This window comes from Chenopodium album, chromosome 1 (genome assembly GCF_948465745.1).
Source record: "Chenopodium album chromosome 1, dcCheAlbu1.1, whole genome shotgun sequence".
NCBI classification, from domain to species: domain Eukaryota; kingdom Viridiplantae; phylum Streptophyta; class Magnoliopsida; order Caryophyllales; family Amaranthaceae; genus Chenopodium; species Chenopodium album.
In genome coordinates, this window is record NC_137834.1 from 2,322,134 (window position 1) to 2,424,203 (window position 102,070).

The following is a 102,070-nucleotide window of genomic DNA, read 5'->3' on the forward strand; positions in this document are numbered from 1 at the left end:
GTAGATCAGACGGTCTCGATAAAAGTACACGGCTAATATACCCCGTGTACCCCAACCCTGATTGTCATTACTCCAGAAGTGCACCAATCCAGAGTTTTATTGCTCATCCATCTTGCACTTTACGTGATTTACAGGTTTAGACTTGGCGATGACTCATATGCAAACAATACAATCAATCCAATATCAATTCAATCAAGTAAAACAACTTTTCAATTTCAATTCTTGATTTATTAGTGACAAGCAACATTTATTATTTATTATTTATTCCTTTAACTACCTCGGTGTATAAACACCTTGAGTGCATAAGGCACCCCAAAACCTTAACCTCGTCTTATAAGACTTGAATTCTTCCGTTACTCATCCTATTTCAATAATCATGAATGAGTAATAAATTAATCTTTACACCAATTGCATACCTTTGCCTCTAAGCGCACCTTGCATAATTAGAGCACAAATAATACTTGCAATATAAAATAGTGCACATCATATGAAATTCACAATGTATAACCAAACAATTTAACCCAGTCATCCCTATACATTATACTAAGTTCTCGATCCGTCCTTAAACTTGCACCTAAAAGCAAGATTTCGTAACTTGTACGTACCTTGAATAAACGAATTGGTATGTCACTTAACCAACTAGAAATCACCTTCTATAAAGTCCTCTCCTAAACCAAACAATAAGATTTCAATCAATACCCAAACAACCAAATTTACAGCAATACTAACTTACTTTAAAACCTTCAAAATCCAATTAAACAACACTTTAAAACCTTCCCTTTAGTTAAAATTATAGGCTTATATATAGTTCTTTATATTTCCTTCATAAAAACCTTAAAATACATCATTATACATGAAATTACAGTAAGTTTAAAGTTTAATAAAAATCTTAAAATTATTTAAAAACCCCTAATAATCTCCCTTTTTAATGGGTGATTAAACCCTCTTTATAAAACATCAAAAGTAGTACTTAGAAACTATTTTCAGCACTTAAAACTTCAATAAAACATATATTTATGCTTAATTAACTTTAAACATAATTAATTTTATTAATCAAACTCAAGGATAATATTTTAAGTATAAAAAAACTTCGTGAAAATCAAAAACTGCCTGAAAATCATATTTAGAGGCTGAATTTGGCCACGATAGGGTGGTACTCACTACCAATGGTAGTGAGATTTTCTTAAAACGTTGTTTCCACATGAAAAACACTACTTTTTTTTGTCAAAATCGGATGATTTCAGAACCTGACCGGTATTTAAACGGGATTAATATTAACGAATGAAAATCTAAAAATTAAAACACGAATTTCCATGTCCAAAATAATCTGGAAATAAGTTAAACTAATCATTAGTTATAATCACCAAAATTTCAAAACATCATTACTATAAAAGCCCTAAATCAATTGTTCATAAAAACCCTAAAATCATGATTTTCAATAATTAAAAACCCTAAGTTATAAAATTTACAAAACTGAAAATTATGACACTTATAAAATCTTAAATTATAAAGTTTAATCATCAAAATACAACTTGATACTAATTAAATTACTTTCAAACAATAAAATCAAAATCCATAAATCAATAATTATAATTATACAAATTAATAAAACAAAGGAGAGAGAAAATAAGACTAACCTTTTTGTGTGGAAAATTTTTGGGGATTAATAGGGTATTTATAGGAGGGAATGTTATAGGGTAAGTAAGAAGATTGGGCCTCATAAAATTATTGGGCCAATTAGGTAAATGAAATGGACTAGGCTTTGTTTGTATGATCATGAATTGTAGAACATAGGTTCATAAAATAGTTTGTGCTAAAATAATTTTTGACTAATATTAATAATTTGAAACTTTTGCAATTAAATTCCGGAAAAGTACAAATAAATATTATAAATAAAATAAAATTTCATTTATAAAATATTTAAAAATACGGGGGATTACAGTTGTCTCATACAACTTTTTGAGTAGATCCGTCATCGCTTCACAATTTTGTGATAAAGTAAATTCTTGTGCTGATTCCGTAACCCGAATTCGAGCCATAATCAATAGTAGCCGCGCACAACCGGAGACCAAATTAAGCACAAATAAAACCTTGTCTTTCGAAGGAGATCGAAAAAAACCTGTCTTTCGAAGGAGATAAACTTTTTCTTTCGAGGGAGACATTATTGTAACCTGAAACAAAAGGGCTTTCCATCGGTGAAATCCGATGGAAGCCCCTTTAAAATTGACAATGGAGGCTAGGTTTAGGAGAGAGAAGAGAGAAAAGGAGGCTAGGCTATATTTCTTAGTTGAACGGCCAAGGTTAATCCATGAGATTAATATTTCAATTTATCTCCTATCACAACTTTATGCATTGATTTTTGTGCCACTTTATGATTTCACTTTTTATTATTAAAAAATTGAAGAAAAACAATTTATTGTGAGAGGAGACATATTTACTGATTTATTTCAGAGATTAACTTAAACTTTCCCTTTTATATAAGACCTAAAATAATACTACAATTGTTTATTTTAGTTGACACGTATTTATTTTTGGAAAGTGTATTTTTGGTTGGCCTCACTTCAAAGTTGATTAAATAAGCTAAAGCACATGATCTACCTACTTTCTTTACCATTATTTCTCTTCTCCTTAAAGTATGTGTCTAAATTGACGTATAATCTAATAGATCGAGTGAAATCATCGACCTAAAAGATATTACCAATTTACCATAATATTAAAAATATGAATCACTAATATCGTATCAATACTTTTTATTGCATCATAATTATCACCCTTTAGTTGAATCATCAATAACTATATACAAAAAGACATACCAGCAATGACACATGTCATCTCCTGGTGTGTCCTTCGTTATTTTTTTATTTTTTTTTTGCTAAATAAAATTTTATTAAAGAAACAACACTTATATACAAAAATAATACCCTAATATATAATATAATTGCTTGCAATAAAAATGATTTGACATATCTTTAACACAAATATTTATATAATTATAAAATATTTCTTAACATAATTTTGATAATTTTCTACATCATTTTATATCTAACATATCTTTCGTCCTTTCTTTTGATCAAAATTTGTTAATTATATTTTTAGATTTTTTTTATCATAAAAAACTAATTATAATGATATTTTAATAATAGTTAGTTATTAAACATTACCGTGCATGGCACGGGAACTAACCTAGTATGGGTAATAATATTGTATGGCACGTCACTGGAACCTAAGTGAACTATAAAAATATTTCTTAACATAATTTTGATAATTTTCTACATCATTTTATATCTAACATATCTTTCGTAATCCTTTCTTTTGATCAAAATTTGTTAATTATATTTTTAGATTTTTTTATCATAAAAAACTAATTATAATGATATTTTAATAATAGTTAGTTATTAAACATCATCTCCTCCTGTTATCTCTCAAACACACACATAAGTTGAGAAAAAAAAAATTGAATATGGGACTTGCACGAAATCTCAGAGATGAACTATGTTTATGAAAAACAACGTTCAGAAAAAAAAAAAAAAATTGGATCTCACTCAGGCTCTTGATACCATGCTATACATGACTAAATAATTCTCAGTATTCTGATATCATATTCATGGCCACATACAATATTAATAGGCTTAGTAAATTTGGAGGGCAAGGCCAAGATATACTACAATAAACTCTACAATATCTTTCACAATATACAATATTATCATATATAACAAAATATATTCACCAATATCTCATAATATCCCAATAAAATCATATCCTACCATAAATATGGCTAATGATATTACTTTCCTAATATATGTATGGAAAGTATCTCACACAAATATATTTTCCTATATTTTATGATATGAATGATATTAGTTGATGATTTCTTTCCTATTAGACCACTACGACTAAGCTTGGGCTAGCCTTATAAGTCATTAGGTGCAAAATGAATTATGTCCAAATTGATTTTGGACATTGAAAGGAGTTTGAAGCCCTAAGTGGATTGTTTGTCCAACAGTCTTGCCTTCTTAACTACTCCTTTTATGAAGTAATACTATAATAGAGATAGTTGTCACCTAAACTCCATAATAAACTACTTAGATTAACATTACATACTATTTAGCTACTTCAAAATTTATAAAATTTTTATACATCTTATTATTTATTTTTTATTTTTTCGAGATACAATATACAGAGTATATTTATTTTTTATCACACACAATATAAGTCTCACATGGCAATGTAGTTGGTTCATTAAAATCTTATTATGAATAAAATTAAAAAAATGTGCATGAAAAGTATGAGTGTATGACCAAGTCACTAGTCATATAACATGACTCATATCCAACATCCAAGTTCCCGCCTTTGAGGTCTTACCTTTCAAAAATCCCCTTATTAATATTTTAATAATAATAATAATAATAACACTTCCATAATTTTAATTTTCGAAAAACCCTAATAAATAAAAGGCAACACTGAAGTAGAGACAAACTAATCTGCATTCAATCGAGTCGCAGGAGCAGCAGTCAATTGCTACTCGCTAATCACTCAATCAAAAAACATGCATTCTTGAATTGGAGTGATTAACTGGTATTTTTCAAGAATTCTTCAATTTTTTGTATTTAATCACTGCAAATTTCAATCTTTTTACATTTTTCGATTTCCAGGTAGCGTAATTGGTGCTTGAATTGCGACGGATTAGGGTTTGTTTGTGAATTGTGAGGTATAATTCTTTTTACTCTTCTATCTTTTCGTTTTGATTTCGAGCAATGTGTTTGTCTAGCTTTGATTAAAATTTGGTAATCAACAATGTGAATTTTGGGTTATAATTGTTATGCAGATTGATTATTCTTGAAATTCAAGTATTAGGTATTCTTAATTGATGGATTTAGGGAATGTGAGTAATGGGGAATTCCGGAGGAGACTCAGTCCTAGGCTTCATACTGAGTCTAATGATGCCGGGAATTCGGGTTCCGTTCCTAGAAGATTTAGTCCAAGATTTCATAATAACTCTTCAGTTTTTGATATAGATTCACCTCCTGGTCAATCTAGTGTTAGAGGAACGCTAAGCCCCAATTCCCGTCGCCCCGCCCAAACAAAGGAGCTGGTAGATACCCCTACAGTCATTGCTCATTCTAAAACCCCTACCCCTAAGGTTGTGGCCACTGATTTGAATTTTCAAAGAAGGATGAGCCCTAGGCTCCATGAGAATCTCGGAAGTACTGTAACACCGCAAAAAGATACCGTTTCACTTGGGATAAGCCCTGATGTGCATTCGATTTCTGCTAGTCAAGTAAGTCAAGTTCAGAGAAGACTTAGCCCCAGGCTTCACCCATTTACGGTGACCAATGGGAAACTGGATACTTCCAAAGAACCTGGTATTAAGAAGAGAGTAAGCCCTAGAATTCAAGGCAATGAAGAAAATTTGCTTGAGACTCCAGTGCCAAAGACTATGAGCCCTGCTATTCAACGTGAGCATAAAAATGAGAAGAAGACTATGTCGACGACTCCAATGCAAAGGAGAGTAAGCCCTAGACTTCATATCAAGCAAGATAACGAAAATCACAATACTATACTGGAGAGTCCTGTTGATGATAAGAGATCACTTGATGCTTCCCTTGCTACGGACATATTTAGTGCTAAAAGATGTAAACATGACCATTCTAAGGAAGATAACTGTAACTTGGACTTTGAATGTTCATATGTGAATGAAGTAACCCGTGCTTCTAATGGTGAAACACCTAATCAGTTTAATATGGCATTAAAAGCCTGGGAAGAGGAAACAAAGAAACATGATGGAGCCCCTCCTGATGCTGCTGGAAGAAGTGATCATGCTAGGGTGAAGGAGACTTTGAGAATCTTTAATACATACTACCTTCAATGTGTCCAGGTATCTTCATTACATTTTTATTTTTATTGCAATTATTTAGATCTATGGAGTGGCAAGAAAAAAAAAAAAAATTCATTTTTTGTTCATGTCAATCAAACATTCATATGACATTATGACTTATTGGTCCAAAAGGTTATGTATTCAAAAATTCTACCAGCTAGGAAAGTATTGGTTATTTTGATATTGTGTTTTCTAGATTTAACTTTACTTTTTTACATACCAATTTCATCTAGGAGGAAGAGGAGAGGCGCAAGAGAAGTGAGATTGCCCAGGAGAAAAAGAAATCTTCAACGTCCAAGGTGAAGGCGTGTTTTTCTACACGAAGTATTACTTTGCAATTATGATCAATCTTTTTGCTATTATTTGTCAAGTATATGTATCAAAATTATGCTTAAATGTCAATTTTTCAACATTGTTTTGTGTTGACTCTTTAGCTCCTGCATGGGAGAATGTGTTATTGATAAACACTATTGTATCTGTTACAAGATCTCTGTTATTATTTTCCCTCTACCTGTTTTTATCTTAATGTGAGATGCTGTTTGAAATACTTTGCATCTGTTTATTGGCTCTTTTGGCTACAAGTTTCTTGATAGCCACTATTTTCAAGCTGTTAAGGGCTTTGTTACTCATCTTGATAGGTTGATTCAGACAATGACATCACTGTGAGATATTACACTTTCTCAATGTGTGATCTTTACTATGGTCATGACTGCAAATATCATTTAGTTCCCTCCTTTTCTTGCCATTTTTAATTTTTGAGATTCTCTATTGAATTGTATATCATTCTGAAACCTTGGTTGTTCCTTGATACAAGTGTAGGAAGCACACATTTGAATATGCTTAGAACAGAGTACAAGTTTGTATTTGAACATCTAAGGGCTATTCTTTTGTCCTATGCAATTTACATTGTTTAGCTTTTCCTCTATTAAGCCTATTCTTTCATCGCTTTTGTCCGGTTTCTTGAAGGATTAGGATAGATATGTAAGTGATGTGGAATTAATTTTTTGGCTTCATTTACAGGAGAAAGATGTTAAGCGGACTTCTTGTCGGCCTGACCTCAAGGCTTTAACCAAGGCAAGTTTTTGCACTTTTTTTAGTTTCATTGCTCTAGACAATAAGTAAATGCATCACTTTAGGTAATAAATATACTTTGTGCTTGATTTTATGGTTACACATTGGCATGTTAGATTTCATTACGTAAATATTTAAGCTGCTAGAATTGTATTATTTTTCAATACAAAGTGTTCATTTATCAAAAGTTGAAAATATTATAAAGAGTATTTGAATGCTTCTGATTTTATCTTCTTAACTTTGGAGCTTGAATTGACGTATGAGGTTTTTTGGGAGTATTTTAGCCAATTTTGGCACTTTTAATGCTCTTCGTATCCATAAGAGATGAATATGGTCCTCCACACTTCTGCCAGGCTGTTTTTTCTGGAAAGTATTGTTCCCTTGTTCCTTCACATTTTGTAATACTCTGTAACTTAATTTCTGTGCCTGGATGGAATACTATATAGATTACTTGCCAGGTCTTAGCTTCTTGGCAAGTTGGCATGTCAGAACTCAATCCTGTAAAATGTGAATAATACTCGTAAATGGAATTGAGATTGTTCAACTGCTATATTAATCTACATATGTCATTGCTTTAGATGGTATAGTAGTAAACCTTTTGGCTCAGACTGTTACACTCTTCTGTACTCTAATTTTTTACTACTTATATCAATATGCCTTCAGTCCTGTCTGTAATATACTTTTACATCTCAACTGATGTCACATCGACAATATAGTTGTTGCTTTATCAGTCATACATTGAAAAACATAGTGGTGCTGTTGTTGTGAAGCACATATGACTGTTGTCCATGCATTTTGTAGACCCTGCAGCGAAATCAATACAAGCTGTACTTGCATTCACTGTTGACTTGTTTACAATGTGTTGACAGATGAGAGAGAAGAATGAAATATTGTATCCTGAGAAGACAATTGGCTCTCTTCCTGGTTGGTGCATGTAACCCGAGCAAGAAGGATTTCTTATTTTCTCAGCTCCGAAACTAACTGGATTCCGTTGTTTGTGGAATGGGCAGGAATTGATGTGGGGTATCAGTTTTATTCTCGAGCTGAGATGACTGCTGTTGGATTTCATAGTCATTGGCTGAATGGGATTGATTATATTGGACAATCTAAAGCCAAAAAGGTAAAGTTTTTCAGAGTTAGTTGAGATTTCCCCCTATTTTTTGGTTCATGAGTTAGTTCTACTTTCATTTCTTACCTTTAATGTTTTCTTAATTAATTATATGCATAACATTCACATTGTGTTCTATTTTTTTTTTCCTTCTAAAGAACATTTTCAAACAATTCTTTTGATATAAATTGATAAAATGATCCGAAAGAACCCACTTTATTAAATCAACAATATGTTTTGTATGGTAGGATGTAGGAAGTAGCTCTACACTACATTTTCATATATGTAATTTAAGTTCAGATTTTAAGAGATTTTGTACAAAGAAAACGGAAACAAGATGAATCATTATGATCTGATCTAGTTTGATATAACTAGAATAATTACTAAGCTCTTGAAAACAAGGTGTAGAGAACCAAGCCCTAGTACTTCACAGCTTTACTGACCATAGGTTATACTTTATCCATTCCACTAATATTGCAATAGTTACCATTGTAGGAAGTTTCATAAATTTTGCAACATTTCCTTATTTGCACTTGGTTTCGCTCTACTATTTTTGTTTTTAAAAGTGTTATACACTTCCTTTTTTGTCAACATACTCCATTTAAATATTAATTCTCCCTCATCTCATGGTCCCCACTTAAATCCACTATTTTTTTTTTTTTTAAATTTATTATTTCTTTCCCTCTCATATTCTTTACTTTTCAATAAAATATTAGCTCTACTATTTTGTAACGACCATATATGAGAAGTGGGGCTTTTATTTAGAAACCAAGGGAGTATTTACTATTGAGTGAGGGTTGACCGTATGTAAAATTAGCCATATTGATTTATTAAATTTGCATATTGTAATTTAAAAAGATGTTTAAACCAAAATATAAAAGTGGTAATGGTTGTTGGACGCCCGGGTGGTGAAATTATATTTTACCCTTTTTTTTTATTTGGGATTTGTTGCTCCTTTCTTGTTGTTTTGTTTGTCTGGGTTACTTAAGTTTTGATATAGATATGTTTAGTTGTTTGCTTTGCTTCTTTTCTTCTCCACACTGTTTATTCTTCCTTATTTGCTTTGGGAAAGATTGTATTACTAAATTTCTGGTTAAGTTGTTTGTGTTCTTTGCAATTAGTGACAATCGCGTGTAATAAACCTTTATAAAGTTGGTGGTTTGATTCTGCTTGCGCTACAACAATTGTAAATCAGCCTAGCTTTGGTTGAGTCATTGAACTTGCCTACATAATCCTTATTTCACGTTCTGTCATCACAAGCTCATGCCATTTTAATAAAGCCAACCAAACAAATATTAAATAATCCAAGGATTGCAATTTGATTTGCCTTTTAATTTTATGCTAAAGGGACATGAAAAGTGTACTTTGCCGATTGCTGTGGCCATAGTAATGTCTGGCCAGTATGAAGATGATTTGGATAATGCAGATGATATTATCTACACTGGTGAGGGGGGCCATGACTTGCTTGGTAGTAAATTACAGCAGGAGGATCAAGTTTTGGTTCGAGGTAATCTTGCTTTGAAGGTGAGTGACTTGGGAATTTTCGTACTTTGGCTATAGCTATTGATATCTTTCCTTCAAAACCATTACTTGTATCTCTTTTGGGATAATATTTTGTCTTTGATTCTTTATAAAAAAGATCCTTCATGCTGCAGCGCATTTTGTAGTTTCACAGTGGCTTCTTGCTCGTTTTGACTTTTTGCCAAGTCTTTAGATTTTCTTCTATTAAACTATTTGGTAATCTTGCAGAATAGCATGGATCAATCTGTTCCCATCAGAGTAGTCCGTGGGCGTAAAAATGCTGGCAGTTACTCTGGAAAAATTTATTCATATGATGGATTGTACAAGGTAGTTTGCTTACTTAATTTAAGTAGATTTGATTTAAAAAATAGACTTTGTTTTTCTTAATTTTGGCTCTTGTTTTGTGAATTAATGTGAGTTTGAGACTCTATTTATATTTTATACAACTACCCATGCTTTGGTGCTGCTCTCCCTGCTTTTCTTACAACATAAAAGTACTCCACATTCTCTTATCAGTTATCACATTTGCTTTTTTTTATAAAATTAACAATAGATAAACCAACCGCAACTTATCATCTAAAACATCATGTGTTGATTGAAGTAGAGATTATATTTTAGCTTCAGGAGTTTGGCCCCTGAAAATGAAGACCCTTGTGCAAATGTTCATTTTGCACTCCCTGGTAGTTAGCCTTGCAATCTTGATAGTCCCTGTTTTGGAATAATTGAAGCTAAAATTTCTTTTTTTGGGGATAACGTGTCGAGTAGTTGATTAATTACTATATTGTTGCTTTTATAATGGTTTCTTTGTTCTATACACGATATTCATCTGTATTATTACTGCTTCCTGTCATAAATGCAATTGGTTCATATTTATAAATCAGTTATTGCAAGGTCTTCGTTGTCAGAATATTTTTATTTGGTGAATTGTATCGTCTTGAGTTAACAGATCTTGTGGTTATTTGATCCTCCAAATTTGCATTTAATACATGCAGGTTGTCGATTCTTGGGCTGATAAAGGGTGTAGAGGCCATGTTGTTTATAAGTACCGTTTAAAACGGATAAAAGGACAACCAAAGTTATCTATGAATCAGGTTTATATTTGAATTTAATTTTGTTCCCAACTCCTAAGTGATTTGCTTGTTCTTCTGACGTGCTGAAAGATATCTTACTGTTGTTAAGTCAGCAATATGATAGTAAATTTGCTGCACTGAAGATGCTTGAACATGAAAGGATTGAGGAAGCTTGTCTTCACATCTATAATCACTGTTTTGTGTTTCCATAATTTATTTGTTGGTTCCTCTAGCAAGTTGGTGTTTACTCAATTATGGCGGCAATTTTTCTTTGGCATATGCTTTCTTCAATTGTTCTTTTTTTTTTTTTTTTTTTTTTTTTTTTTTTTTTTTTTTTTTTTTGGTCGGTTAGCAAGTTGGTGTTTACTTATCTGTAGCGGCAACTTTTATTTGGCAATGCTTTCTGTAGTACCTGTCTGTGCTACCTTTCAAACCTAGAATGTTGAGGAAAGATTTGATGGTATTATAAGACAAGTTCTAGTAGTCATTGGAGTATTATTTGGTCATCAATTATGCTGTGAATGAGAGAATCTGCTGCCCTATTGTCTTAAAATCAGTTTCTAGAGTGACTTTCTTTATATCTATTTTAGACCACTTCATAATCTGATCCCCGTTTAGCCATGGATGGGGATAAGAAACCACCCACATTTGCACATTATCGTTTGTATTGTTAGACCTTTTATTTTATGTTCTATGTAATTATCTGAATCATAAATACACTGTAGCCCCTGGATATTTCCCACATCTGCACAGGGATAGGGATATACCCATATCTGCTCTTTGCTGTATTGTGCAGTAAGAGCTTTTATTTTGTGTTCTTTCTTTGCGAATTATATGAATTATAAAATGTACCGAAGCTGTTGCATATTCCTGCTGGCTTTAGCGTAGGATTTTTTTTTTTGAAACAAGGCTTTAGGCCTTTAGCATAGGATTTCAATAATGAGAAAAGTACTGACTTTTCAAAGTCGGCACATTTTTTGTTTCGAACCACACTTACTAAGTAAATTGTTCAAGAGGAGAAAATGAGGGAAAGATTGTGAGATATATGGTCACAAATGGGCTTGACATTTATACTTTTGACCGGATCCAGTTTTTGATTTTACCTTAAATGTGTGTAAATGTGCGGATCCAGTATTTGATTTTATCTTAAATGTGTGTAATTGTGTATACAACATGCAATTCTTTTCAATTCTGGAATTTGTTTCAAAAATATCCTGTCCTTGCACCAGCGTCCAAATTTAGTAGACTGTCCCATGTCCATATCTTAACCCTAACGTGTTCGACACTTAAATATGTGCCCAGTACTGGACATTTGTATCTGTCTCTGTTTTCTATAGTTTGTATTAAATGTGTATTTAGGACCCCGTGATGGTTTTGGGCAGCTTAAGATAGCTGCTTCCTGAGCAAGTTCCTGGAGTTGTAACAGTATATTATCACACCCTGTTAACATTGAGCAAATTTAATCTTACTCAAAATATATTGATAGGGCCTCCCTTTTATGGGGGGTTGGGATATTTCTACAAGTATTATGTATCAGGTTGTTTAAAACCATGTCTTAGAATCAAAGCATAGGTTTTTAATTTGTAGATGAGCTGACCATATGATTCATTTACTAGGATGTTAATAGCAAGGCTTGTTATCTTAGGTTAAAGTTGAAACATAGAACCATTTTTTTTAAGTAAGTGTAATAGATTTTCTAAATGTCGTTTGCTCATTTGTACTTCAAATTTGATAACTTTGAAAAAGGTTGGGTTTTTTTTTTTTTTTTTTTTCCCCCTGTATACATGTGCAAATCTCTGTAACAGATAATCTGAAGTTGATACTGTTTGATTCTTTATTTTTATTGTCTGAACCTGCTTCAAATATTCTAGTTGCGTGCTATCAAATACCCATGAAATGAAAAGATTATAGCTGTTTAGGTTCAATTGGTTGATTCTTGATGCATGTATTGTGGGACTTTTAACTCGAGCAATTTTCTCAGGTCCAATTTATTCGAGGAAGCCCGCTTAAGGTTGTTTCAGACTTGCCCGGGTAAGATTTTGTACATTAGTCTCAAACTGTGACAGAATTCTTTCATTTTCAAGATAATCTGCTTGCTTATTACAATATTTTTTTTGTGAAGGTTGGTCTGCCGTGATATTAGCAATGGTCTTGAAGATAATTGCATTCCTGTGACAAATTTAGTTGATGACCCTCCTATATGTCCCCCAGGTAAGTTTGCTATAGTTTCTGTGCGCGGTGTTAGTAATTGGAGCCGGTCATTAGTAGCTTTGCTTTTTTATTCTTATTTTACCGTATGTTGTGGTTGCTCACTTTAGTCAGGACCTCATAGTCCTTATTCCGTTAATGCTCAGTTCTTTTACGTTTATTATTTCACGATTTTTTTTTTGGGTTTATTGCCAAATTGGAGCAATGGTGGCAAAAGTTGGAATCTAGAGGGTTCAAGCTAAGTCGTAGTAAGACTCAGAGGGGTACAAGCAATGATGTGGTGAGTTTGGATGGGAAGGGCTTGACCATGAGTGAATGTTTTAATTATTTTGGATCGATCATCCTGTAAAATGGTGGCATTAATCAAGACGTGCCCCATAGGATTAAGCCGGGGTGGCTTAAATGGAGAGCGGCCATGGGAGTGTTATGTGACCGAAGCATTCCCTTACAGTTGAAGGGAAAATTCTAGAGGACTGTCATAAGACTTGTGTTGCTCTTGATACTAAATATTGGGCTTCTAAGGAAGAGCATATTAAAAAGATGGAGGTTACGGAAATGCGCATATTAAGGTGGATGTGCAGGAATACTCTAAGAGATAAAATTAGAAATGAGGTTATTCGCGAGAAAGTAGGTGTGGCATGCACTGGAGATAAACTAAGGCAAAATCGTTGCGCTGTTTAGGCATGTAAGGCGTAGACTCGAGGGTGTATCGGTATGAAGAGTGGAAGAGTGGGACCATGGAGGGGTTAAACGAGGGAGAGGGAGACTGAAAATGACTTGGTGGAAGGAGTAAGGAAAAATATGAAGTATATGGATTTGCATGAGGACTAGGCATTGGTTCGTAAAGGATGGAGGAGCAAGATTTTTTTGTCGATGACTACATGGAATAATTACTTTTGGTTCATATAGCCGACTCCACTTATGGGATTAAGGCTTTGATTGATTGATTAAGCTAAGTCACTCGGGGCCTTTGGAGCTACACAAGTTCAATTTTAATTAAATAACTTCCTTGGCTTTTTTTACTTGTAACATATCTTCTTTGCTTGTTGTTTATGGAAGAGAGTAAAGAAGATAAAGGGATAAATTTATTAATAATTAAAGTACTGATAAGGGGGGAAGTGTTGGAACCTTAAGGTGTAAAGTTATTTTGTTTAGGTTGTCTGTTTATCTTCTTTTCATCTCTTTGTGAAATAGCATATTTTTAATTTATATACTTCCTCCGTTTATTTATTTATTTTTATCATTGCACCATATAGGTTGGGCACAATAATTTGGGTAGTGGGAAAAAGAAATTGAGAGAAGGTAAAAAATACAAAATTGTCCATGTGATAAACATAAACTTAAGAATAAGTGTGAAAAAGTATGGGTATGTTGGATATTTGCAGTGTGAACAGTGATATTTTTTTGTCTTAAAATGGAAATGGTGTAATATTTGTGTCTTTGTAAAACTTCTTTAAATGGCAAGTGGTGCAATATTAAAAGAACGGAGGATTTAATCCTTTTTTGAAATTATGAATTTACCTTGTACCAATGTCACAAACATTATTATCATAATAGATTTAAAAAGTATCCCTAATTAAGCTACTCCCTCCGTGTTTAAATATAGGTAGTGGGGTATAAGTTTGATGAGAGAAGAAAGTAAGGGGTTTTGTAGGGACAAAAAAATGTAGAGATTATTATTAAAAATAGATAGAATTTACTAAAAAAAAGGAAACGTTTCATTTATTTAAACACGGCCGCAAAAGGAAGACTCTTCATTTACTAGTATTTAAACATGGAGGGAGTATCATTGGTATATGTATGCATTATTTCGCATTTCTTAAATTCTCCCACAACTTACAGGTGTGAAAGAAAAAAGGAATAAAATGGGCCTTAAGATTTGCCAAAAATCAAGAAAAGAAAGGGTGTATACCCTACTCCCTCCTCCCCGTGTTATTACTACTCCCTCTGTCCCTTAATTAGATTCCTACTTCTCTCTATCATGTGAGGAATAAATGCTAGAAGTAGGAATCTAATTAAGGGACATGACATTATCATTCCTTTATATATTTGTTGAATAAAATGACAGCTGGCAAACCATTTAAGTTTGAATTACTTTGTGATGATGCAATATTTGTAGAATTTACGTATATCAAGACTGTAGAAGTTGCAGAAAGTGTGAAGCTGCCTCCAGCTGCGCCAGGATGCTCATGTAAGGGGAGTTGCACAAACCACAAAACTTGTGCTTGTGCAAAACTCAATGGACAAGATTTCCCTTATGTGCTTCGTGATGGTGGGAGGTGAGGTTTTTAGTTTACTATTTTTTCTGTTTTTCTTTTTTTATGTATGGAATTCTTTTGCATACTTTAATGTAAATTATACATTAATGCCTTTTTGTTTTTCCCCCTGATATTGTTATTAATTTAATTAGTGGATGGGGGTGTTAGTGTGGGTGTGGTCTTTATATGGCTTAGGCCTATTTGATTTACATTTTCTTTTAATATTATTTTTTCTTCAATCTTGGGTACGTTGTTATCATAGAAATGTGCATGGAAAGTAAGTTTGAATTGTGAATACAAACTTTGGAATTCGAAGGTGAGCAAACATAAGACAGTATTTGGATTTGTAAGTTTAACGACCTAAGTTGGATGATTGTCATGAGGTGCAATATCTAGGATCTATAATTCAAAAGGATGGAGAGTTGGACGAAAATATAGCGCATAGGATCAAAGCGATTTGATTGAAGTGGAAGAGTGCAATGGTTTTTTTTTCTTTTATAGTAAATGCTACCGAATGACAATAATGCCTGCTTTGTTATATGGCAGAGAATGTTGGATGTAAATTGTATAACATTGCCACGTGCATGAAATGAATGTGGCAGAGATGTGTATGCTGCGATGGATGTGTAGCCATATAAGAAAGGATTGATTGTGGAATGCGATAATTTGGAAGAAAGTAGGGGTTACTACGATTGATTGCATGATGAGGGAACATTGCTTAAGGTGGTTTGACCATGTTAGAAGAATAGAAGGAGACCAAGTGAGACAAGATGCAAAGTGTTAGGATCGGTAGATGGAAACTTAAGAAAACTTTCTAGAGGGTGGTTGATAGTGATATGTGTGCTTTGGGGATTGAGGAAAACATGGTGTTGAAACAGGGCCGTGTGGAGAAAATTCACGTCAACAACGCATCATGATTACATACTACCTTTACCTTTGCCAAAAATAGATGCTACACATTATTTTTAACAGATATTTTCTTTTCTTTTGAGGTTGTCATTTCTCTATCTTTCTCCTCATCACATGCATCCATATATTTATCTCTCTCTTTAACACTCATAAACAAATTTTTTTAAGGAGTTCATGCAGCCCTCCAAAGTTGTAAATAATATAGTATTTACTTTTGTTTATTTTAACTTAGCATTTACTATTATTATTCACTCAATTCGTGGTTGATAAACTTTATTTACTTAAGTATTACAGTTTGACCGGCACATAGTTTTAGGCAGTTTAATGGACTTAAATAAAATAAGAAATAAGTGGGGTAGTTGGAGTGTTAAAAAATTGTAAAAGAAAGATAGTGGGGTTAATAGTTTATTGAAAAGTAATGAATGTGAGAGGAAATATATAATAAAAAAATAGTAGTGGGTTTGGGTGGGGACCATGAGAGGAGAGAGATATAATATTTTATTGTAGTTTTTTGCCAAAAAAGGAAGTGTAACACTTATTAAAACATGGTCGGATTTGGTAAGTGTAACACTTATTAAAACACGGAGGGAATATTTCTTTGCTAAAGTTTTCTCAAGCCATTATGTTTTTTACTCACATATTTTACCACTATTACTCTTTTAAAACTTTCTTAAATTTTATTCTTGGTACTATATTATGAAACTCTTAAATTTTTCGTTTTCTCATTTTACACACCTTATTTTAAACTTTTTTAAGTGGATATCGTCTTTTGAAACCTTTTTCTTTGGCTGATGATTCCTTATGACGATTCATGTTATTTGACCCCAAATCATTTTGGGACTAAGGCTTTGTTGTTGTATTCTATTATTTTTGTTCTTGGAACTTTATCTTATTGAAGCAATTATGGTTTCCAGGTTAGCTGAGCCCAAGGATGTTGTTTTTGAATGTGGACCAAACTGTGGCTGCAACCCTGGATGCCTAAATCGCATATCTCAAAGGAAAATCAAATACCGTCTTGAGGTTTGATTTTGATAGCATCAAATCTTTAATTTATCATGTATCATACATTAACTGTGCTTTTGTCTTTTGAGCAGGTGTATCGTACACCTGACAAGGGTTGGGCTGTTAGGTCATGGGATTATATTCCTTCAGGTGCACCGCTTTGCGAATACATCGGAGTGGTGAGAAGAAGTGATGAACTTGATAGCATTGCTGTAGATGAGTCAAATGAATACATCTTTGAAATTGATTGCTTGCACACCATTAATGAGATCGAAGGAAGAGAGGTAATGTTGCAACTATATTCAAATGTCTGCTATTGTTTATTGACAAGTTGCCACTTGTAAATTGTAATTGCATGTATCAATGACAATACATCGAAGTGAGGAAGGGGATGTGATAATTTATCTTAAATTGAATGGATGTGTACTAACTATTTAGATATTGCAAGTGTGAGAACTGTGCATAGTGACAATGTTAATGCAAAATAAGTACTGTTATGGATGCATCATTCAATTTCCTTAAGCCTTGGATTTTAAGACCCTGTATATGTTCTCTTGTATGTCATGTTATGGCCTGTTGCATGAGCTTCATATTAGATTCTCGTGGAATATTATATCTGATACAAGTATATCATTCGTTTGTGGTGTCAACTAAATTCTTAGCTGAACATTGTGTTTTTTCTTGTGTTGCCTAGTAAAACTGATTATTAGAAACATTTTTTTTGTACAATCCTCAACTCTCGTCCTTTAATAATATTTAATCTCTATTTTCAGAGACGCTTAGGAAATGTACAGGTGTCCTCTGCTATAAGTATACCAAAGATTGATAAGACGATGTTAGATGGTACACCGGAGTTTTGTATTGATGCAGGTTCTAGAGGAAATGTTGCTAGATTTATTAATCACAGTTGTGAACCTAATTTATTTGTGCAATGTATCTTGAGCGCACACCATGACTTACGATTAGCTCGCATTGTGCTCATTGCTGCAGACAATATACCGCCCATGCAGGTATTTTGACTCCTTTGACTGCTTGGCCGGATTCTGTTCTTTATGTTTGGAGGACTGGATTTTCTTTTTTAGAATGCACCTCAGAAAATAATTGTTTAAACATGTTTCTCGTTGTTGCATTAATGATGTGATTAGTTTGCCTTAATGATGTAATTTTAATAATTGCTTTGGAAAATTTAAATTACCAGATTTGAATGACCTTGTATCAGCGCTTAAAATTTAATGATCTAATCATTGATTATTACAAATTCATTCTAATTCAGCCATCCAGTTTTCTGTGGTACCTTAATAACTAGGTCTAGGATAGCAAATAAAAGTGGTTTTTATTTCGTACTTGGAACTATATTCTGTGTTCATATAGTGAAATTTGATATTTTGACTACTGAAACTAATGACTAACAAAGTAACAAGCATGAATTCATCTGATCTGTCATTTGTCTTAGAAGTACAGCCTTCTGATTGGTTTAGGACTTTATTTCCTCATTGTTGCTCTAACTGAAGTCATTAGCAATTGCTCTTTATTTTTTAAGTTTTTCCTTTTTATTTTTTCCTCTAAATACACTGTGACCTGTCTGCTGATTACTACTTGATGTATGCTTCTTGCAACAGGAACTGACTTACGACTATGGGTACGCACTGGATAGCGTTATAGGCTCTGATGGAAAAATTAAAGTACTGCCTTGTTTCTGCGGTACAGGAGATTGTCGGAAACGTTTGTATTAGTTTAGTTCCCTGACTGGTGCTGAAGCTCAACAATTCCTATAATTTCTTGCCATAGTTAATTGACCCATTCTATAAACGTTGTAGCTGTTTAGCAGAGTCAAACAGAATTAAATTTTTCTTTGTACAGCAATTTTCAGTATTTTAGACGATAACAATTTTCAGGATCAATTTGTAAGGCAATATTAATCGTAGTAGCTGTTTTGCAGAGTCAAACAGAGTTGGCTGCCAAATTCTATATCATGGTCTTGCATTATTCATTAACCCCATAACTTGATCTTTTACTAGTGAGTGTTTATTCGTTAAGAAAATCCTTTTGGTTTTCATAAAATTTAGGAATTTGAACGGACTATTCAATTAAAGGGCTTGTGCCATGTCACATAGCCCTTGTATCGTGCTAACATGTCTTGTGTTTTAAGCATGTGTGGAAGTTTTATAAATGAAGCTTAAGTATGGCTTGACCCATGTGTTGTCAGAGGGCACTATAGTAATTTATGTTTTGGGTTGATTGGTAAAAAAATTAATAGGTCTAGTGATCTACTTATGGGTTGTGTGCTCCTGCCAAATTTTGTAAATAATGTTCATGTACAACTCATAGCTCACTAACATTCCTCTTGTGTCGTTAAAAAGTTTAGCCACATAATCTCTAGTTATTATTTTTAATTGTTCGCTTGAAAGGATAAATAGATTAGAGTGATGATTTGAAGCGAGATTGATACCATGCTATATATTGCTATATGAGTGAGTATATGACCCAATGAAAGAAATGCCTTAAAAAAGAGAATTAAGTTATCTATGAGAATATTTGTACCTACCAAATCGTGTATTTGTACTTATTCCATACTCCATAAAAAACCGGTAAAATAATTTTAGCTAAATGGATTTTTTTTTTTTAAAAAAAAATGGAAAATTGTTTAATACGAAGTATTAGCTATAGCTTTATGCGGTTTAACTAAACATATACTCTGTATGTGGTAATTAAATTTAATTACTCGTAATTGGTAAAGTTTTGGGATGGTGAGATCTGAAAATTTAGATCGAATTCCATCTATATTATGGCCGTTTATAGCTCTCTATACACCAAAAGTATAAATAAAATTGCTATTAATATCAAAGATTAGAGGTAAGTAGCCCACTAATGCACTATAAGGTCATTATAGCTTATATTTAGGCACTAAACAAGTGGTCCCCATGGCAGGTCACAAGGAGAATATGACCTTTTACTAACTCTTCCCTTAATGACAACCCCTAAATGCGTTTCTATGCTCATCTTTGGAAGCTTTCTTAGGGGCAAAATACTAATAATTATAATAATTAAAATTATTTTGATTAGAGAAGATGGAAAATTGTTTAAGGACAATGAATGACAAGGATAGGCAAATATCACATAAATATATATGTGAATGGTGTAAGAAAGAAAGGGCAAAATGGGTGTACCTCAATAGTCTAGAAAGTCTTAATTCAAAACAACAAATTAAAGGAGCCACTAATAAAGGGACACTAATGAGTATTTGGTAGATAATTATGCCTAATAATATAATGAAGGATGAGGTGGAGAAGAAAATAAAGGAGTTGCAAATAGGAGAAGTCTTTCTTTTAGTGGTAGGGTAGATTTGCCTTATGGAGTAAAAGGATCGTTTTGCAATCAACATCATTATCTTCAAATTAATGAGATTAGTCGATTCTATTCTCTACATTTTTATTTTATCATAAATCTAGTGTTTTTAATTTTTTATTTCGTTATTTTTTCTGTTATAGGATTTTTTTTGGTTTGCAAACATTTAATTACATAGTAGTATTGTACGATTTTAATTTATGGAAAAGATAAGGTTCAAATCTTGTTTTCATTAATGACTTTTTGGTAATACAAAGTATGATAATATCTTTCCCTTAAAAAAAAAAGTACAATAATATCCTCTAGTAAATTGAAAATACATTGAATTATACTCAAATAATTTACAAAGTAGCTAGGTTATTGTTTTTGTTTTATTTGATTGAAACAAAACAATTTTTCCAACTTACAAATGATAATGCATTTTGGTGTGCTGACCACTGTATGGCCGCTCTTAAAAGAACAAAATAATCTCTATAACACTAATTAAATTACCTCCATAACATTGACTGAATAGCCCCTCTAACACTGGCCAACCACATGTAAGAATTTGTGTATTGTTTATTTACTTTGTTTATTTATCGTTTTTTTTTCCCCTGTTTTATAAGTAAAAAAATTCAACGAAAGGTAAATTAAACTTGAAAACATGGAAAATGAGTCAAAAAAAGAAGAAAGTGAAGGGGATAAGAAAGGGAGGAATATAAGGTAAATAAGTAAAGAGAAGATAATTAAGATATATGGTACTATGAAGAAAGTAAACCCCAATTGGGGCTATCTCTCAAATAAAGAAATAAATCCCCCATATTAGTATTTAATTAATTAAATTAATTAAATTAATTACAATAATTATCAACAATCAATTAGGTATTGACAAGTCCCCACATAGTCATACGCAATACTCTCCTCTCTAATCTCCATAATCAATATTAGGGAAGAGATTAGCAAACTTAATTACCAATATATTATACTTAAATACCTCCCACCGTCCTAATTCATTTTAGGAGTCTCCTCTCAACAACCCTTCAAATTTCAACACCCCTTCGATCTTCCTTTTATTTTTAATTCAATTTTTATTAATTAATAAACAAAGAATTATTTAGGGTAAATAAATTGGGGAGGAGGGTAGAGACACTGGAATTTAGGGGGTTTTTTCTGTAACGGGATTGCCCTCTAGATTCCTCGAACGGTGTTTGCTTTATAATTCCGTCCCAAAAAATAGTGTCACTTGTCAGATAACTCGGCCAAGGATTCTTCATTGAATTCAATGGCTCAGCAACCAAATAACGATAACACCAACATTAACAATGATGATGATGAGGAAGAGGAGGTGGTTACGCTATCAGTGACACCGTCAAAGGCAGTCGTTGACGTTGACTTTAACAACAACACCGGGGACGAAGGCGGAGGAGGAGGAGGAGGAGGAATAAAGGCGGCGAGGTTGCCGAGGTGGACGAGACAGGAAATACTCGTACTTATTCAAGGAAAACGGGTGGCTGAGAATAGAGTACGCCGAGGAAGAAGTGCGGTGTCGTGTGATAGTAGTCAAGGACAACAACAAGTGGAACCAAAATGGGCAACAGTGTCATCTTACTGTAAGAGACATGGAGTGAACAGGGGTCCTGTTCAGTGTAGAAAAAGATGGAGTAATTTAGCAGGTGATTTTAAGAAGATTAAAGAATGGGAATCTTTGGTTAAAGATGAGGCTGATTCTTTCTGGTTGATGCGTAATGATTTGAGAAGAGAGAAGAAATTACCTGGTTTCTTTGATAAAGAAGTTTTTGATATTCTCAACAACAACACTACTACTGCTTCTGCTACTGCTACTTGTTCTGGTTCTGAATCATTACCACCTGACTCAATTGTCGAACCGCTCTTTGACAGTGGCAGGAGTGCTGCTGCTGATGACGGGTTATTCTCCGATTTCGAACCTACGCACCCGCAGCAGCAGCAGCAGCAACAACAGGATGATGAAATAATGGGTGATAATGATAATCAAGTTGAGGTTGAGATTAAGGTTGAACCTCAACCTCTTTTGCTGTCTTCTCCTAATACTACAACTACTACTATTCCGGCTCCTACTCCTATTTCTGGTACTTTTTTTCCTAACTTCTTTTTTCATTATTTTATTTTATTTTTTTCTTCTTTTATTACATACACTATGACATGATATTATACTCCACCAGTCCACCCCCACCACCACTAGTAATAGACTAATAGTGCTATATTTAAAAAAAAAAAAATCAAAATTATTTTTTAGATGTCATTAGCCGTGTACCTACCGTTAAGTACAGTCGGGTGTATCTAAAATTGTTTATTCCGATCAGGCCCGTTTCTGAGATTTTGGTGGCCTAGGGCGAACATATAAATTGGGGCCCTAATTAATTAACACCCAATATATTATGTACGAAGTACAAGGTATATACATATGATTTTTATTTTTATTTTTTAACTTGGAAGGGTATGCAAAATGAAAGATTAACCTCCTCGATTTCAATTCCAAATTCATATCAAAACTACTCTAAAAGACAATGAAAGCTTACTAGCTACATGTTGTTATATGTTAATTAGTACGGAACTACGGAGTAACAAAATCTCGAAACAAAAATGATTTTATTCACTACTGAGTAATATTTGCCTATTTGGTAAAAATAGTCAAATCGCTTGTCTAATTAGTTTAAGCCATTGCATTTGTTTCCATTCATTTTCCCAACAGGTTGGAAAAAAAAAAAAAAAAAAAACAAAAGTACAAAACAAAACAAAACAAAACTACACAGTAATGTACTCCTGCTCCTCCGTAAGTATGAAATTACAAGCCAAATAATTTTTAATTTTTTTTGAGGAAAAATGACAAGCCACATAATTATTATTATTTAATTTATTTATTTTTTTTTTTAAAAAAAAAATCTTACTTTATCCAATTAATTTATACACAAGTGCCCATTGCATCACATTAATCTATCAAATTAAAACTTAGATTGCTGAACACAATTTATCAATTTTTTCACAATAAAATAAAATAAATAAAGATAAAAACATTCAAATGAAAGAAATTGTAGAAGGTTGAACACAAACCTTGCAAAAATATTATACAACGTCGTAGCAAGAGCGATTTGGAGACAGAGTGAATATTGAAAAAGTTTTGTCCATGTTCAGATTACTAACCACTCAATAATCAAGTAATTATGTAGATTATGTAAGATAAAAAAAAAAAAAGAAGATACAAGTTACAGAGAATTTTCATCAAAAACAAAATAAAAGAGTTATTTCAGTGTTAAAAATTATTTTCATCTTCAATTGATTATATTGGAAAATGGGATCTCGGTAAAATTTGAAAAGGTTGAAAGAGATAATTTAATTTTAGAAATAAAGGGATTCATCTAGGCAAAAACTGTATATACAATGCGAAAATCAAGGGAGTTAAATGCTTACTTTGCTTAGGAAATTGTCGAACTACTCAACTACATCAGAGGTAAATGCTCAAGTAATTATAGATTTTTTTTCTTGGATAATTTGAGGCCCTGTTTTAAACGAAATTTGGGCTTTACAATCTTGGGCCCTGGGCGGTTGCCCCACCTGCCCCGCCCCAGCTACGGCCCTGATTCCGATCTATTTCTTTAGAAGAATAAAAAAAATAAATAACTAAAATGCCTTTGCATATATGGTTAGTTGTATGCCATTTCTCCACATTTTAAACCCTTAGTTGATTATTTATTCCTTAATTAGTGTAATTTATTGATTAATTAATATACGGAATAAAAGTCAACCTTAATGGATTTTAATATTGACCGGATACTAATCCTATGTTGCCCCTTCTGAAGTTCATAGAGTTATTATTATTATTATTACTCATAACTCATAAGAGTACCAATGTACTGTTATACGGGTCTATTCTTTGGGATTTTTATTTTATTTGATCTTTTAGTCAACAAATAAATTGATGTTTAATTTAATTATATTGTCATTAATTTAATTATATTGTCATTATTTCTCTCCTCTTAATTATAAGAGTATTACTCCCAAAGTCCCAATACATTCTTAATTAGAGTGTTAATCAGCAAATTTTCAGTATTATTAACCCAAAACCTAGTAACTTGCTTGTAATCACCAATATATCATGTTTCTTTCTACTTACTGTCAACAATAATTTCTCATTGCAATGAAGACTAAGCTAGCTAGTAGGAGCGTGTTACGTACGAGTACTAATTATGTTAGCCTTATATTTTAGTACTATACCAGCGTATGTACTAGCCTTTCAATTTATTTTCTTCAATAACGTACATACATGCTTTTTAATTTTCAAAAATATATAGGAGATCGATCATGTAATAGTTTTACACTTGATAATAGAAGTCACAACACGTATGTACGTACCAAATCAATATTCCATGCCATTAACTGGTTTATATAAAAATCCAAGTCCTTTCACATAATTTATGTACAACTCACTGCTATTTTGATTCTGAAATATTTATATACGACGTATACTATTTTACTGTGTTCTGTAGTACATGGTTAATTCTTTGTTATAGGATCCCACCAGATGGTTTTAGGTGGCTAGCTATGTTTTGTTCTGATCTGATGATGGTGAAATTAGTCGTATTTTCGTTAGTCCTATGACTGCATACCCTAGCTAGCTAGCTAATAAATATCCTGAATCAAAAATCGAAAAAATAAAATATATATTGGTACAGGATCTGCAGGAAGAAATAATGAGAAGCAACAAGACAGGATAAATGTTGAAATTGGATCAACATCTCGTGAGGGAAGAAAGCGAAAACGGTTTATGGACGAAGATGATAATAACAACAATGGTGAGCAGGATGAATTATGTCAAGTGTTGGAGAAGAACGGAAGAATTCTAAGTGCTCAACTGGATGCTTACAACATTAATCTGAAACTTGACAGGGAAGAACGTAAAGATCATGCTAATAGCTTAGTTGCTGTTCTCAACAAGCTAGCTGATTCTTTGGGAAGGATTGCAGATAAGCTGTCGTAGTAGCTCAGTTGCTCGCCTCGATCTCGATTTCTTCTTGTCTGATTGCCTTGAAAATGGCGACATAATGTATATAAGTGAACTACACTCAGCTCCCATGCATTCTACATTACTACATACACTTCTAGTTGGCGATGATGGATAGGATTATCAGAATATCTAGAGAGTTTGATTGATGATTTAATTTGCGTCTTTTAGTTTGATTTAATATTTTATCCTTAGCTTCGTTCTTTCTACATACAGTGCACAACAGCATTTAAGTACTCTGTTATGCATCATAATATGCCGGTGATTACATACTTTTTTTCCTTCGTACAATTTTTTCTTTTAATATTTTTTGTGTTAAGACTTTAATTTATCGGCTAAACTAGTTGACATCCACATATAGCTATATATGACATGTTAATATATGTTGAATGTTTGTGCATGACCATGAACATTGTGTTCGTGTACCTCAATATACAACTATCGTTAATTTCTTAACCTATGCACAATTCAATTGAAATACTTTACAATATATAGAGTTTACGTATGCATCTCTTCCTATGAACAACTTTGTTTTTCATCCATTTCTTGCAAAGCCATGCATGGGTGCTTGACTGCTTGAGCAGTTGCGCGGCTCTTCCAATCGACTACATACGTCTTTTTCTTGATTTGCTGCTGGTGTGTGTCACCTTGTTATCATTGAGTACCTCTTATGGCGGAACTCACCATTGTAGAAGATCCTAGACTGAGAAGAGAGTTTTAACTTTGAATTCATCTATTTAATACGTATCGCGTGAAATTATATCACTATGTGTTGTTGTCACGTATCACCAATTTTTGGTGAAAGGCACTTGCTTCAATTCTTAATGTGACATTTTTTGTCCCACAATGAGTTTCACCATTGAAGAATTTAGTTCAAACACAATTCTATCATGATTAAAATAAGTTAAGGTGAGACTCACCATTTGACTAAAATAGTCTTTAAATAATACGATTGTTTCAAGAACCCAAATTGATTCCCACTATTATTATGGATGATCTAAAGGATTTGATTCACCTTTATAATAGGGGTACCCAATCAATGTAAAGCTTTATACTGAGTATTACAATACATATACTTCGCATGTTATTCAAGTGTATAAATGTTGTAAAAATGGAAGGATTAGTGTAATTTAGAAAGTTTTATCATACTAAAATGGCATATTTCAAAATAGATAAAAATCATACTTAGATGGCTAATGGAGGGACTAGTGTAGTTTAGAAAGTTTTATTATCCTACGGAGTATATAATTTTTTTAATGCGGACACGTGCTATTATCTATATGCCTTTTAAGAATAGTAAAATGGCTTATTTCAAAATAGCATGCGTTCGCATAAAAAAAATAAAAAATATATATATATATAAAAAAAGAGTAGTATATATATGTTAAAATTTGGTGCAAAAATTTCCCACTTTATTTTCAATTATTTTAAAAAAATGTATTCTTGACTAATTAATAAAGTATTGTGTCTGTCAAAATATGTAGCAAAATAAGGATGGAGGTATATATGTGTACATTGCATAGGTATTAACCTATTTTTTTTTTAATTGTTAAATAGAACCCTATAGTTCTTATATTTCTTTCATTATATTTTTTCATAAAGTTGGCCTACTGCAATAGTTACCCGTAATGTCTTTGGTTTAAGTATTAAAATCAATTTAATGTGCTTAACTTAAAAAATTAATTTGGTTTATGGTAAATTATTGCTGAATTAACATAATAGTACATTATAATATTAATAAAAATTGTGCTTGGGACTTAGGTGAGTAAATTCAAGTTTATAACAATGAGAAACGAGCGATGTTTATAAGGGATTGTTATGTACTTTCATATGAAAAGTTAAGGGCAATGCTGACATTTTCAATGAACGTTTGCAACAAAGTGGTATATATAGACGTTTAATTTGACGGCATGTGAAGGAGTTAACGAACAATTTTTCTCTCTTCCTTTAATTCTGAACATTTTTTTCTCTCCTACTTCAATTTTCTCTCTTCTATTATATTGTAAGGACATTTTACTCTCCTCTATTACGAATTTAAAGTCGAAGCACTTGACCATTGAAGGTGGGTGTAATCCCCCGTATTTTTAAATATTTTATAAATGAAAATTTATTTTATTTATAATATTTATTTGTTATTTTTCATAATTTAATTTCAAAAGTTTCAAATTATTAATCTGGGTCGAAAATTATTTGAACAAATTATTTTATGCACCTTTATTCTACAATTTATGTCCAATCACACAAGCCTAACCCATTTGTTTACTTAATCGACCCATTATTTTTATGAGGCCCAATCTTTCTTTTTACCCTACAATAATTTTCTCCTATAAATACCCCATAAATCTCCAAAAATTTCCCACACAAAAAGGTTAGTCTTATTTTCATCCTCCTTTGTTTCATTATTTTGCTTAATGTTAATTTAATTGTTTTGGGTTTTGATTTTAGTATAAAGATTATATTTTTAGTATCAAATTATATTTTAATGGTATAAAGATTATAAATTTCAGATTATATTTATGTTATAAATTTCATATTTTATGAATTATAAACCTAGGGTTTCAATTTATTGAAAATCATGATTTTAGGGTTTTTATGAACAATTGATTTAGGGCTTTTATAGTAATGATGTTTTGAAATTTTGGTGATTATAACTACTGATTAGTTTAACTTAATTCCAGATTATTTTGAACACGTAGATTCGTGTTTTAATTTTTAGATTTTCATTCGTTAATATTAATCCCGTTTTAATCCCGATCAGATTCTGAACTCATCCGATTTTGATGAAAAAGTAGTGTTTTATTTCCATGTGGAAACAACGTTTTAAGAAAGACTCACTACCTTTGGTAGTGAGCACCACCCTCTCGTAGCCAAATTCAGCCTCTAAATATGATTTTCGGACAGTTTTTTATTTTAACGAAGTTTTTTTTATACTTAAAATATTATCCTTGAGTTTGATTAATAAAATTAAATATGTTTAAAGTTAATTAAGCATAAATATATGTTTTTATTGAAGTTTTAAGTGTTGGAAATAGTTTTTAAGTACTACTTTTGATGTTTTATAAAGAGGGTTTAATCACCCATTAAAAAGGGAGATTTTTAGGGGTTTTTATATAATTTTCAGATTTTTATTAGACTTTGAACTTGCTTTAATTTCATGTATAAGAGTGTATTTTAAGTTTTATGAAGAAAATTTAAAGAACTATATATAAGCCTTTAATTTTAACTAAAGGGAAGGTTTTAAAGTGTTGTTTGATTTGGATTTTGAATGTTTTAAAGTAAGTTAGTATTGCTGTAAATTTGATTGATTGGGTATTGATTGAGATGTTATTATTTGGCTTAGGAGAGGAGTTTATTGAAGGTGATTTCTAGTTAGTAAAGTGGCATACCAATTCGTTTGCTCAAGGTACGTACAAGTTACGAAACCTTTCTTTTAGGTGCATGTTTAAGGACGACGGATCGAGAACTTAGTATCATGTATAGGGATGACTGAGTTAAATTGTTTGGTTATACATTGTGAATTTCGTATGACGTGCACTATTTTATATTGCAAGTATTATTTGTGCTCTAATTATGCAAGGTGCGCTTAGAGGCAAAGGTATATGATTGGTGTAATGATTAATTTATTACTCATTCATGATTATGCAAGCAGGATGAGTAAAGGAAGAATTTAAGTCTTCTAAGACGAGGTTAAGGTTTTGTGGTGCCTTATGCACTCAAGGTGTTTATACACCGAGGTAGTAAAGGATTAAATAATAAATGTTGTTTGTCACTAATAAATCAAGAATTGAAATTGGAAACTTGTCTTGCTTGATTGAATTGTTATTGGAATGTTTGTATTGTTATGCATATGAGTCATCACCAAGTCTAAACCTGTAAAACACGTAACGTGCAAGATGGATGAGCAATAAAACTCTGGATTGGTGCACTTCTGGAGTAATGACAATCAAGGGTTGGGGTACATGGGGTATTAGCCGTGTACTTTTCTCGAGGCCGTCTGATCTACGAGTCTCTTATTTCAAATATTTTTCAAAACTAGGAGTTAGGTGAGATCTCATACTAACTATGGTCACAGAGTCGCGCCCGTGGTCGTTTGATGTTTATTGATGTTTCCAAAAGGAGGCATGAGGTTTTTCTTTTATTGATGTTCCAAATGGAGCATGGGTTGGACAGCCTTGTCTATTGCGTAATCCAATAAATAAAAATAATGATTTACCTATTATTAATTAATGGAGTCTTAGTAATATAAATAGTTGAGTCGTGTGTTGAGTCTATAATTTAATGATGCATATGATGATTGATTATTAGTAGCATGTTATGGATTTCTTAATTTATTTCGCAGCTTGTATGTACTCAGCTTTGCTGATTGCGTGCTTTTGTGTGTGTCTTTCTTTGGTCATGGCCTTCGCCTTTCAATGACCCTGTGACGATCCAATTTTTACACTTGTAATATTGGGGAGCAGATTACCACAGGTTCTTACATACGCAGCATTCGCATCAGGGTTGTGGGATTTTGAGGAGAGAGTTGGTTATTATTCGCAGTTTATTTCTTTTCATAAGTTTGAATTTATTTAAACTTTGGTTTTATTTATTTACTACTTTTGTGGGGTTTTGAATAAGGGCCATAATGGTTCCAAGTTGTATGATTTAATTTGGTTTTGGTTATTGGTTTTGAAACTTATTTATAACTGAATTAGTTTTTCCGCTGCTATTTTCTGATAAAGTCTTAACGTTTGAACACGTGGCGGTAGCACGCTAGTAATTCTCTTGAATATTGTTCAGGGTCCTCACAGGTTTAAAGAGAGAGTTATTGGGGTGTTACAGTGGGCAATTACCATTTAACTCTCTCTTCTGAATAAGTAACCCAATTAACTTTCTAACTTGACGATGATCTTTAAGACGTTAACGCCATCATTAACTTGGCGTTATAGGGTCCCTCAGTGCCACCTGTCAGTAGAGCAAAAAAGTATTTTTTAAAGCCATTTGCGGGAAACGAAGCAAAATATCTATTGAATTGTCATTTGATAAACACAAAACGTTTATCAAATTGTGTAACCTAAGCTCCCTCGACTTAAGCTAGTTTTCTATATAAGCTCGTATAATAAATTTTATACTTTAACTAAATTTTAGGTTTTAGGGCCCAACAAATGTAAGTCCCTATATTGTTGGGATTTTTACTCAACCCAATAGATGACCCTAGCCATTGCCAAGCCCAATGCAATGTCACTTTGTCTTTTGCCATGTTATTATGATGCATGGAGAGAGTTGACAAACATTGCCTTGGTGTTTTAATAACATTATATACATTATTTGTCCATTTTTACATTTACATACACATTTTAGTCACTCTTAGTAACTGTACACGACATTTCACTGTAGAATCGAAACAACTTCTGAAAAAGGCGTAAAACTATCTTAATTGAAGTAAAAAATTCATTGTTTATCCACTGAAGTCATTCATCATGAACTCTTTCGACTACTTTGAAATCAAAGAGAAAGCAACCGAGTAGATAACTTGATAGCTAATGTAGGAAATTTTGATTCCCTAGCAGATGTTAATGAAAACTTTTGAAGAAAATGAAGTATTCAGAGAAGGTTTAACATTACAAGGATAATGACATGAAATGTTCATCACAAATTACTTATAAAGAAATCATTACCACCAGAGGGAGCCCCAGTTCATCTTTATGATGAACAAAAAACGTTTATCTAGTGACAATTCCGTAAATAAATTAATATAAAATCCTAGTCATCATGGCATTTCTGTAAATAAATCAACATTACTAGGGTCCACATTTGACAAAAGTTTTTGATTTATTTACAAAAATGCCACTAGATAAACTTGTATTTTCTCTTACCACCATATCTCGTGCATTTTATAACAAGTATATATTCGCAAGTATTTGTAAAATGATAGAGAATTCCAATTCTTACTCACTAATGTAATCGCGCTAGTAAGTACACGGGGAGTATGATATAATTGAAGGAAAAAGAAGAAATTTAGATTGAAAAAAGGGGGAAAAAGGAGGAAAAGTAGGAGAGGGGTATGGGATGGGATGTTAAAATAAAATAAAACAAAATTTGTAAATGTCTCTTTCAATCTGTCTCCCTCTTTTTCTTTTTAGACTTCTCTCTTGGCTTTGGCTTTCTCTTTTTATTTGTTATTAGTCCTCTCTTTCACATACCCTTTCTTTATTTTTTGTTCTTTCCCCCAATTTTACAGGTTTTAAACTTTAAATGCCATCAACTCACTCACTCACTTACTCACCTTCTCTCTATATTTAATTAAAAGCATAATCATTTCCAAGCACTTGCATTTATTGCTTTTAAGCTCAACAAACAAATATTTCTATTTCTTTTTTTTTTAATTTTTTTTTATTTTGTAGTACTGTAGTAGACTGGTACATGTTTTCACTGTCACTCAAAACTGCAGTTGCTGCATCTGTTGTTTGTTAATCCAGACATACATTCGCTCCGCTGTTTCTAGGGTTTTCTGGGTCCTACTGGGTTTAGGGTTCCATGATAATTTTCTGGAAATTTTACATTTTTAAGCTTCTTTCATTACATGGGTCTTTAAGGGTTTACTTTGATTCTTAGGGATTTGGGGTTTTTTGTTCTGGGATCTTGCTCGATTTTCTGGGTTTTGATGTGGAGTGGGGTTGATTGAGTTTCAATTTGGGTGAATTGGATCATTTTATTGCTGCCCTTTAAACATGCATTTCGGAAAGCTTGATGATTCTCCTATGTTCCGTCAGCAGGTTTGTTTCTCTCTCCTATGTATTGGGATTAATTTCTTAGTTTGTTCTTGTTTCGGAAATCCCGATTGTTTGTTCTTGTTTGTTTGTTGCTTTTAATGTAATGTTCACGGGTTTAAGGAAATATATATGTGAGAGAATGATCTGTAATTCTCGGCATAATAATTATTTCAGAAAGGAAATATCTTTGATTCCTGGTTCTATTCATTACTTGGTGCTGTCCTTGTTGTAATTCTGGTATTCCCAACATAATTTATGCTATCACATTTTCTTGGTAGAGCACACTCCATCATGTTTGTTATCGTGGCATACTGTTGTGATAAAAACATTAACAGCTCGTTTTGTACGAGGTAAAAGGTAATGAATAGAGGTAACAGGAATAAATTTTTTAGTAATGATCATAGTAATGCTCCCAAACTAACTATATTTTCTGTATAAATTTTCATTGGCATCCATTGCTACTTAAGGGGGTAGTAAAGAAAATTGATAAAGAAAAAAAAAGGCATAAGGTCGAGGATTTGATTGCATACCATGGACATTAGAATGATGCTCTCCTTGCAAAATACACTTAAATCCATTATAGTTATAACTTTTCATTCTATCAGGGAGGGAAGGGGTATTTTCAATTTTCGAGTGATACTGTATTCAGAGGATTGATATGTTTAAGGTGTTCACTCTTTTGGTGTTTTAGTTTATTTATGGCTTAAGATATAGTAGTCTACTATTTTGGACTCAACTTGGGTTTAGTGGTTCACGTATCTTTGGCAATCTTGCTTCCCGCTGATTTAAGGTTATCCTATCTAATATCTAATATCTTGGGGGTGTTCTGTTAGGGGTGATCCCTAAGAGGCTTTCTTTTTGGTATTAAGTGATCGAGGTCTGTAAAAGTTAATTGTTGGAAGAGGGCTCTAATCTCATTTTGGCATAGGATAAATCTTATTAAATTTTTGTTTGTCTATTTTTTTTTGTTATTATCTTTTCTGTTTTACGTTGTTGGCTCAGGTTAATAAGAAGTTATAGTAGCTTATGAAGGACATTTTATGGTTGGGGGTTGTTTGGGAGTGGAGGGATCACTCTTGTTGCTTGGAGTTGGATTTTTAATGAGCATTGGAGTAAGTAATGTGGTGTCCAAGAATTCTCTTTAGTGATTTATTTTTGGGGAAGTGGTAGTGGACTACTCTCTGACATAGGGTGATCAATAGTAAGTTTGATTATACGGAGTAATTCAAATTGCTGGGCTGTGTCGCCTGGGTTTCGTAACTAAGCTTGTGGAAGTTTGTCTCAAAGGTTTTCTCTTTGTTACTTCCCTTGATCAAGTATTGGAAAGGCAATTAGTAGGAAGCAACCAACCTATAATTCATATCCCATCTCTCTATCTTATCTCTGACACATCATGCTCCTATTTCGCCACTTATGATTTAGGATTGGCACTATATAATATTTATATAAAGTCTGTTGTTTTCGCTGCTAATGGCTTAATGTAGAATATGGCTTGTTGATCCTTCACTGTGAGGGTAATGTTACTATATGCCTATATGGTGCCAACTATTTGGTTTGGTTTGAAAGGGAAGCTCCAGACTTGCCCTGTTTCTTTGTTGGGCCATATGCAGTTTTGCTAGTTTGTTTTTGGGAGCAGAAAGGAGTTTTAGTGGATGTGGGTTTATCACTACTGTTTAGGTTAGAAGATGTGGGTTTATCACTATTGTTTAGGTGCTTTGGTTGGAGGGTAATTACCGTCTTTTCTTAACAAGGTTAGTTTGAGATCTTATAATTATTATGTATCCTTGGTCGGGTCACCTATTTCAGCCTCTGGTGTCTGTTTTTAGGTTTATTATTCCTTATTTTAAACGGAAGCTTAAATATTTGAGCTATTAAACTGACTATTTGATGATCAAGTGAATTCAAATATGTATGTTGACATGATGGCTGAGGATGAGGTTTTAATTTATCTCATTATGCTGAAGTGATGCAGAACATCATATGGTAGTAGTTTCAATCAATACCATTTGAGTCCATTGTGAAAAGACCATGTTCAAGGATTCTAATAATCATAGGAAAACCCATCCTCAATGAAGTATAATCATCACTAACAGTCTATGAGGGCCGCTATCTTTTTACTTTGCCAGCAGAGGAGTGGAAGGCAAACGAACATGCTTCTTGCATTCTAGTGCTTCATGATGCTTGCCTGTTGGAGAATGATGTCTGTATGTGGTATCTAGGAAAAACAAAAAAATAAGGTGTTGTAAACTCTTGCCAGCTGAAAACTAACAATAGTTGATAGGTTGCAGTTTTCTGGAGGTGGGTAGAATGTTTGAGGAGAGGGCCAATAGGTTGGTGCTGGAGAAGGGGGAGAGGAGGAAGACTGCAGTTGGCTGGAGAAAGGCGAGGGGAAGGGGTAATTTTTTTTTTTTTTCTTTTTAATGGCCAATTAGAATGTGACATGGTGGCCCTTTTACCTGCTAATCCAGTCACCTTAGACTTAAGACCAATTTCAAAACATCTCACCTTAACTTAAGTTCGTTAGGAATAATTGACTTTAGATTGTTTTGGGAAGACAAACCAAAGTTGGGATTTTCTTGTCAATTTTCCATACTTTTTTTCTTCTAATTTATTTGTTTATATATTTTACAACTTGCTTTTCACCAGGTAGGAGATTGGAGTAGTTATGGATTTCATTTGGACTCTAATAATCTCATTGGAGAGAGAGTCAAGCTATTTCTTTTAATCCTAATGCACCAAATTAGGAAGTTTAAAAAAGTATAAAAAAAGGGAGTAGCTTTTAGGTGTATGCCTTGCCCTTTATCCTCAATAATATATTTTCTTATCTTAATTATTTAATTTACTTGCACTAAGATTACATAGACTTAATACCTCTATCCATGACTTTCAAGACACACTGCTGGTTTGACGTAGCCAATTCATCCTGTGATGTTGCCTTATTTTCAGATAGTTGCTGCTTATCTCAGTCCCTAAACTATGTATTCACTTTTATCAAGTGGTTATTGTTATTTAATTAAACACACTCTCTAACAAGCTGCATTCTGAAAGTTATTTTTTAGCATGCAAAACACCTTTTATCTCTTTATACTTGTCATTTCCTTGATGTATTGTACTTGAGGTATGTAATTAGTTCTCTCTATATCATTCCTATTTACCTATGTACTAGCATATGATAGCAAGTTGAAGAGTTGCTGTTCCTTTGCATATGATTGCATATAGTACTCAAACTCTACATTTTGCCTCAAGTACCCATGTTGGATCCTTGGTATTGTGACTTGGGTGTCGATATTTCAACACTTTATTTTGATCTTAAATCATGTCACCTTTTGAGTTAACAGCCGAGTTGGGACACCTGGATATTTACCTGTGTCCACAACGAGTAATAAAGTCTGAGTAACATTGTGACTCCTGTGCGTTCTTCTGTTGGTGATGCAGCTGCAGAGCTTGGAGGAGAGTGCTGAATCATTAAGGGAAAGATGCCAAAAATTCTACAAAGGATGTCGAAAATACACGTATGTCTGGTCTATATATTACAGCAATTGAAATTGCTCTATTTTGATGAAACATGGAGTTTTTCCCCTGACCTTATCTTCATCAACTCTTTGCTGAGCATCTTGCATGTGTTATGTAGTATGTAGTATTTTTTCGCCCTGCTTTATTGTATTGTTGGTAATAACATTAGTTATACTACCTCCGTTTCCCAATAGTTGCTTCTTTTGACTTTGTACACTATTCTTATGCTAACTTTGACCCATATTTTAATATTTAAAAATAAATACCATTGTTTTAATGGTTGTTGAGTAAATCTTAATTATTTATTTTCGTAATGTGATGTTTTCTATAAATTATAATTAAGGATATTAATGGTCAAAGTAGTGCATTTACAAATGTGTCTAGTCAAAATGATGCAACTATTAAGAAATGGACTTATCTTTGTGATTATCTCTGAACTAAAGTTGTCACTTTTTAAATTATTATATATCTTTGTTAACCAATCCTACATGGTAATTGACATCTCATTGTGCATTGAGGAATCAAAATACAAAAAGTACTTTGCCTCATCTTTGAGAAGAGGGTATTGGGATAGTAACTTTATTCCCTCTTCTCCCTATTAAGCGATGTTTATGCCTTGTTATAGTTTGCATTTATGTAGATAAGAACTTTTGAATATGTACTTCATAATTTTAATTCCATCGATATGTTATAATTTACTAGTCTATTGTCAATGCTATGTACCTCTGTACTATGGGTTTCTGTTATTTGTATTCATACTACTGAATCCAAATATGAAGATGTTACATTCTATCTTCTATATTACAAATGTTTAGGATGTCTCACTGCTTCTTTGACTAATGATTGGTTGATTAATTTTAAAAAGGTGCCTTAGGTGAGCCTAGGCACGAAGCACAGTCAGGCACGAGAGCTGGCGTCTTAGCTTTGCCACGCGCAAACTAAAGGCGTGCACCCATGCGTTTTATTTCTTGGCTGCTTTTTGCGCCTTTGCGTCTCATGTTGCACCTTATGCTGTATAGTGCTAATAACTGATGTGTATGATTATCTTTTTCTAAGACTCCATGTGATTTTGTAACGATTAGATTTACTATAATGTTAGTGGAGAGAGAAACCCCATACCCCCCAAATCCAATTAAAGAACCCTTGCAATCGATCACATGGCCCATTCACCTTTTCTCATAAATCCTTATTTGAACTTATTTAATAGCAACTAAACTGTGCCTCACCTGCTAAAGGCGCACGCCTTTGCCTTGTGCGGTTGTGCCTAGGCTCCAAGAACTTTTGCACCTTGGTGCGTCTTGCGCCTTTTAAAACTAAGATTGGTTGCTGAAAATTATATTTTGAGTTATTATTTTAAGAAACAATAGAACCACAATGCTGATGTAGAACCTTTTAATTTGCTCTTGTTTCTTTGTAATTACTAGGTTACTCAAATATAATATGTTTATTATCCAACTTTTGCAGTGAAGGACTTGGTGAGGCGTATGATGGCGACATTGCTTTTGCCAGTGCTTTAGAAACATTTGGAGGAGGGCACAATGATCCAATAAGTGTAGCTTTTGGTGGTATGGAAAAATTTATTCTATTGCAGCTATATTGTTATTCAAATTATTGTGTCCTTTCACATCCCCATTGGTGCATTCTTTTTTATAGAATCTGTGTGCAAGTCTAACTAATACATTGATGTCAGTCCTTTAATTGTATTAAAGTCATCTGTTTGTCTATCTGAAAAAGGAAAAAAACCCCAATATTTTGTTGGAATCTTGCCTTCTTTCCGTGTTTATCATGCCTACTCGTGTGTTTGTTGCAATAACAATTTGTAGTTTATAGATTATTGACTGGGAACAACAATTGTATTCAGGTCCTGTTATGACAAAATTTACAATTGCATTAAGAGAGATTGGGACTTACAAGGAAGTACTTCGTTCTCAGGTAAATGTTGCAAGTCACCAAGCAATTCCATGGTGTCATTTGTCCGATAATTTCATTGCATAGCACTTTGTTTGGATAGAGAGAAATGGAGGGAAAGGAAGAGAAGAGAAAAGGAGGGATGCATCATCCTTTCTTTGGATATCTAATGCATGGAGGGAAAGGAAAGGAATCGGAAGGATCCATTTTCCTTCCCCTTTTAATAAACCAAATCCCTCCATTGTTGGAGAGATTTGGAAGGAAAATGGAAGTTCACCTTCTCCCTCCTCTCACCTCTCACCTCTCTTTCCCTTCCCACTTTTTCCTTCCCTCTCTATCCCTTCACTATTGTTATCCAAACATAGTGTAAAACTCTATGCAAAGTTTGATCAATTAAATTGGAATGGAGGGAGTATGAGTTGTGTACTATTCTCCTCATCTTATACATTCTCATTTTGTATGTATTTGTCTAAACAATAATGTTTAAATTCATATCGAATCTGATTAAAATTGATTCACTATTGTTTTTGTTATAGGAAGGTACTGATTTTTACTGATTAATATAGATTTATGACTGATTGAAACTGAATTATATACAATATTCAATTACACACACACCAGCATGCGTGCACCCGCACACACCTGTGCGCACACACACATGCGCATACAAATATAGAGTAGAGAATAAGGCCTTGGTACTTCAAAGTGGAGGTTAGGAGCTCTACTTTTTATTACTATTTTTAAATTTCAATGATCCAAGAGTTCAAACCGTAATGCTTATGTTGATGTGGAACACGGATCTTGCTTTCTCAACTTTACTCACTTCACAGTTAGAAAGCCTTTGTAAAGTGGGCAAGTGACACCCTTACATTCATGCTGTTTAGTGTTGTCCTGTTTTGTTAATCCGTTTGATCTTTTTTTTCCAGGCTGAGCACATGCTTAATGACCGGCTGTTACAATTTGTCAATATTGATTTGCATGACGTAAAGGTATGATGCCGCCCTTTTAAAATATTAAGCAGATTATTAGCTGTATATGCCAGTGCTAATATGGACTTGATATTCGAATGAAAGTATGGTATCAATGATTAATGTTTAAACTTATTGTGGTTAAATTTACTGTCTTGCCATATAATTATTATACAATTAGAGTTTTGCGATTGGTTTCACATATATTTAATTTTTTCTAAGTCACCTTAATGAACGCTGTTATTAATGCTACTACTTCTGTTCTCGAGACCCTTTAGCCCGGAATTAGAGTCCTCAATGGATATCAGGACTGTAGACCACCTGATTCAAAAATTGATTTACTAGTAACTTGTAAAAGATGTGATTTTTTTGTTGGGAGTCCATTTTTCAGAAATAAACAAAGCATGTCAAGGGGAGTATCCCTGGTGGCTATTTATCATCTAAAGTTTTGGCAGTGGGCCCCGTGGCTGATTCGACATTGTCTTTGAGAGGCCTTTTTATATAGGTTATATAGCTCATTCTTCTTGTGACTGTTTTAGGGGATTGGTGGAATATCTTGATGAAGATTGGCTATTAAACCTGTGGCATAATGGTAGTGGCTCGTATTGACACCAAATAAAGTCTGTTATGCCTTCATAACTTGTACAACTCGTGTTGGAACTGGCCTTTTGTACTCCTAGGAAACTTTGGAAATATTGTTGAGAGCTTGGCTGATTAGAAGCCCGGAATGGATGTTATGAGTCACATTTTAAAACCCTTAGTTGAAGTTCAAATCTTGTTGGAGGTTAGCGGGAATCTCATTGGTTTAACCAACGACCATGTGATCAAGTCGTGCTGTCTTTAGTGAAGATCAAAGTGTTGGCTGGGAGACTTTTAACAACCGTGTTGGAAAATCTTGGACAAAATGAAGATTCCAAGTCTCTAAACGCCACCATAGAAGTTCCCTTTGAACTATAGAAATTTTGGATCAAGAATAGCCATATAGATTATTAAAGCCCTTCCAAAAGGTTATATTATTCACACCTATGCGGTTCTTGTAGGATTTGGATTGAAATGGGGTGGAATTTTCTTTTGTTCCCAACACAATGAATTAAGCCATAGAAGATTTCAGGGAGATACTAGGCTCTGGTTTCCACATAAGTCATGGTTAAAAGATCCCTTCCTTATACTGGATATTTGGATAACAAAGAGTAAATTTTTTTTTGGGATTAGTCTTGTTCAAGTATCATAGATGTTACATGATCCAATACTACTTGAACCCAACAAGAAATTAACTTGGCTGATCTGGTTGATTGGTCTACACAGGTATCCCATAATTTCTCCAAAGAAGATCAAAATTTGTTACTTTAGGTGATGTTTACATTAATGACCTTGTTCACAATTCTGGAAAGATATGAGCAAGTCTCCTAGGCTTCTTACAAGAGTTTAACCTTGTATAGGATAGATTGGGCTACTCTGGATGATCCAACATTAAAGGTTATCAGGAATTCATTCTAAGGCTCAATCAACGGAGTTTTTTGGGCGGAAATCGGAGTAGATTCTTCTTGAAGTTTTTACTGGTTAGCAGCACCATGTATGACAGTAAACCCAGTATTGATGTCGTTGTAAAAGCCATAGTCAAGCTGCAAAAATCCGTTCTGGACATAGTAATAAATTGGTAAATCATTGGAAAACCCGCTCTTCTTTGGGTTTCTTACTGTACACAGATTCTACATTGATGATCATGGGGACCATAGATGTTTCCAGAGCCAAATTCTCCTGGAGAAGCTTTTTTCAAGTCTACTTGTCTATATATCATTTCTATAAGACCTATGTTTGGTGCTTTCTTCTAAACTAATAGATAAAATTTCTTCAACACAGTCAACAGCCACTGACTTCTGTTTCCCAATTGTTCATCGTTCTTAGGAACATCTGGTCATTGTTTATGTGGGACACTAGCAAAGGGAAGTCAGAGGCCTAATTCTCAAAACTTATAGGCGCTTGTTCATAATTGTGTCGATGCATCCCCCCCCCCCCCCCCCCCCCCCCCCCATATCTATCATACATCTGTAACATATGGAAAATCAGTTTTTGAGATGAGGAGTAGAATTAGATTCAGGTTTATGCTGTAGGAGAATCTCAATTTAGTTAGCAATTTGAGATTATGAATCATGATCATGGTTCTGTTACTCAGCTCAGTGGAATGTGATTGGTAAGTTCAGACATCTAGGCAATTTCTTAAGGCACAGTTGAGTACTTAGGTTCAGCTTCTTCATACTATTCTAAAAACTTTTAATTATTGCAGGAAGCGCGTAAACGTTTTGACAAGGCAAGTCTTGTGTATGATCAGGTTTGTGTTCTGAACTTCAAATAAAAGCTGCATTGCTTTATACTACTTCCCTTTTTTATGAGTTGACACATTTTGACCTTTGCACTATTCACACTCTCCTTTGACCGTGTTTTGTGCCTTATAAGTAATGAAAAATATAGTCATGTGAGATCTTGTTAGATTCGTCACAATATATATTTTCAAAATATCAACTTTTTATAATTTTTGCTTATCGACAATTAAAGATATTAATAATTGAATTTTTGCATTGGCAAACGTGACTAAAGAAACGTGTCAACTAAAAAGAAGTGGAGGAAGTACTTATTTTAGTATATTCAAGTATATTTGCTGTGAGATCAGCCAGGCTCTAGGCCCAGAAATTTGTTTTATATTTTTTTCCTCCGAACAAGTGTGGTAATCAATTTATCTTCTATAAACTATATATTTAAAGACATAATAAGAATAGTGAAAATTTTCACCAACGAGGCTCTTCTCAATCTAATTGAAAAGAGGAACATGCAGTTATTTATGAAAAAAAGCCTTTTATGACATTGGAATGATGATAGTAATTAGATTTGAGTGATCTAAATTGTGGAACATGAGTCGCATAATTAGACAAGGCCTATGAGCATTAGATTTTCAATATGTGTTGGACAGGGAAATATAGTGGGTTGTGATTATTATGATGGAGAGTTCATTGAATTGGTAGTTTCGATTAGGGCACAAGTCATATAGGTGGTGGACTGGTCTTTGCTTCAGACAAGCCATTTTGACTTAGCTAATAATTAGTTCACGCAATAGACTTTTGGAATATTCTATATCATCCTGATGGAGTTTGCAATTTTGCATTATGAGATGTAACATTTGAGGATAACATTAAGAGTTAATCACCGTAATTTCAATCAATCAATTAATCAATCAATCAAAGCCTTAATCCCATAAAGGGGTCGGCTAACATTAACTAGATATGATTATTCCGTGTAGTCAATCACCGTAATATATAAAATAAAAAAAAACTCATTGTCTTATGAATAAGTACCCCTTTTAATCTTCATTTATTAATGGTTCTAGTTGAAGCAGAAAGAAACTGCTTTTCTATATTGCTTTCAGTTAACTTCTACAATAGTAGTCTTGACAAGTATATGATTGACACAGGCTCGTGAAAAGTTCTTGTCACTTAGAAAAGGAACAAAAGGTGATGTTGCTACAACCTTGGAGGAGGTATGGATTTTATTTATTTTTAATTGAATATTCCAGATCTTTGCAATATGGTCGTTTTGTTATCATCATCATCTTACACTTTAGTTTTGATGTTGCCTTAAAATAGGAGCTGCATCAGGCAAGATCTACATTTGAGCAAGCTCGCTTTAATCTGGTATCTGATCTTCTGTAGTTCTTTTGTGTCCATGATTTAATGATCATCACCGTCTGTTTATGTTTTTCATATGACTTTATGTTTGTGTAATTTAAATTTTGTTGGACCCAGGTGACTACTCTTTCCAACATTGAAGCAAAAAAGAGATTTGAGTTCCTTGAAGCAGTTAGTGGGACCATGGATGCACATCTGCGTTACTTCAAGCAGGTGCTTAATATAATCTCTTTTCTTTTTAGATTTATGAATGAGTGTTTAATTCTTCTTGCTATATACCTTTTAGAAAATTTTCTTTGATCACTTTTTGAAATATTTGATGAAAGGGATAAGAAGAATTGGTATTTTTGGTTAGAAATCTGTTGATTTCCAATGTAATAAAAGTTTCACTTCTCTCTGGGTTATGGGTTATAGTGAACTAACTAATAATAGGTAATTTTATTCTTACTGGCTACAAATTAAGGGTGGGATCCTCTTTAGAAGTAATGGAGTGTGATTTAAAGATTAAAATGCTCTAGATATTATGAATAAGAGGTAATGCAGTTAGTAGGTGACAGATTTATTAGATTTCAAAAAAAAAAAAAAAAAAAAAAGGCAACAGATTTATTAGGAAGATGAGATTTATGTTAATCTACATGGAAAGATAGACAGGCAGGGTGGTGGGAGAATATATAGGAGGTTATGAATTGCTCATTTCTCTCACTGTGAACTCTGTCTCTTATAGGGTTATGAACTGTTGCATCAGATGGAGCCGTATATTAATCAGGTTTGTTTTTATATACCTCCATGAAATTATTTGCAAGTATATTGATTCTCCCCCCTGCTTTCATTCTGTTTGTCATCTTCTACTTTGCACTAATAGCCTCACAACAGTGAAACCCAAATGGTTTTCTTTAGTGGTCACCTCGCCCTTTCCCCATTAGTTTGTCATCATTTAATGTTGTATCAGTATGGAGTGAGCATACGTAGGGATTTTGTCCTATATTGGTATAAATGTATTAATAAAACTTCAATGACAAACGCAACTCATCAACATGCTGTTGTTAAGGGCCTGTTCACATTTACTTAATTTCAGTTCAGTTTAGCTCCAATCAGTTCAGTTAAGCTTCAACCAGTTTAGTTCAGTTCAATTCCTAATTTCCCTCTCTCATAAAATATTCATTTAAGCTTAGTTCAGTTCAGTCCAGTCCAGCTCCAATAAGTTCAATTCAGTTCAGCTTTAATTAGTTCAGTTCAGTAAATATGAACAGGCCCTAAGTCTATATATGTCTTCCATTTCATTGATTCACTTTATCCCTGAACAGTGACATAGTGATTCTGATATCTAAATGATGTGAAGGCTTGTGTAGTGTCAGAAATTATATTAGCACTCTTGGTTGGTATCTTATGGTTGATATTGTGTGCTATCCATATCTTTATTTAATTTGTAAGCCTTTATTGTTATAGGTCTTGACATATGCTCAGCAATCAAGAGAAAGGTCCAATTATGAGCAGGCAGCTCTTAATGAAAGGATGCAAGAGTACAAAAGACAAATTGATCGAGAGAGTAGGTGGTGCTCTAACGGATCTAATGGGTCTCCAAACGGTGATGGTATACAAGCTATTGGTAGAAGTTCACATAAAACAATAGACGCAGTTATGCAATCTGCCGCAAAGGGAAAGGTAAAATAGAAACTTTTAAATTTTTAATGGACTTTGTTCAACAATTTGTCTGACATTGTTTTTCTTTGCTTTATTGAAATATTTGCTCATTTCAGGTTCAGACCATAAGACAGGGTTATCTCTCAAAACGTTCATCTAACTTGAGAGGTGACTGGAAGAGAAGATTTTTTGTCCTTGATAGTCGAGGAATGCTTTACTACTACAGGAAAGAGTGCAGCAAACCATCTGTAAGTAAGCTGGGTGGACTATTATAGCAGGCAGAACATAGTTTTCTTTCATCGCACCTTTTTACTGACTGGTTTTATGAAATTTGTTAATAGAGTTCTGGGCCTCGTAGTTCTGGTCAGAGGAATAGCTCTGAACTTGGGTCTGGATTGCTAAGTCGTTGGCTTTCTTCACATTATCATGGTGGAGTGCACGATGAAAAATCTGTTGCTCATCATACGGTCAATCTGCTAACTGCAACAATTAAAGTTGATGCTGATCAGTCAGATCTACGGTTTTGCTTTAGGATTATCTCACCAACAAAGAACTACACCTTACAGGTTCACAGATGTTTCAGTCCAAAATATGATAAGATTTTGTGGTCAATTTAAGATCATTGCTAGTGAGAACAGTTTTATAATGCTAATTCCCATCAAATGCTTCCAAATACAGGCAGAAAGTGCATCGGATCAAATGGATTGGATTGAGAAAATAACAGGAGTCATTGCTTCATTGCTAAGTTCTCAAACCCCTGAAAGGGTAAGCCTGAGTTGGGATGTTCGAGCCAGCTTGTTTCTTCATCAGTGTCTGCTTACTAATTGTTCAGAGTCTTTCATGTTTCAGTGCATGTCTGCTAATCATATGGGAAGTCTTCATCGATCTGCTAGTGAGAGTAGCTCCATCGAAAGTTCTGATTTTGATCATGCTGCAAATGAAGAGAACACATCTGAGAGGTGCCTCACATCTGTGCATCATGACCGCCCATTGAGAAGTTCACTGCAACAACGATCATTCATGAAGTCTGAAAGGCCAATTGAACTGCTGAGGAAGGTTGGTGGGAATGACAAGTGTGCCGATTGTGGTGCCCCGGAACCTGATTGGGCTTCCTTAAATCTGGGATTACTTGTCTGCATTGAATGTTCAGGTGTTCATCGGAACCTTGGTGTCCACATATCAAAGGTGAAATTTTATTTTATACTTACTGATTTGTATTGATTTACTTTAAACATATGCACTTTGTTCCCATTTTTTCTTGATTGTCACCTATTACTTTGAAAGAAATTCTGATTCCAATGGTTGTTAATAGCTGCATAAACTGGACTAGGACAGTGGGACCCACCCTTTTCCGTTTTTTTTTTTTTTTTTTTTTTTTTTCTTTTTCTACCTTGTTAGTTATTAGAAAACCACCTCTTAACTGTATTGTAATAGGCCAAATGTATCACTTTCCTGTGTTAGTTTGCCTCTTTTTGGTTTGCAAGGGGATGAGCGAATTTGATAATTTTAATCTAGAACTTTATGGTTCCTGTCATTGGCAAGGCCTTGGAGTTAAATTTGTATGTTTTTTCAGTTCATCTTAATTTTAGCAGGATGGTTTAATTCTGAGTGTCAGCTATATTTATGAAATATTAGCTTCAGTTATTGTTTTGTCGTTGGCTTGTCCGATGACAGAATTGTATGAACATGTATTGACATACGGAGTAAGGTCTATAATTCAATTTTGATTGTTAGGTGTACAAAGTAATCTAGCTGGCTACTTTAGCTTATATTTGGTCAAATATTTCTTACATACTTATCTGGTATGAGCTCTATAATTACTTCTTACTGGACTATGTTTCCTGGGGTTGTGTTTTTGATGGTCATGATGGAAATGAGAACTGATAAATGTAATTGCTCTTGTGTATGCATAATACAGCTTAGATGCATGAACTAATCTGAAACTCGATAAGGCGTTGATATTATTGCCGTTATCTTGGTTGATTCCTAATGAATAACCTCATTTCTATTCCCATTGTTCTTTTATTTAATAAAAGGAAGGGGTTAGGTAGATGGTAGTTGTTTGTTTGTAAATTTTTTATGAAAGGAATTGTAGTTTTTCTGGAACAATGACTGCACATGATGATGCAACCAACTTGTACATATTTTTTGCTTCCTGGTTTTCTTCATCTGTTTCCACGGCTATGATTTTTATAGGTGAGATCACTTACACTCGATGTTAAAGTGTGGGAGCCCTCAGTCATATCATTATTTCAGTCTCTGGGAAATTCCTTTGCTAATTCTGTATGGGAAGAACTTTTGCGGTCAAAGGGTGCTTTCCATGTTGATCTTTCATCTGCAAGGTAAAGATCTCTCTGTTTTCTGCTAAATTATGTTTCATATACTGGTATAGCTCTGCTAATTAAATTCACTTTGTTCTGAAGTTCATTGAAGGCTGATAAGTCACAGCAGCTTTTCATCAGCAAACCTAGTGCTGCTGATTCAATAGCAATAAAGGAAAAGTTCATTCATGCAAAGGTCACTTAACCTTCCCTTATCTTCATTAATATTTTTTTTATTCTATTTTGGATTTGGAGACATATCATGTGATCAAAAAGACTAAAAGAGCATGCACTATGTAGTGTAGATTTGTCACTTGTGAACTCAACTGAAAAAGTAATTATTCTGTCTTGCCAATCAAACAGTATGCTGATAAGCTTTTTGTTCGGAAGCCAAAGGACACACAACATCTTCGACTATTGGCACAACAAATCTGGGAAGGTGTGCGTAATAATGACAAAAAAGCGGTATATAGATATATTGTGAACTTTGAAGCAGACGTTAATGCGGTGTATGATTTGACATCCGCAAGCTCTTCTTTAACCCTTGCAAAGGTAATGCGGTTGCCAGAGCCGACAAGCCATGGACCCAACATTAGTCAGTGGGCTGGGGACTTGTCATGCAAATCCTCTGAGAGCTCATCTAATGTATCTGCTGAAAATGAGGTACTGAGCATGGAGGATCTAGATGGATGCTCCTTGCTCCACCTTGCTTGCGAATATGCTGACATAGGCATGTTGGAGCTCCTTCTGCAGTATGGCGCAAATGTAAATGCATCTGACTCTAGAGGTCAGACACCACTTCATCGATGTGTTCTGAAAAGGAAGGCAGTAGCCGCAAGATTGCTTCTCACAAGGTGATCTTTGAATTTCTTTCTGCATTAGCTGTTATGCTGTCCTGTGTGTTCAGTTAGAAAAATCATTTCAATCGTGGTTTTTCAGCTTTGGCTATTTATTTGCTTATTTTTTATTTTGGGTTTTTCTATATAGTGGGCTTGTATTATTCAGTTTTCCAAGTTGTGTTTGGAAGCTATACACATTGCCCCTTAGGTCTGTTGAGTGAGTAAATTGTACCTTTTCTATTGAAGCATTAGGGACTGACAGTAGAGAGTTGCATCTGAACTAAAAATTAAATCAAAACCCTCCTTTTTGTTGGATGTGGTGCCGGAAAGTTCCAATGGCAGCACAATGCTGCTGGATGTGAAATGGGGATGAGGAGAGAAAAAGATGCAAGATTGAGATTGGGGAAAGAGATTGAAAGCAGGAGAGGTGATAGGGGTTAGGTTAAGTAACTAGTGGAAGTATCAAAAAGGTGTGGAGAGAGAGGAAGGAAGAGGTTGCACCAGCAGCTAAAGGGGGTGTGGTGACTTTGCTGGATCGCCTGGGTGTAGGTGGGCAGAGGTTGGGTTAACTCCTAGAGGATGGAGGAGGAAGGTGGAAGAGGGTATGAAGAGTGGGAAAAGGAGGAGGAAGGAGAGGTGCAGAGAGAAAGGAGCAATTGCAAAGAGGGAGGAAGGTGGGGGTTGCATCGGTGGCTAAGGGGAGTAGGTGGGGTATATTTTCTGGGTGTGGTTTGGTTAAATGGCAGAAGGAGGAGTTGCAAAGAGGGAGAGAGAGAGGTTGATAATGTTGTTTTTTAGTGAGTTGGTGGAGCTTGCAATAGAGGGGAGATGATGGTGACCCCCCCCCCCCCCCCCCCCCCCCCCCCCTCCCTCTTCTTTATTTTTTTAGTCTGGAGCTTGCCTATAGAATCTGTTTCCTTATTTAAGTTCACAATAAGGAATCTCCTTATTTAAGTTCCTTTGTGAAAATAGTATCTTGATTCTGTAGAATCTCTTTCCTTATTTAAGTTCACAATTTGGTTGTAGTTCCTTTGCTTTGTGTACTTATTAAAGCACTTCTGCTTCTTTAAGCTCAGAAGCAGAGAGGTTTATTTGCATTGCCTAAATGTGTGTTTCTGTTGTTCCTTTGAGGACATCTGGTACATGTATGTCTCTATTGTTCCTTTGAGGACATCTGTTTAATGTATGCTTTTGTTAGTATCATGCTGTCCGTAAGGGATAATTTTTGAACTTACATTTCATAATATATTGTATTCTTACTGATGTATGTCTAATTTGTCGAATCACATCAGGGGTGCAGATCCGCAGGCTGTGGATGGAGAAAATAGAACCCCATTTGATACTGCCAAGGAGTCAAATTTCGATGATCCCGAGGTACTTTCCTTGTTGTCTGACTCAAGAGGATAGAAGTCTCACGAAAAGAGTTTTGGTTTTTTGGAGGACAGAAAAGGGGGGGGGGGGGGGGGGGGGGGGTTGTACTATATTTTTGGAGCTGGTGTTGCTGTATTTAAGAATAGGTTGTGTAGAGTTGTATTTTCTTTTTCTTTTGTATATTTTCATGTTGTTCCTAACTGGAGAATGTTAGAAGCAGTTTGAGTGCATATCAAGTGCTGGGGGATCTCAAAATATATTGTGCTCGTCCTAGATCTTTTGAAAGCACTTGGATTTAGGTGGTTGTGTGTACAAATTTTTTATCCCTCTTTTCTTGTATTGAGGGGATCAATTCTTTTCTAGAGTTGTAGTTTAGCTGGTTGTTGTTCTACCATGTATCTAGTTTGAGAATTTTATTTTAAAAAGAAAAACTCAGTAAATGAAAAGTGAGCATTTTGCAGTATCACTATCCATATTCATTGCCCGGAATTTCGTGTTTAAGCCATATAACTTTTGATAGGCCAATGGTCAGATAAGAGCATTCAGAATTCGAGATTCTACTGTAAAGCATTCTCCCCTAGTCTGGTGTGAAAGCCCTGTTAAATATACAGGGTGAGTAATCTTCAGCCTTTTGTTGGCTTGCATTGTTTTTGTTGTGTTATGACTTATGAGGCTATGTTTTGGACTTATGGGACATTTGATATCTATCCAAACATGAGAGAGATGGAAGAAAAAGGCTAGCATTAATGTCTTTTGGAAGGTTTATGCTAGCAACATCTCAACATTCATGCTGCGTTCTCCTATTATCTATTTTGTTAGGCAGAATGATGGGAAGAATCAAGGATTAATGATAACTTCAGGAAAATGCAGTTTCATGTTGGATTCAAGACAAATTAGAGGCTATTGTTTTGAGGTAAAATTATCTACTATCTAAATGTGGGAGAATATCTGATTATTTTAACAGTCAGTCTATCTGAGATAGCAGGGCTAATGTACACTGTCAATTGTCACTTAAAAGAATTTCTGCATAGAAGACTGAAACATTCTGTACACTGTCAATTACTCCATCTGTCCCTTTATTTTTGCCCCATATGACTTTGTGCAGTCTCCGAGACACGTGTTAAAACGTTTATATCTTCATTTTCATAAACATAAAAATTATAGATTGTTGATATTAATTAACTTTACAATGAGACGAACTAAACAAAATCACACATGACTATATTTCCTTTTGTTGAACAACGGGAATTTGTGGTCAAAGTTTTTTAAGTTTGACCCACCTTTTGGCAATGGAGCAAAAAAATGGGGACGGAGGGATTATTTTGCTTGGCTGGAGGCTCTAATGGGTAGATGTAAAAAAAACTTCTTTATTAGAGTTCAACTATCTCTATTTTCTTCACATCAATATATAATAAAATCTATATGTTTGTTTGTTTTTCCTTTTCAAATTTGGTGTTCTGGTCAATTTGTAATATAAGTATCCCGTATTACGGAGTACATAAGTACGTACAAGTATATACATTATTCTTTCCATTTTACTTTTTCTTCTTCGTATTTTGTTTTCGTTGACGGGAACTACTGACTGTTGTGAGTTGTAAGGAACTTGACAGGGAAGAAATGGTGCCTACTAATTAGTTGTTTTTTTAAACTACATCTTCCTTGATATTAGTACAGTAGCAATTATAGAGGAATCTTAATCATATTAAACACAGCTCCGACTTTAATAACAAAAAAATAAAATAAAAATGTTGGTCAATGCATTTCCGTAATCATATGATTACGCAAAATTTGATAACTCCGTTGAATGCTAATTATATAAACTTTGATGAATCTGTTGAATTAAATACTAATTATATCAAAATTTGATGATTCCGTTGAATGGTAATTATATAAACTTTGATGAATCCGTTGAATTGAATACTAATTACGGAGTATATAATATCCCTTTAAGCTAGCCAACAATAATTTATTTCATTTTCTATCTCTAATAAATTGTAGGAAAATTTCACATTTGCTACCAGTAAAAGGACCCTTTTTCACATTTGCTACCCTTTTAATTTTTTTATTTTATATTACTACCACCCAAACACACTAACTGTTATAATCACTACCACTTGACTTACACTGTTAGTATTTCCGTTACCACCACCCAACCACCGTCCAGCCACCACTCCTTCCCACCCACCAGCTGCCAATCCGCCCAACCACCGCTCACTGTCCAGCCCAGCCACCAAGCCACTGCCATAGTCGCCTGAGCCCAATCCCCTGCTGCCCGCGACTCCGACCACCCTGATTGTCGGCGCCGGCGTCGCATTCCCAGCCCCTCGAAAACCCGATCAGCCCCTCTCTCCCCACCTCAATCTCAGCCCCTCTCCCCTCGAAAACCTCCGTCGATCCCAGCCCCTCTCTCCCCTACCCCCGTCGATCCCAGCCCCTCTCTCCCCTCGAAACCCCCGTCGATCCCAGCCCCTCTCCCCTCGAAACCCCCGTCGATCCCAGCCCCTCTCCCCTCAAAACCCGATCCAGCCCCTCCTTGTCCCCCGTTCCCTATTCTGGCCGCGACGAAGGATTTTCCTGCCACCAAAAACCACCCTAAGTGAAACCCTAAAACTCGTTTAGGGTGGTTTCGGGCAGGGGGATTAGGGTTAGGATTGTCGGTTTTGGGTGGAGAAGGGGAGGGGTCCGATTCCGACCCGAATCGCCGACGCCGGCCACAGGTTTGGGCGCTGGCCGCCGGCAGGGGGAGGGGGGAGGGTGGATGACGGGGAGGGCTAGGGTTTTTTGGGTGGTTTTTTCATTTTATATTTATTTATTTATTATTTTAATTTTTTTTTAATTTTTTAATTTTTTTTAATAAACTTAACGGAAATCTAACGGATTCCGTTAAGTGGTAGTGATTATGAAAGTTAGTGTGTTTCGGTGGTAGTAAAATAAAATAAAATTTTAAAGGGGTAGCAAATGTGAAATTTTCCTAAATTGTATGACTTGTTCAAAAATCCTTGCTAAAAAAAGCCAAATTATTGTACAAGTTAGAGATGGCAATAATTTTAAGTAAGAGTGAACTTCTTTAATTTGTGTGTTCGAAATTTCAAATTTAGAAGTCTGAGTAAATACGAAGTACATTTTATCTAAGAACTTGATAAAAAATGCACTATAACAAAGCACAAATTTAAAGGGAAGATGGATCCATCATTTTTGTGTAGGGCGGGCTGTACAAAATAATATGCAGAGTTGTTTCTGTTCCTGGTTATTGTATCACCAAGCAACATATCTGACAATCATAATGTGCTTGGAATCATAACAAAAAATTGTTAGAATTTTCTCACTATAACAAAGATTCACCCTTAATGGAACAAAAATCTATTCAAAAAGAAGCAAGAATACACAAAGTTGAATACAGGCTTGATGCTTTAAATCAAGGAATGGGATGAGTACATAACAGAAGTATAAGCTAGCTTTCTTTCAAAAAAATTAAAAACTGACTCGTGTTAGCTAGCTAGCTAGCGTGGTGTGGGAGACATTGTACTACTTGAAATAGCTGCGCTCATCATCTCTAGAGAGTCTTTAGCTGAACTAGAACTTCCTGTGTTCATCATATTCAAACATTCTTTGAGTTCTGTAACTATTTGAGTCATTGTTGGCCTATCTGCAATTTCTAGCTGAATACATCTCACTGCTAGTTCTACTGTTTTCCACACTGTCAGATAGTTTTCATCTACACCGTGTCTCAGGTTTTGGTCTAGTATGCTGGCTATATCCCCTCTTTCAAGCACGCTCCTAACCCATTGACCCAAGTTCATGACTCTGTTTACTATTGCTGTTTTGCCTGTGATTAGCTCCAACAGAACAACTCCAAAGCTGTAAACATCGCCTTTTTCATGCACCTGTCTGTTTTGCCTGTGATTAGCTCCAACAGAACAACTCCAAAGCTGTAAACATCGCCTTTTTCATGCACCTGTCCTGTTAAATTATACCTGTAATAATCATTGTGCCATAAAAGTTTTAGCCCACTTTAATTAGTAGTGTGCAATATTACTTTGATCAGAGAGTGTTAGAATCTGTAAGATAGTAATGTTAGAATGATTGAAATGGCTCACTTACTGAGGATCAAGATAGCCTAGTGTTCCAACAACCCTTGTTTGTAAATTTGAAACATATTCAGCTGGGAAGATTTTGGAAAACCCAAAATCAGCTACCTTTGCTCGAAATTCTTTGTTCAGAAGAATGTTAGCGGGTTTTACATCTCTATGGACTATAGGCGGGCTGCAACCATGATGCAAGTAATCCAGTCCTACAAATAGAGAGTTACACAACAAATTTTAATATACTGAGTGATCAAGTGATCTGATAAAAAATCTGTTTCAGAAAAAGAAACGAATGTTATCATATATCTCTCACCCTGAGCTGCGTCGATTGCTATCTCAACTCTCTTTCTCCAGCTTATAGAGTCAGAATATTCTGTTCATAAACCACCCAAAAATCAAATTGATTGTTGTTGAAGGGAAAAAAAAAAACATATGGTTCAATCAATAAGTGCAACAGCTAGGGGAAAAAAATGGAGGACTGTATTAAGATGCAAGGTCCTGCCTGAGAGAAGAGCTTTCAAGTCTCCCATGGCCATAAACTCGTAGATAAGCGCTAAGTTGGTTCCTTCTTCACAATATCCAACGAGAGAAACCAAGTTCTTGTGAGAAATTCGACCAAGCACTTCAATCTGTGTCAAAAACATTTCTTAAGGCTTTAGCTCTCATATCATATAGCTTAAATGAAATCAAGAAAGCATGATTCTCTATTTGGTTTCCTAATTACGAACCTCAGTGCTAAATTGCTTAGGGGCCTCGGACTTTGAGAACACCTTGACTGCAACTTCTTTGCTGCTGCCATCTTTTAAACAACCATGATACACTACTGCAAAACCACCTTCCCCTATTTTTTCCCTGAATCCACTTGTCATGTCTTCCACTTCAGAATAGGTAAACTGTGCCAAACCATGCTGCCTCCCTCTTTCATTTGCTTCTAGATTTTCTTCGGTTGGCGGTTCTGTAATCATTGTTTTATGTTATAACTTGGAGTATTGGAAAAATAATTATATCGGTGTTATCTTTTAGTTTAGTTCACTATGGGGCTAGAAATTAGTACTGCATAGTTTACAAAATAAAAGTTTGTGAAATGAACTCAACCGTATTCTTTTGAATCATGGATGAAAGGATTGTCTTGCTGTTTTCCAGGTGATGGGTGTTTATCTCCTGAACAGAGAAAAAGTAAAAACTAGTATGTTAGCTGTACAGATTATGCTTCAAAGACAGGTACAATTGCAAAGATGAAGATAATTCTTATCATCAAGTAAAACTGAACTGAATTATACAAGAAAATTAAAACTAAAACTAAAACTAAAACTGAATTGAATTATACAACCTTACTAGTTCTTACCTTTTGAAGGATGGCGCTTCCAAAACCAAAAGCCACAGAGAAGTAATAAAATTACAACCACAGATAGCAGGGGTATAAGAACCTTAAAGCGTACTGTCAAAATATCAAGGGAGGCAACAAATTAATCGCAGTGCAATTTATAATTAGTGTGAGCATTGTAATTCACAGTGGTGGCAAGTGATGATATCCAGAGATTGTTACCACTTACCTGGTAGAGTTGATGAAGAAGGTGGAGGGGCTGAAGGCTGTAATCCATACAACTCAAACCCAACTAGACAAATCGGAAGAAATTCCATAGTAGTGGTCCAAAGATCCATTAGCCTGAGAGCCGCTGTGAGGCATCTCTGACAAGATGTGCCAGTAATGTAGGGAACACATTGAACCATCCCCCTTAATGTCTGAGATGATGAGAGTCTAACACTTGTTGTGGCAAAACCTTGCGGTGTAAGGCTATCATTATTAGCTGCCTGATCAACGAGGCTTCTCATGGTGCTGTCAAATATTGGCTGATATTGATTGAGATAATCCCCCATAACAGGAGTGTTGTTATGTCTTGGGAAATAACGGTTTAGATCCTGGGTATCAAAGGAGAAGATGGAGTAGTTGGCATAACGCAAGGTGCATTCTTCGTACCAAACTATGCCTTGTTTCAGTAGTTTGCATACATCTAAAATTTTTGTTGCAGCACTATCAACACAATCATGACAGGTTTGGAGACCAACATCTCCCCTGCAGTAGTACATAGCATACACTTGGTCAACACCTTCTCCTGTGGTAAAGTTTGAGAAGGCTAAACGCGAGGCATTGGCAACCAGATGGGTGGAAAGGGCATCTTTCAAATTATCTTCAAACGGACTGCCTGTAGTGTAAGAGTAGCCATCCACCGGACAGTTGTAGCCTATAAAGGCGGGATCATCTGTACCAGTGGAAGCAGCACCTCCTCTGGATACTTCATCTAATACTAGCAGTAGCAGACTCAGGATCAACAGCATCTTCTGCAGGACCATTCTGGTGACGCGGACACCCAAACAATAAGACTCCATATTACAGATCACCAGTCATGTATTAATCTTACTACTTTCAATTAGTATTTTCCTAAAATTTCACAAAGCTCAAATATTCAGACTTCAAAAATGAAATAACACCAGTTAAAAGCTATTGCTGTTGAACCAGTTAATAATACTTTTGAGTCAAGATTATTTCAAAACAATGGAAAACTATCGTGATCCCCTATAATTATGTTAAACAATAACTCTAGCAGGTTAATCATTCAACAAGATTAGACGGTTGACTTGTGAGTTGTGACAATTTTGTGTATTAAGTAGCTGGCCATTTTCAGATGATAGACTTTTTTTTTCTTTGATTGGTCCATTAATAAATCCGATGTTACTTCAAATTATGGATTCTTATAATAATTAGACGTGCTAATCCCTTTCATTTGCTTAAGTCAAAGGAAAACAACTGAAGATTATTGATTTTCCATTCAACAAAACTTCAATTATAGTTTAGATAATGTTATTCTCAATACAGCTACGAACTTATTACTTTATAGAGAATTATGTATGTTCTGATTTGACTACATAAGGATATAATTTTTGTTTTATATTTTACCAGAATGTCAGAAAAACTACATATTTTTTTAGTATTGTTGTTGTTGATTAAAAAATACTCTGCATACCAATAATGATTGTTCATTATAACTTTATAAGTATAATTCCTTCGTTGTCAGTTTTTAATGATATTCAAAAAAGTAAAAAAAAAAAACTGAAATTATGCTTATCTATAATTAACTTTATAAATGAAATGGTTCATAAGTGATAGAAAAAGCTTATGAAGTGACCTTATGAAGTAATACATGATCTTCAGTTTTACAGTAGCTGTGTTCGGATGATGCGTGTATATATACTTGATTTCAGTTTTACTGCAGGAATTTTTGGATGATACTTGTATATACTTAATTCACAGTTACAATTAGTTTCTCAAAACCAAAAAAAGAATGGAAAATTACTTGCACAATTGACATAGGTGTCTAGCTATTGGTTGACATTACACATCATACTGTAAACATATAACCTCATCAGACTTACAAAATAAATCACTCATCCATCACACAAAACTCACAGACGCATAGACCTTCAATAACTAATTTAAGGACACTCTGATGCAGTATACATCTTCAGTAGGAATTTCTATTCAGGCAGCTCAATTAGGCAGACTAACTCTTCCTTTCTTGGTAACGCGGCAGTAGGTAGCATGGAAAGGCAACTCTTCTTCTAACAGTATCACAGGTGGTTCCTAAGTAGACCATATACAAGATGATCACCAAAATTATAACACCTATTGCCCCGGCAAACAAGATCCACAAAGTATCGAAGTCCAATACATTGGCATCAAGATCAGCTACATCTGGTTCATTTTCACATGCTTCAAGATTACCGATTGTTCTCTGTTGAATATCTGCTAATACACCGTTGTCCAATAACTTTAATATCCCCTTTGACATATCTTGTACCAAGGTAGACCCTTTTTGGAAAGCCTACAATTTGGAGAATGTTCACATCATTAGCTTATTTTGCAATCTCATACATATAATTATATAAATGAACAAGTTCATATCAGTATGCAAGGTTATGTACTTATTACAAGTGAAAAAGATAAGAAATACGTACAAAACCAAATCCCTCTGCATGAAGATCGAAGGAAGGGACAAGATTATATCCCTTATTGCAGTTCTTAGAGAGGAAAACTTTGAGATATGGAGTTTCGTCAATAACAGCAGCAACGGTTCCCTTAGCCAGCATATCAATCATTTCCTGTTCTGTATCATAGGTAAGAATTTGACTTTCTGAAAACCCTCTTTGAATTAGCAAGCGAGGGACAAAGGATCCTTTCTGATTCCCTACATTTTCTCTTCTTCGTATGAGCTCATCTATTGTTTTGACTGAACTTCTTTGCCGCTGTGCTGTCAGCAATGAAGTCAAGCTGGCGGCATAACAGGAAGTCAAGAACAACAACACTAGAAAACACAGTACAATCACAAGCCTTGTATGTATTATTGCTCTCAATGTTTCCCCTGCATTCACCATCAAGGAGGCAAACATAAACAATTATGATTAAAAAAAAAAAGGTCATATAATTGAACAACTACTGTCTTACACAACAACAGTTGGATGGACTAACAAAAGAGATGGATGAGGGTACTTACTCCGCCAGTAATCATCGTTATTTGAACGTTGTCCTGGTGGGTTGGCACCTAATGGTGCTTGTGACTGTCTACTTTTGTCATTTCTAAATTCCACGAACCAAAAGATGAGAGCACTAACAAAGCAAAAGGCAAGTGCAGCAGACACCAAACCCTTGATCAGAGGCATCAACTTGATTCCGGTGCTTTTATGGTGTTGCTGCTTTGTAGAAACCATCATTGTTATTCCTGTGTCTGAATAAGGCAGAGTGAAATCAACCCACTGCGACCTATCATATCTGATTGTTGTATCTCCAACAGCCCCATCATATTCCTGCTCATTACATTTACATACACATAACACGTTGCATTTGTTAGATACATGTAAGAGTACTATAATTTAGTCTAATGTTCAAAGTCATAAAAGTATATTTTGTAGTTGATGAACCTGATTATTGACTGCTTTAAGCATGTCATCAAAGCTTCCGTTAAATGTTCCATCCGGCTTAGAAAAAGGGATCAGCTTATAATCAAAGGGACTGCTCAAAGCTGTATTAACGACAGCCTCAAAGACTTGAATCGAAAAGCCATCAATCTTCTGTTTCTTAGTAAGAGGATCAGTGGTGATGCTTACAAACTCTTTGTAGGTACTCACTGGAACCGCAATCCTTAGTTCCCTACCCGCGGTTGCTGTTGTTGTTTGGTTTGCTGGTGGTGGTGCCGCAGCTGTAGTTGTTTGGTTTGCTGGTGGCGGTGACCCACCAGTACTCTGACCCGTTGACATGAAGGCATTCCTAACAATCAGGATTAGTATCAGAGATAAACTAATGGAAGAAACTCTCATGTTTGTAACTATTATTACTGTAATAATGAAATGTAATAATGAAAGGAGATTATGTTAGATTAGCTTAAACTTATGAAGGATACTTGAACTCTTCTATGTCCCCCGTCAATGCCGGAACACTCTGCATATAATAGATGCACAAATTGGGTTGAGTTAATCATATTCTGGTCAGATTATTATTTTATTTCTTCCTAGCATAGACTTTTCTTTGATTAATATTTCGCTCTTTGTTGATATATTATACATTTTTAGTTTATCATGCGATTATACTACTCTTTCTATTCCTTTTTATTTGTTGCGTTTTAACTATTATTTTATGGACAACCTTTAAAGATTTTGACTATTTATATATACTATTATAAGCCTTAAAACTTTATTGATATAATCGTAGATATCCGTAGTCATGTATATTTGAGACTAAAAAGTCACAACGTAACAAATAAAAGGAATGGAGGGAGGGAGTAGTCAATATCAAGCCTCGTACCGAGGAGAATAATGCATTCATATAATTCTCAGACAGCTCATTTATACAACCATTTATCATTAGAATACTAAATTTTCTAACTTCAATTATCTACTAATATATTATTACATGAAGTAACATCACTTCATCATATATAATTACTTTCTTAAAATCTCTTAATTGGATGTCACGTTGTCATCATTCAACCCTTTCATTAGTCTTACCCTTCCCTTCCCTTCCCCCTTTAAAAAAACAATTCTGCTATTAAAAGGATGTTTATCACTGGTCAAAACTCAATCAGCTGACGAGTTAAATAATAACTAATTTAACTGCCTTGATAGATTGTTAACTGGCTTTATTACAATTTTGAATTTTAGTTCCATCCTCTTTTCCGTTACTCTCAACGACTCTCAAGAACGATTAGAATTCAAAGAAAATTTGTTTTTGTAAGTTCAAATGGGAAATGAAGGATTCTTTTAAGCAGGGTCTGCCGGGATGGAAATCCCTGACCCGACAACCCGGCCCGAAATTAATGAGAGAAACCCGAACAAACAAACTAAACTCAACCTAATTTGACCCAAATATCATATTTTGTCATAATATTAAATTTTACACTATTTTTGATAGTTTTTAAGCACAACCCAAACTCAACCCGAAATTTGATCCAAACTCGACCTATTGACCCAGATTGCCACTAGCCCACCACAACCAAGGTCCTATGCAAGCAAAGATTTTAACTTTCTTTATTCATTAATTGTTGGTATGTACAAGCTTAAAAACGCATATGTGGAAAGAAAATACTTGTACATACGTAGAAGTCGTCATGCCAATTCATGTTATTAATGCAACAATGTTTAATCATGCTTAATATTTCCACTTTTAGTTCCTTATATGCAACCTAAATATTTTTCCCACAAACAATTAAGAAAACATGTTTACTTCCTTGTTCATTCAACAATCTCATTATTTCTGGACAGTATTTCTTGTATTATAGAGGCATGTAACACTAAGAGTGGAAGCTCATTGCTACTCTAAAACATGTGGGACAGTGGGGTGATTTAGACAAATGGAAACAAGGTAACTGACCTTCCAAGTCTACTGCTTCCTAAAAATAGGCATTTCCAGCAGTATAGTACACCCCAAGAACCTCCAGCATAACATTAATACAAGTGAAATTTACATTGCACCTCTCGTCCTCTGCAAGATAATTCTTTCATCCAAGTGAGCGAAATTACAAGGAAACTTAGCTCACAATCTAAAGAGGGTGATCTGGTGCTCACAACCAATTACAAATTTTCTCTTTAAAGTATATCTCATTGCCCGCTGCATCCTAGAAACCTAGCACACCTCGTCTAAGATTTTCATGAACAATCCACTTTGCTTCTTTCCAATACATATACAATGAATCAGTGTGAGAGCCTCAAGTATTTGCCGGTTTTTCCCACAGCAAGGACAATGAAGAGAGATACTCCATCAATGAAGCCCTCAAACCTGCACATGACTAACAGGTCCCAATAGGCCATTCTAGGCCATTCACACCAGTACATCACCATCAAAAACTGTGAAGACGAGAAAGCATTGGGACAAGTTCATCACTGGAAGGACGGTCTTCAGGGAGATCTGACATGCAGACAACTGCAATTCTCACTGCCATAAGCATCTCTTCTTCCTCAGCCTCTTGCCCAAGTATGCTTTTATCCAAAGCTTGCTGAGCTTCTCCAGCTTGCTGCAATTGCCGCAGCCACCTGCTCAAACATTCCCCACTAGCTGATTCCCCAAAAAATGGTTCTAAGGGGTCTCGACCAGTCAGAAGTACCCCAAGAATGACTCCAAAGCTAAAGACATCACTCTTATCTGTATATCTGTAGCAACAGAAAGCAAGATACAGAATTTAGGACAATTCTAGAATGAGCCTTCAGGAAGGAACTTTTTCTGCACTTGCATTCAGAATCTAACCAAAAAATTTAATTCCATATACAAGCAATGGGAGAAGTAATGAGACAGCACTTTTGTTTCAGGGGTGTTTTTTTGCCCACTGAGACACACTGACACCCTTCTCTCCAAACCTATAATAAACTAACAGATTGATGAAGAACAAAAACATAACAAACAAGCATTTAACAACAATAATTAATGCAGAAATATATACCTTAGCCCCCCTCAACCAATTAACACAGCAAAAATAGGAACGTCTATACTTGGCTATGTGTGTGTATAATGTAGATTGTCAACATCCAGACATTAATCAAGGAAAGACATTATTTATACAACAAGTTGTTTTAATTTGTTATGTACTCTGAATCTCTGATGAAAGCAAAAGGGGCATCTCTAACATCTGAATAAAAGGCAAGGACACCAAAGGTACAGAGTCAATGAATTAAAAATTGTTTTTGCCCCTACTCTGGCATTTTCTGCTGGCAATTAACTTATTTCAAAATGGACTTTCTTGCCTCATATGATGAATCACCAGGTGGGGAAACTCTTTCAAGACATTAATCAAGGCCTAGCAAATAGCAAAGTACCAAATGACACAATTCTGGTTATCTTTAGCATATTTTGGTTAGTAGTTAATCCATGCTACCATGCAATTCAAAACAAGTCCCACTAGAACAGTAAAAAAAATATCAAACAGAGAAGTAATATAAAGTGAAAGAGACATCAGTTTCACCTGCAGTTTTGAGATAACTCAGGAGCTCTATATGCATTTGGTGATCGATACAACTTGGGCATAAGATTAGCTAGACCACAATCTGCGAGCTTGGGTTCAAACTCTGCATCCAACATCACATTACTAGGCTTGAGATTATAATGCAACACACTAGGATTGCATTCAAAATGCAGGAACTTGAGTGCCTTTATAGTACCCACAGCAATTCGAAGCCTAACATCCCAACCCATTTGCAAATGATTGAGACGAACTTTACTCATAGCATCTTCAAGGCTTCCAGTGGGCATATAATCATAAACTAAGCTGAAACGATCCGATTCACGAACGTAAGCCCTCAAACTCATCAAATGCCTATGTCTTAACCCAGCAAGAACCTGAAGTTCCTGCTGTAATTTCCTCTTTAAGCCCTTATTGTGAGTTTCCGGGGACCCAATTTCAAAGGGCTCGAGGCTCTTGACCGCGATATTCAGACCATTATCAAGAGAAGTTCTATAGTAAGTCCCATTTGGACTAGATCCTATAAGCTGATTTTCATTTTCTAGAGCTAAACGAAGTGTTTTCGGGTCGATTTTCGGGGAAAATACAACAGGGCCTTTGAGAATAGGAGCTCTATTAATATACTGAACAAAGCATCTGATCATAACAGCAACAAGAATAGCAGCAATAGAACCACTAATAATTCCAGAGAAAATGCTAAATGCAACCCTTTTAACTTCAATTTTCAAAGCAGGAGAAGAAACAGGTGGTGGGGTTTCTGACTCCATTAACATATGCTTAATCATAAATCCATGGCAAGGTACAGAAATTAGGAAAACCCATGAAAGTAAGAGCAGAAAATGGAGAAAATTGTAATTTTCCATTGACAAAACTGAAAACCCTAAGCCACAATTATCTCAAAATTGGTATACTTCCATGCCCAGAATAAAGAAAGAGCTGAAGAAGGCAAACCTGTCCAGAAGAAAAAGTGAAACCCAGATTTCAAAAAATGGAGAGAAACCAGAGAATGAAGAGACTGCGAAGTTTCAGATTTCCATGTCCAACCTTTTGAGCTTTCAAGAAAGGAAATGGAGAGAGAATACTCCCAACAGTCCCACTATCATTTGACACAAAGCTAAAGCCTTTTTTTGGCATAGGCATATAAGATTAAAGTATCTATTTAGGCTAGAATTTATTCAACTTTTTTCCATTCAATGTGAAGTAATTTTTTTTGTGAGAAAAATTGTTAGAAACAAATTTATTTATTTATTTTTTGAAACCATTTTTAAGAACGCTTTTTTTGTTAGAAATAACCTTATAATTTTTTTTGGCAATTTTAAACTTGATTATTGTATAAATTTTGTTACAAATTGGAGATTGATGCTACTAGAGGGTAACATCTTGGCTTGTCTAAGAGGGATTTTTTGGAAAGCCAACGTGCAACAAGGCATAGGCGCATAGCTAAGTCATCTTAAACACTAAGACAATGTAAAAAAACCTCTCCCTTAAAAAAACACTTAATAGAGGATAGTATCTTGGCTTGTTTTAGGGGCATTTTTTTGGAAAGCCAATGCACAACCAAACATAACTAAAGCATGTTAAAATATAATTTACAAGTGGTGCAAAATCTTGGACCAAGACACGTATGATGATTTCAGGTGCTAATCGAATAGACCTCCCAAGGTCCTTTGGGCACCTTAATGAATATCCTTGTCAAGTCCATATTCTTCATATGGACTAACTTTAGAGGCTCCAAGATCCAGTGTTGAATTGAAAAATTAAGTGATGGTGAGGGACAATTCCGAAGGTAATAAAACATTCCGTGAACATATATTGCCGCTATGGTCATATAAAGGTCAACAATTGTCTTGAATCAATGACGGGAAAGGCGAATGTGTAACTGTGTAATCAACAAATTTGGTAGTTAAAAGGCAAAATAGATAGTTCTAAGTACTCATATGGCTTCCCGGGATTTGTGTGGGGTACTTGAAAACATTTCGTCTCCTTCCCTTCCAAAGACAATAAAGTAAGAAAATTTTTTAATAGTAGAGGCTATGATACATTTCATTTTTATAACTCAAATGACAGGGAGAAGTGCATCACAAGGCCATATAATGTTGTTTGGAAATATATATATTCCCCCCTAATCAGTAATATAGAGGTTCACAATGGGCGTTATTGAGTCAATGACCGGAAGTGAGTTTTAAACTACTACCTCCGTTTCATAAAATCTGCAACAAAGGGGCTTGCACACTTCCCAAAGCAAAATATCTTAAGCAAAGATTAGTAAACAATAGGAGATGTGATTAATTGGATGAGAGAGAAAATAACCCCACCACAACCACCCAAAACCCAGCCAGCCAACACACACCACCACCAGACCACTGCACTAGACCACCAACGAACGAAGCCCCACCTCACCACCACCAATCAACTCGCACCACCTCCCTAAACCCATCCAGCCAACTCGCACCACCACCAAAAACCCACCCAATCGCCAACGAACCAAAACCCCAACTCACCACCAAAGAACCAAAACCCCCACTTACCACCACCAACAAACCCACCCAGTCGCACGACCACCAAATTGCAGACCCCCAAATCCAACCTAATCGCACGACCCCCAAATCCAACTAAATTGCACGACGACGGCTTTGAAAATGGTGAAAGAGGCGGCAAATTGGCAGGGTGACGTGAAAGGGGTGAACGACGACGATTTTGAACAGGGAAACTGAGGTAGCGGCTGGTGGTGGTGGTTTCGTGCTGTTGATGGTGGTTTCGTGTGCTGTTGGTGGGAAATAGAGAGACTTGATCTGAGTGGTGGTGGTGGTGGTTTCGTGCTGTTGGTGGTGGTACAGAGGGAGGAGAGAGAAAAAATGGTGATGTTGGTGGTGGATGTGGGTTGTGAGGGAGGAGAGAGAATGTGGGTTAGGGTTTTAATTATAGATAAATTAATTTGGGTTAAAGAGTTAATATGTTATTTATTATAGTTAAGTAAAATTAAGTAAGGGTATAGTGGTAATTTCACACAAAATTATTTACTAAAAGGGGAAACTTTTGGTTTGTTGCACATAATGTGTAGTTTCCGTTTTGGGAAATTGTTGCAGATTTTATGAAACGGAGGTAGTATCTATAACCATAGTAATAAGTGAAGGGATCTGTATTGAACTTTTCAATAAAGGCTTGCTCATTGCGTTGTTAAATAAAAACCTTTTAAGGGTTTAACCCCAATATCTATTCCTTAGCTTTTCAATAACTAGCTCTACTCATTATTATTTAATTTTTTCTCCATTTTCCCCATTTTATTAATAAATTAAATATGCTAGTTAAATATGAATAATGTCTTTACAAAAGCATAGAAAAATTGTCCCTCATTACCAAAATCAACCGTTCATGAACCATCACAGTCCCGTAATCACTAGACCAGTCCAAAGACTAGAAATTTTTATTTCTCGGTCATGAAATCAAACCCGAAAATCGTACCTCTTCGATCTGATCCAAGATTATTGAACACCCCTTCATAGTTATCAACTAACCTAATACTATATTCATAGATACCAATGTGTACAATAGCCGTAAAGGCAATAGCTTCATCCCTAAATCCCCTTCACACCCAAAACCCCTAAAACTAGGCATTACGCGTACTTAGCATTTTCTTTTGCAAGACAAAGTATCATTTGCCAAATCTTCTAATCACTGTTACAGTTTAACGTATTATTTTTCCCTCAACTTGATAACTAACTTCATTAACTGTCAAGAATCATTTCAAGTTATAATAATTATTTCTCATGAATTAAGTAAGCTTCGGCTAAATGTCAAAATAAAGAAATACCCCTTTTAATTTCTTCCTTCATTTTAAAGTGATTCCGATAAAATGTGAAATATAAAAAGGCTACACCATGGCAATATTTACAATCAAATAAATGGTCGGTTCATTTTATGTTTGCACCTTATATACTACTAGTACCTCTGTTTTTTTATTATTTGCAACATAGAATATTATTTGTGATGCACTTCTCTTTTAGAAATCTCATACATTTTATCCCACTAACATATTATTTTATTAAAGTCATTAAAACTTCATAAAATTTTGTGCCGATCAAACTGTGTCATTTAAAAAAAATGGAAGGAGTAATAAGAAACGGAGATTGTTAATTGCATGTGTACTTTAACTTTTTTTTAGGATGCCCACCCGGTTCACCAGAACTTAGCTCCGACTACATCCGGATCCGACTCGGGTAACACACTTGGCTTATAGTGTGTGAGTTTCCCAACAAGAGTTTCTGCATACGATGAGGCTCAAACCAGATACTTCCCTTAAACGACATCAAGTTACTTATCACTTGAACCAACTCTTGTTAGTGTATGACTTCAACTTATTAACGAATGGAATATATTTAACTTTTGTCCCCAACAATTAAGGAAATAATCAATTAATATTAATTATGAAATCATCAAGCTTGACTTCTTACACATCTATAAAAGCAATTGTTTGTTTTAGGATATATATCATCCAACCTTGAACATAGTACTTGCAGCTTAATCATAAGTATTACTTACAATTTTCATTAGTGCTAAATCAGCTAAGAAAATGGGTTTGCCCAAGATGATTTATCTTGGGTTGTTTGTTTTGTTTTTGGCTATCATAGCCGAGGCAGCAAGTACTCCCCCAGGAATTGCTAAAAATCCTGCAAGAGCGTCCTGTAATAAAAAGGAGTACAAGATGTGCTATAACTTAGAGCATGTTTGTCCTAAATTTTGTCCTGATAGTTGTGAAGTAGATTGTGCTTCATGTAAGCCAATTTGTTCTTCTTCTTCTTCAAGTGAACACCATTCACCCTCGGGATCTGCTGCATCATCCGCAGCATCATCTGCTGCTTCATCTGCTGCATCATCTGCAGCATCAGCAGCAGCTGCTGCAGCTGCCGCTGCTGCATCTTCATCAGCGTCTTCTGGTTCTTCCTCATCTTCTTCCTCCCCTTCATCATCATCATCCGCGGGAGGAGCACCAAAAAACTCTCACACATCATATTACCCAACACCAACAACACCATCTCTTAAGCCATCAACCCCACCCACTCCTAAGGCACCAACACCTTCTCCTTCTACTCCAACATCGCCTTCAAAGCCTACTCCCTCGACATCTTCTCCTCCTTCCTCTAATGCTGGCTACAGAAAGAGAGCTAAATGTAACAACAAGAAGTACGGACAATGTTATAACCAAGAGCATGTATGCCCTGCTAATTGCCCTACTTCATGTCAAGTCGATTGTGTCACTTGCAAGCCCGTCTGTAGTAAGTTTTATCAATTGATACCATAATGCATTTACTAGATTATTACATATGCCAATAATGAACTCAAATTTTTAGATTTAATTTTTAAGGACTATAAATTAATAGCGTTGTTGTACATTTGTTTGTGGTATAACTCATAGTATGAAAATAGCCACTAATTGTTATGTTTGTTTTTGTACACCTTAGACTGCGACTATCCAGGAGCCGTATGTCAAGACCCTCGCTTCATAGGAGGAGACGGTATAACCTTCTACTTCCACGGCAAGAAGGACAAACACTTTTGCCTAGTGACCGACCCCAACCTCCACATCAACGCACACTTCATTGGTAAAAGAAATGCAAACATGGGACGTGACTTTACATGGGTTCAATCCATCGGAGTCCTCTTTGACAACCATCGTCTCTTCCTAGGCGCTAAGAAGACCTCCGTGTGGGACGATGCCAATGACCGCCTTTCCTTGGCCTTCAACGGAGAGCCAATATACCTGGAAGAAGCCGTAGGCTCCCAATGGTCATCCACCTCCACTCCACTAGTCACCATAACAAGAACAAGTAAAACCAACGACCTTATTGTTGAAGTCCAAGGAAAGCTCAAGGTCACGGCTAAAGTTGTACCTATAACCGACGAAGATTCTAGGGTGCACAACTATGGCATAACTGATGAGGATCGGTTTGCTCATCTTGATCTCGGGTTCAAATTTTTATCATTAACCGGAAAGGTTGATGGTGTATTAGGAAAAACTTATGGTAATGATTACGTGAGTCGAGTTAATACTCGAGTATCAATGCCAGTCATGGGAGGAGAAAGAGAGTATGCTAGTAGTAGCATTTTCGCCACTGATTGTTTGGCTTCAAGGTTTGTTGGTGCTCAAGATGAAACTTCATTGCCAGCCATGGAGCTTGCTAGCATGAATTGTGCTAGTGGGATGAATGGACGTGGTGTTGTTTGCAAGAGGTAATTCACTATTATTTCCATGTGATGGGAATTTATAACTTACAAAATTTATTTAATTACATACTTATATAATAATGTACATAAATATATGTACAAGGTTGAATGTCTTAAAGAATATTCAGCCTTTTATGGATTGTTTGATACATGCTGGTAATTTGAGACATGTTTGTAATAAATATTTTCAAATATTAGTCAATTGTTAGGTTGAATTTGCATAAAATTTCTTATAAAGTGATTTGTGAGTTTATACAACCAAATTATCCTTTACCAATTAGGCAATTAAGTTGTATGTAAGCTACAAAAATTTGCTTAGCTTATCCATCGCCCAGAATAAGCTCTAACGGGCAATGTGTACAAGCTAACAATTTTTTAAAAAATACTTTGTAACGCATAATCGACAAGAATTACCATAACAGCATAAAGAGCCACAAAAGAATACTTCCTTAGGGCTGCGACAACAATGAAGTTCTAAGTAACTACTAATACAAATACAACAGCTTGCACACCATCAAAAAGCACAACTTCAAATAAAAAGTACATATAGAAAATTTCCCTTGGATCATAAACAATGAGTCCTTTGACAACTGCAGCTCAAGGACTATGAAGCTGGTTTCCCCTCATGGAAAAGTTGAGTATGCCAAAAAAAGAATCAGCACAGAATGCTGTGTGCAGAACTGAGCCCAAAATATCTCAGTTATCTAAGCTAACTACTGAGCCGTTTCCGATTGTTGCACCACTTTGATGCAATTCAGGAACATCGTTGCTTTCGAAAAATGCATAATGAAGTGCCTTGACACATTTTTCAGCTTCATTATCATTTACTATCAAAGATATGTTGACCTGGAAAGTACCAAGTTAAGGGCCAACAATAGGGCAATGTCTCAAGGACTTGTAAGGATTTAAAGTTGAAATTTAAAAGACACTAACCTTTGAAGCCCCTTGTGAGATCATCTGGACATTAACATTGTTGGTTCGAAGAACATGAAAAGCCTGCAGAGAATGCAACACTTGTGAGAAGGAGCTGAAGGCGATAAATAACAAAAGAGAAGTGTAAAGACCACACCTTTTCTAGAATTAAAGAAGAATATTGTACATTCCCAATGAGAGATATGATTGATCTATTTTGCAGCAAGTTAACAACTGCAATATTTTCCAATTCCTCTACTACACGATCGAGTTCCTGCCATAGAACAATAGAGTTAGCTCCATCACTCTTTCAACCTTAAGCCTATAAACTTTCAAAAGGCAATCATAAAGAATGGTAAAATGCATTTTATGGTTTCTATGGGAAACAAATCAAACAATGTATATCACTCCATACTCTTGCCTGCTGAATAAGTTCTCTGCTCCAAAGCTTAGATGGATCCAACGTCAGTGATATACTCACTTCACTAGTAGCAACAACATCCACAGAGATCCCCAAATCCTCAAATATTGAAAAGACCTGCATGTTGATGAGCCAGATTAAACAACGTTGATTAAAAAAAAAACTGTAAGAGCCATGTAACACAAGTGAAGAGAGAAGCAGTATAAAAGATAAGTAGTCTGACCTTTGCAAGGAATCCAAATTGACCGAGCATGCGAGTACTAACTATATCCAACATGGTAACATTCCGCTTCAACACTATGCTAGTAAGTAGAACCTGTAATTCCATCGAGGAAGAAGCAGTCAATGTCAATCATGCAAGGATTGCAGCCATCAAATAACCCTATTATATACATACCTCACTCATATCACGTGCCCTGTTGATAAGTGTCCCTGGAGCTTTTGGGTTGTATGAATTTTTCACTCTGACAGGAACATCCCCCTCCCTAGCAGGTCTCATTGATTGTGGATGCAAAACCTATATAGAAACAAATATTATCCATAAATAATTAACTATCATTACCTTACACTTAAAATAGAAAAATCATGGGGGAAAAGGGATAAAAATTTAAGGTCATCAAGGCCAGGTTGTAACCTATGAAACCACATTGTTACCAAAACAATCAAAATAGTAACACTCTGGCACAAAAGAGAGTGCAATCTAACTAGATAAAGGCTAAGTATCACGGTCTGACTGTTTTGACTTTTGACATAAGATCATGCAACACACTCTTGCTCTACAACAGCAAGAGTGCAAGCCGCAATGAACCGGGTTAATCCACCACAAGCCATACGGGTCTATGAGATGAGAAAGAAACAGCAGCAAGACAAAGACAAGGGACAAGAGCAGCCAACAACAGAGCAGCCAGCAACAGCAAACAAGGAGCAAGAACAGGACAAATTAGTTTAACGCACCACTAAGGAGTGTGGTGACTGTTCTGATTTTCTGAAGGCCACTAGAGCAGTACAAGACAAATATTAACTAATGAGGAATGCTTGGTATATAAATCAAAAACAAAAGAACAGTAGAAGTTATGTGAGTTATAAGAAGACTGTAGGGTAGAAGTAGTTCATTCCCTCTAGTAAATTGTAGCCCTAAACTTACACTTTTGTAGCCTTAGTTTCAAGCAAAACATCAACAAACATCAAGCTTTCTCCTACCTTTATATTATCTACTCTATTAGTTTGCACCGAGGAATCCTAGTCTATAGCACAAGCCAAGGTTGTGCATGTTCACAGCTATCGCGCACAAACATTGCCTCTTCCCTATTGACAACAAGGGTCAATCTAGGCCTTTAGATGTGTAAAGTGAGACAAACGAGGCGACAACAGGAATCAGTATTTTTATATAAGCGAAAAAGGAACGTGTGTGTGTGTGTGGGGGGGGGGGGGGGGGGGGGGGGGGTTAACAAAAAGGCAATATCAACAACTCATATGCCAAGATAGAAAGCTTTGAATCTCATCCATTAATCCTAACTCCCTAAAGAGATTTATTTTAAAAACAAGTATTCCCGCTAAACAGTGTGCATCAATAACATAACAATGCATTTCAACAAGCAACATGCGCATGCCTCGAACAGGTGTAATGGGAGGGTTAAAATTAAGGAAGAATTATTTGTGTATCTCTGGATTGGAATCGGGGTAATTAGTTAGCGGGGTAACTCATTCCCCTAAAAGTAGGATTAATAGCTACCTAATCCTCACTCCTCCCGAGTTATTACTGTACAATTAAGACTCTTCATCTATCATACTCTCCCTTCTCTATCCTCTATTTCTCTTCTTTCCTTCGCTTCTGTATCTCTCCGCCAAATGGAAGCAGCTGGCAACCACCAAAGCTGCCTGATGGAGTTGAGAAGCCACGCCAATCCAGGCCAATTAAAAAGAATGATTTGAATTGGAGCCATCAATTGAAGAAGTAGTTCAACCCCACAGTTAAGGGCTTTTGATCTTTCCAGTGAAGGGACGCTCAATGTGGTATCAATATTCCAGTTGTCATGGTGGCTTCCGTCAATGGCCATGAATTGGTCTTGCAAGAGTTGCAACAGAGGCTGAAGAAGACTGAAGGGATTTTCTTCTTTACCCTGTTGCCAAATTATTCCCTAAACTAGCAGTCGAGTAGAATCTACCATTACCCCTTGCATAATTTCTGGAATTCAGACATTACATTAAAGGACGATAAGGCTGGGGGCACACAATAAGTATGCCTATAGGTTCTCAAAAAACATTATGAAACCTAAGGAAAAAGATTAAAGAAAGGTGGATTCTAAAACTAGGACTATATTCAGGTGATTTCTTGCCCAGCTTCATAGGGTTGTACCTTCTCTTTTTAGTAATGAACTAACCCTAAGCAACAAAGAATAAACCTCAGCACATGAAAAAAAAATTAGTTAGTGCTTACCTGTGCCCCAAAATAAGCAAGCTCAGCTGCCTCATCAAACGTTAGGTATGGTACAGGTTGAGCTTGAGGATAAATCGTTGGGTCACAAGTTAAAACACCATCAACATCTTTCCATACCTGAGAAAATGCAAGCAAATAAGTTTCATATATAAAGGAACAACCTTTTGATCCCTTATTTATATTTTAGGATATGATCTTATACAGTTCAAATATTAAACAATAAAATATAAGACAGATTAACCTGTATTTCCCTTAAGCCCAGTGCTTTGCCGATGGTTGTAGCAGTTAAATCACTGCCACCCCTGCCCAGTGTTGTGATAGCACAAGACTTGCAAGCCTAGAAATTGAAAAAGTACATCCATAACAAATCAAAACAGATTATCTAATTTCTAAGAAAAGACTCCCAGAAAATATCAGTAGAGCAGCAAAAAACCTTTCCAAGGAAACCAGTGACAATGGGAATTGCAGGATCAGCAGCCCAATCATCATAAAATCTTTTGGCTAAGGCTGGATAGGTTGCTTCTAAAATGTCCGCATTGGTAAAGTCATCCGTTGTAATAAACCCAATATCAAATGCATCATACTGCAAAATTCTAATCAGTATCCCAGTTAGCAAAATTTAACACCGAGCAAAAGAAAGTAAAGAGCTCTAGACCTGAAAGAGATCACAGTACACAAGCGATAGCACAGTATCATAACACAATAATCTAAACTCATACATGGGCAATCAGTCAAAAACAATAGGTATCAACAGTTGCAATTTGCAAAAATTAATTTTTTTATTGCAAGTTTGTGTGTCAAGTCAAATCATATATCATGTCCAATCCCTAAAAGAATCAATCGCATCAATTTGGAGTGACATAATCAGATGTTGATCAGACTATAAATAAAAACAGTTTTAACAGCATACACACTTCTCTTACAACCTTATTATATACATTTTCATTAACCCAACAAAAAAAGGATTGTGCTGTCATATTACTACAAGAGCAGAATATAACTGAATCCTATGACTTTGGCATTAGTATAAAATAAGTTGATGTTAGCTTCATCGAGATATAACACAAATGCATTGGAGTTTTCATTTACAATTAATGGTCTCTAAAAATTATAACTTCGTCAAAAAATCATAACTTTGTCAAAGTTGAAACAGCACATATATATAATCATATAATCTGAAGCTGATAACATACTTGTCGTGCTTTGGCACCAATTTTGTTCATATAAGCGGCGAAAATCCGGGTGGACAAACACTCTCCAAAGGAAACAAGATAATCCTTAGTACGTAGGGTGAGTTCCTTCATCATTGCAATACCCTTGAGAAGCTGCTCTAATTCCTCTAAATGCGCTTTTGGAAGAAAAAAAAAAATCAAAATTAAAAAAAAAAAACCACTGGTAGACAAAGAAGTGATCACAATGCATACAAACTGGTTCAATTAGATAGAACAATGCTTACAAGATACAACAGAGACATCGATTCCGAGCTCGGCCACCGTCCTTTAAGCATCAAATAATTTAGTTTCAGAATTGAACAGGAATAACAAACACGCTATAATTATTATCATGGTTTTCTAGTTACCTATAATGAAGATCCTTAATAAGACTGAGTTCCGGGATGTCGGACGCCTTCGAAGCTCCGCAACTTACCGCCTTTTCTCCGGCCTATGTACCCAACACATACATAAAATGAATCCAATCCAATACAATACATTGTTACTAATGAAATCGGAATGAAAGCAAAGCAAATGATGATGATTGAAGGAGAGAGAAAATGCAAACATACATTGAGGAGATTGTTAGTGGTCTTTCCCATGGCAGAAAGAACAACAACAGGAATTTCTTCAGGAAAACTGAGAATAAGCTGAGCAACCTCCTTCATTCTGTCAGCAGAAGAAACAGACGATCCACCAAACTTCATTACAACCGTGAAAGTCTTCTGCTCGTCAAAATTACTTTGCTGAGTATGTCTCTCTTCCTCCACCTTCAAACAATTAACTGTGAATGAATGATTCGTCTTCGTGTTCTTCGCAATCGCCATTGATTTACATCCCATCAATTGAAGTTGTTGGGGACAACAATTGAAACCTAAGTTCTTCAAGAAAGGTGTAGAAGGGATGAATTTGGGAGTTGCAGCAGCTTTGACGCCATGGAAATGCAAGGAAGCCGCCATTAGAGATTGAAGAAGAAGGATTGTCGACGAATATGAAATGAGGGGAGGATTTGTGTGTGTTTCTGTTTCTGTCTCTCTCTCTGTGTTGAAAATCAGAGGGCGTTGGAAAGCATAGGAGAGAGAGAGAGCAGTCAAAGGAATGCGGAGGACGAGGAGAGCAAACAAAAATGGGGGAATTGGAAAAAAAATTATGATTGCGTATAGTAGAGTAGTAGGGTTTTTGTGTTTTTAGTATCTTCCGAGTTTCCGCCTCTTTCGGGTCACAGGATATACCCGGACCACCCCATTGCTCTCTTGCTCTTCCACCACATCATTCAAAAAAACACAAGATTTTTAGTTCAATGGAGATGTGAATAATACTACGAGTAGTTGTTTGACATCGTATTTTGTTTTCAGTTTTCTGATTTTTAATTTTTAATTTTTTCTTAAACAAAATAGTTTTCTGTTGTCAGCTTCCAAAATTATTATGATTTTAATAAGTTAGCAATGTCAAACAAATAGTTTAGTCGATTAAAGTATTAAGGGTGATACTCAAGATATGAAGTTGTGAATTTCATTTATGTTATTTTTCCTGGTGTCTTTAATTATAAAATGGGTTGAATATATAAAAGTTGTACCAACTATTATGGATGAAACAATTACAATTGCCTTTGGAAGGTAGAAACTCAAAAACATATGTTTTAATGCTTTGTTCAATAATTAGGAATAATATTGAGACTAAGGCATTGTTGTTGTAAATTTGTAATATAGAGTAGATCTTATAATTTTCTTATGTTCAACATTGATTATTTGCAACGATAAGATAACTTCTATTTATACTTATGTCAAATTGTTGTAAACTAAAGCAAACTATGTTAAAATTTCTAGTTGATCTTCTCAAATTCAACTATATACTCGTATTTGTTGTCTTTATCTCACACAAATCAGTTAAACACATCCTACTTAAGACCACACTTTTTTCATTGATTATACTGACTGGTCTATACCCCCCCACACATAATCATTGTCATCATCACAATCAATGGCTAATGTTTTTATCAATGTGATGGAAAAAGGAATATACAACTACACATTGAATATGAAAGACCACAATTAGGAGTAATCCTGAAGATAATCGTGCACTTGAAACGTATTATACAACAGAGTACCCTCTTCAGAGTAATGGAGGAGGTAATAACAGTTATCACAGAAATAACAAGGATTTTCCCCGGCCAACTTGTCATCCAACGTCACCTTTGTGGCTTTGTATATACGGCAGACAGAGCACTTCTTTAAAACTGTTTTCAATTGATACACAAGCAAAGGGTAAGCTGCCCGTTTTTGTACATCATCTGGGTGAATCAATCTCATGTCTCTTATCAAAATAACATGCTTGCAATCACCCTGCATACAGTTTTGCTAATTACATCAGTAGTCATGAATCAATCTCATTAGTCATGAATCAGGAAGCACATGATATTGGACAAAGAGAATGGTGAAGTCATGAGCGATATAACCAAGAAAAGTGACGCGAAAAGATTAGAAGACGTAGTAATTGATTTACTATATTAATGAGAGCAAACTTCTAAGAATTTGCTCTTTGACTTGTTATTCAAACCAACCACACTTATTTTCCTTATGCGTTGGAAATGAGTTATACCCTTGACAAAGGATATTATGTGATTATATTAGGTAATTGGGAGGATTCACATTCAGCTGTAGAGAACAGTAGATGCAAGATCCTTTATCAATATGAATTTTCCTAAATTTATAACAAATGTCTGGTTATGTGAAAGTTGCCTTTAACTTCCAGAAAATCTCACACAAATTATAAGAGAAGACAATGAGAAAGGGTAATACTGATAAGCAAGAGCAAGAGCAAAATTAAGGCTTACCTGGTGACAATACAGATACCCAGAGCCAAGCCGGAATCCCAAGTCACAAAAGCGAGTCCTTTGCATGTCAACTGATCTAAAATTAGGCAATTTGGATATTGGCTTGCTGTCCAAAGGAACCTTCTGACCCTTTCCTACACCAGACAGAATAGAGTTCCATTTTGCAAGTGCCTCTTTCTTGCTATTCTTAAGCCAATCAAAAATTGGCTCACTATAGTTGATAGCAGAAGGGTCCCTTGTGTCGTTGCAGAAAACCTCCTGTAGCAACGGGAAAGTTTGGTTTAACATAGTAATCAGGCACCATATGGATTAAACGAACAAAAGAACCCATGACTTGCCTCTATGAGGAAATATCCAGAAGGATCATATGTATTTGCTTTCTGCATAACCATATCTGTTAAACAACGAATCTTATCCCTCAGCTCAGTCAAGGTTTGATTGCCAAGGACCAGAAATTCCTGTGTCTGAAAAGAGGAGAGACAAAGAATGAATATACACAAGACATAAAGACTGATTGTACCACTACATCATTAGCCTACAGACCACCAACTACATAAATAAATAAAAAAATAAAATAAAAAAAGACCACAATTTTTTTGTAAGATCCAAGGACCTTCTACAGGTTAAGATTGGATGTAATGAAATACTATCATAAAGTAACAGACATCAGCAAGTTAAAATACTGAAATCTAATCCAAGCTGAATGAAATGTAGACACCCATACCTTTTTCCAGGAATGTTTGTTGTGATAAACCTCGACACACAGAATAGTTTCTGGGTATTGAATTGGTCCATGTTTCCCAGTCAGTGAGCATTTCACCTAAACAAGAAATAAAGTATTATGGATAATAAGGGAATTTATATATACTTAGGACAAAATAAATACTCCACAGAGCACCCTTAAAGTCTTAAGGATTATCAATAAATTACAGTTATACTGTAAACTCCTCACTCCATTCAATGATACAAAAACAAAGAGGGCAAGTGAGATGCATCAGCTCTTACATATTTCATTGCAGTGTTATTAATATAAGAGCATATTAGAGTTCCCCCAATTCCCATTGCAAACAACACTAAAGTAATAAAAAGTTGAAAATAGGAGGAGATCAGAGCAACCAACAAATTCATCAGTTATGTAAGAACTTTTTGGAAGCAAACCCTGATTAGGCAGCAGAGTAACTTGGAGAGAAAGTAACATCAGTAATCAAATAGATTCAAGGAAAGTTTTAAAGCACACACCTTGGCAGGACAGCCAGATGAGTCGAGATATTTCAGAGTTTCAATGTTTCCAGATGATAGAGCAGTGGTGTTATCTTTCTCACAACTGCAATTTCACCGACAAACAGAAAACAAAAGATAAGAAACAAGATAGAAATCAACAAATAAAAAAATTTCAATCAGAAGAGAGTTTCAAATAGATCCAGTACAAACTTGAATGAATGGAGTTTCACTGATGCCTTTTCTTCTTCCTGCTTCTGCCTGATTTTTGCAAGATACTCCACTTTCTCAAGATACGAGTCCTGCAAAAACAAATCCACATAAATCTAAGGGTTAAGATGGATTCAATAGAAAACTTCATAATAAAATTTATAAACCAGGAAAAATAAGAAAGCTACATTTTGCAGGTCTTGCACTTCAAACAAAATGATCTTGATAGGTCAATTTTTATTTAAGAAAAAACTCTAGCAGAAAATGATATTGAAAATAAATAAATAAATAAATAAATAAAGTTGTTCCTTTAAGCTTAATCTTTGAATCATTATTCAATGATGAAGCCAAAATACACAAAAATATGTTTTTAAAATTCAAACAGGCTCTTGTTATAGTTTAGGCAGCAGTGCCTCCCTTCATTAATCCCTATATACCACACCAAAGGAATGAAACAAATCTTTAAAATTGTTTGTCTTACAAAAATTGCAAGTTGAAATTAGACTCTTATGATGTGTTTGGATTGAAGGAAATGGAGGGAAAGGAAGGGAAGGGAAATGAAGGAATTGATTATCTTTCATTTGGATACCACATGAGAAAGAAAGGGAAATGGAGGGGAGAGAAATGGAGGGATTAAATTTTAAGAAATTCATCTCTCCATCAATTGAGAAATTTGGAAGGAAAGCTCATCTTTCTTCCCTCCCCTCCCCTCCCCTTCCCCTCCCTCCCCTTCTTTTCCTTCCATTTTTAATATCCAAACACAATGTTAAATGTAGTTCATGAGACCCTTTCTTCACAAAAGGCAGGATGGGTCTTCCGAATCCCAAGCTTGGATGAGGGAATAAGGTATTAGTTGCAAAGAAAGAAGAAACTTTCAAAGTATATACTACAACACAGGGAATAATAATACGAAGGGAGAACAATACACTGTGTTTTTCCTTATCACAATCAATCACTTTCTTCGTCCTCCCATTCTTTGAACCAGCTTTATTTTTAGCTTTTCTCTTCCTCTTCTTCACATTAGTGCCATCTTTTTCTCCACAGTAACTTGTGTCAGATGAAGAGCCATTAAAGGACTCACAGGAAGCTAATGTATCAGCATCCAACATCGTTTGATACTCTTCAGCCCTGGGAAACAAGACAGACAATAAGAAGTCTAATAAACCATAAGTTTTGCAAGCTCAAGCAAAAAAACTCCAATATGATCCGCCAATTTATAGCCTAGTTATTTTTATTCAATTGATCACTAAATCAGGTAGGAATAGTGTATTAAAACAACTAATAAGTCTATCTTGCCCCTCTCTTAATCACCAAATAAGGTCCTTATGGAAATGGGTTCATCAGACTCTCATCATAGTATCACACCAAAATATATGTGTTATATAATATATTCAGAAAGAGGTAAGGAATTTCCAAATACAGCATAAATTTTTTAATTCTCACTGATCATATCTTTAAAATTTTAAATTCACTAACCCTGAACTGCATGGGTCTTCTTCCAAGTCTGAAGAAGTTTTAGCCTCCCCATCATCCTATAGAAATAAAATAATTAAAAAATAAAAAAAGCAACAAAGATGATTTAAGAACCATAACAGATGTATCAAAAAAAGAAAAAGAACAATAATAGAAAATTAATGTTCTTAGAAAAAAAAATTATACCATACCTGAAAAGCAATTCTCATAGCCTCAGCAACCAACTCTTCATCACTGTATAACTTAAGTTGATCCACCCTAAGACAGAAAATTTACAGCTAAATTCATCGACAATAGTAGAAACACCTTTTATATACACCCGAGAATAGTTTTTTTTTTGTTCATTTGATTTTTTTTTTCCTTCTCATTTTAAGATTTTGAAATGAGCAGAAAATATCCTTCCACTTTCCACCCGGGTGTATACGAGTATTAGGAAAATCAAAAGAGCAGCAGGGATGAAAAACAAGAAGTGACTTACGAAATATCTTCATCTTCGAAATCAGTATAATCAGAGACTAATTCAGCTTTCAAACTCTCCAATTCATGGAAAACATCGGACTCAAAAGCAGAAACCCTAGTGAGGGGGCTTACAAAGTCATGTACAAAGATTGGACCTCCTCGTGGAATCGAATATGAGGATTCTTCATCTGAAATTCGTTGCGATGACTCTCCCTTATCCATCTCTAATCATCAAATTTCATGGGAACCCCAACCAATTTAGCATTCAGGCAGTTTTTGATCCTCAATGCTAAATTCTAGCTTCTGTGAGAATCATGAATTAGAAAATGTGACCATAAATTTACAAAGCAAATATATAGTATAAGATTTTTGTGACTTCCCTCCACCTCCCTTCCAAAAGTATTCTAAACTATTGTTTTTCATCTTCCAATTCTAGCATCTAAAATCAAAACTCATAATTAGTCTAATTTCAATAGTCAAAATCAATTACACAAAACAATTCATATAAAATTTGGCATCAATTGCATATGAAATTAGTCAATTAGATATATAACAACCAATTAGTCTAAATCTAATAGCCAATGTCAATAGAATTTTGGCCTGAATTGCTAAAAGTTTAAAACTTTATACAAGTATTACCTATCTAACAATATCTATTCAAATTGAAAAAATTAAAACTAATACAAACAATTAAGAATCAACCAGCTATATACTCTATTAATCAAACACATTAACAAGTACTGTAACAACTAAACAATATTATAAATTAAAAGCTGGAACATTGAAAAAATTAAAATGAAAACTGAAAAAAAAAAAAAAAAAAAAAATTGAAAGAACTGACTTACCGAGAGTTCTAGACTTCGAGACAACAACTCAACGAGTCGTAGGTCGGTGCGGGACGGTGCCGCCAGCGGCCAGCTTCCGTGCGCTGTGCGGGTCTGCCGGAAGTCGAGCAGAGGAGCGTAACTGGGGAAATTTTTTGGGGGGGAAGTAACTGAGGAAGTGAGAGAGAGAGACCGTGCAAAGAAAGAGGATTTAAAAAAAAAACAAAAAAAAGGGTTTTTTCTCATTGGTAGCCATGTAGATTTGAGTAACAAAATTTTTCCATAAATCTCTTAAATAGCAATAGATTTATCATTTTTCTCTAATACAGTGTTATTTTAGTAATTTTAGCATAATTAAGCTATTAATCATGGTTAATTACATTCCCTTACCACCACACCACCATACCCTCACCACCCTCCTATCTAACCCCTACCATAAAAAACACCTAGCCAGTCAGCCACCACCTTGGCACCTTCCCATCCCTCTACCACCCTTATTCACATCCCTCCTTCAATTCCCCCCACCCTTGAAACACCTTGCCGCACCCCCTACGAGCATGCGCAACCTAGCAGCCACCATCTAACGCAACAACAACCAACCAACAACTTCCACCACGCCTCTGTCTCCACCCGCATCAATCACACTCACACAAAGTTAACCCCTGCCGCCCCTGTATTTAGCACATAGCACCCACTAGTCAAACTCTTACTAAACGCTGCACAAAACACCAGCTTTTAGCATTGCCTCAAGCACTTAAACACACGCAGCAGTCCATTAACAATAATAGTCGCAAATAGCAGTTGCAAGAGTCAATTTCAGCCCTAATTCATAATGAACGCTACATAAAACGGTTTCAGGGAGGGAAGGAAAGGATGGTTAAGGGTTTCGGGGTGGAGGGGAGATTTGGCTGGGTTGTTCGGTAGGAAAGAGAATGGCGGCAAGCTGTTTCAGCGGTGGGGATTGGAGGAGGTGGCTTGTTGGTTTAGTAACTTACACATGATTATTTAACCCTGGTTAGTGATTTTAGGTTATACGGGTCAGAATTAGTAAAATAATGCTATGTTAGAGACTATTTAGATTACTAATGCTATTTAAGAGAATTTGCAAAAAAATTGTTACTATTGAGAATGTGCAATTTTATATGGCTACCAATGATAATTTCCCAAAAAAAAAAAAAAAAAAATACTTGTGTATTGCGCCTCACCATTGTTTTTTGGGAAATTCTCTTTGGTAAACCTCTAATTTTTACTTTTCTCAGTGGTAAATTGCAAAAATTCTTATTATCTTTGGTAAACCTAAATTATTGGTTACCATTGATAAGTGTTATTTTAATAAAAGTTCTTAACTATAGTTAGTTTTTATTTTTTTAATAATTAAATTATTATAAAATATTTTATTTTAAAATAATAAAATCAAACCGGCCCTTCCCCCACCCAACCTAGCCACCGGCCAAAGTCGCCCGACCTCCCCCACAATCGGTCGGCGACGCCCGACCTCCCCCACCCTCATTCGGCGACGCCCAACATCCTCCGCCCCACCTTATCTCTTTCCCCGCATCTTGAAACGTCCTATTTCACCACCTAACGGCCACCGCCGACCGCAACACTAACCAACCCGAAATCTAACCTCCTTCTCCGACGACTCCCCTCCCCTTTTCGCGCGTCCCAGGAACCTTTAACCCCACCCAAACCACCCGAAAACCTAACCCATTTTCTAGGTTTAATTTGGATTCAATACCCTAAATGGGTTTGGGCTTTTTGTGTTTTTGGGTGGGGTTTAGGATTTCTGGGCCGGCGAACAAGGGAGAGGGGTCGTCGGGGAAGAGGGACAATTTTCTGGGTGGTTAGTGCGGTCGGGGAAATGGTACATTTTGAGATGCGGGGAAAGAGAGAAGGTGGAACGGGGGAGGTTATCGCCGGTTGGGATTGGGGAAGGTTGGGCGTCGCCAGGTGGGTGGGGGAGGACGACGCACCGGCGATGGTGGGTTGGGCACCGGCCGTGGGTAGGGGTGGCGGAGAGTTGGAGGAATTGATGATCTTGATGATGATGATGAGTTAAGTGAGGGTATTTTAGGAATTTTTTTTTTATTTTAAAAAAATGTTAACCATGGTCAAATATTAACTAAATTGCTTTATTAAGTTCACCATTGAAAAAATATAACAAATTAAAGTTTACCAAGGACAATAAGAATTTTTGCAATTTACCACTGAGAAAAGTAAAAATTAGAGGTTTACCAAAGAGAATTTCCCTTGTTTTTTTAAGTAAGAAAACCGTATAACATACCTTTAATCGACCGAATAACTCCGGACTAAAAAAACTTTTGATCGAGTAATCTCTAATTGACAAAGTAAATTCTTATTGATTGACCCATAACCGAATAAGGTCCTGTTTGGTAATTAGCTTTTAGCTGATTGGTATAGCTGATTATATTAACTGGTTTGACTAGCTGGTTATATTAGCTTATTTGACTAGCTAGTTGTAAATAGCTGATTGTGTAAAAGTGTTTGGTAAATAGCTGTTTATTATTAGCTGTTTCAATGTATTTAATACCCAAAAAGCTAATTCTTCAATAAGCTAATTGTAAAAAGCTCTTAAAATGAGCTTTTTCAAAAAGAACTTTTTGGAACCAAAAAGCTTTTTTAATAAGTTATTTACCAAACACCCAAATTAGCTTTTTAAATTGGTCAAACCTCTAATAATGCTCAATAAGCTAAAAGCTTTTTAAAAAGCTATTTACCAAACAAGGCCTAAGTAACCTCTGATCGACCGAGTAACTTTTAACCTAGTAACCTTTGACTGAGTAATCCCTGATCGAGTGAGTAACCTTTAACTGACAAGGTAATTTCGACCATGTTTTCAAAATAAAAATACGTGGCTGGTGAGCCACATATGAAAGTTTGTGAAACAACATTAAAAAGTCCTTCTTACAAGGGGAATTCTTATCTTATTAGAAAAAAGAATATGATATAGGCTAGAGCTATTATAAACATCAATAACCATATTATCATATACTAAGGGCCCGATCTCATTTAATGAGCTGAAATGAATTGAACTGATTGGAGCTGAACTGAATTGAATTGATTGGAGTTGAATTAAACTGAACTGAACTTAATTGAACTGAATAGAGTTGAAATGAATATTTTATAAAAGAAGGAAATTAAGAGCTAAACTGAACTGATTGGAGCTGAACTGAACTGAAATTAAGCTGAAGTGAATAGGCCCTAAATGACCTACGTTAGTGATTCAATCTGCTGCACGATTCGTCTCTAGGTATAGGTGTTGAATACTCTAATTATGAAAATGAGTGAGGAGAGATCGAATGTATTTGATAATATGCTCGATTTGCCAAGGGGTTGCCCAAACGCCTTGATGACTAATGGATTATCCCCTTCAATCTGAATGCCACATTGAATAGCTAGTTGGACTCCTTTATAAAGAGTTAGAGCTTCTACTGTAAATATTTTGTTGTTGCAGAGGTTGAAAGTAAATGTCTTGATGAGGGCATCGCTGCTATCTCTGATGATGATTCCTGCTACTAGCTTCAGCTGTAAATAATTTGTTGTGTGTCGAGGTTGAAAGTAGATGCCTTGATAAGGGTACTGTTGCTATCTCTTATGATGATTCCTGCTACTATTAAGTTGTTGCAAACCAAACCGTCGAAGTTAATTTTGGTATGTACATACTCGTTCAGTACGTGTCACAACTACATTCACACCTATAAGACAGAATCCGTAAACTCTAAGCACCTTGAAATTTGATAACAACCCCTATATAAATCAAGATTAGCTTTCTTTCCAAATGATCCATCTTGTGTCTAAGCATGAGTATATGAAGAATTATAAGAAATTAATTAGTAAAAAAATAGAAGTGGGGAAGGCAGTTGGCGCCAAATTAGAATAAAAAAGTAGTTGGATTTGGGTGTTTATGTTTGTATGGTTAAATGGGTTTGGAACTATAGTTTATTCTTTAATCTCTACTATTAGTGTCACTCTTATCAGCTTCATACTGAGGATAAAGACATAGAAAAGGGGAAGTCTATCCACATTAAAATAAACCAACCAATGAATTTCAGCAGAGTACTCCCCTTCCTTTTTATATATTAAATTAAATAAAAATTAGATAAACTCCGATCTCCATCAAACTGCTGACGTCACTCCTTGTCATCTTCATCTTCTTCAACACTCTCTCTTCTTTCAACTCCATCATTTCATTCATTGAAGCTGTTCATCAATTAATTGGACCCTCCAATCAAATGTAAGTCTGTATTATTTATTTCTTCCATTTAAATACTTTAGAGCATTACATTTAGTTAATTGTAATATTGTTTTCATGATTTGATAAACTGTGATGTATGGTATATATACATATATATATATATATATATATATATATATATATATATATATATATATATATATATATATATATATGTATATAGTATATTTAAAAAATCTGTGTTATTGTATCATCATATCATAACCAACTTGCTATAATAAAATGACAAAAAAGGCTGCTACTTGCTATTTATAGATAGTACAGAATCCATCTTATTTGCTGGATGTCTCCTCAGTGACCTCATCGCCGCCTCAGTTTGTTGTACCATTCATTCATTTTGCAAAACTATGGACTAATACTTCTACAATTGTACAATATTTACTGAAAAAGGCAAATTTACAGAAAACTAATAAATTGAGTTGAATTTCAAAAAAAGCAGAAACTTTTTTAAAAAAAATGGAAGCTGCTGTTGAAGCTAAATCTTGTACTTCTTATGGCAAACCCCCTTGGAGATTCACAGGCAGGCCAGTTTCCCAATTCTTTATCTTTCTTTTTTTTTTTTTTTTTTTTTTTTTTTTTTGTGTGGAGGTTTAGAACTAAAAGATTGAATGGTTTTTATGGGTTTCTGTTTTAATATGCAGGGCTCTGTATCAATTCCATTTAGTGAAGGCGGATGTCGCCCGAGCTCTGATTCCCAAAGAGTTCAGATTAGTTGAAGCTTTTGGGTATTATTCATTCCTTTTGGTTTTTGGAGTGGAAATTTGTTATTGCTAATCATTTGGGTATTATAAATTCATAACAAACTTTGCTTTGGACTGTACAGATATACACTTGGTGGATTCTTTCTTGCTAACTATGATCATAGTCCTGCTGGAGTCTTTGATGAGGTGCCTACATTTCCACTCAAACATAAAAGCTTAGATTATTGTAAAATTCATTCATTGTTCTAATAACATAACAATTATTGCATTTTGAACTCTTTTTTATATCTGGAAAGTGCACTCTTTTGGATGAATAGTGTTACTGTTTTCTTATTCTTTTGCTCTTTTTTGGGTACTTTGTGGTCTGTTACAGTTAGTGGTGATTGCGGGGATTGTTTGGAACCCACCGACATCTTGCGCGTATGTTACTCTCTAATTCTACCTTTTCTTGCTTAGTTATTGTTTAATTAGTCTAGACAGTATGCTGTGCTAACTGTTGCAAATCAAAACAACAGTTAGGAAGGACATAAAACAAAGCACTATTCCCTATTTATGAAAACTATGTAATAAGGAGTAATTATATTTGGGAGTTAGAAAAGATTGAGGCCTTATTCATTTACAGTATTTGGGACTTTCAGAATTTACAATTTAGATCGAGTCAGTTGGTAGTCATCAGTATTTCAATGCAACATGATATATACTGAGAGACTAATTCTTTTTTGGATATTGATTAAATAGATGGGCATCCAAGGTTCTTGTTAACAGCAACGAGGCATGCCTTCATGGAAGAAAGGTAGGGGTTCGCCATCTTGATTATTCCAGGACATGGGGAGCCTATTTTTATCATCAGTTTTTCGGCTTTTGATTGCATATATGCAAGTTCGTTTCTGTTTGGTGACTAATTTACTTATAATGTTCAACCTTGTAGGAAGTGGGACTTCCAAGCCATGTTGCTAGGTTTACAAAGGTGGGTTCACTATAAAATTTTGTTAATTGTCGAATATTGCATAGTCTCTCTGGAATGTCTTTATAAGCTTCTAGCTTATGCTATGAATCAGTCCATAGAGCCATCAGTAGTTGTGGATTCAGTATATTTACCGATGTTGAGAAGACTAGAAATCAAGACACCAATGTTATAAATATGCAGAATTTAAATATGGTTTCTGGTTTTAGATACTGTACTGTAAAATAGATTCCATCTTACCTAGCTTCCTTGCTGTCCAGAGCAGAGATTCGCAGCAGATGCAAGGGCAGAGGAAAGCAGAGGCAATCGCTTCCTAAACATGATTGGTTTAGGTCATGCCAAACCTAGTTCAAGGTTTCATTTGGATACTGAAGTAACTGAAATAAGTGGCTCATCAGCTACAGCTGAGAAGTTCAGTATTAACCTCCTAAGTTCTGGTGAGTTTGGTGCCATTTGATCAGTGGAGTTTTTGTTAGCAAATGGTAGAAAATGATGCTAATGAATCAATGTTCCTGATGCTTTACCTTGCACCAACATCACTTTTTTTAGATCCTAGAGCTCTCTCGAGTTAACTAGGCTATATGGTCATACTTTACCTGGATTTTCAGCTAATTTAGTTATGAATAGCATTGTCCATGTATGCTACTATGTTATGGTTATTATGTGAATGATATGCCTTTTCTTCTAAGGTATCTCTGAGTTCGGGGTGGCTAGTCTTGGGTATATGACGTTTCAAAGGCTTAAAGACCCTGAATAACAATCTCTGGGAGATAGTTTACGGGCTTGTTAGTCTTGTGAAGTATTCAGTTCGGACTTTTTTTGATAAATTCTAAGAAATCAAGTTTAAGAAAGTTTTTACTTTTTCTCATTTCCTTTTATCCCTGGTAGAACTGGTTTTTAATTTAACTGTGGTGTGATAATTCTTTTGATTGTTCACCTTTTGTTTGTGTTTTTGGTCTGTTTAGTGCCTGAGGAGAATTCCAAAGCATGGTTGGGTCCGTTCATCAACTTGTCACTTCCAAGCTTTAGGTAAATCATCCAGAATATCAGCTCCACCTTTATACGTCGAAGTTTTATGTCTAAAGGTTTCTTCTGCTGATTTTGTAGTGGACGTACAGAACATAATCCCAACCTTATCAAGTATTCTTGCCAAATGGATTGCAGGTTTGCATCTTCCTACAATGCCTGTCTTTCATATTAGTTTTCATACATAATGAAAACTGTTAGTATCTAAGGAAGTACTAATGAATGATTGACCTACACAAAAAATTATTTCAAAGACTTCCCTTCAACTTGGATGGATAGTCTTTTATTTGTTTGTGTTTTCTGATTTTCTGAGAAAAAATCTTTGTAAGTACAGGGTGCGTGTAGTACAGCCACTTCAAATATCCAGGCCATCTCCTATTACTGATCACAGGACTGGACATCAGGCTGCTGTAGACCAGAATTCAGATTCTGCACTTCAAGCTGTGGAAGTTACCTCAGAATTAAGAAGACGTTTAAGTCTTTCAGTGATGTTATCAAAACCGATACTGGCTTTGGAATTTAACTGTTTGAATATGAATGTTGAAGATCCTCTTGTCATTTCTCATTGAAATGCACCTTGTCTGTAAGAATTATCTTGGTTGCAGATCTATTGTGCATCTTATCTTAATAAAAAGCTGACTCACACAAAATTCATTCGACATTATGCAGAAAAGAAAAAGTGGCCTTTCTTACTGAATACAGAATTCACAAAAAGCTTATACTTAAAATTTCCCTAGTTACACTTATGTTTGCTGTTTCCTGTGCTTACTCATTCAAGTAGATCAGAATACTTCAGGAAGAGGCTTACCCTCCAGAAAAGATTTAAACAGCACAAGGGACCTCTCTGGCTGAGAAAATGGAGCTTCATGAGATGCTCCTCGTATTGTGGCAAAAGATAGGACATCTCCATGCACTTCTGTCCAACCACCAACCTAAAAAATGAAGACAGTTTTTTTTAAGAGTATCAAAAATTTAGTTCATCAGTTGTTAGCCTCTTGTAGAGTTAAAAAATTCTTCAGTCTGAAAGCTGACCTGCATCCCCACAAACCAGACTCTGTATGGTACAGTTGTGTTCAGTTTTAGCTCATCAGCTAGCCGTTTAACTAGTGTTCTACTTCCAGTCAGAGGAATTACCGAATCTTGATCTCCACTATGACCGCAAAGGTTAAAGGAAAGATATCGTCATGGAAAAATTAAAACTCAAATTACAAGACATTATCACTGACATAAACAGAAAATTAGTATACCTGTAAATCAGTGCAGGAATTCCAGCCTTGATGAGATCGCCTAGAATATGTATTGTTGGTTGCTCCAGGTCAAGTAGCTCATAATCCAGGATTCTGATTATTAAGAATGGCAGCAAGCATGCATATCAAAATCAATAATCATATATTAAGAGTTCAAGATACATAAATTAACATCAGTAAAGTGCTAAAGCTAAATACAGATATTCTACCCCTCAACAAGAAATTAGTCTTTGGTGTTTCCAATCCAATTTGTAAATTCAAACTAAATTTAGGATAAGTGATGAGAAAGTATTACTTGCTACAAACAGTCCATGAATTGACTCCTACAAGACGAGCATGCATGGCCTTTTGCACATCCTGCCGATTTAAGTATTTCAGCGTTTCATCCTCCACACAAACGTCTATTGTCTCACCATCTTGCTGCAGTATGCATGAAAAGATTGAGACAAAACTTTCAGCTGAAAAAAAAAAGGTAACTAATGATATTCAGACTCACATGGGGAGTAAGGAATTTGGATTGGGAGAATATAGATGGCAAGCAAACATCGAGGGTAACATCATATTTATCAACAAATCTGCTTGTTTCTCGGCTCACCAAGTTCATCACCTTAGAACACATTGGTGACACAAATCCTCGGTAGTATTCCCCCACATAACGTGAATAGTTGCAAGCCGAAGTAAATACATTGTAGGTGGAATCAGATATCAATCCATGAGACCAGAAAAACTCTGCTCGTGAATTGAAATCAGTAATGAACTCTAGAACTGGATTACCCAACTGCAGTTGAGAATAAAGATATGAAAATAATGCTAAGATGTTTTCATCAATAGGGCAACTATGTCAGCAGAAAAACTACTACAAAAACCAAACAAAATTTAAAAAGAAATATGTGAGGTGTTTTACTCACTGCAATTCCTTTCAAGTTAAACAGTCTTTCCTTCTTGTTGTACTGAAGCATAAGTTCGGCTAGTTGAGGAACATAATGACCTGTTTATGTAGTGTGCATCAGGAGTTCAGTTCGACTTGTGTTATCGACTCATCAAAATTCAATTTACAGCATCATCCGGAAGTTCTTGTCACAATGTAACAACTAATTCGGATAATGTGAGTACGAATTAAGATTAGTTCTGCTAAAGGAAAAGAGAGTTACCGGCATAGCTTTCCCCGGTAACGTACAAGCTTCTGTTCTGATATTGTGGGAACTTGAGAAACCATTTTTGCAGAAACACGAGATTGTCCCTGGCTTTATTTTTTGAGTAAAAGAAACCGAAAAAGCAAAAGAAGCAGTGATGGAAAATGTGTCAATCATGAAGTCTTTTCTTTTTCCAAATGGAAAAATACACAAAGAAAAAGTAAAAGGAAAACGCAGAAAAGGTAAAGAAGAAGAAAACGAAGCCATAAAGTATTGAAGTGGACAAAGCTTGAAAAAGGCAAAAATTAACAAAGGGTGTTGCAGATAAGATTCCTCATTCACCAAATCACCACAGTACCACTGTGGCCTGTGGGTGGGGCGGGAGTAAGACCCGGCGAAGAATCCGATATAGATACTTGAATATTCATTCGTCATAAATTTTAATGCAACTATTTTAACTTAGATGAAGCAAAATGTCATAAAAATGGAAGATAAAAACCTGTAATATGATCATTTGCAGTTTGATAAAAGGAAAGATTAGTTGAATATGAGAAACCAACTCCTGCAGGAGTTTCTAAATACAGCATATTTGCTTCTGCAAGAATATCAGCATGTTAGTTAAACTGTCAACAAATAATGCAGGAGATCCAGAACATAAACAACGCAGGAGTTTCTAAATACAGTACAGCATATTTGCTTCTGCAAAAATATCAGCAAGTTAAACTGTCAAAAAATAATGCAGGAAATCCAGGACATAAATTTGACAAGGATGAAAAGAAAAAGAACCTTTGTTCCAGCTATACTGATTAGTAACGAGGCGATTTCCTGCAGGCCGAAAAGGTCCATTTTCAGAGAAAGCACCAACACCAAGTGAAGAACAACCAGGTCCTCCGTTAAGCCAAAGAACAAGAGGCTTAGTAAGAGGGTTGATTTCAGCCTCAACAAAGTAGTAAAACAGAGCTTTTTGGTTGGTTTTGTGTTGATCATCAGTAAGTGTTACATAACCTGAGTAATGCTGGAATTCTACTGAAGGTTGTCCTGGTAATCTTGTTATTCTGTCAGTCGACTCGATCACGATCACACCATTCCCAATTCCTAAAATTAGTAACTGTAAAACTAGGAGCATTCTCATCACCATTGCTTTTTTTGGTAGGCAAATCATGCAAATTAGTCAAAGTGGAAGAGAAAGAGAGACGTTGGGTTGAATAGGATGAGGGTAGGCTGGTAGCAGGTAGAAATGCTGTTCTACTGTGGTGCACTTCCTCAGACCCACTAATTTATAGTGTGTCCAAATGATAAAGACTTTTCACTTTCAATTTCAAAACAATAAAACTATTCTACTACGGAGTATTATACGTTTATATTACACATTTATACGGTAAAAGAACATTTGTTGTGAAATTATCTAAACTCATCTCAGCTTATTGTTTTATGAACATAATAAGGTAAAACTTCTAGCCAATGAGCTTTTCAAAAATAGTGAACCTAGGAAATCTATAACATGTACCTCTTCTCTTAATTGTTAGGGAATAATTAACAAGTTTTCTTTGGAGATACATACCAGATATTATTATTCTTTTGTTATAATTATAGAAAATGTCCTTTGTTTATGAATCATATCATTAACTTGAGTTGATGTTTAATTTTTCAAATCAATGATTGACTCTTTAGTCTTAACAACTAACAATGAAAAAGTGAAAGGAGGGACAAAATGTCACCCTTCAAAAGAACTTACCCTAAATTTCTGTTTATTGTACTACATGAATATACTTTTTTTTTTTTTTACGACGACATGAATATACTATTATCTAGTTGTTATCAGGAAATCCAAGTGGAGTGAGCCCTTTTCGTTTACTTTTGGTGCATGAACAAGGCCTATTAAGGCTCCTTCCTACCAGTAGAAGGCAGTAACAAAAGACTACAAGGATGTTGTTAACTTGTGATAGTGATGTCGCACATGGTTTCATGACCCCATTTTTTCACTTTTTGGTGGTGGGTTGTGACCAGCCAAAGTGTAGCTAGGCGGAATTTTTTTATAAAAAAAAATAAACAAGAAACCTATACATATATGATATATGTACTTCGTCTCTTCAGAACACATCACTCGAGTTGTTTTAGTTATAGTTACAGTATTAAGTTACAAATAGGAACATCGCTTCGGATTAGGAGTACATGGGAGATCTTCCCTAAGGTCACAAACTCAACTCATTGAGTCCTTTCATAATTGTAGGTTACGGACCTCAATTAATTTGGAATCCTCTCATTGTAAAGTTGTGTAAGCCTAAAAATAAACAACACACAGAATAGAGCCCAAGTATCTCAGTTATCGAAGTAACTGCTGAGCCAATTCTAGTTGTTGCAGAATTGATATGCTCATATGCATTTCAGGAACATCAATTACAGTATGCATTAGAAACAAGATTGAACATAGGTCTAGGATGGTGACTCGATATATAAAACATATAGGAGCCTGGATCCCAATAAACAAAACGGGGATGGCCCAGCAAGTAGGAGAAACTAAGCTATGTACATATAAAGAAGAAATACATTCTATACAGCAGTGAGAACGAAAGATGAGGTCTCAACTAGTAAGTAGAAATTACGTGTAATTTAAGCATTGGCATCAGAAATCATTTTCTCTGCGAGATGCCTCCCAGAGTCGACGTTCAATCCCTAATTTTCTCAGCTCCACCAAACCTTGATCAACTGAGCAAGAGGCATCAAATGAAGCATATTAGAAACCATGTGCTCTGACATTCAAGCCATTTTGCAAGTAGGCAAACAATCCAAAACAAGCACAAATATAGATCAGAGGTTTATCAGCATGATCAATTTTTCCAAGAGTAGGGCCCTCTTACAGGATACAACAGGACCATAAATTCCATGAGGATATTTACGTTTTTTTTTTCCCACAACTTATAAGAACTAGAAACCAGAAGAGAAATTTTACCGTCAACTGCATCATGTGAGGTTGGCGAATGTCTGCTCCGACCGATCCAAAATTGAAGCCTTTCTTTGGCGATGTCCTTCTCTATACCAAGGTTCAGCGCTCTTCTCCAAAAGTAAGTCAGCCATGCCTATTCATCCAACATTCAATTAGTTAAAAACTTATATCACTCACATCAGAGAATTTGGATAAGCTAACACCTGAAGACCACATAGGTCATCCCCAAGTTCCTAAATCTCATTTTAAGTATAATTGTCACTAGAAATAGATCCATTAATTACTGTTTTGCTTGCTTATTTTATCCTTCACATTAGAACTTGGTGTGTTCATATAAATTGAACTTAAAAACAAAAGGGTTTTAGGCTTTTAGCTGCAGAACTGACACAGCGAGGCAATTGACTCCATAAGCATGCAGAGAATGAAATAACAAAAACATCAATAACATTTCCAACTTTGAGAAACACTTAGGACCACAATGGTTAGATTGAATTTGATGTCAGAACGGTTATGTAAACTGGCCACTTCAACAAAATTACACTCCGTCTCGTAATAATCGCAACACTAGAATTGCACAAAGTTAGAAAAATATAGGGTGGCCGGGTGGGGACCATAGGGGATTTTTTATATTACAAAGTATAGTTAATAGGAGAAAAAAATTCTACGTACTAAAAAAGTGGTGTAAGGGGGGTTAATGGGAGAGTGAAATAATAAAATAGTAATGGGTCCTTGCCAAATAAAGAGGAGTTACAGTTATTATGAAACGGACGTAAAAGGATAGTGTTGTGATTATGAAACGGAGAAAGTAATGAACAAGGAGTAGTTTCTGAAAGCATTTTTTTGTCAAAAGCAGTGGATATAAATGATAGCTAGCAGGGATCATTGCAAACATAAATACATTTGGCAGTCTCAGGAAATTCTAAACACGAAATTATATGCGCTCTAAGCTTGTCAAGAAGGAAAATAGAAAAAACCTAGAGTGAAGAAAAACTGAAACAGAAAAGAGCCAAACCTCTTTAAACAAAACATCTTCTGATTCCTCTGGGCTTAGCTCTGTCAGCAAAAAGGAATATCAAAACCATGAAGGCAATCAAAATTTAACATATCTATCAGATATACAAGTCAGATCCACACTAGAAAATCTCCATGATTTTTAGATGAACGAGAATATATTTCAGCAGAATATTAACATAGCTGAATCATTAAAAAAATAAAATAAAACCAAAATCCGACAACGGGAAAAATTAGAAAAACACCATAGAATTTATTGATACTTTCTTTATTCAATTAATTTAGCATCACAATTTGCAAAAAAGTGAAGTGTCAACTTACAATCTTAAGAATTAGTAGCCCAGAATAAAGTCAAAAGCTTACAAGTTACAACTACTCTTACAGTGGATTTTGATTAGAATTGTAACAGAAAGGGCAGGAAAGAAAGGGAAGGGATGGTATGGGGATTGGTTTATTCCCTCCAAACCTCTCCATTCAAATGAAAGAAAATGGACTGCTCAGTTCCATTCCCTTTCTTTCTCATTCCAAATTCAAATAATTGAACATGGATCCCTCAGTCTCCCTTTCTTCACTTTTATCCTTTCATCAAATTCACTTAAAAGGATTTTCAACAAACCATCTGTAGGAGATGAGTCCAAAGGGCAGGTCAATTCTAAAGCCTAAAAGAGCAGCATATATTTATATATTCAGCATAAATCATGATTGAGCTTCAAATTTCTAAAAGTTCTTTACTAAAGGTTTTGGTTGATAAGGTTATCATTGTAACTATCTCTTTATAGAGGTCTTCACAAAATTACACTCAATCCTAATGAAGAGTAGTTTCATCCAATAATTAATCTATCTGGTACTTTATGATCTAAGAGCAATCAAATAGAAAAAACAAAGATATGTACCAAAGGCTTCCATATACTTAGCATCTCCTGGTGATTTGAAATCTGCATGCAAATGAAATTGATACATTAGTATAGTAGCAAAAGTGTAACAGCCAAATATATGTAGAAAGATTCTCCATGCTAAAACCATACATACAGTACAAGCAAGCTCATCATAACCATCAAAACAAAATCATGATAAGCTTGTTAAAGCCTTTATAAGAAAGTGCCAAAGTAATTTATGGCAACCTGAAATAGATAATCTAGAAGAATTTGGCCGGCGTTGCTGGGCTAATGCGTATGCAATGGATTCTTCCACCTGAAAAGATTAAAATCATGTCAAAAGTTAAAAAAAGAAAGAAAAAGCTAACAGCATATAGAAAGAAAGGGGAAAAAAAAAAAGTGAGGAATGAATGTCACAACAGATTGGATATAGTGCTATATCTTCAGGGAAACTGAAAGAACCTTTAATGACGCAAGCTCTTTTAAGCCCATTTCAACCGATAGCATATTCTCGATGTTTCCATCTCCAGTAAGATCATTGAAGTCTTGGTTAAGCCTGCTTTTATTCTCAGAATCTTCACCACCTGCTTAATCATATAAATGACATAAACAAGTATTGAGTACAGAATTCATAAACAAACTCCCGTAATCAGATGAATTAAAAGATATTTCAATGGTTTCACAAAGCTAGGAGACATAAGTACAACCTTTTTCCCAGCTTTCCTCTTTAGCCTTCTGGCCGGCAGAAATAACTAACTCGAAAGGAAGAGGAGCTAATGAAGACCAGTGTTCATATTTGGATGTAGCAATATCTGCACATATACCTGCCAAAAAGTACAAGAGTACAGTCAGAATCAACTAAGTAAACATATTATTTATGAAGTATTTAACTTTCTAAATTGTAATGTCCAATGCTAGAGGGTGGAGGGTAGAGCATAGGCAATTGGCAGGTCTTCTGTTATCAACTCTCTAAATTATTGTAATATGGCATCACGAGAGAACCTTGGTTGTTCCATGTGGGCAAGAACTCCCAGGTTGCAAACAGTAAAGGCACTTATCTTTGCCACTTGTGCAAGACTTACTACACACTTCAACTATAGTATTTTATGGCCGTATGGCAATTATGAAAAAAGTACAAGTAGAATTTTTGTAATATAATAACACACATACCGCAGCAGCTACTGGAGCTGTAATAAGGCAACTGCAAAAAGTGACTGCATTCAGCAAGACATAAATAGGGCCCTTTAAAATAATCCCCTTTAGGTTCAAGAAATTACTCAACTTATTACCTCATAAGGCTGCCAGAAATAGATCTAGGTGCTACATGTGCGTATATATAACTTTTCAGCAACTTTTGATGGATGCAGATTGTTGTTGAAAAAATCCATAGCAAAACTACTTAATAATAATGGGACAAAGGGCCAAAGGTGCATTTTTTAACCAGATGCAATATAACTGCCCAATGAGCCTGCATTATTTCATTATGTTTTTTTTTTATACCCTGCCGTCTGTAGCTTCATTAAATTTAGTACTCCGTAACAAAAAACATTATGATGTTCAAAACATAAAAGGTGTTACTGCTAGGATAACAGTGAGGTTATGTGATATGTGACTAGACCTGGAGGTCATCATGGTAGCCTTTCAGTAGCAGGGATTTGAGTGCATCTGACTCCGCAACAAGGTAAACTAAGCCCTTGTCTAGTTATAACCAAGCCAGACCATTGTATGGAGTTATTATGCATATGAGACAAAGGAATGAAGAAATCAGTAAGCAAGGGCAGATGTTAATATTTGAACATGTATCTATGGAAATTGACAAAATTAAAATCACACATAAGCTATAGATAATTTCAGTATTTCCATGGAAAGACACTAAGCTCTCAAAATAGCCAACCCCAAGAGGTGAATGACATTCCTCAATATTTCCCCGAAAGCATGTCAAAAATTTATTCTGAATAAAAAGAATGAACAAAGTATTCCCTAACCAATGAGTAAAGACCGAAAACATTAAAAAGACAATGAATATAACAGATGTATTACCAATCTGTGCAGCTAAGCCCCAGTAACGAGCAAGCCAACATCTCTTGAGAACTACTTCTTCCTGCCATGATAACTTGATCAGTAAGATAACTTTCAAACAACCAAAGAAGAAATCTGCAGTACATAGCTGGAACAGACCATCTCTTCCTGAGTTAAAATCATTCTTTCTGTCATTGAACGAAGAGCTTTAACTTCAGATTCAGTACCCTGAAGCCGTGCTGCAGCAGCTTCAACTTCATGTTTAGCATTCTTCAAACCAAGGAAGGAAAGCATAAGATCATATGTAATAGATAAAAAGGATAAGCAAGCAATTAAGTAGCCAAAAGTTGAAATTGTATCTTTAAAAAGTTACCTCGGCTTCAAAACGAAGATTTGTGACTTCTTTGTTTATTACTTCTTTTGATTGCTTGTCATCTTTAAGTGCAGCCTGTAGAGGCTGAGCTTTTCATAAATATCCATATGAGCAAAGAAACCACAAGTACAGAATAAAGTATATAAATGAAGGGGTTAGGTCTGCTTGATGCATTAATAATCCTGGATAAAGCCAACTATATAGCCCCACATTTAACACAAGGAAATCAATTAATGAAAACTAAAATATACCAGAGTAAGGACCAGTAAATAATCAAGCAAGTTCATAGAAGAAAAAGGGAAAAAGAAACAGAAGCCATGTTTTAACAACCTCTCTTTGACGTAAGGCGGCTTCTTTTCTGCAGAGATTACCAGAATGCAGAAATCAGAACAGAAAGTCTGAAACCCGAAAAACAGGTCAAAACATATCTATTGACAGTAAAATGATACCTGTTCAAAAACTTAGCTTCTAAAGAGACTCCATCCCCAAGCGAAGCAACCTAAAGAAACACAGGATTATCAAGATAATCAGCAGCGACAGGATAAACAATTATGAAATATAAGTTAGCATAGCTTAACAGCAGCATGAAAGTTTCAGTTCAAATTACTCCCTCTTATTAAAATGTTTTGTCATTATTCCCTTCTAAAATTCACACAAATATTAGCAAAATTTTCAAGTTAATATGCCCCAGTTATAGCCAAATTGTACGTCAATACACCCCCAGTAATTGTGTATGGACGTCTACTCATTTTTATAATATTTGAATTATACAATCATCTATTAGTTTGCTTTATCTTTCCAATGAAGCAATTTCATTTTAAAGGCTTTTTCTGTTATCTAGCTTTCATCCAAAACACCAACCATGTTTCAAGAAATTTAAGAGAGTATAACTATACGTTACATTTGTATATGGCAGACTATCAAGTTCATTAAATGTCAGATACTTTTATGTTGATCAACATAAAGGTCCCTTTTTGCCTAGTTTCATTCCCACACCATACTCTGGACAAGCAACAGCTCCCAGAACTGAGCTCCATTGTCCTGTTGCCTAACTCTTTGATTCATTAAAGGTTCAAATAAGGAACGTAAATTAAAAAATCTCCCTGAATTTCGAAGGAGAGTCTCTTAGCAATGAGTACAAGAATACATGGAAATATTTCACACGGGACATAATAAGGATTTGCAAGCCTATAACCCTATATAGCGATGATCGATGAACCCTTTTTTTATTCTGTTTCTGAAATCAAGGCTTTTTTAAAGTGAGCTAATAAATTTTATTCGCATTCCAATTTTATTTTAGTCTGAATTAAAAATGTTACCTTTTACTTCAAAGGAAGTTACAATTAATTAAGTCTACACTGTACTGAATCCATACAAAGAATACGTCTGCTCATGTCTATTCCAACTCTATTAGTCTCCACTGATAATGAAAAAAAAATTACTTTAAAAGCCACTTATCTCCTTCTTTTACCCCCTTATGTAGACTTGGCAATCCTGACCCGAAATCCGAAATCGATCCAACCCATACCCGACCCAAAAATGGAGTTGACATGATCTTGACCAGACACCCAAACTGACCCGACCCGAAGTTAACCCGATACCCGAAGTGACCCACCAAAAGTTGTCTCGAAGTGTTTGACCCAAACAGACCCGATACTTGAAATGTTCTAAACTAAAATTACCTTATAAATGAACTAAAAGTGTTTGATGCCAAAAATGTTTCAAATTGTTCATCTCCAAATGTAGCCAAGTTCATAATACTTGTAATAAAATTATCGATTTCAGCTTGATCTACAAATGAAACAACCCGAACATGACCCGACCCAATTTTTACCCGATCCGAACATGACCTGAACATACTTTACCCAAAAATGGTATGACCCGAATAGACCCGACCCAAAATTGAAAAAACCCGATACCTAACCCGAGTCATACCCAAAACCCAAATTGACCTAACCGGACCCAACCCGCACCTGACCCGAATGTTAGCTGACCCGACCCAAATGACCCAATTTTCATTTGGATAGCTAAAATTACTCTTTTATTTTGAGTTCATAAAGTGGTAAAAAATTCCCGATGGTTTTAGGAAAATTAATGAACTTTGTAATAATTGGAAAGAAATTTGTTGGCTCACACCTGCATAAAGCTAGTTCTTAATCCCATAATATAAAAGCAAATTTTTTAATTTCAAATACTACAAGCTTGACATAGATAAACAGAAGTTCTAGTAGTAATTTGGAATCATCATTCTTCTTGTAGAGCTCCAATTATGAAAAGGGAGACCACAACAACAAAGGTATTCAATCCAACAATGAAAAAACAAATGTTATGTTACAATTTACAAACAAATAAAGATATTATTTTCTAAGGAAAAGGACAATAAAACAAAACCTGTTTTTCAAGCTCTTTAACTCTAGCCTCCACTTGCTTACTTCTCTCTTCTTCTGCTCTAAGCTACAGAAGATATGAAATAAAAAATAAAAAAAACCAAACCAAAACATTAATAAATATGATAAACCCAATTAGGAAAGCAGAAAGGATGAACCTTTGAAAGCACATTGTTGTTCTCCTCTTGTAGCATATCAAGCTGCAAAAAGGATATGTCAATCAAACCAATTTTGAAGAACATGGGAACTAATATCCTCCACCTCTTATATCTAGATGCATAATTTACAAATCTCTGCATATAAATTCGAAACATACTTCATCACGTAGACCAGAAGAATCTTGCAGATGTCCTGCATCTTTGGTATTATTTTGTACTTTATCTGCAAAGAATCTGGAAACAAACACAACAATTTAAACTGTTTAAAGTCAATGCATTACGATGATTTATTCACCAAAGATTCACCATATACATGGTTCTGCACAAGGGAAATAGACATCCATGTGGCTTATTAGGCAAGGAAGCACATACCCAGAGACGAGACCGATGTAAAAGGTATGAGATAATATATAGGATGCTATGGGCAGATAGGAGAATAGGAGAGTATTTGTACATGAATCAATAATCTTATAGAAAGCATTACAAGTGATGCAAAATACTCTAGGGAAAAGTTAAAATGATAACAAAAGTCATCTTCTTGACAAAGCTGTCAAAGCTTAGAGTAAATAGGAAGCATTACTTGAAGTTAAGCTCTCAATGGCCCGCCATTTTAATATCTTCAAACCAAGATTAGTTTTATTACTAGAATAATAGAGGCTAATCAATTATAACACTAACCCTTTCAAACAAGTCCCACTTCACACATTACATATTTGAACAAAATCTCGTGGGTGTTATATCAACAATCATGACTGATGCTGCATAAAATTGATGAATTCATATGATTTAACAGCAAGTTCATACTCACCAAATATAGTGAGTACATTACCTTCAACATAGCCTTATTATGTTAGTGAAGAAGTGAATGGTTATCCAAAAACTAAGGCTAACTTATGAGTCCAATAATTTCTTCTACTTGAATATGACATACAATGCTATAGAATAGGTTGGTGCAATGGCATTAGCTAAGTAGAAAAACATTACCATATCATGTTAGCGAATAATTTACTTCATATTATGTTAGCGAAGAAGTGAATGGTTATCCAAAAACTAAGGTTAACATATGAGTCCGATAATTTCTTCTACTTGAATATGCATACGAATCTATAGAATTGGTAGGTGCAATGGCATTAGCTAAGTAGAAAACTATTAACATTTCTCTATGGGCTGTAATTTTCATTAGAACATGATTATAGAAACCATGATCACTGAACATTTGCATTAGAACAGCTGAGCAATAACAACAATATCCAAGCATGAATCTCATCAAGATAGGGTCAGCGCAAGTTCAAATGATCACATTAACATTTATTTTAGAATACCATATGCCAATTTGCCTTCATAAGAATCTTAAATATAGCAATTGTAAACAATAAGTGCTCTACAGAGACAGAAATGAAAGGCAATATCTCGAAATCATAACTATGTACGTCTAAAATAATTTATAATCAAAGCCAAACTTTAGTAATTCCTAGCATCATTAACAATAGAGCATGTTTCAGATTCAATCTCTAATACAAATGTAGCACATTCATTGATCTCGATAATCAACTAAAATTCGTAGCAGAACAGATGCATACTCCTAAGATTCCTAACCATAATTAGCAACAAATCACCAAATACAACTTAATAAACAAATCAATACTATACCGTTTACTATTATCTTTCTGAGACCTAAAGGAAGGTGAATCCAATGGTGGGAGGGAGGATTGGCTCTTCAACGTTGTAACATTCGACGAAAACGGAACTGGTGCTGGTGTTGGTGCCGGTACCGGTACCGGAACCGATTTCGGTGCGGCAGCAGTTCGAACAGATGCTGATGATCTACCATTAGATTTCGCCCGAACTGACGGCATTTCATCCAGCGAATTCCTCGCTGACTTTCTCCACCAAAAATTCAATCAATCGTCAATTCAATCAACAACAAAAGCTAACAAAACTCAGCAATGCCGTAACAAACAACAGCAGATCAACAATTCAAGATAAATAGAGAGTAAAAGAGAGTTCACTAACCGCAGGAGAAGAAGATCTAGTGGAAGTAACCTTAGGAGCAGAAGGAAGAACAGGCTTGGAAACACCATTAACGATGTTTCTAGACAATGCAGGAGCAGGAAAACGTAGATCACCGCCATCATCATCATCTTCATCAGTAGTCTGAGAAGCCATAACTTGAGCTAGCCGTTGAGCAGCAGCTTGAGCAGCGAAGTTCTGAGTGCGCTTAACACTGGAAATTCCGGTAGCAGAGGAAGTGCGAGCGTGGTGGGCGCGAGTAGGCGAAGCGGTGGGAGATTCGACGGAGGAGGTGGTGCGATTGTGGTGAGGACGGGAAGAAAGGAGAGATGCGGCGGCGACATTGTTGGGCTCGGAAGTCCACCGGCGAGGGTAGATCGGACTTTCAGTTCGTTTGGTTTCCATTTGAGTAGAAGGTTCTGGAGAAATAGGTGGAGTTGAGGAAGATTGTCGTGGAAGTTAACAGACCATTGTCGTCAAAATGTTAATGAGGAGAGAGAAAGAGGAGATGATGAAGAAGAAGAAGATGTCGTTTGTTTTGGTGGTGTGATTGGCTCCACCTCCGTCGAGGCCGGCGAAACAGATGTTGTTGTTGTTCAATTTTTTAATTTTTTTTTTAATTTTTTTTTTTTTTTTTTTACTTTCTTTTTTTTTTTTTTTTTTTCTTATCACTTTCTTTTCTCAATCACTGCCGTCGCTGAACATTAGGGCCTGTTCCGATTGACTGAACTCAGCTGAACTGAACTGAACTGAACTGAACTGAACCGAGCTGAACTGAACTGAACTGAACTGAACCGAGCTGAACTAAACTGAACTAAACTTATTAATTAGTGATTTTTAACTACGGATTAGTGATCTTTGATTATTTATTGATATTTATTACTATACATATGTGTATATACAAATGTACATATTAAAATATTTACGAAAAATATACTATATAATTATAATTATAAAATGTATGGAAAATATATTATAAAATGTATGGAAAATATATTAAAAACTTGAAACCTCTAAACATTTTAAACACATATACTATTTACGATCCTAACAGAAAAGCAGCTATGGATATTGTACGACAAGAAATAACTGATCAGATATGGGAGTCAGTTCAGAGGAATGCCGAGGTAATGGAGGAGTTTGGTGGACAAGAAGAAGACGAAGAACTAACGGAAAACGAAGAACTAACTGACTATGAAAATTAGTTTAAGTTGTGTAGTACTCTAATTTTCTCAATGAGATTAACATTAGAAATATGTTTCAAAAAAATAGAACCATTTGAACAATGAATTGTATCAATATTATTATTGTTATTATTATTATTATTAATTATTGATAATTATTATTATTATTTATTGATTATTATTATTAGTATTATTATTAGTATTATTATTATTATTATTATTATTATTATTATTATTATTATTATTATTGTTATTATTATTATTATTTATTGATGATTATTATTATTATTTATTGATTATTATTGTTAGTATTATTATTATTATTTCAATTATTATTGTTATTATTATTATTATTGTTAATATTATTATTATTATTATTATTATTATTATTATTATTATTATTATTATTATTATTATTATTATTATTATTTTTATATACTATTTATTATTATTATTGTTGTTGTTGTCGTCGTTGTAATAAGATCTTAAAAGAATGACATTTGGCTTTATATCATTAGCAATATCATTAGACATAAATTAAGAGCTGAGCTGAACTGAACTGAACTGAACTGAACTGAACTGAGC

At 35.0% G+C, this 102,070-nt stretch overlaps 13 protein-coding genes across 18 annotated transcripts; 5 read left to right on the forward strand and 8 right to left on the reverse strand.

Moving 5' to 3' along the window:
* The first annotated feature begins 4,438 nt into the window (after window positions 1–4,438).
* LOC145639862 (histone-lysine N-methyltransferase, H3 lysine-9 specific SUVH4-like) lies at window positions 4,439–18,992 on the forward strand. The gene is made up of 17 exons (XM_081691191.1): window positions 4,439–4,575; window positions 4,653–4,708; window positions 4,826–5,875; window positions 6,109–6,174; window positions 6,896–6,949; window positions 7,816–7,870; window positions 7,957–8,066; window positions 9,402–9,578; window positions 9,804–9,902; window positions 10,568–10,666; window positions 12,627–12,676; window positions 12,768–12,856; window positions 14,973–15,132; window positions 16,935–17,040; window positions 17,115–17,306; window positions 17,796–18,032; window positions 18,642–18,992. The coding sequence occupies exons 3-17, from the start codon at window positions 4,868–4,870 to the stop codon at window positions 18,753–18,755; spliced, it is 2,616 nt and encodes an 871-aa protein (XP_081547317.1). The 5' UTR covers window positions 4,439–4,575; window positions 4,653–4,708; window positions 4,826–4,867; the 3' UTR covers window positions 18,756–18,992.
* A 2,618-nt stretch (window positions 18,993–21,610) lies between these two features.
* On the forward strand, window positions 21,611–25,871 carry LOC145639869 (trihelix transcription factor ASR3-like). The gene is made up of 2 exons (XM_081691196.1): window positions 21,611–22,454; window positions 25,056–25,871. Exons 1-2 carry the CDS (start codon window positions 21,629–21,631, stop codon window positions 25,358–25,360), a joined length of 1,131 nt encoding a protein of 376 aa, XP_081547322.1. The 5' UTR covers window positions 21,611–21,628; the 3' UTR covers window positions 25,361–25,871.
* A 5,473-nt stretch (window positions 25,872–31,344) lies between these two features.
* Window positions 31,345–48,840, forward strand: LOC145639875 (ADP-ribosylation factor GTPase-activating protein AGD3-like). 2 transcript variants are annotated; one of them, XM_081691206.1, is made up of 19 exons: window positions 31,345–32,139; window positions 35,572–35,648; window positions 37,114–37,214; window positions 37,511–37,581; window positions 38,484–38,546; window positions 40,810–40,854; window positions 41,989–42,054; window positions 42,161–42,208; window positions 42,320–42,415; window positions 42,927–42,968; window positions 43,649–43,864; window positions 43,960–44,091; window positions 44,185–44,409; window positions 44,522–44,608; window positions 44,693–45,028; window positions 46,040–46,185; window positions 46,267–46,360; window positions 46,528–47,018; window positions 48,304–48,451. In XM_081691206.1, exons 1-19 carry the CDS (start codon window positions 32,095–32,097, stop codon window positions 48,329–48,331), a joined length of 2,409 nt encoding a protein of 802 aa, XP_081547332.1. In that variant the 5' UTR covers window positions 31,345–32,094; the 3' UTR covers window positions 48,332–48,451. The 2 variants fall into 2 exon arrangements, with proteins under 2 accessions (XP_081547332.1, XP_081547327.1); XM_081691201.1 differs by having other exon boundaries at window positions 31,346–32,139; window positions 48,296–48,840.
* Window positions 48,841–51,737: 2,897 nt separating this feature from the next.
* LOC145555343 (putative LRR receptor-like protein kinase At1g51890) lies at window positions 51,738–53,424 on the reverse strand. The gene is made up of 6 exons (XM_081619565.1): window positions 53,188–53,424; window positions 52,935–53,088; window positions 52,773–52,817; window positions 52,476–52,665; window positions 52,330–52,348; window positions 51,738–52,258 (listed from the first exon to the last, which is right to left on the reverse strand). Exons 1-6 carry the CDS (start codon window positions 53,422–53,424, stop codon window positions 51,875–51,877), a joined length of 1,029 nt encoding a protein of 342 aa, XP_081475691.1. The 3' UTR covers window positions 51,738–51,874.
* Window positions 53,425–53,549: 125 nt separating this feature from the next.
* Window positions 53,550–54,847, reverse strand: LOC145564983 (putative cysteine-rich receptor-like protein kinase 9). The gene is made up of 3 exons (XM_081627212.1): window positions 54,013–54,847; window positions 53,805–53,897; window positions 53,550–53,620 (listed from the first exon to the last, which is right to left on the reverse strand). The coding sequence occupies exons 1-3, from the start codon at window positions 54,845–54,847 to the stop codon at window positions 53,550–53,552; spliced, it is 999 nt and encodes a 332-aa protein (XP_081483338.1).
* Window positions 54,848–55,628: 781 nt separating this feature from the next.
* Window positions 55,629–59,510, reverse strand: LOC145639885 (glutamate receptor 2.6-like). The gene is made up of 5 exons (XM_081691209.1): window positions 59,379–59,510; window positions 57,434–57,779; window positions 57,010–57,319; window positions 56,474–56,877; window positions 55,629–56,340 (listed from the first exon to the last, which is right to left on the reverse strand). The coding sequence occupies exons 2-5, from the start codon at window positions 57,767–57,769 to the stop codon at window positions 56,020–56,022; spliced, it is 1,371 nt and encodes a 456-aa protein (XP_081547335.1). The 5' UTR covers window positions 57,770–57,779; window positions 59,379–59,510; the 3' UTR covers window positions 55,629–56,019.
* On the reverse strand, window positions 59,423–62,071 carry LOC145639890 (inactive leucine-rich repeat receptor-like protein kinase CORYNE). The gene is made up of 2 exons (XM_081691214.1): window positions 60,961–62,071; window positions 59,423–60,154 (listed from the first exon to the last, which is right to left on the reverse strand). The coding sequence occupies exons 1-2, from the start codon at window positions 61,818–61,820 to the stop codon at window positions 59,845–59,847; spliced, it is 1,170 nt and encodes a 389-aa protein (XP_081547340.1). The 5' UTR covers window positions 61,821–62,071; the 3' UTR covers window positions 59,423–59,844.
* A 3,456-nt stretch (window positions 62,072–65,527) lies between these two features.
* LOC145574328 (uncharacterized) lies at window positions 65,528–67,189 on the forward strand. Its single transcript, XM_081634782.1, has 2 exons — window positions 65,528–66,230; window positions 66,417–67,189. Exons 1-2 carry the CDS (start codon window positions 65,528–65,530, stop codon window positions 67,187–67,189), a joined length of 1,476 nt encoding a protein of 491 aa, XP_081490908.1.
* A 535-nt stretch (window positions 67,190–67,724) lies between these two features.
* LOC145627892 (aspartokinase 1, chloroplastic-like) lies at window positions 67,725–73,307 on the reverse strand. 2 transcript variants are annotated; one of them, XM_081680300.1, is made up of 13 exons: window positions 72,733–73,307; window positions 72,529–72,611; window positions 72,406–72,446; window positions 72,143–72,297; window positions 71,383–71,532; window positions 71,191–71,286; window positions 70,950–71,066; window positions 68,910–69,029; window positions 68,736–68,828; window positions 68,513–68,629; window positions 68,249–68,365; window positions 68,113–68,175; window positions 67,725–68,025 (listed from the first exon to the last, which is right to left on the reverse strand). In XM_081680300.1, the coding sequence occupies exons 1-13, from the start codon at window positions 73,117–73,119 to the stop codon at window positions 67,876–67,878; spliced, it is 1,689 nt and encodes a 562-aa protein (XP_081536426.1). In that variant the 5' UTR covers window positions 73,120–73,307; the 3' UTR covers window positions 67,725–67,875. The 2 variants fall into 2 exon arrangements, with proteins under 2 accessions (XP_081536426.1, XP_081536378.1); XM_081680252.1 differs by having other exon boundaries at window positions 68,507–68,629.
* A 733-nt stretch (window positions 73,308–74,040) lies between these two features.
* LOC145628010 (snRNA-activating protein complex subunit-like) lies at window positions 74,041–79,536 on the reverse strand. Of its 2 annotated transcripts, none has more exons than XM_081680363.1 (11): window positions 79,199–79,435; window positions 78,373–78,656; window positions 78,086–78,152; window positions 77,898–77,953; window positions 77,348–77,549; window positions 76,425–76,513; window positions 76,233–76,317; window positions 75,718–75,813; window positions 75,332–75,457; window positions 74,994–75,251; window positions 74,041–74,502 (listed from the first exon to the last, which is right to left on the reverse strand). In XM_081680363.1, exons 2-11 carry the CDS (start codon window positions 78,573–78,575, stop codon window positions 74,212–74,214), a joined length of 1,473 nt encoding a protein of 490 aa, XP_081536489.1. In that variant the 5' UTR covers window positions 78,576–78,656; window positions 79,199–79,435; the 3' UTR covers window positions 74,041–74,211. The 2 variants fall into 2 exon arrangements, with proteins under 2 accessions (XP_081536489.1, XP_081536530.1); XM_081680404.1 differs by having other exon boundaries at window positions 74,265–74,396; window positions 79,199–79,536.
* A 3,640-nt stretch (window positions 79,537–83,176) lies between these two features.
* LOC145639901 (protein NEOXANTHIN-DEFICIENT 1-like) lies at window positions 83,177–86,803 on the forward strand. 2 transcript variants are annotated; one of them, XM_081691230.1, is made up of 11 exons: window positions 83,177–83,432; window positions 83,893–83,977; window positions 84,095–84,178; window positions 84,277–84,340; window positions 84,528–84,574; window positions 84,893–84,947; window positions 85,083–85,121; window positions 85,384–85,555; window positions 86,084–86,147; window positions 86,226–86,282; window positions 86,479–86,803. In XM_081691230.1, exons 2-11 carry the CDS (start codon window positions 83,910–83,912, stop codon window positions 86,711–86,713), a joined length of 885 nt encoding a protein of 294 aa, XP_081547356.1. In that variant the 5' UTR covers window positions 83,177–83,432; window positions 83,893–83,909; the 3' UTR covers window positions 86,714–86,803. The 2 variants fall into 2 exon arrangements, with proteins under 2 accessions (XP_081547356.1, XP_081547351.1); XM_081691225.1 differs by lacking the exon at window positions 83,177–83,432 and having other exon boundaries at window positions 83,707–83,977.
* On the reverse strand, window positions 86,785–89,761 carry LOC145639895 (serine carboxypeptidase-like 45). Its single transcript, XM_081691221.1, has 9 exons — window positions 89,311–89,761; window positions 89,024–89,119; window positions 88,543–88,635; window positions 88,300–88,379; window positions 87,888–88,169; window positions 87,687–87,811; window positions 87,392–87,484; window positions 87,177–87,294; window positions 86,785–87,076 (listed from the first exon to the last, which is right to left on the reverse strand). The coding sequence occupies exons 1-9, from the start codon at window positions 89,684–89,686 to the stop codon at window positions 86,927–86,929; spliced, it is 1,413 nt and encodes a 470-aa protein (XP_081547347.1). The 5' UTR covers window positions 89,687–89,761; the 3' UTR covers window positions 86,785–86,926.
* Window positions 89,762–90,732: 971 nt separating this feature from the next.
* Window positions 90,733–100,921, reverse strand: LOC145628115 (coiled-coil domain-containing protein SCD2-like). 2 transcript variants are annotated; one of them, XM_081680494.1, is made up of 17 exons: window positions 100,305–100,921; window positions 99,942–100,171; window positions 98,450–98,525; window positions 98,292–98,333; window positions 98,138–98,200; window positions 96,196–96,245; window positions 96,077–96,104; window positions 95,747–95,821; window positions 95,533–95,643; window positions 95,395–95,455; window positions 94,062–94,178; window positions 93,817–93,938; window positions 93,601–93,670; window positions 93,373–93,414; window positions 92,481–92,521; window positions 91,475–91,601; window positions 90,733–91,230 (listed from the first exon to the last, which is right to left on the reverse strand). In XM_081680494.1, exons 1-17 carry the CDS (start codon window positions 100,704–100,706, stop codon window positions 91,148–91,150), a joined length of 1,740 nt encoding a protein of 579 aa, XP_081536620.1. In that variant the 5' UTR covers window positions 100,707–100,921; the 3' UTR covers window positions 90,733–91,147. The 2 variants fall into 2 exon arrangements, with proteins under 2 accessions (XP_081536620.1, XP_081536577.1); XM_081680451.1 differs by having other exon boundaries at window positions 95,747–95,830.
* Window positions 100,922–102,070: the final 1,149 nt, after the last annotated feature.

What these genes read in the sequence shown, in the direction of transcription:
- LOC145639862 (XM_081691191.1), top strand. Translation starts at nt 4,868, where the DNA reads ATGGATTTAGGGAATGTGAGTAATGGGGAATTCCGGAGGAGACTCAGT. An exon ending in GACAATTGGCTCTCTTCCTG is followed by an intron (nt 7,871 to 7,956) that starts GTTGGTGCATGT and finishes TGGAATGGGCAG; the next exon opens with GAATTGATGTGGGGTATCAG. An exon ending in ACAATATACCGCCCATGCAG is followed by an intron (nt 18,033 to 18,641) that starts GTATTTTGACTC and finishes TTCTTGCAACAG; the next exon opens with GAACTGACTTACGACTATGG.
- LOC145639869 (XM_081691196.1), top strand. Translation starts at nt 21,629, where the DNA reads ATGGCTCAGCAACCAAATAACGATAACACCAACATTAACAATGATGAT. An exon ending in GGCTCCTACTCCTATTTCTG is followed by an intron (nt 22,455 to 25,055) that starts GTACTTTTTTTC and finishes ATATTGGTACAG; the next exon opens with GATCTGCAGGAAGAAATAAT.
- LOC145639875 (XM_081691201.1), top strand. Translation starts at nt 32,095, where the DNA reads ATGCATTTCGGAAAGCTTGATGATTCTCCTATGTTCCGTCAGCAG. An exon ending in AAAAGTTCATTCATGCAAAG is followed by an intron (nt 46,361 to 46,527) that starts GTCACTTAACCT and finishes CCAATCAAACAG; the next exon opens with TATGCTGATAAGCTTTTTGT. An exon ending in GCAAGATTGCTTCTCACAAG is followed by an intron (nt 47,019 to 48,295) that starts GTGATCTTTGAA and finishes GAATCACATCAG; the next exon opens with GGGTGCAGATCCGCAGGCTG.
- LOC145555343 (XM_081619565.1), bottom strand. Translation starts at nt 53,424, where the DNA reads ATGATTACAGAACCGCCAACCGAAGAAAATCTAGAAGCAAATGAAAGA. An exon ending in CTAAGCAATTTAGCACTGAG is followed by an intron (nt 53,089 to 53,187) that starts GTTCGTAATTAG and finishes TTTTTGACACAG; the next exon opens with ATTGAAGTGCTTGGTCGAAT. An exon ending in CTTGCATCTTAATACAGTCC is followed by an intron (nt 52,818 to 52,934) that starts TCCATTTTTTTC and finishes ATTCTGACTCTA; the next exon opens with TAAGCTGGAGAAAGAGAGTT.
- LOC145564983 (XM_081627212.1), bottom strand. Translation starts at nt 54,847, where the DNA reads ATGGAGTCTTATTGTTTGGGTGTCCGCGTCACCAGAATGGTCCTGCAG. An exon ending in TTCTTCATCAACTCTACCAG is followed by an intron (nt 53,898 to 54,012) that starts GTAAGTGGTAAC and finishes ATATTTTGACAG; the next exon opens with TACGCTTTAAGGTTCTTATA. An exon ending in GAAGCGCCATCCTTCAAAAG is followed by an intron (nt 53,621 to 53,804) that starts GTAAGAACTAGT and finishes TTCTCTGTTCAG; the next exon opens with GAGATAAACACCCATCACCT.
- LOC145639885 (XM_081691209.1), bottom strand. Translation starts at nt 57,769, where the DNA reads ATGTCAACGGGTCAGAGTACTGGTGGGTCACCGCCACCAGCAAACCAA. An exon ending in TTAAAGCAGTCAATAATCAG is followed by an intron (nt 57,320 to 57,433) that starts GTTCATCAACTA and finishes TGTAATGAGCAG; the next exon opens with GAATATGATGGGGCTGTTGG. An exon ending in TAACGATGATTACTGGCGGA is followed by an intron (nt 56,878 to 57,009) that starts GTAAGTACCCTC and finishes TGGTGAATGCAG; the next exon opens with GGGAAACATTGAGAGCAATA.
- LOC145639890 (XM_081691214.1), bottom strand. Translation starts at nt 61,820, where the DNA reads ATGGAAAATTACAATTTTCTCCATTTTCTGCTCTTACTTTCATGGGTT. An exon ending in GAGTTATCTCAAAACTGCAG is followed by an intron (nt 60,155 to 60,960) that starts GTGAAACTGATG and finishes CTGTTGCTACAG; the next exon opens with ATATACAGATAAGAGTGATG.
- LOC145574328 (XM_081634782.1), top strand. Translation starts at nt 65,528, where the DNA reads ATGGGTTTGCCCAAGATGATTTATCTTGGGTTGTTTGTTTTGTTTTTG. An exon ending in CACTTGCAAGCCCGTCTGTA is followed by an intron (nt 66,231 to 66,416) that starts GTAAGTTTTATC and finishes TGTACACCTTAG; the next exon opens with ACTGCGACTATCCAGGAGCC.
- LOC145627892 (XM_081680252.1), bottom strand. Translation starts at nt 73,119, where the DNA reads ATGGCGGCTTCCTTGCATTTCCATGGCGTCAAAGCTGCTGCAACTCCC. An exon ending in TTGCTTATTTTGGGGCACAG is followed by an intron (nt 69,030 to 70,949) that starts GTAAGCACTAAC and finishes GTTTCTATATAG; the next exon opens with GTTTTGCATCCACAATCAAT. An exon ending in AATTTGGATTCCTTGCAAAG is followed by an intron (nt 68,630 to 68,735) that starts GTCAGACTACTT and finishes ATCAACATGCAG; the next exon opens with GTCTTTTCAATATTTGAGGA.
- LOC145628010 (XM_081680363.1), bottom strand. Translation starts at nt 78,575, where the DNA reads ATGGATAAGGGAGAGTCATCGCAACGAATTTCAGATGAAGAATCCTCA. An exon ending in GTGATAAGGAAAAACACAGT is followed by an intron (nt 76,514 to 77,347) that starts GTATTGTTCTCC and finishes TTGTTTTTGCAG; the next exon opens with GACTCGTATCTTGAGAAAGT. An exon ending in CATCTGGCTGTCCTGCCAAG is followed by an intron (nt 75,814 to 76,232) that starts GTGTGTGCTTTA and finishes TTTCTTGTTTAG; the next exon opens with GTGAAATGCTCACTGACTGG.
- LOC145639901 (XM_081691230.1), top strand. Translation starts at nt 83,910, where the DNA reads ATGGAAGCTGCTGTTGAAGCTAAATCTTGTACTTCTTATGGCAAACCC. An exon ending in CATGCCTTCATGGAAGAAAG is followed by an intron (nt 84,948 to 85,082) that starts GTAGGGGTTCGC and finishes TCAACCTTGTAG; the next exon opens with GAAGTGGGACTTCCAAGCCA. An exon ending in TCTTGCCAAATGGATTGCAG is followed by an intron (nt 86,283 to 86,478) that starts GTTTGCATCTTC and finishes TTGTAAGTACAG; the next exon opens with GGTGCGTGTAGTACAGCCAC.
- LOC145639895 (XM_081691221.1), bottom strand. Translation starts at nt 89,686, where the DNA reads ATGATTTGCCTACCAAAAAAAGCAATGGTGATGAGAATGCTCCTAGTT. An exon ending in TACCGGGGAAAGCTATGCCG is followed by an intron (nt 88,380 to 88,542) that starts GTAACTCTCTTT and finishes CTACATAAACAG; the next exon opens with GTCATTATGTTCCTCAACTA. An exon ending in TCATGGACTGTTTGTAGCAA is followed by an intron (nt 87,485 to 87,686) that starts GTAATACTTTCT and finishes CTTAATAATCAG; the next exon opens with AATCCTGGATTATGAGCTAC.
- LOC145628115 (XM_081680451.1), bottom strand. Translation starts at nt 100,706, where the DNA reads ATGGAAACCAAACGAACTGAAAGTCCGATCTACCCTCGCCGGTGGACT. An exon ending in AAGATGTTTTGTTTAAAGAG is followed by an intron (nt 91,602 to 92,480) that starts GTTTGGCTCTTT and finishes TTGGATGAATAG; the next exon opens with GCATGGCTGACTTACTTTTG. An exon ending in CTCACATGATGCAGTTGACG is followed by an intron (nt 91,231 to 91,474) that starts GTAAAATTTCTC and finishes CCTCTTGCTCAG; the next exon opens with TTGATCAAGGTTTGGTGGAG.